The following is a 142,392-nucleotide window of genomic DNA, read 5'->3' on the forward strand; positions in this document are numbered from 1 at the left end:
GAGGAGCACCTTCATGCTGTGCAAGAAGAAAGTTTCTGGCCTTCTCCCCTTCCTCATAGTCTTATCTTGTAGGAGAGGAATTCCTGAACAGCAGCCATGCAGGAGGATGTGCTGAACAGCTGTTCATGCTTCCTCAAGTGTTAAATTTGCCAGAGTGAGCTCTGTGTGTGCAGGGAGAGAACCATGCTGCTCTGTAAATCCCCAAGGAGGTGCCCAAGTGTTCCAGTAACATCCAGTAATGGAGATTTAGTGCAAACAACCTGTGTGAAGGGGCAGGAACCAGAGTGAAAGCCATGGGATTCCTATGAGCCAAGTCACAGCACCTCAGGCTATGGATGCTGCAGGAGCAGAGTCAGGGGGCTGGTTTAGACCCCCACGAGGTTTGTGAGGTCCCTGTACTTCGGGGTCAGGCAGCAGCATGCTTGGGACATGGTGTTTATTTATGCTACCACAGGGAAGGTTTTCATTTAATGGTAGGGCTCTTCCCTCCTCTGGGGCAGCACCTTCCTTTTCTCTCACAAGCTGTGAATTGACTGCCTAAATTTTGGAAGGAGGTGAGTTGTCTTTTATAGTTTCCACTAAATGAAACAAGCTTGGTGTGCCTGTTCTCTGTGGTGCTGGAATAGCCCAGCTGGAAGGTGATGCCCACAGTGATCCCTGCAGAACACTGGGCTGTGTGATGGGCTCCGCTTCCCTCCTTATCTCAGGCATTGTCACCAGCTGCGTTTATCCTGGAAATGCCAGCAGCAAAGCTCTACAGACAGTAGAACTGTTACAGAACATGCTGTAGCTTTACACCACAGCAACTGTAACCTGTAAATTATTAAATGTTTCCCCCTACAGCTTTCAGCCCACATGTATAGCTCTTGCCTGTATCTGGACGAGGTGTTAAAACCCACAAACAATCGTGCTTTTCAAAACCTCTGCAGATCTCTACGATCAACATTCAAATGTATACATTAATGGGTTAATTCTGAAAAATAAAGGCAGTGTTGGAAGGCCCTTCAGGGCTCTGTGCTCCCACCCAGTCACCATGCAGGATGCACACTGGGATGGGAACAGTTTACCTGGAGCCTGCCTACACTGCCAGGACACACTGCTGCTCCTCTCTGGCAGCACAGCTCCCTCCCACACACCTATTCCAGCACTGCAGTTAACATGAAGGAACAAATACTTCTGTCTTGGCTTCAACAGGCTAAAAATGTCACTTACCTTTGCATTCCTGCCATTGCTCAGAATGGAGATTCCTACCCAAGGAATGGGGTACAGGAAGGAGCTGCAGCTGCTCCTGCACAGGAGCACTGTGCAGGAAGGAGCTTTTTGGATAGTGAGAACAGCACCAATCCTTTTTTCCTCACAGATCAGGGTCAGAAGGTTTAATACCTTTCCCCTCCCTGCTTGCCAAGTAATGAGTGACAAGATGAACACTCCCCCCACAGCAGTGACAGGAACAATTATTGTGCCCAGTGAGTTTCAGAGAGGATGACACTCACCTGTGTGCCTGCCTGGACTGTGTGTACAACAGGAGTTTACTCCAACTGCAGCTCAACTCACCACTGCAGGTCCCATGTGTTACACCCCAGTTACTGGTGAGAATGTGCCAGATTCAGTGAGTGCTGGCACAGCTCTGATGTAGGTATGGCTAGCTGTGAGGATTGTTGTTTGGAAAACTACAGAGAATGCTTACAGAGTATTTTCAAAGAGGTCTGAGCTGGTAAGGTCCCTTCCCTTGGGGGATCTCAGCCCAGATGAGGTACACCTCTCAAACCCAGACTCCTCTTGTTGCCTCAACACAGGCCAGATTTCCAGATGCCTGAAGCGACCACCACCTTGTGAACAAAGCTGCAATTACACCTGAAATCCCCTGTGGTAAGCACAGAACTGTTTTCTGTGGCTGTTTTAAACACCTATATAAACAGCAAAGCATTTCAGATCCTCCCATCCACCCCCATTCACAAGCCCCAGCTAAAGGAATCGTGTCACAGCTCATGCAGTGCCCAGGAACCATTACAGGAGAGGAGAGAGCTGCCCATTTCAAGACAGCACTCACTGGGGTGCTTCTGACAACAAACCTGACTCAGTGTCACTAATTGTGGAGGGTGTGTGATGACCTAGGAGAAGAGTTGATTTACACAGTTGAACAAATACAGAAAACTCCTGTGGTCAGAGAATTGACCAAGAGACAAGAAAACTGCAAAGGGAAGAGTAATTCAATAGTAATACCTAATTTGTAGAGTTGCATCTATACAGTTATTGGTTTTTTTTTTTTTTCCTCCTGCTAACTGACTTTAGTGTATTAAATTCAATTTGAGCAGTACTTACAGTTCAATTCTTTAAGAAGGCAGAAAAGTCACTGAGATGGAGAGATGCATTAACTTCTGGCAGGTCTCAGAGCCCCCTCCCATTCCTCCTCAGCAAGATGTGCAACTGGAATCCCCCTGGTGATCTAACTATGGTCATGACAAACAGAACTTTATCAAATCCTTCGAGCAATTTGGAAAAAAGAACAAGAAGCTTCTAGTCCCAATTCACCTATCCTGCTGGGAATCCAACTTGACAAAAGCTCCAAAGGAATTGGAGTGGCTGGCCTCAAAAGAGAACACAAGTTTAAAACAGTCATCAAAGCAGCAGCAGCAAAGGCTGTGCCACAGCTCAGCCTGATGGTCACACACAGCTTCAGCTTTCCCACGTTCCTTGCAGGGCACCACAGACATGGAGACAGAGCCCCCTGGGCAGAGTTCCAGCTCTGAGTTCATGCTCCCCAGACACTGCTGTGTCAGACCCTGGTGCTTCCAGCTGCTCTCACTTCCCCTGCAGGAGTGGTGCCTCATCCCTTCCCACTGTGGCAGCAGGGATGAAGGACATGGGTGAACATGTTTGTCGGGGGTTTCATCCCTATGCCTGCAAGTGGCAGGAGTCTCCACAGCTTTTCCATGTGTCCAGTTTAGTCCTTTCCAGGCCACATTCTTTTTACAGCTGCAATCTATTTCCCAGTTCTAATTCAGGCTAAGGGCATCCACAGGGTTTAGAGATTGTCACTTATGACATACCCTAGGGGACTGAGTGCCTGGGGCAGGAGCACCTCACACCAACCTCACCATCTCCTGGGCATTACAGAGCCACAGTGTCCTCATGGGAACCTTGGAGGGCTCCTGTCACACACACCCCACTCCCTGTCCCAGCCTTGCTCCCACCTGGGTCACAGCACCCAGCATGAGGTAGGGGCACAGGGTGAGATTTCCTTCAAACCCCCTGCCAAGGGCTGGCTTTTGGCCACTCCTGCTCTCCCAGCTTCGGGGCAGTGGGGAAAGCAGCAGGAAAAAGGGAGGGGAATGGGGACAGCAGCTGTGGAGACACAGGGGTGCACAGGGGACATCAGACTTTAATGACAGGGCAACACGGTTAATGAGGGGAAACTGGGATCACAGAACATTGTGAATTTGGACAGAGGACATTGTTCTGGTTATACCTGGTGTACAAACCATGGTTTTAACAGATGTTTGTTAAACAAGTCAGTTTTGTTTTTATTAAACCCAGCTTTGGTACAGGTCATTCCTGAGATTCATTTACAAGGTTGTTTAAAACAAAGATAAGCTTTTTAAACAAAGATAAAAAAAAGGGGCCTCTCCCCTCCCTGTTCCTGTGTGAAGTTACTGGGGCACAGACAACATACTGTGTTTTTCTCCTTTCCTTTTTTTAAAAGAAGTATTTGTGTAAGGGGAAGTCAGACTGTTACAAACACAGAACTTACACCAGAACTGAGTCTCCAGCTTTAAACCATTTCCCCTCCATTAATAAATAACCCTTAGTGCTTGAAGATGGTTCCCTTCTGACCCATCACACCCCAGCAGGACGAGCAGAGCCTGGGCTGGCCAGGCAGGGTTGCCTGGCCCCAAAGCAGCAGGGGGGTTGGGCAGGGAAGAGGTTATGGTGTGAGGCACCATGTGCAATCCTCAGGAAACTAAAGAAATGAAGGTTGGAGCATTTTGGTGATAAAACCTGTAAGTACACAGAAGCAAGCTGCACAGAAGAGTTATTGTTACGAAAAGTGAGAATCCAGCTGAAAGATTAGATGTCAAACTAGGGGTGTCAGGTTAGGGACAGGTTCCCCAGTTACCCTCCAAACCCAGACTGAGGGGAGAACCTGCAGGACCCTGTGATGCAGCAGCTCGAGCAGCAAAGCTGGAAGCTCCTCACCTAGCCCAGCTGTGTGCCTCACCTCTCTGGAGTCAGTCAGGGTTAACCCCCTTGGGGTAAGAGCCCCAAATGAAGCATTCTGCATTTAGTGCCAGCCGTGCAGCAGCCTGAATTAGCAGTTTACCTTCTGGCAAGTATCTTGCATTTCAACTTTTATCAAGAAACCTGATTAAGCAAACTTTTCCCCATCAATAGACACGGTGAATTTTAGTCCTTGCTATATATTCTCTTCTGTGCAATATAGTGCAAGCTTAAAGGTGTAAGCACCAATTAATTTCTTCTCCATGAGATGTTTTGGCCTTAATAAATCTTCTAATTAACATATCTTCCTGTTGTTATGGAGTAGGCACTGGGAAGACTAAAAAAGCTATAGAAAGAACAAAAGAGAATCAATGTTTAAGTTTCAGTTATTTACATTAAGTAAAGACAGCATGAAAGGTCAAAGCACCAAGCTATTGTACAGACATTTGAGTTTAACCTGTTGCAACTTGGAGAAGCTGCCAGCATCTTCTTTGGAACTGGTAATCAGAGGATTTATTTGAGATTTTAATGGGAAAAGACCACTGGTGGAACATGAGAAATGCCAGGTGATGGAGACTGGCAGGAGCAGCCACCCAGCACACACAGCTGGAGCATGGCTGGGCACGGTCCTCACCTCATCCCATCCCTCAGTTCTCCCAGTGGAACAGCACAGGACAAGGCTGGATTTGTCAGGCTGCCTCCTGAAGGAAAAGTGCCACCACCTCCCAGGGCGTTGGCTCTGGAACTGCAAAGCATGGGCAGCACCCACCTCACTGCTGAGCTGCTTTTCTAACAAACCTGTGCATTTCTCCTTCTCCACAGAGCATCTCCAGGAGCTTTGCACAAATATTAATGAATGCTCTTAACACTGCTCCTCTGGAAAGACACTTGCCAAGCACATCACCTGAATCACCAGGTGGCCCATCTTTAAAAGAACCAGCTACTCCACCACCTTTGGTTTCCTGAATTCTGAGGTACTTGAGTGCACGTGCTCCTTTCTGGTCTCAGATTTGGCTTTAAAATGTGTTGGGATGGAAAAGGATGTAAACATATACAAACCACTTGGTATCAACTAGTAATTCCCTAAAGCTTTTGCCTAAAAGGTTTCCAGCTGCATATTCCTAAAAAGCTCTGAGAGGCAGCCAGGATCACCAGCCTGGTTTTGTTCTTCAAGCTGGGGCTACAGAAAAACCTCCCACCAGAAGCACTGCTGCAGCAAACACTGTGCACCAGCCAAACTCCACACTGGCTGTGTCTGAAGTGCAGCACTGACCTCAGTCCAATACCAAATAAACCCCAGAAGGACCCAAAGCTGAGTGAATATAACTTGGTATGTAGCAATGGCCCAGGGAACAGACACTGAGGACAAATCTTTGGGTAAAACTTCAGCAGCTCTCTGAAAGCAGAGCACCAAACTACAGCTGTGCTTGACCTCAGTGTACAATGTCCTTCTCCAGACAAGGAACACACCACCAGGAAACCCCTCCACCTCTGCTCCCTTTAAATCACCTCTCTGGGTACCATAAAATCAGCAAAGCCTCTGGTACCTCTCCCTGCTCAGTCACCAGATCTCACAAAGGAGATGCACCAACAAGCCTCAAAGCTCTTTCTGCCCAAACACAGATGGCTTTTGGATTAGTATCTAAGAGTTTCTCCCCAGATTGCACAGGAAGTACATTTCCCCATACTCTATGATTTGCTAGTTGTTAATTAATTAACTAATTATATTCTTGACTGTTCTCAATAGTCACACAGCAGCCTGTGACTGGTCAGCTTGCAATCATGGCACACTATTATTGTGACAGATAATACAGAAAATACCTAGATTGCACAGAAGATGCACCACTAAATAAATGACACCACAAAAACTCAAAATACGTGTGAGATTTAATAAAAGAAAAAAAGTACAAAGTGAGTGGAAAGAAAAGAAAGTAAAAAAAACCAAAACAAACCACGAATCCCAACACGCCAGGAATGACAAAGCAAAGGGGATGCAGCATGTCCAGGAGGGCTGTGTCCCCCAAAATGCCCCCATGGCTCCAAATCACCCCATCTGCACCCTTGGGGCAGACACCTCAGCCAGACATGACCCCTCCTCCCCCAGAGACCCACAAAACACAATTTAATTTAGAAAGCAGACAACATACAGGATGGTAAATGTTTAAATGACAAAAACATTTATAGTTCTTCCCATTAATACCGATTTTTTACAGATAAATGTATAAAACAGCTCAAGATGTGTAACTGGATGGTTTCAATAATTTCTGATGGGTATTTCTTTTGCTTTTTCTAGCCTACAAGATTTTAAGTCTTCAGACCAGGTGAGATTAGCATCACAATATAATTGCAATTTGTTAAATAAAAATAAGATACAGAACTACCCTACCACAATACTTAAATCTTTTCTCAGCCAAAAGAAAAAAACAAACAAGTACTTGGGGAAAAAAATAAGACAGGGTTCCCTTGGGGAGATTATGATGTTGAACAGGCAACTACAAGGACTACAAGGGATGTCTGTCACAACATAAAGTCAAAATAATATAATAATCATAATCATGAAAATATTGTTACATACATTCTGAATGTCTTCTTCAGAAAACACTGTAAATTTCTCACAATGCCCAAGGATTTGAAGATTTTTTTCTCTTTGTTATAATAATATTTCTTAACTACCTGTTATTCTAGGAAATAATAATTGATCTCTGATGAGCCAGGACAGAGAGAAATCATTTGCATAGATCTTGCTGGCTGCAGCACGAGATCAGGAGAGAACTATTGATTGGGAACACTGGTGAGCAGCTGGGTGCACACCAGTACCACCAGTTACTGATTTATCCCAGCACTGGCCTTGGGAAGCAAAACAATGAACAAGAGCACTGCTTGCTCAGGCAATTAGTGCACCATAGCTTCTCTCACTAGCAAAAGATTAATAAAAAATCATTTGCTACATGACTGGTCTGTAGTCAGAGGTGAGGTGGAATTGTCTTCTTGCATGTAACAAAAGGTGGGGTTCCTTGCACATGTTTGAGAAAACCACACCAACCCTCCTAACATTGGATAGTTACTCTTTAAAATATGTCTAACCTGGAGGCACAGCCTTAACAATTAAATGTCCAGCTTTCAGCAGACTCCCAACAAGTGCAGAATTTTTATTCTTTCAACAAAAGCCTGTTCTAAAAGGTACCAGTGAGATCTTTGTGAGGTTCTTTTCTACATGCATCAAGCAACACTGTCAGTACATCCACAGAAAAGGCCAATGTCCATTGGAAAACAGTTTAACACCTGAGCATGTATTTGGAAAGAGGAAAAAAAGCTGCTTTAATGGAATATAAGAGTTAAAGAACCTCAGAATCCAGCAAAATGCTGCCCTGTGACAGCTCAGACCCAGGCCCTGCATCTCCTTCTGCACATCAGGAATTTGCTGACAGCTTAAGGACAAGTAACAAAAAACATATCAGAAAAATCCTGGAACATTAATAACTAAATAAAAACACACACACTCACAACTAACACTTAGCCAGCCAGTGTTTTATAAACTCTAAAGATACTATATGAGGGTTAATATAAAATATTTCCTTTCATTTAGCCTAGGATCTGATGGATGGATGGATGGAATTGGGTCCAACTATTTTTCCATGACAACAGAGCTAGTAACTCTCTGTTCAGTTATTGCCCTGCCTATTCACAGAATGGTTTGAGTGGAAAAAATTAATATTGATCCCAATTATTCCTCTAAGCTCAGTTGCCCAGTAAAACAAGGCTGTGATTTCTAGGCACGAGGAGTTGTCAAAAGAAGCACCTTCTAAGAGGAACAGAGCCTGTCAGCCTAAATATAGTGCACAGCTCAAAAGCAGGGGATTCTCCTTATTAGGCACATATCAGGTTTAAGATTAAAGAGTAAAAGTAAAGATGTTGGCTTAAATAGTTTCCACAACAGTAAATACATTGGTAAGTGAAAACTGAAATGTTACACAAATCCTGTAGTTCCACTTCATAAACAAACTCTTATGAAAAACCTCTCTATAAATGTTCTACTTAGCAGTAAAGAAAATTCAAAACATTGTCCCATTATTTTTATTAACCACTCTCTCTCCCTTTTATATATATATATAAATATAAATATATATATATTTATATATATATCTTATAAATGATGTAGATAGTGTTTAGAGTAATTCAGGAATTAATACAGAATTAATGGAATGGGGGTTACTCTGACTAAGATTCCTGCAGAAAGCCTAAATGTTGTGTTTTTCTATTCTAAAAACTTACTTGAGAATTTTATTAGAAAAACAAACATTTCAGCATTCTTCAGACCACTCCTCTCACTGTGCATGTACAGGGGAGGTCAATGAGCCTCCAGCAGTCACCTTGGCCAATTAAAAAAAAATAAATGTAGAAAGCAATTATTTAGCTGGTGGGTAAGACAAGTTCAGTTATGGTCCATTCATATGCAGCTGCTCAATCAGAGGGTTTAGAACAAAACACCTTACTTGAGGGATTAGTTGGCTTTGTTTAAGAAAATGTACATGTATATGGTTACTTCCTGCAAACCTCCTGACAATTCTGAAAAGAAACCATCAGGTTGGAACACTGCAACCAGTGGAGATGCTCATTTTCATTTGGTCCATTCACACAATGTTATGAGAAGGGTCACTCAGGGTGGGAAACTCAAGCAACTTAACACATGAAAGCACCAAGTCCACTCTTGGCTTGAAAGTCTGTGTGAGATTAACTGAAAGAAACAAAACATAAAAAAAAGCATGAATTAAAATTATGAAAATTAAACAAAAGTGAAGTATGTTAAAACAAAAAGAGGAGGAGGACAAACACTGCTGGGGCAGCTGAAGGCTTCAGGTGAGAGCAGCCAGGCACAACCTGCCCAGCACCACAAACATTTCTCTTTCCCCCAACCTCTGCAATTCTTTTTTAAAAAAAACCAAAATCATAATTTTTTTTACTTATTAAAGCTACTAAGAACACAATCTTGAACCAGGAGATGATAGGGTTCAACTAGACCTCCAAGACATTTTACTCAAGCAGAAATCCCAAAACCCTGTATTTTGAGCTAGGTCACAGGTTTAAAAAAAAAAAAAGAAAAACAACAACAACAACAACAACAACAAAACCAGTCCAAAACCATTCTGCTGATGGCACACCTCCTCCAGCTGTGCCCCCCTACCCCAGCAGAGCACAGGCTGTGGTGCCCCTCAGACCTTTGTGCAGCATCAAGCTGCCTCCCAGCCCTGCTCCTGACATGGCTCCTGTCCATCCCCACCCAGAAGGGGAAGAGTCTGGACTCACATCTGCAGAGAAAATCCAGCAAAGTGCAAGAAAACCTTTTCTGCTGCAGCCAGAAGGGGCAGAGGGGAGGCTGCAGCATTTCTTGGCCATGCCCACAGTCCATCCCTGCTGCTGGCATCACCTGCACAGGTTACCATTGTGCTCACCTTCCCCAAGGCAGTCCCACATCCAAGAAAGCCCCAGGATTCAGCTCCCAGTTCAGATTAAACCCTATTCTCAGCCAAGTATTTCACAAACCATTTAGACTCTGTGTGTGAGGTGGGCCATGCCCAGAGCAGAGTGCAGAGGAGAGAGCTTTGGTTTGAGCACCAACACATTTACATGCCAAGGAAACACTCAAATAATCTACTCTGTTATCTTCCACAGGAAGAAACAAATTGCTGGGATGTCAGTACACAGGAGGAGCTCCTCTGGTACTGCAGTTCACAACTGGGAAATGACAACCACAGCTCTCATCAGCAGTGACAAGCTGAATGCTGTGCTGTCAAGCACAAACTCAGTGGTGCTACTCTTCATGGTCTTTTTTTTCTTGCCATTATTAGGAGGCTCAGAAAGCCTTGACATCAGCTGCTCTGAGATTGATAGAATGCAGTTCTAACCCTTGAGCTCCTTCATGCAAGGGAAAATAACAAAAAATGCTGCAATAGCAGAATTGCCAGTTTGCATGACAGTGTTCCTTATTTTGCTCCCTAGACATTTCCTTAGAGACTGGCTTGACTTGGAAGCAGGATAACCTCCCCAACATATTTTCTTTGTAAACCTGTTTGTCCCACTCCTGATCTACCATTACACAATCAGGTGGCTGGAACAGCAAAATTTACATACCCTTGGCTCCTGCTGGCTTCAGCAATGTGAATTAATGTGCAGCAAGCTAAGATAAGAACTCTGCCCTTAGGGGAAAAGAATTTTCTTGTAATCAGAACTGTGCCTTGGAGCCCCATTTCACAACTTGGCTGTCAGAGAGGCAAGAATGAACTCCATGTGACCATCAGCCTTTAGAGAATGGCCCCAAATTGCAAATCCCTCCCACCTGCAGCTGTCCAGGCTTCTCTGGGCAATGCTGGGCACAGGAGGGGCTCACCTCTCCTCTGCTTTAAGCAAAAAATCAGAAGGCTGGGAATTAGAATTCCAAATTAGAACAGAATTAGAATTCTGTATGATGTTAAAACAACTGACCAAACATTAAAGCATCTGAGCAGACTCCCAGCTTCCCAGTGGCAGAGGAGGAAGACTCCATTCAGACACTTACTTTTTCTTGTCTTTGTCCTTCTTCAAAGGCTGCTGTGAGGTAGCCTGCAAGGATTGGGACTGCAAGGTTTCCACTGCCACCTTCCGCCTGTTGAAGGCGTTCATCTCGTCCTCCAGCTCCTTCCTCTTCTCCTCCACCTTCCTTTTCTCTTCCTGGTGTATCCTTTTCAAGTGCTCAAACTTCTCATGCAGCTGGTAGGAGACAGAGCCTCTGAGCATCACACTCAGCTCATTTTGGATGTGCTAACCCTTTCCCAGGAGCCCTGTCACATCCCCCACACAAATCCCCACTACAGGGATCAATCTGCTGGCAGAATACAGCACTCAGTTCCCACCAAAGGCAGGGAAGGCACAATAAATTCAGCTCTGCCTGACACCACACAGCAAACCAGAGGCACCATGAGCCCTGGAGGTGAGTACAAGGGATTCTGGCTCAGCCTGCAGCCTGCACAGGGGCTGGGGACATTGCAGCATCTTTTGTTCCTCACTAGTTCTGAGGATGGTCCATTTGATTCCTCCCCAGTCACAGCTTCTTCCTGAGGCCTCACACTGGGGCTCTACTGGATTCTGACTGGGGACCCCAGCCCAGCTGCCCCCTTCACTCTGCTGTCCAGTGAGCCACAAGAGGGGCTCTCTCATCTAAACTTCCTGCCACTGGCTTTCACTCCCCAAACAGCAGCCATATTTCCACGTGGCACAGACATTTCTGAGGCACCTAAACCAGTGATGTGTTTGTGCCTTGGCTCCTCAGGTTTGCTGGAATGGACTTTCCAGGATTCATGCATTGCCCAGACCCAGATTCCCTGCTGATTGTAGCTTGGGTTCCTCACGAATTTTTGGGACACCCACCTCTCTCTCCTTCTCCTTCAGCTCTGCCTCTGTCTCCTTGACTTTGTTTACAAACATTTGTCTCATTTCTTCCTCTTTCCTCTGGAGTTCACTCAAGAACTCTTTCCTTTTGGTCTCATACGTTTCTTGGAGGCTGGGGAAGAAAGCAAATGAAATGCAGACTCTCTGGACACTAATGAGTTAGTGATGGGGAAATGCATTCCTGTCTGTGTTGTTTAGAAAAACAGGCAGGGAAGGGAACATCCAAATCAGCTGCAAAGTTCAAACCCAGTGCTGGTATTTTCCAGCCCCGCACTGTAGATTTCAGCCACAAACCTCCCACTTGTTGGGGCTGTCAGTATCAAACTCTCAGTCTACCCTGATGGCAGACGTGAAGGGCACTCACCTGAAGGGCTGGCTGTCTGGATCTGTGTCCTTGAAGCCCATCTCCTCCAGCTTGCAGCGCCGGTACAGCTCGTAGTGGCGGGTGTGCGTCTGCTCCCGCAGGTCCTCCATGTTCACCCGGATCAGCATCTCCCGCAGCTTCACAAAGTCACAGTGACTCTCATTCTCCACTGGCAGGAGGGAAGGGACAGGTCAGCAAACTGCAGACACGGTGGGGAAAGGCAAGGGCACAGGATTGATTCCAGGGGAGCCTGCTGGCCTGCTCAGGGCACAGCATCCCTCGGACGCAGGGATTCCTGCTGGCTGGCAGGGCAATAAAAGGAAGGACCAGCCAACCCACAAAAGGCTGCAGAAAACATGCCTGCACTGCTCATCACCTTCATGCAGAGGTGCTGGTGGAGGGCAGAGCTGGGCAGGTGTCAGGGTTTGCCTGAGCACACACAGGGAGGTTTGGGGTGGGCTGCAGCCCCTCACCTTGCACCACTCCCCAGGGGTACTGCCGAGCTCGCACCAGCTTGTTCCCAACCTTCACCTCCTCCGTGCTGCCGACCACAGCGAAGGGCAGATGAGCCTGCAAGAGCCAAGGGCAGGGACTCAGTGCATGGGGCAGCCCCCAGAGCTCAGCCTGACCCCCAGCTTCCTCTCATCCAGGCACAGGAGCTGCTCCCACCAGTCCCTTCTTTGAACCCACCAATTTCTGATACTTGCAGTGTGTTGGGTTGATGTGGCCAGCAATGTGTGTATCTGTCACCATCTGTTGAATCCAGGTGGGACAGTGCCCCTGATCTCCTGGCACGTATTATCTGCTAATGGGCCATCTTTAAACCAGCTGGGCAATCATCTTTATCTTCCCACAGCCCATCCTCCCTCCAGGAGATATCTCCTGTTCATGGCCATTGAGTCCCAGTGCATGACTGATAAAATTCCATCATCCCACTGGGAGATGCTCCAGCCAGGGCAGCAGCCAAGCCTTTCCCACCCAGAGAAAAACTGAGATTTTGGACACCAAGGAACCTTCTTTCCACTGGATTCCAGAGGAAAACCAGACCTTTCCACATCATCCCTGGACCTTCAGAGGAAAACTGCACCTTCTCCAGGAGCACTGCTCCAGCTGAACCACATCTGCCACTGCAGGAGGATGCAGCCACCATGGAATGGGACTGCTGCCACCACCCTGACTGACTGACGGGTGTCAGCTTGGATTCTGACTCTGGCAGGGTTGGGATTGTTCTTTGTAATACTGCATTTCTATTTTAATTTTCCTAGTAAAGAATTGTTATTCCTACTTCCCCAATCTTTGCCTAAGAGTCCTTTAATTTCAAAATTACAATAATAATTTGGAGGAAGGGAGTTTACATTCTATATTTAAAAGAGAAGCATCTGTCTTTATTGGCAGACACCTGTCCTTCAAACCAGGACACAGAGCAATCCCTATTCCTTACTGGGGAATTACTGGAGAGTGGTGTCAGCCCACAGCAGAGCTCACCAGCAATACTGTCTGCACCAGCTGGAGAATACTGTAGGAACACTGTGGTCCTTCTGCTCTACTCCATCCCTCTGCCAGGCTGCACACAGCAGGAGTGGGGCACTCCCTGCCCTGCTGAAAGCTCAGGCACATCCACAACAGGCCCTGGCACAGCAGGGAGTGCGTGGGCACTGCGGGGGACATGTGCAGCATACAACATGTACTTGCTGCTCTCCAAGCCTGCAAAGCATCAGGCACAGGGAGGAAAGAGGAAACCCTCCCTGGGACTGCAGGGAAGGAGCCACAGAGCAGGTGCTTCAGCAGGGTGAGCCTGGCAAAATCCTTCATGTTTAAAAAGAAACAGATCCACAAGTGTGGAACTCGTGGAGAAGTGGCCAAATGTATTTTCATTGGAGGAAGGAAGGCAAATAAAAAAAAGCCAAGCAAGCATGACTCCTGTTTTTCTCCCCAATACACACAGCTTGCAACTATTTAAATAAGAGTGAATCCTTCAAATTTTTCATTATTTCAGTAAAAAAGAACTACTACAGTGAAAACACGTATCTAGTCCACCCCAAAACCAACTGGTGATTGAATTAAAAACAAAATAGTGGGGGGAAGGCTGAAAGAAAAGACAAAGCATTTAATCAGAAACAGCTAATGCAGGATGAAAAAGCTACTTTTCATTTATAAAATTAACATGGAAACATTTATCTTGTTTCTACTGCCATAGCTGCACTCTGATTTGGGAGACAGGAAGCTTTAAAGTGTTTTTGCATGTGCTTCAGTCAGGTCTGAATTTGATCTCTGAATTTCCAAAAAGACAAAACAGAGATTAAAAATTTTTCTTCTTTAAATTGGATTTTCTCTGCTCAGCCTCCTCAAGTCACAAGACTAATGTAAATCTTAACTGTTACATTTTATTCCAAGTTTCTTCTTCCTCAAATCAAAGTAGCCTAAGAACAGACAGAATTAATTTTGAGGGAAGTGTTTCTCAAAAAATCAATAAAACAAATTCTAGAGCTAAGTTTCTCCAGAGAGCCCCCAGATTAAACACGAGCCACATTTTAATTAATTCTGCATGCACCAGCCTTTGGCATCTGTGAGACCCACAGCTCGACCTTCCAACAGATTCAGTGCCTGGGCACTCCCAGTGAACCCCTCCCTTCCAATCAGTGTTTGTGCAGCAGTTTGATTAATTTAACCCATCTTTGGGCAGGATGGAGCTGCAGCATTACCCACATTCATCACCGAGTTGATCTCAGCCACCGCCTCGTCGTCCGTGGGGAACTGATAGATCTGCACTCCATTGCTCACCAGCTCACTCATGATCTTGATCTTGAACTTGTGCAGCTCACTCTTGGAGATAGTGTCTGCTTTGGCAATAATTGGGATGATGTTCACCTAGAGCAGGGAGGGAGGAAGGACAAACACTGGGGTGAGCAGCAGCTGGGTGAGCAGCCCAGGGCTGGCCCAGATCCTGCCCCACACCCCCTAAAATCACCCTGGAGCTCTGTTCACACGGGAGCTGCAGCACAGCTCAGCTGAACACTAGAGGGAAGAGTTTTCCAGGACTCACTGGGCTGCAAGGCTTCAGATAAACCACACACCCTGCACTAAGCACACAAGGAGCAAATCAAAGCCCCTCTCTCACTGATGTATTTTGTTACACACCTCAAGGAAGCAGACACGGTGCAGTGTCACATCCCAGCTGTCACCACCCATCCACTCTGGCTATGCTGAGATGCTTTACAAGACAAGCACAAGGATGAAATGTGCATTAAGCTGGTGCTGAGCCTTCCCATGCAAAGGTAGAAGGAGCACGGACTCCTCAGATGCTCTGCCAGCAGAGATGATCCTCTCCAAGGACTCCATAAGCCTCCTGGTGAGGATCACAACTGGGATGTGCCATGTGGATTATATGGAGAAAGTGCAGGGTGCCACACATATTTATTTTCATGCTGTTCTTGCTCACCTTTGGTTTCACATCAGCCAGCAGTCACTATACCCCACACATTTGCATCCACCTGGGCTTCAGAGCCACCCACAAGCTGCACAGTGGGGAGCTCTCCCTGTGCCCAGTGCCACCATGATCAAAGCAAACAAGGGCCACATCCCACATCCACCACGAGTGATGGGGTTCACTATGGCCTCATGCTTAAGAAAGCTACAGTGGGGCTGGATCTGTCCCAGGAACCTGTGCTGGTAATGCTGCTGTGCCCAGAAAAGCCAAATGTGATTTGCAAACCACTGCTTGAACAAACAGCAGAACTCTTCTGTCTGAGCAGCAGCCAAATTCATAGCATGAAACATAAGGATTTAGACAAATAAGGGGAAAGTGTGATTTGCCATCTAACATTTCCTAACAGCCAATGCTTTTTGTCCTACAGAGCTGAAATTCAGAGCAACTAGTTGGTCTCCAGTGCCCATTAAAACAAAATGGCTTTGCTTTCCCAGCACATGTTCTTTGTAGCTCAGTGTTTTTCCCATACTTCCTGGGTTCCCCCTGCACTGCTGCTCCCCCTCCCCTCATCTCTGTTTAGTGGTTCAGCACTCACTAAACATAAGAGCATTTACTTACTTTGAACGAAAACAGTCTAAATTTGCTCATTGCAAATGTATCTGAGAGAATAAATTCCTCTTTTTCTCAGCCACTGACCCAGACTCTTTTACCAAGGACCACAGAAAAAGGCTGCTGCTCACTCCACTGCTCAGCAGGTCCATGTCCTCTTTACAAAGGTAAAAGGGCCATGACCAGAGCTGGGGTCTCCCTGACCTGCTGGAAGCTGAGAAGGCTTGGATTCACCATCTGCCACAGAAAAGGGGTCAGCTCAGGGTCAGCTCACATCCCTTTTCAACTGGCCTGAGCAATTCCCACTGCTTTTTCCAGGGCACCAGCTCAGCCCTGCTTACAGCAGCACAGGAGCATCTTCCCAGCAGCAGAAGAGACAGGCTCTGTGGTCTCAGCACTACTCAAAGAAAGTGCAAACCAAGGCTGGTTCGAGTGCCCTCAACCACATTTCTTCTATTTTGAAAAGGCAACGCAGTGAACATCTGCTGACACAAAGTTCACAACACAAAGGGGTTTTACAAGTTGTGTTTCCAATAATCAATAGCCACATCAGTGCTGGGGAGGCATGGATATGGTATTTGAGTGCAGTCCTAAGGCTAGAAGGGGCTCATTCCTTCACAACACAAAGGATGAAACAGTTTGGAAACGAGAAACCAACAAGACATGAGATGCCACTGAACTGCACATCTTATCTGTCCTTTCTCCCCCAGCACCATCCACTCATCCACCTCCATGTAAAGGCCAAGTCTGTGGCATGGAGATTAGTGGCAAACTGATACATATGCACTAGAGAAGAAAAGTCACCTCTGCTCCTGAACAGGTTTTAAAACCCCAGTAAAAGGAAGGAATGTCAGAACTACACAAGGGCTTTCTCTCCACTCTTTTTACATAAATAATGTTGGTCTTGGGTTGAAGGCAAAATCCTACAGCAACATTCTGGCATCTCATGATGGAAGAGCAATATTCTCTATTTGAAGATCTATTAATAAATCATGCAGTTGACTATTGGCATGTCAGCCCATGGAATGTGATGGGGGTTCAGGGTCCCCCTGCCTGTCAGCCCATGTGCTGGAGGGCTTTCCTGGAGCTGGAATTATGACCAGAGGAACTCAGTGCTTCAGACAGGACAGGGAACTCCTGCACACACAAAAATGTACCTCCTTCCCAAGTCTTTCTGACCAGAGCTGCTTCTCATCTCCAAAAATAAAACTCACAAGAACTTGTCATTTGGTAGAAAACAATTCTGCTGATGCAATAAGACTGCAGGCTCTTCTGTCCTGTGAACTACACCTGAATTTCTCCCCATCTCCAAACTATGCCTGACTGCAAGTTGCAGTGAAGCCAACAGGCAAATCCTGCTTCATGAACCAAGGAGCTGAGGCACAGGCTGCCTGAAGCATCCCCACCTGCCTAGGATGTGTCATCTCTTGGAGGGCAGGCAGTCAGCTGCAGCTCAAACAGCACAGGCTGACTGAAAACCATCCAGGGACAAGGCAGCAAGCCCCAGGACCTTATGGCTGCACACACTGTGCCAGCACTTCCCATCACAGGGCTGGGGTTTCAGTCAATAAATCACCTTCTTATCTGATACAAATGCACTATTATTTATCTCCTTCTTTTTCCAGGTTAAACCCAGTGGAAAGTCTGTTCCTGTCAGGCTGTATGTGCTTCCCACTAGAAGCCAGGCAGCCAGCCAAATTCCATCTACCTACAACCACTTCTGAAGATGCTTCTGCTCTCTGGCTGTAACTAAATACCCCAGATAATAGTTAGCCATGAGCTCAGCCAAACAGATATTGTCTTGCAGTACAACATAAAATTTTGTTTACAAAACAGCTTTACTCAGAAGGGATCTTGTAAACTTTACACTAGAAGCAAGACTGGTTATTGAAATTGTCACAGGGAGTCAAAAGCCTGCCCAGGACAACACATCTTCCACTTGTGGGCTAAAGCAAAGATGGAACTGTCCTACAAACACCCTCTCAAACCAGTCCCAGAGGCTGAGCCAGCAGGGCACAGAGCACAGCATTGCCTCTGATGTACCTTACATCTCCATTCTCCATTCTTCAACTCTAAAACAAGGGCCAGAAGGATGGCAGGTTCAGGTGAGCTCACACAGCAACAGACACGAGCCAGTGTCACCTCTGCTCAGCCACCACTCACTGCTCCTGAATGGAGAGGGCAGAACTGGTTCTGCTGACACCCAGCTCACTGCCCACAGACCAGCCCCTGCAGAACTGGGTCATCTCTAGTGGGAAAGGGGCACAAACCCCCAGGGAGTGCCTGGAAAGCACATCCTGGGGTGACACTGCTGCAGAAATGCAACATAAAGACTCATGCCCAGAAAATATCAATGGGCTCCACTCATTTCTATTTCATTTCTATGTGCCCACTTGTGTGCATGAGGACATCACAGCATGAAATTCAGGATGCTCCCATGCTGTGGGAAGAAGGGGGATGAGAACAAAGGCATAAAATTACCTCAGAGAGGGCTTTTAAAGTGGAATTTTGGAAATATAAAAAGTTTGCCTGTGCACAAAGTTTTCATCTGTGCACAAGTTCAAAGGATTTATTTTGGTGCTACCAAAGGACCACATTAAAGGCAAACACAAGGAGATGGGAAAAGCAGGGAATGAGAAGGAAAGCAGAGAAATACTTTGTGGGACCACCAACAGCAAGGGAAATAGTGCAAAAGCTTTCCCTCCAAAAATAGTTCTGGGAATATGTAATGCTGGCACTGTACCAAGAGACAAAAGTTTATTAAGGGAAAGTTTTCAGATTCCTGATGAAGTCAGTGTAACAGCCACTAAAGCTACCAACAGCCCACTGCAATGGAAAGCAGTGCCTGCTCTGGACTGGGCCAAGGAAAAGCAGGCCATGAGCCCTGCAGGGTGAGGGCAAGCAGCAGGGACTTCATGAGTGGAATTCAACCCACCAGGAAAGTCCAACAGAGCTGCACGTGAACAACAGCCAGGGAAGAGAGTCCTCAGTGTAATCCAGGGGTCCACAGGTCCTGCAGGGTCCCACCTGCCATGCCTGTCCCTCTGCAGGCTGAACAGCATCTGCCACCTGAAAGAACCACTCTGCTGCTAAAACACTGCTCTGAAAGACAGGAAATTACTGAGAAAAAGATATTCTGCTGCCACTAGTGACCTCTGAAGCCTCCTGCAGCTCCCTAGAAGCCAGCTGGAACGCCCAAAACTATGTCAGAAACTTGTTCCCAGCTGCAGGAATAAAAGCAAGTAGTTGGTTAGGTAACACCCTGCCCCTAAGGCAGAATAGCTTATGCACAAAGAAACAACCCCCGTAGACCCTCTCATGACCCACTTTTAGGATTCCTATGACCTTGAGAATTCCTCACCATACCTACACTTTGAGAAGATACTGTGATCTCCTATGCAGATCACTTGGCACTGCCAGCAGTCACAGCTCACACACAGCCAGTGCCTCTGCTCAGCCCTTGTCTCCTCAGCACTGACCACCACCTTAGCACAACCACAGTTCAGTGGCTCTCAGCCCCTCTGTCCCTGCTGACAGGTCAGGACAGCAAAGGGATTTACACCATTTAACTGCTGGAGCTGGAAGGCATACTCACCTGCACACCCAACAGAGCTGCAGCTGACAGCTTGGCCTTGGTAAATATCAGCTAATCTGGGTAATCTGGAATTTACAACCAACTGGCAAAAAGGCTTTTCCTGACACTCTTCAGGAAAGTCACTGAGAAAACAAGCACAGGACCTCAGCAATCACCAGGCCATACAAAGCTTTCCAGAGTCCTAAAAAGGCTCAGCTGCCATGGAGGAGTGAGCCCAGCACTTGCACAGAAGGAACAAAACAAGACAATCAGTACCAACAGCAGCATGCCAGAAAGAGGGACCACAGTCTCCAAACCCCTACCTTGCTATCCAGCTTCTTCATGGTCACCAGGTCCAAGGACTTGAGGGAGTGCCCGGTGGGGGTGATGAAGTAGAGGCAGACATGAATCCTTGTGTCGTGGTAGTTGAAGAGGGACCGGCGGATCTTCAGCTCTTCTTGCAAATAGTTTTCAAACTGCGTATCAATGTACTCTACGATTGGTCTGTAACTAAAACCATCCCATTAGCAAACCAGCTACCAGAGCACAAACCTAAACCATCTAAAGCCTGAGGGAATCCTCCTAGACATTATGTGGTAGCACCTAAAAACATATTATAAGACTCAAAAAATTTAGCTTTTCAATGGGAAAAGTGTGGTGTTTACACACAGACCTTAGGTTGCTGGAGATTCTTGAGGCTGCACTGCAAAGTTTAAGGACAGTGGAGCACAGAAAGAGGACTACTTTCCCCTATCAAACTTTGCCTGGATTTCAGGACTCAGCCATTTGACTGTAGTAATGCAACATGACCAAAGAGACACCTTGGAATCCCAGAAAACCTTTACCTGGGGCTTGAACAAGATGTCTGTGTAGTTAAAAGAGACAAGCTCAGAAGGGATAATTCCTGACCCTGCTCTGAGGACAGCTGGTTAACAGCTCATGCTCCTGGAGGACAGCCATCTCTGCTGGAAAGACCTCCCGTGACCTCTCTTTTTGGCTGTTCACCCACTTCCCTCTACCCTTTGTCCCCAGAACCAGAGCCACTGCAGGCAGCAACCCCTTTAACAGAGCCGCAGCAGCAGTGCCAGGGGAACTGCAGGCAGCTGCTGTCTCGTGGCTAGGCACGAGGTAAGCCCAGGAAGGCCGAGCAGATGGCACAAGACCTGCCTTTCGTCTTTATTGATCTGATCCCCAAACCCCACAGCGTCCACGATGGTCAGCTTGAGGTGCACGTTGCTCTCCTGCAGGTCGTAGGTGCGCGGCCGCAGGCGCACCGCGCTCTCGTAGTGACTGGCTTCCTCCGTCTCAAACGTGGTGTTGAACAGCGTGTTCATCAGCGTGGACTTCCCAATGCCAGTCTCACCTGGGGAGGGCACACCATCAGCTCACTGCAGCATGGATTTGCTGCAGGTGCCTCAAAACACGTTCGTGTGTTGGGATGCAATACAGGATGTGGCTAGAAATGTGTATTCTATCACCATCTGTTGAATCCTTATCTCCTGGCACATATTCTCTGCTAATGGGCCATCTTTAAACCAGCTGGGCAATCAACTTCATCTTTTCCACAGCCCATCCTCCCTCCAGCAGATATCTCCTGTTCATGGCCAGTGAGTTCCAGTGCATGACTGATAAAATTCCATCATCCCACTGGAGATGCTCCAGCAGGGCAGCAGCCAAGCCTTTCCCACCCAGATAAAAACTGAGATTTTGGACACCAAGGAACCTTCTTTCCACTGGATTCCAGAGGAAAGCCAGACCTTTCCACATCATCCCTGGACCTTCAGAGGAAAACTGCACCTTCTCCAGGAGCACTGCTCCAGCTGAACCACATCTGCCCCTGCAGGAGGATGCAGCCACCATGGAATGGGACTGCTGCCACCACCCTGACTGACTGACGGGTGTCAGCTTGGATTCTGACTCTGGCAGGGTTGGGATTGTTCTTTGTAATACTGCATTTCTATTTTAATTTTCCTAGTAAAGAATTGTTATTCCTAATTCCCCAATATTTGCCTGAGAGCTTCCTAATTTCAAAATTACAATAATAATTTGGAGGAAGGGAGTTTACATTCTATATTTCAAAGAGAAGTTTCTGCCTTTATTGGCAGACACCTGTCCTTCAAACCAAGACAATTCATTAGAGAACTACATTACACTGTGGAAGGTCACCACAAATTGCTTGTGGACAGACATGTAATTGTCACACAGGTGTCTGCCTTCTCAAAGGCCTCCCATGCTTAATGCAAACAACATAGAGCACTTGGGTTTTGTCTCCCAGTATCACACAAAACACATCAGCACAGAAAAACACACTATTTTCCATGAGCCCTGACTTTTCTGGAGATTCTGCACTAGCTGGGGAGAAGGACAATTTTAGTAGCCACTGAAGGACACCTGGGATGCATCACAAAAACCTCTATCCTAGAATATTTGGCTGACAAGCTGTTTGTGAGTCAAGGAAGGCTTTGAACTGCTGTTCCTGGTAATGAAACAAGATTGATATTTTCTACACTGGCCTAGAAGGGGCCTCATTTAAATTCCTTATTCACTACACAGCCCTATTGGTCACAGGGGTGAAGAGAGGCAAAATCCAAGGAAATAACTCTCTCTCATTTCCCAGGCAGTCCATCCTGCTACCACTTGAGCAGACAGGCACTGCTGAGGAGCCCCACAGCAGATACACTGTGAGAGAGCAGCAGGGTGGGAAAGGTTCTGCTCTGCAGAGATGCCATGTCTACTGCCAAGGGCTTTGGGGTTTCTCCATCTTCTAGCACCTCAGATTCTGCTCTTCACAGCAGCATAAACACCTCAGTGCTCAGAATGGGGAAGAGACATGCACTGCTTCCTACCAGCTGTGGCTAAGAGTTGTGCAAGGAAATAAAGCCAGCTGGTGCTCTAGATTAATCTGAAAGCAGGCATGTGAAGAGCTCACTTCTGATGTAAGCCACATTCTCCTGTACAGTTGTGTTGGGAGTAGGAACTGGCAAATAGGGTGAGGCTTTTCTTCCTTTGTCCAAAAAAAAATTTTAAAAAGCCAAATGAGAATGTAGGAATATCCATTCTGGTACCCAAGAATGACACAAATTAAAAATGTATTGACCTCTGATGTAATTACCCTTCTGCTAAGAACAAATCTGAATTTCAACTGTGATTTCAGCCATACTTTTTATTTGTGGATATGCAAAAGTCACTTGGGTAGGGCACAGGCACCTTGTGTAAGTTGTCAGGATGTCACTGCACAGTTTATACAAAGCCATAGGAGCTGCTGTCTCTTGATGTATTTCTGCTGGTCTAGCAGGTTACAATACTTCAGACCTCATACACCATACAAGGACCAGCCTAAGCAAAATGATGCTCATCTCATTGCTGAAAGGAACTGGTCTCTAGTACTCCAGCCAGCATTGCCTGCTAGATGACATCAATAACAAGATTAAAAGCCAAGAATATAACTGGGTTATTTTGAAGTCAATAAGGAACACTCCCCATCCCTTTCCAAGCACAGAGGTGACCGTGCTTCATGCCCTCTGCACCTGGGAAAGCCCTGACCAGGCACAGCTCAGACACAAACCTCTTGTGCCCAGATTTGGGGTGCAGGCTTACACTCAGAACTTACCAAGTCATCAACAGCAGCTCTCACATAACCCACAGTGCATCTATCATACCCAGCTCCTCCTGCCAGCCACTCCAGTTTACATATGGAAACACTTAACTTGCTATATACAGCCTTCATTTGATCCTTCCTTTTGCAAAGCTACTGCAGCAGAGATGATGAGCAATACCCCAGTGATTACAGAAATTCTCCTGGTTTGATCCAACATGTTTTTTTAAGAGTTTGGCACTTCTGACTTGCTTAAGTCACTGCCAAGGCTTGTGGCACAGCAGGAAACTCAAGAAATCCTGGTCCCCACCTCCCCCCAGGGCTGTTTGCAGAGGAGCATGCTCACCCACACAGAGGATATTGAAACTGAAGCCTTGTGTGACAGACTTGCTGACCAGCTGGTCGGGGAGGCTGTCGAAGCCCACATGGCCCCCCAGGGCAAGGTTCCTCTTCTCTTCATTCTGGCAGGGAGAAGAAGCCAGGTTAGCACACTGCACTGGAATGGGACCAGGGCCACCCACCCTCCTGGGCACCCAGCAGTGCCCTCAAGAGCCTGTGTTCTGCACACCACAGCTCAACCCCCACAGCCACCAACAGCTGGAGAGAGGGAGGGAAATACTGATCCTCATGGGAATTAGCAGAACTAATCTACCAGGCTCCAAAGAAGAGAGAACACTAGAGTGAGCTTCAACTACATGCAGCTGGGAGAGATCAGCAAAAGAAAATCCACCACCGTGTGTTTTAGCACTCATTTCTCTTCAGCTTTTTTTGTGTTTTTGTATTTTATTTTCTTAAACCCTCCAGCAGTGAGTTCAGCTTGACAGACTCTGCATTTTCCCCCGAGTGCTTGTCTTTCCCCCTTTGCCATTGCCACAAGCAGAGGTGTGCTCACTCAGTGCTGGGTGTGCCAGAGCACAGCAGGGCAAGGACCCACCTGTCTCTGACCAAACAGTTCTGGCTTTCCACTGCTCCTCTGCTCTTCCTGTTCCTGCTCCTGCCTCCCCCGTGGGCACTTTGCTCTCCCTCCCCCAGAGAAGCTGATCACCTGTACAGGATTTGCTTAGGAGCTAAGAGAAAAAAAAAAAGATCTGAGGAGACAGGAGCTCTATGAGCTGTGCAGAAAGGCAGAGCAGAGCAGCCATAAAGCCCAGCCCATAAAGAGGAGCTGACAGAAGGGTAATTTCTCTTTCTAGTGGCTAAAACCAGGAAGTTTGGAATTTCAAGATGCTCACCTCTCTGTACAACTAAGCAATGGGAGCAGACCACCATACCTGGAGCCCCTCAGGCACTCTTACCCACCTATGGAAAAGGAGAATGAATCGTGATTCATTCACCCTCACAACTTCTTTGGTAAACGATTGTTGTTCTTAATCACCAACACACACAGAAGATGGGAATGGAAAAAATGTCTGCCCTTGGTTTGGCTCTGCCTCTTCTGTCTGTTCCTGACACTTGGAACTTAATGTCCCAGCACTAAGACAGAGAAAAGACTGAGAAGAACCAAAGCTGCCTGTCAAACCTAAATAAAGTCAAGAGGAAAATAAATTCTGTGATAAGCCTTATGTATTGCTCTGTGCCTGCAGTAAGATTGCTAAACAAAACACAAACCTTTGTTCAACTGCATCTTGAGTCAAAGCCTGCTTTAGCTCTGCCTTTGGTAGAACCAATATTCCCAGCCTTGAGAAATAAACCATATAAATCACAAGAACAACTTGTGAACAACTGAAACAACTTCCAAGTCTCACACACAAACCTTCTGGCTGCTCCATTTAGCATTTTTTACCCACTTTCAGATTATTTTAGCCCAGCACTCTCCCAAGGGACTCCCTGGACAAAAACACGATTGAACCATAGCTGGGGGCTCCTGTGAACCATCCTATTCTGTCCAAACAGGATCAATCACACTCACTAACTTGGTAGAAAGAGCAATCATTTAAAGTTTCCATGTGTAACTGATGTCAGCAAGGTTTTGAGATGACCAGAGTTTCGGTGAATTAAAAATAAAAACAACCCCTAAGACAGGGAGATCTCCAAGTCCAACTTTATTCCACTCACCTGTCAGCACAGGGAGATGCTACAGCTCAGACCCCAGGGATTTAAAAAGTGAATCTGTGCTGCTGCAGGCAGCTGAATGCTGAGCTGTGGATCTCGAATGGGGTGGCACCACCACACTGGGAAAGGGAACTTGGGACAGTGTGTGTGTGTGTGAAATACCCAAGAGTTAATTAGGTGTGGTTTTCCCTTGAGGAGGAGACTGTCTCAAGGTGCAGGAAGCCACTGCAGGCACAGCTGAGCTCAGGGGGTTCCTCAGGCTCTCAGCCCCTGCTCCTCATCCTCCCCGTGTCCCTCCAGACACCACAGAGCTCCCCAAGCCAGCTCCCAGCCCTGCAGATTCCCCACAGTTCCAAATCCCAGCTCCCAGCCCTGCAGATTCGACAGGGCTCCAAATCCCAGCTCCCAGCCCTGCAGATTCCACAGGGCTCCAAATCCCAGCTCCCAGCCCTGCAGATCTCACAGGGCTCCAAATCCCAGCTCCCAGCCCTGCAGATTCCTCAGGGCTCCAAATCCCAGCTCCCAGCCCTGCAGATCTCACAGGGCTCCAAATCCCAGCTCCCAGCCCTGCAGATTCCTCAGGGCTCCAAATCCCAGCTTCCAGCCCTGCAGATCTCACAGGGCTCCAAATCCCAGCTCCCAGCCCTGCAGATTCCTCAGGGCTCCAAATCCCAGCTCCCAGCCCTGCAGATTCCTCAGGGCTCCAAATCCCAGCTCCCAGCCCTGCAGATCTCACAGGGCTCCAAATCCCAGCTCCCAGCCCTGCAGATTCCACAGGGCTCCAAATCCCAGCTCCCAGCCCTGCAGATTCCACAGGGCTCCAAATCCCAGCTCCCAGCCCTGCAGATTCCACACAGCTCCAAATCCCAGCTCCCAGCCCTGCAGATTCCACAGGGCTCCAAATCCCAGCTCCCAGCCCTGCAATGCGGTGACAGCCGAAAGCTGTTCCCACAGAAAGTCACAGTGTCTGACGGCTACACTTTGTGTCTTTTCATTTTGAATCACAAACAAAAACAAGCAAACAAAAACGCAGACCAGAAACCTGGAATGACATTTTGGCTGGGAAATGAATACAGGCTGCCGATGGCTACGATTAGGCTGAAAGTGCCTGGGGCTGGGAGGATGTTTCCAGGCAACAGGCAGCACCACTGATTTTAAAATAGGCTCCAGCTCTGCATTTAAATAGGCTCCAGCCAGGCAAGGCTGCATTGAGAACTCAGTCATGCCTTGGCTGCAGGAAACCCAAATGCATCCACACAGGGCTTTTTCTCTCCTTTTTTTTGGCACTCAAGCTGCTGTTCACTACAGGACAGGAATACACCTACTCAGAACTGCACTGCCTCTCAAAGCTGCTAAACCAATGAGCCAAACTGCAGTGCAATAATTTTTGCCAGTGACCTTCAACTGCGGTTTCCTTTATTTCTGTAAGCAGCAGAAATAACGTGGTTCAAGTTCAAGGTACTGCTGATACCAAAGCAGAAAACCATTTACTGTGTTTGCAGTGTGTCAGCTGTCATTCAGCTCCAAAGGGATTCTCCTGTGTTAGGATAAATAGCAACAGCTGCTGTGAAGTAATAAAACTAGGAAAATAAATAAAGGGGGGGAAAGTTTTCACTGTTTTATTCTTTCCCTCCAATCCATCGAGCTTGGAAACCTGACAGTCTTGTGAATCCAACCACTGCTTCTGCTCACTTGTGGAGTCTGGTGTGTGCACCTGTGATGAGAGGAACCTGCCCACACCCTGAGAATTCCAAATGACCAGCCCTTTTGGCCACTTCCCACATGACAGGGTGGCTCTAGGAGAGCTGGAAACTGCTCACCTGCTAGTGAAGAACCCCTCCCAGCAGAACAGCCAGCCTGCACCTCAGCATAAACAGATGTTCAACGCACAACACAAATGCTGCAATGAACGAGGGCAACAGTAATGCACCAATGTAGGGAGGGTTTGTTTGTTTTAAACAAAAGCTAAGGACTTCAGCAGAACTTCCTCCATACTTTGTGCCAGCAGGGAGAGTGCCTTGTAGGATAGGAGCTGGGCAGGTCATATGGCAGAGCCAGATGGGATATTAAGAGTCTGCAATGGCTCCAGGTGGGAACTCTCACCTCAAACAGCCACTGCAGCCCTGAACATCCCCTCTGGGTCATTAATAATATTCTATGATGGGGCAGCTACCAAGGGTTTACTTGGAGTCTTTGAACATGCTCTTCAAAGATTCCTTTGCCTTGAGTTGATCTTCAGGCTTGAAGTAGAGAGCCAAGGGGATAAATCATATTTTGAATCTGCAATTTTGTGGGAAATGAAAGATTCATCATAAGGTCAGAGCAGAATTTATGTATTTTCAAACCCAAAGTTCTTTAAACGTTTTCACAAATGTTCTGGTCAGGGAACAGGCACAGAAATGGCATCTGGGGGCATGGCCACAGGAACAAGAGCCATCCCAGAGGAAGATCAATCTTTAGCTCTGATTTGACAGCAGCATCACAGAACCCTTTTCTCAGCATGCAGCAGAAAGACAGACATGTCTAGCACAGATGGCCACATTTAGCTGAGAACCACAAGAACTGAAACGACACCTCCAACCACAGTGCTTCAAATGTGTTGTAATGCTCCAGGGGCAGCCCAGCTCTGACACACCCTGCTGGAGGCTGAGGATGGATCTGGGGTGCAATGGCACACCAGCCACAGAGCTGCCCAGGGAACCAAGAACTGCACTCCTAACTCCCACTGGCTCCCAAGCCCATGCCCAGCAGGACCACAGGAAGATGAAGTACTGCTGCTGTGGGCAGCTGGCCACAGACCACATCCACTGCAGATGATATGTTATCTGACCCTTCACTGCAAGGCAGACAAGAAAAGGCAGCAGAGAAACACAGTCAGAGAGACCAGATCCAGATCCCTGTAAGAGGATCAACACAGCATCACGTATTAATTAGGCTCTTCTTTGCAGACAGTGATTAAAGAAACCTGTGAGAAGTGCACAGGCTACAGCTCCAATCTGTGTGCCTATGATTCTTCAAAAAGTAACAACCCCAACACAGTTTCTCTTCATGCTTCACCTCCAAATTAGCATCAGTTTCACTCTGCGTCATTACATTTTTCAGCAGCTTGCTCCAGGAAAAGTGGTTTTACCACTGCCTGCACAACCCAGGGAATGTCAGCAGTGGGACCATGCTGAGCTGCACAGTGTTCCTAGCTGGGGCTCCTGGTGCAGAGCAGCTTGCTGCTTTTAGATGTGCTGCCCCTGTCTCCTTTGCTTTCATGAGGAGCACTGTAAACAGAGCAGGCCTTGTATAGAGATTATTCTGATATCAGTTGGTTAAAAAAAAAATCTCTGTAAGTATCATCTTTCAATTAATGCCACCACAAAATTCTCCTTAGTGACATATGCTTGTGTTTCCTGCTTGAGACATCCCTCAGGCTTTTTTTCCTGAATGATGAAGGTGAAAGCATATGGGTAAACAAAAGCATAATTGAATGCCACAATCATAAATGGTGATTTATTTTTTTTTAATGGTGATAGTTATTTTTAAGAACCTGGCATGATGGGACTTGTAATGCAAACCCTGGGCCCTGCTTCATCAGCATACCAGCGACTGGTGAATAAAAACCAAGAGGGAAAACAAAAAATCACATGGTTTACATGGTAAAGCATGATGACTCCTGGATGTATTCCCTGAGGGCTAGCACAGAACTTTTCTGTCTGAGCTGCCCCTTGCCATTTCTACAGCCCAACAAAACATAAGTGAGAAAGATGAACAGTTGACTTTTTCCAAGGGCAAACAGCAAAGACCTACAGGGAAAGAAAGAAGGAAATTAAGTTTTCTCTCCTTTCTGCTACATGAATTTGGCTTACACTTCAGTGTAGGCAGTGACCTTCAACCCAAAGATTGCTGCTCCCAAATGCTCCCTCCAGTACCTCTGCAGCACCAGTTGGGATCCATGGCCAGGCTACATGCCAGCCCTACGCAGGGAGAGGCTTGTGTCCTCCAGGAGCTCACTAGGCAGCTGTATTTCAGGTCCTTCTCTTCCCAGAGTTCTTCCATTTACATTTAACACACACACTCTCAGAAAACACAAGGATGCAACAACACAACATCTACACGGCGCTTTTCCACAGCACTTCAATTCCCATTCTGAGAACACTTGGTTTCTAAATTCCTGAATCCTGGATGTCATCCTGACCTTCCAGCATGACCAATGCTGCAGCTGTGTGCAGCACTGTGTGTGTCACAGGGATGCCCTGCAGCAGGTCAGTGCAGTGGCTGTTCCCAGGTCAGTGCAGTGGCTGCAGCTGTGTGCAGCACTGTGTGTGTCACAGGGATGCCCTGCAGCAGGTCAGTGCAGTGGCTGCAGCCGTGTGCAGCACTGTGTGTGTCACAGGGATGCCCTGCAGCAGGTCAGTGCAGTGGCTGCAGCTGTGTGCAGCACTGTGTGTGTCACAGGGATGCCCTGCAGCAGGTCAGTGCAGTGGCTGCAGCTGTGTGCAGCACTGTGTGTGTCACAGGGATGCCCTGCAGCAGGTCAGTGCAGTGGCTCTTCCTAGGGAGCATTGCTTTCCCCTGCAGGAACACGCGGACACGCTGCCAGGCACACGGCACAGCACACACACATCCTCTCCCCTCTGACTTACAGCCCAGCCAAACAGAAGGGAAAGCAGTGCTAGCAGATTGCAGGCTCCTGAGCAGAGTGACTCAGGGAGCAGCAGGAGGAGAGCAGGGGAGGCTCCCCAGACCGTGCCCTGCAGAGCTGCTGGGGCAGGAGCAGCGCTGCTGGCCCGGCACCCGGCACAGCTGGGCACCAAACAATGACCTCACCTCCCCTGCCCAGCCACAATCCACAACACTGTGTGCAACACAGAGATTAACACACACACCAAAGGCGTTTGTAGGATGCTATCCCCTTGTCTCCTGCGTGGAAAGACACAGAATCAGGGAATCATTCCGTGCTGATGCAGGGAGTTTTATTTTGCAGCTCAGCAGAGAAAGGACCGAGTGACACATGGCTGTTTATCCAATCCAAGCAGAGCCAGCTGGTCCCAGGTACAGCTCATGTGTGCTGGCACTGCCTGGCTCTCTCAGGCTGGGCACTTTGGGCAGCAGTCCCACCAACCTCCAAACAGACAGGGGCTGCTTCAGGTCCCCAGCCCAACCCCACAACCTCCCCCAAAAGCCAACCACTGCAAGATTCCTTGCAAAGGCACTGGTAGTTATCATTTCACAAGCACACTGAGTCATGGAGCAATTGAGTACTTGCCCAGAGACCTTTGGGCAAACAGTGTCAGAAGCCAAATTCAGCTTCTTTCTTCAAGTAGGCACTCCCCAGGGCTTGGCCCAGCTTCTGGATCAATGCAGAAAAATTTGACAAATTACCTCTCTCTGGAGAATCTCTCCATCTCTGAATGCTGGCTCAATAAATGCCACTTGACATTTGCAAAGTGACAGCAGTGAATACAGACTCCTATTTCCATTAAGAAAATACCTCTTCTGCCTAGCTCAGAGCTGAGGGGCAGTTAACAGCAACACCACACTTCATATAGGAAAAACACCTCTGTTGGTGTGAGCAACATTCAAAACAGTCACTAACACAGGAAAATATTACCTGTCTCACAGCCTAATGACTATTAGATGTGTAACAGCATCAGTGAATGGGATTGCACTTTGCAGCCTATTAAACAGGAGATGGTCCCAGAGGTAATGGGAGCACACTGGACAGTGAGAGATTCTGAGCATAGCAAATCTTAACAGAGGGGGAGTAGCCATGATCTTGTGGGTGCCTTTGGCACTGGAGATAACAGGAAGCACACTCAGCTGGGGCTGGCCAGTGGAGCTCTCCACACCTCTTAGGCTAAAACTGTCACATCTAAATGGCACCTAATCTCAAGGAGATTTGCAAAGTGCAAGCACACACCTAGTTCTGAAGGTTTTCAATTAAGCTTAAGCATGGGCTTAAAATTTCAGATCCCCATCATGGAGCACTTAATAACAGGCTGGGGGACGAAGAAAGGAAGAAAAAGCAAGCCCACAGATGCAGGGTTTCTGCTGATTTACCACTTGTCTTACAGTACCAACAAGAGAAGATGAAGGGCTTCATCTTCTTCACTGCCTCCTGCTCCTGCCCACTCTGGTGGTGGTACATGGTCAGTGAACCAGGCTGCACCTGAGACCCTGAGCATTCTGTGCCGGTGCAGGGAGGGAAATTGCTGTTTTCCCTGTTGTAGCAACCCTGAAGAGCTGAACAAGGCAACATGGTGATGCCTAACACTGCTCTTCCCTCCAGCAATGGCAGGGCAGAGCCCCGAGTGCCTTCCCCTCCTTCTGTTTTGCAGTTCTCAGTGCAGGAGCACAGCCCCATGTGAGCCAGCTCTGAGCTGTGTGGGATGCAGTGCCAGCCAGCCATCTCCAGTTGCTGCATGCTCACAATGAGCTTCCAGCCTACCCTGGAGTCCCCCCAAAAACCCTCACACTAAACAAACACAATTCCCAACCCGCCCCCTCCCTCCCCCTAAACTGCTCTTCTAAGAATGCCAAGAATTTTCCCAGACACTCAGGCCTTTATTCATATCCCTCCTGGCTCCCAGCTGCACTCCAGGCAAGCAAAAACATCCCTGAAGAAACCGCATATGGAGTCACCACCAAGACATGCCAAGCAAAAATTAGAGCCACTTTATGTTACAGAAGCCAGAAGGCTCAAGAGCTGAGGTTCTGGCCTTTGACTTTTGGAGCCATCACAAACTTAAAGACCAGCAATTTTGCTGATGTTCAAACCAAGTCTCAAATGAGAGTAAAGCTCCTCATCTTCTCATACCACACACAAGATGATGCATTCCCAACCTGTGAATGCAACACCAGTTTTAATTTTCTGCAAACAAACAGAGTGTTTCTGGCTTAAATTCCTCTCTTTTTTACCCCACAAGCAAAATTCCAACATGCTTCTTTTTCTTAAGCTGTTATTCAGTGATTTCCCTATAACATTTATAATGCCTAATAAATGAATTGTGAGGTCTTTCTTAATCAAGGGAGGACTAAATGGACATTTTGTCTCTATCACAAGTCCTGGATGAGAGTTTATAATGGAGCAAAGCAGGATTTACCAGACATTATGTATACAGTGTTCTGCAAACATGAAATCTGCCTCTGAGAATAAGAAAAGTTGGTTAAAATAAAGAAAGCTATGGAACCAAAAATGAAAGACATTTCCTCCAAAATGACCTTAGAGGATGAGAAAGTTCAGCTTCTTGGCAGCCTGAGAATTCCATCCACCATAAACTATTCAAAACCAAGCAAAGTCCAAAACACAAAACTGTTACAACAGACTGAAAAAAAAAGATCCTGAAATACAAACAATGCAAACCAACACTGCCCAACTCAGTATCTTTAAAAATTCATTTATTCAGAAGCTGCTGAGGCTTTTAATTTAATGAACTTTCCAATTAACCCTGTCAAGAGCCTAAACTTAGCACCTTATCTAGTACAGACTTTGCCAAGTTTACCCAAGGCAGTGATGTATTCCCAGTTTACACTCAGCTGCTCTGAGCTGAGCAATCTCTGGTCCCAGCATCCTTCCATGAGGAACAGGAAACACTTGGCAAACATAAGTGGCTGTGGGACAAAGCCAGGAGATAAACTGAGTGCCTGCCCTTAAGGACTGGAATGAAAAAGGTTTGGAGCAGTTTAAAAGAAGTGTTGAAGAGGGGAAAAAGGGTCTGGATCCCCATCACAACGAACAAGCCACACTGGATAGCAGTCATGAAGATTATTTGCTTTAGTTACCACTTAAAATAAACATGGCAAATTCCCACATACATTTTCAGAATTTATTGCCTAATTACAGTAAATGCCATTATCCAGTACATTTCTAGAGAAGGGAAATATAATGGGAACCCAAGAGCTTTTGGTCACCACTGTATGCTTTTTCCCAGTTTGCCTTATGCAACCATCCCACAGCATCTCCACAAACAGCTCTTCCAGCTACATCTTCTTGTAATAATGCCTGGAAGACACTGGAAAGAGAATATCCCACAATATATCACAGCAACTCAGCTCCTCTGAGGACTAGACCAGAGTTATCATACTAATAAGCTGACTGCTGTATATCCTATTAATACATGCCTCCAGAAAACCTCCAAGTGTATTAGCACAGAATACTTTTAATCTGAAGAATCAAGCCAATAGAAAAATGGGAAAGAGAACCTCTATTTGAAAAACACATGAAGCAAAAAGCTAAGCTGAAAGGACTATTCGTTCTGTGTGAAAATACAGGATAAATCTATATTTAGGAATATGAGCTGGAAGCACCTTTGCTGCAGAAAAAGGGAGCGTTGCTGGGAGGCCAGCTGCCAGCTTTTCACTGTGGCAGAGCTGAAAAGCCAGGATCAGTGTCAGCCAGGATGGGAGGCTGATGGAGCAGAGACCTGGCAATGCCCCCCTGCCCCCAGGCACCCCAGCACCACACACTGCACAGCTCAGTGACCACAGAGGGGTCTCCTCACCCAGCAGCACACCTGGGGGTTGCAGGGGACTGCAGACACCATTTCCCAGCTCAGCACAGGCTCTGGGAACAGGCTCAGAGCTGCAGGCAGACATGAACCCAGCCAAGCCAAGGGCTGAGTCCTGCCCCTCTCACAGCCACAGCCAGGGAAAACCCTGGTTGCCCGTGGAGGATTTGATGCATTCCCCACACAAACTGCACACAAACTGCACACTCATCACAGCATCTCATGCAATGGTGAGGTGAGGATGGGAGAACCCAACCCCCTGCTGGAAATGCAGCCCAGGCTCTCAGGCTCCACAGCTCCCTGTGACAGTCTGGTTTTGGGTCAGAGAGGGAGAGAGCCCCGAGACAGGGCACTGCATGGGAACCTTGCCTGAGCTGTCTGACATCTCTGGAATTCCATGCCTGTGGGAGACAGACACTTTTTGGTTTCACACAGGAATACAAACAGCTAAAAGTGGTGCCTTCAGTGCCCTGACCTGGTCAGCCAGAAGCCCAGAGCAGCGATTAGGGCTGTGCCCAAGAACCCTGTGGTTCTCACTGACACCATTCTTCTCTGAACATCCCCTGCCATCCCATCTGGAGGATGCTGATTCCCTGTCTGGGCTCACCTTCTGCATCCCAATGTCACAAGCTCGAGGTGAGCATGGCTGCTAATGCCAGAGAAGAGGCTCTGGAAGAAAAGCACATGGCAGGACAGAGGACAAAAATCACTTCCAGGATTTCTTTTCTGGCTTGGGCTGCTCTGGGAGAAGAGGTGGGCTCTTTTAGCTGTCTGACACTTCTATGATACATGGATAGGAATGCAAAGCTTCAGGTATAAACCCAGAGCTCACTGCAGCTACGCTGATGTGGGAAGAGGAGAAACAAGCAGATTCTGCATCAACACAAGGCCCACCTCAACAAACAAGTGTGGGACAGGACACTGGCATCTGAAACAAACAGGGCAGCTCCTCCCATCCACAGCCTGAAATGTGTTCAAAACATTCTGGATCACAACTAATCCCATAAACCTACACAGGTGGGGTGAAGCGTGCAGCGTGCCCACGCCCTGCACACCTCCCTCAGTCCCATGCCTCCCAAATTCCTCCTCTTAATTGCACAACCCAGGAAAAGCCAATTCAGCATCCTGCCAGTTTCTCCCCCTCCCAAGCTCCAAGCCAAAGGAGCATGGGAAGGGAAGGGAAGGGAAGGGAAGGGAAGGGAAGGGAAGGGAAGGGAAGGGAAGGGAAGGGAAGGGAAGGGAAGGGAAGGGAAGGGAAGGGAAGGGAAGGGAAGGGAAGGGAAGGGAAGGGAAGGGAAGGGAAGGGAAGGGAAGGGAAGGGAAGGGAAGGGAAGGGAAGGGAAGGGAAGGGAAGGGAAGGGAAGGGAAGGGAAGGGAAGGGAAGGGAAGGGAAGGGAAGGGAAGGGAAGGGAAGGGAAGGGAAGGGAAGGGAAGGGGAGATGAGCGTGACAGTCACTCCTGCAGACAGAAAAACAGCCCAGTGACGGGCCTTGGCTTCACAGCGGTGCCTTGAGACGACAGCGCTGGGGACAGTGGGGACACTCAGAGACAGGGCTGAGCCTCCCCCTGCAGCTGGAGACTGCTCTGGTACTCTGCCACAGAAGATAATATTTAGGGAGCTTCTGGCCTTCCAGCAACGCTGGGGACCGGCTGACAGCTGCCACCAGGGCACAGATGACAAGGCCTGACACCACACCAGCCTCCTGAAAGGAGTTATTCTTCAGGCTCTCATTTGTTTTGTCACTGCAGAGGGCACACACGGCCTCAGCCTCCACCAGCTCACGTCCTTCCACCCACAGTCTCAGCACTCACTGCAGTTATGAGCAGCCCTGGAGCTCCCACGCAGAACAACATGTTGCATCTCTGCTGCGGGAGGAAGAGACGCCCTGGATTCACCAGTGGGGAAGAGAAAAAAATACAAACCTAAAAAAATTTTATTCTGGGCAACATTTGTACCCAGCACACGCACTGAAAATAAGTGTTTTACTGCCATGGGCTCTGGTTGAGTTAATTGATTCAGTGGTTGAGGCAGCCAGAGCTGGCTTCCTGTGTGAGGACACGCAAAATTCCAGGGGAGGAATCATAGGGCTTGGAGACGCAACCACCAATCTGTCCCCTCCAGTGAAAGGCCATTTTCTGCATCATTCCTTCCCAAAAAAGCATGCTACAGGCAGAAGAGCTGGCCAGCACAGGGAGGGGAAGGGCTGCTCCTGCTGGGTTGGCTTTCTGGTTCCTGCTACCAGCTTGGAAAAAAATCTGTCATTTGTGCTCCACACTGCATGGGGGACCACTTGAGTTTTTCCAAGCAAAAGGTAAAGTGAGTGAATAGCAGAAAGAGAGAAGGAGATTCAATCCTGGAACTTCCAAATGGTGCCAACTGCCTGGGTGAAAAAGAGAGAAGGGGGAATATCTGAATTCAAATCAACCCCATTTTCCACTGGAATGGAGCCATGGAAAGGTTTTGCTTGAGAGTTCATCTAGAATAAAATGTAAATCTGTGCTTAGGACCTGCAGATTTCTGGTCATGAAACACAGAGCTGTTCTCATCTCACTCCTCAAGCCCATCTTTCACCCTGGCCCCTTACAGGGAAGAGTGGGCTTAGGCTGTGCATCATTAAGTGAACCCTGAGCTTACAGAAAGCAGCAACAATACGTGAAGTCTGTCACAATGCAGGCAGTTCTGGCAGGTACAGGCACCATCCAAAGGCTCCTCTCCTCCCAGAGCTGGGAGCAGGTGACAAGACAGCAGTGGTGTGTAAACAGGTAGAGCTGACACACAGCTGACAAACTTGCTAGATCCTCCCCAAGCTCAGCAACTCGCTGAGACAAAGCAAATCCCATCATCTATTTCCAGCAAAGAAGTCGCTCTTCAGCTTTCCTCTGTATAAAATGGTGTTTTATCTGCAAGATCTTCTAATGGACATTGATCTATTGCAAAGCTAAGTACCAGTTAAGCCAGTACCAGCCCTAGCTGTGAATCAGTTACACGAAGGGAAATTTCAGGATTGCACACAGCCAGCCATTGCCAACCACAGCCCACAGGCTGCCAGGTACCTGTGTCCAGTGCTCTCTGCCCTGGCCACCAATGCTCACACATCCCTGTCTGAGCAGGCAGCTGTGGTGTCCACACAGAGCAATCAGCCAGAAGTCAGCTTTTCATGTTAAACTCTTATCTGAGCCCAACCTTGAGACTGAGGATGGTTGCTTCCCACAGAACTGCTGAGTTTTGAGCCCACTGCCTTTGCCAGGCTGTAGGTTAGTGTAGTTATGCAACAGCATTTTATAAGGTCAATGGGTTTTATTTTAAAAAGAGAGAAAGCAAAAGATTTGGAAAAGCAGAAGTCTTAGAGTCTCATTCTCACATCTTATCCCATTTATTCTCCTATGCATCTCCAGTCACTTCTCAGTCACTTTTTCCTCTTCCAGCATTTCCAAGTTCCTTCAGAGCTTCTGCATTTCTGTGGTGCACTTCAAGCACCTTCTGGTTTCCATGTGCACGAGGTGCTTGGGCTGTTTCCCACCCAACATCCCACCATCCTTGCCAATGCTCTAGTGTCTGCTCCAGCACAGCCACCACACCTGCTAACTCAGCACCAGCCAGCTCAGGCAACGGAGGAGCTCTGAGCTCTAATGACAAAATAAAAGTATTTCATAAATGAACCAAACGTTATGGTGGTGAGCAGTTCTGCGTCTCCAGAAGTGCTGCCTGCAGCCCAAGCCCTGAACACAGCTGTGGTTAACCCAAGAACATGAGCAGAAAACTTCAGTCTCCAGGGGTCAAAGCAAATCTCTCTTACAACATACAGCCACAAAAACAAAGGTGGTGTTGAGCACCACTGGTGTGAGCCTGCTGCCTCAGAGGTGGCTTTGCATGGATGAGCCTCCTTTCATTTGTTTTTGTTGGTAATTTCCAACAGCAGCACTTGAAGGGAACTTTACAGTGCTGGAGACAGAGGAAGGACTGTGCAAGGGAAGTGTGCATCTGCAGAGTTTTCAAAACACATTATCCAAACCTAAGGATACTACACTCCAGAACATCACTGTCAGCTGGATACATAAATAGCTTCACCAATCATGACCCACTGTTTATCAAAACCCTACATCAGAGGCCTTTTCAGCATTACTTCCTACTGCAAATACAAACAGCTGGTAAAAATAAGTGAATTTATCATCACCTTTGCTTGGCAGCAACAAGCTACTCCCACATGGACTTCATACTCAGGAAGCTGAGGTAGGGTAATACAAAATGGCAACAAGAAACCTGTTGCCAGCCCCAGAGAAAAAAAAAATCCAACTCAGAACACCTGAATTATGAAGTTTCCATGATACTGCTGGAGGAACAATGGAGACACAAGCTGGGGGTAAATGAAACAGCAGCTGGGACAGACACCTGCTCCATGGAAATGGAAAGGAGATACTGCTCTCCCACCCATCTCTGCCAGATCCATGGACCCAGGCAAAAGGCAAACTGAGATCACCAGACCTACCATGCCTGCAGACCCCCATAAAGCCACCCCTGCACAAAGCAAGCAGATTTATTCCTAATGGAGCTGGGCACTCAAGCAAGCCATCTCCCTTTGGTGCCCAAATGAGACACAAGCTCCTTCAGGAGGTTTTTTTCCCCCTTTCTTTTTTTTAAAAACAAAGTGACAGAGTATTGATGGAAGTACAAGCATTCAAGTACCCACATCAAAAAAAGCAAATTAATTTAATTTTCTCCAGAACTAGGCAATCTTTTAGGTTCCTGTAACACCTATGAAAACCTACACAGGCAACAGCAGGCACACAAATTAACATTAAAAGTGTTTTTATATGATACAAATGCAGAAAGAATTGCAATGAAGAGTCTTGGTACTTTATTCTCTGCTGCTGTCTACCTTAATCTACTCCTCCCAGAGCCTATAAACATCAGCTTTCTTAAATAAGACCCCCCCAGTTCAATTTTCCTTTATGCAGGTTTTAAGTAAGTTACAGTCTTGAAAAGTCATTCCTAAGCTGGAAACTTTTGGGCCAGGATTCAAAGGAATTAAGCAGGGTTTGAGATCCTTGGCAAAAAGTAGCTTAGAGAGAAAAGAGTAGTAGGGACTTGTTTCTGTTCCAAAGGCATGCCTATAATTCAGACAGCCAGCACTGCTGCTGCCATTTATTTAGTAATATCACACCAGGCTGTTTTGACTTTGGAGAGCTATGCCATTTAACGCAGCACAAATGTTTTTAGGCCTGAGAGCGTACAAGACACAACACCAAGCTATTTGATGCGAACACCCTTCCAACAACAACACAAAACTCAATCTGCAGACAAAGAGTAGTTTGGGGCTGACAGATGTGAGGCGGAGTGCCTTCCGACAGCAGTTATACAAGAAGTGCCTGCAGCGGGCGGTGCACACACAGGTCAGCTCCATGTTCGCCGCACATTCCTCACGCCGGGCTCGGGGAGCAGCCAGCTCCAGCTCTGCCCTGCCCGTGTTTGACTCGGCGCTTCCCCGTGTCTTACACACACCGCTAAGTTGTCCTGCAGTGTTTGTATACCAGCGGCGTGTAAACAATCGGTGCTTAGGAAGGTCTGACCCCGTTTCTCGCCGCCCGTTTTGCGGGCGATGCGCGCCTGTACACGCGGATCCCGATACCCTTCACACATCCTGGGACCCCGCAGGAGTTCCGAGCGGAGCAGCCGCTGCCGTGCCAGCAGCAGAGGCAGCCCGAGCCCTGCAGCTCTCCATCCGCCGTTCCCTCCGCCCACGGGCGGGCAGGACCTGCCCGCAAAGCCTTTCCCCGCACACCGCGGGCACGGCATCGCCCCGCTCGCTCCCCGGCCACCCCCACCCCACGCACCGCCGGGGGCTCCGGCCCCACCATCCGAGGCGCGAAGGGACGCGAACCGCGCTACGAGAGCGCGGCGGTGCTCACCGAGAAGCGCTCCACATCGGTGGCGGCCATGGCCGGGCTGGCGCGGCGCCGGCGGCGGGAGCGCTGCTGCCCGCCGCGAGTCCGCACGGCTGAATGGATCCAATATGGCCACTTCCTGGAAACTCCCTCCGCCTGTCGCAGGCGCCACCCGCCCGCCGGACCGGGAGCCGAGGGGCCGGGCACGGCCGGGGCGGGGCGGGCCGAGGGCCGGCCTTCTCCCGGGAGCGCCCGCAGAGCGGAGCGGAGCGGAGCCGGGACAGCGGTGGGGCTGCCCCGCGGCTCTCTCGGCCCGTGCCGGGGTCAGTGCCGCTGTGGGGCGAGCACACGGCACGGTGGCCGTGGAGGAGACGGGGACCGTGAGCGCGCCCGGAGCGGGGCGGTGTGCCTGCGGGAGGGCCGCGGCATCCTCTGCAGGGCTGACACGCTCAGCTCCCCAGCTCGGGAAGGTCACCAGCGTCCCGGCGTGCTAAAGGACATCACACTGCACGGGGCAGCGCTGCCTCCGCACCGAGCGCCTCTGTGACACCAGAGCGGCATCTGCAGCGTGGGTGTGAGCCGCCACACGCGAGCTCACGGCCATTAACGCCGCCCGTGTTTGTGCTGATTTAAGGTGTGCAGCGGAGGGCCGTGGAGTCTTTCTTCGTCGTTCTTTCCCACCCAAGGAACAGAGCCAAGGCCACCGCCAGCCTCTGTAAGGCAGACATTGGTATTTCACGGACTGTTAGAGCGGGTTCTGTTGCTTTCTGGTGCCCTCTGGTGCAGGGCGGCTGCCCAGAGCCGCGCGTACTCTCGGCCCTGCTGCTGGGTCACTAAACCGGACTTGCACCGCTAATCTGTTGCGCTGGTTTTATCTGAGGCTTTTCCCTCTGTCCCTGCCTCACCCTCTCGGAGCAATCCACTCTTCTTAGAGAGCCGAGTTTGGTCTAAGACACCAAATACTTGTGCCTATAACGCTCTTTGCGTTATAGGGGCTAATGAAGATAATTTTTAACGCCCCAAGAAAATAATTCCTCCTACCACTTGTCCCGTTCCACTATAAAAGGGGAGCTCGGGAAGGATTATTTTTGATAGATTTGGGACGAAAATAAACAGCAAACGCAGCGATATCATATCTGAGAACCTTTTATTGATAAAAAATATTTAAGTGTTTTTACTAAAGGGGGATAGGAAAAGGTGCAGAGAAAGAAAAAGAGAGAAGGAAGAAGGAAGCAGAAGACGGGGACAGCGTCACCACCAGAACCGCGGTGCTCTGTCAGCATCAACTCCGCGGGTGGAAGGTGCGTGCAGCACACCGCGGTGTGTGCGCAGCTCCCATTGCGCCCCTGGGCGCGATTTGCAAACAGCAGCAGGCTGCGTGTTCTGTGCTCGGGGAGCAGGCTGCCGTGGCTACGGGCGCGTCCTGGACAGCTGCGGCTTCCCACGGTCGGGGCGGCGCGGCTGCGGGCGCGGTTGCGGCTGGTGGCGATGGGCTGGTCCCGCCGGCGGGCAGCGCAGGAAATAGCGGCGGCTGCGGTTAGCTACAAGCGGGCACGGCTGCGGACCGCGGCTGCGGGCTCGGCTGGCTGCGGGCTGCCGGGACCGACCGTGCCCGGGGGTGTGCGGCGGGGCCGGGGGACCGCGGCGGGACCGGCCGTGCCCGGGGGTGTGCGGCGGGGCCGGGGATGCACGGCGGGACCGGCCGTGCCCGGGATGAGCGGCGGGGCCGGGGATGCGCGGCGGGACCGGCCGTGCCCGCGATGAGCGGCGGGACCGGCCGTGCCCGGGATGAGCGGCGGGGCCGGGGATGCGCGGCGGGACCGGGCGTGCCCGGGATGAGCGGCGTGCCCGGGGATGCGCGGCGGGACCGGCCGTGCCCGCGATGAGCGGCGGGGCCGGGCGTGCCCGGGATGCGCGGCGGGACCGGCCGGCTGCAGCAGCGCCCGCTCCGTCGGGGAGGCAGCGGAGCACGAGGTCGGCCCGGAGGTGCGATGGGTACAGGAGAGCAGAGCCAAGGTGACCCTCCGAGTGAGCCCCTAAATGAAATGAACGGGCCAGGGGACCAAGCTCCTTTTTCAAGGCCTTTATTAAAGGTCAGCTTTGGGTGGGGAACCCGAGGGGTCACGCACACCACCGCTGCTCCCATTGGACAATGTGAAGGAAGAAAAACCAGCTTTGCCAAACGACAGAACTGAGAATTCCATCCTCGCAGAAGTCCCTAGGAAAACACTTGCTGGCTCTTGGTCTCGGAGTGTCATGCCGGCCGAGTGCTGCTAAGTCATGGCGACAAGGCAAAAAAGCTCTGGTTGGTGATTCCATCTTCACTGTTTTCTCAACCTGGGAGTACCATGTTTTAGTCTTAGATGTTATACTGGCTTGTTGTTTTTAGGGGTTTTTATCACTGAATGCTATCTTGTGAGCACTTGCTGTCACACACCATTTTGGAGGGGCAGTGGAGGTGGGTGTGGATACAAGAGTGGGTACTGGGATGGGTTAAGGGACAAACAGCTAGGAGCATTAACAATTTACAAAGAAAACATTAACAGTCAACAAACAACAATTATAGTCAACTGGGTAGACACACATCAACACAGACATTAACAACAACTGCCTAGACACCTTGTAGGGAAAAACTTGCAACTGGGAATTAATTCCCCCGCACTGAACCCTTCAAGAAACCCAAAGCAACATTGGCTCCAGTTGTGCAGCAGTTAGCTGCTTTTATGTGCTAAGGTTCCTCCCACAGCTTCACTTTCCGAGCATTCTTTGCATCAGGGCATGCGAGCATTTGCCCCACCAGCAAGTGAGGAAGGGTTGGGTTAGGTTTAGGGTTTGGGTTAGGGTTAGGATTAGGATTAGGGTTTCTCTGGCCTGACTGGCTGCTGGGAGAAGCCCTCCCAGGGACAGGACTCCAGCTCATGGACAGCCCTTAAAGGGATATTTCACCTCATTGTTCTAAAAAAGTTGACATTGGGCATGGTTATTAAGTTATTACTATATAAGAATTGTTGATGTTTGGGTTGATGTGTATCCACCCAGTCGACCATAATTGTTGATGTTTGTGTTGACTATTTGTTGTTAATGTTTTATGTCTTTGTTAATTCTCCTAGCTGTTTGTCCCTTACCCGGTCCCAGTAGCTACTCTTTACAATCAGCTCTGTGAGTCCTTATTTAAGACAAAGGAAAGCTCTTACTCAAGACATGCCTGCATGCCCTAATGCCAGGGGCTTTTGGAGAAGCATTTGACTTAGATTCATTAAGAGCTCCATTCCGTTCCAACAAAGTGCACAATGTAACAAGACAAGGCTCACAAAAGCTGATGCCTGTGAGGAAAATTAATCCACAAAAGTTTATGTCCAAAAAGGAGACAGAGGAGTCCTGTAACTTTATTTGAATAAAGGGAGAGACCATGGGGCACTTCCCCTGGGTCTCTCAAGCCTTTTAGAGGATGCAGCCTCCTTTTTATCTTAATTTCCTGGTTGCATTTCCCTCTCTCTTTCCACACTGGCTGAGTTCCTTGAGAGGTACAGACTTCCCAAAACACATAATACCCCCCTCTAATGTATACCCCTCCATTTTCTTTTACCTTCTGTCTCTGTTCTTTTTCTCTAAATCCAGAGATGCAGCATAGTCTTGAGTGAGTAACAGCCTGTGTCAATTAGTGGAATTCCTATGAAATTTATGGTTCCCCCCATTTCTCCTTTCACTTCTCTATATGTGGCCTTATCTACCATCAGGCCCAAGGTTTGCTGTTTGTAAAGACACTTCCTTCTCATTCCTTTCATTCCCAAACAGCTTCTGGTTTCTGTGAGCTGCAGGTTGATGCAGAAATTCACAGCACAAAGGAAATTGAGAGATTGCAACAGATGAAGAGCCAACCCTGCTGCCTCCTGGCTCAGAGCTGTGCTGCTCAGACCTCCTGGAGCTGGAATCCTCTCCTTTTGTCCAGCACCACTGCCACCTGTGTGGGGCATATCTCTGTGACAGCAGAGCACTGTATAAAAGCTCACAGTTATTTTTAATCACTTTGTTATTTCACAAAGCACACTATTTCTAGTGCTAAATCAAGAGAAACCCTGCTGATTTCAAAAGGTTCAATTGCACAAAAAAAAAAGGCCTAAAGAGAAGTGACTTGGATTTGGTGACTCCTTTAACTGCTAATTATTATGCAAATTATTTCTAATAGCTCCGTAATTAAATTTATATTATAGTGCTGGATGTTCCTGCAAGGACTTTAAATTTCATGGAGTGAACCTGCTGAAACCACAGTGGATTTAAGCTGTGGGTTTTTTACAGGTGAAGACCAGGGGCAGAGAGCACAAAGGACTGGAGAGGCACAAATGTGTCCCTGGAATCTCTGTCCTGGGGAGAGCAGGGAAATGCCCCTCTCTGCATGAATGGTGGCACTGCAGCAGCACAGCTCTGATGGCTGGGGAGATCAGCAGGAGGCTCTTCACATTGTGAGCACAGGTACAGGCAGTGAAAATGGAAATAAATGCTATCACACAGCCCCTTTGACTTTGTAGATAGACACAGAGAGCAGGAGATCATCCCATATGAGTACAGGAGCAAGACCAAGGCCTTTTGAGGATGGCTCCAACTTTCAGGGCTGAATAAAATCCTTGATTTTTAAATCCAGGTGGTGCAGATAAACAGATCTCCCTCAGGGTTTTCAACACAGGCCAGAGGAAGCAGTTTTTGGGTAACAACACATTCCTCACTATGTGTCCTGGGGATTACTAGAAATCAAATAGTTTATAGCTACTCTTTTAGCACCAACACCACCAAGCACTTTATTAAACTTTCATTGGTTATACTGGCAATATATGGAGCTCATAAGGCATTTCTACAGAAGTGCTATCTTTCTAAAGTGGAAGTCAATAGCTGTTGGTCCATTTCTGCCCAGAAACAGACCCCAGATTTCCCTGCCCCCCAATGCTAAGGTGCAGCAGAGGGTAGATTCAGATTAGCTATTAGAAGAAAACTCCTTTCTTGAAGGTGGTGAGGCCCTGGCACAGCTGTCCAGAGAAGCTGTGGATGTTCCATCCCTGGATTCAAGGCTGGGCTGGATGGGCTTTGGATCAACTGTGGATAGTGAGAGGTGTCCTACCCATGGTAGGGAGACTGGGAGCTTTAAGGTCCCTTCCAACCTAAATCATTCTACGAGTTGATGATTTTATTACCACCACCACTGAACCTCATGCCAGGTCTGCATTATCCTGCTAAAATTTGCAGGCACCATCTGAAAAACAGAAGATGCTTGGGATGAATCCTTGCCTCATCTGTGTGAACCAGCAGTGTTTAATAAATGCAGATTGAGATACACAAACTGTATTTGAATGGCTGCTGTTAAGAAACATCTTCTGAAATGGTTACTGAAGTCCTTGAGTTACAGCTGAATCCTTGTCATTTATGAGAAAATGCCTTTTATCTGTAAATAATCTCCCTTCCCCTTCTCCCACCACCCCTTCACAGACTTTTGCTCAATTGTTTATCTGTGGAAGGTTACTGCATTTCTCCATGGAACAAAGAAAGAGCTAATTTCTCTCACAATGTGTGGTCTTTGTTTCACATGAAAATATCAACAAGAAAAGTGGGAAATCATGGGCTTTGTCATTCTATTTATTCTGGGAACCCTGATTTCATTTAGGAGGAAAATAAGTTTTCCTTGAGATAGAAGTTCCATCAGCAGTCATTAGCAGCTAAGCTTCACCTTTCTACAAAGGGTATAAATAGAGACCAGCTCTCTACAGCCTATCGTGCAGAAATAACAAATTGCAATATTTGTGTTTTAAAAAAGTAGTAGTAAATTAATCTAATCATGGGCTTCTGTATATTGTTTTTGTCTCAGCCAGTAAATGAAAAATACCAAGACAGTTGGCTTGAGATCTCCTACGAAGCAGCCCACGGTATTCTGTAAATAGCCCAACAAGAAATACTTGCTTTGTAGGTTTTTGGTGACACAGAAAGAGGCAAAACTTCTCATACTTTTTTAAGGCTGGAATTTTTGGATGACTGATGAATATAATACCCATAATGTTCCAGGATTTTATTGTCTATATTAATGAAATGAATTCAAAGGGTTTAATTTCTGCTCCATAATCTGATCAGTGTTACCAGCACTCAGCAGACTGAGAGGAGCTCATTGGGACTTGGTCTTCTGATATTTGGCAATTCACCCCTGAATGGTGGGCAACCAAAAGGCATCAACAGCTAAAAGGAAAGGATGCAAACAGGATGTGTGTGGTCTGGAACTGGCATGGGTGATTAGCCAGAAGTGTTGTTTTCTTCCTTAGTGCAGATGGTATAGGAGGTTAATGTGTCAGGTTAGTAACACTCACTGAAAGGTTGTGAAAAGGAGCAGAACCACAGGCCATGGGTTGCCCTTGAGGAGAGTTTGTGTGAGACAGGCTGGAGGCATTACCTGGGCAAAGAGGTCATTGTGTCAGGGCAGTTAAACCAGAGCAACCAGTTCAGAGTGCATGGCATGAGGTGCACATGTACACATCCTGTCTCCTCTTGGATGACTCCTGGCTCTATGTCCTGCTCTGCAGCCATGGGGAATGCTGGGCTCTGCAGAGGGGAGCAGGCTCAGCAACTCCCCTCTTTTTGGACCTTGACCCAGTGCAGGCTCTCAGAGAGCCTTGGCTGTGTGGTGCAGGGCAGTGAGGTGTTCTGGCAGCCTGGTGCAGGGAGATCCCTCAGCAGGAATGCTGCTGGGCTGGGGATAAGCCAGCTGGGATGTGACAGCACCCTTGTGGGTCTCACAGCATACAGGGTGCAGGGGAATGGTGCTGGGCAGACAGGGACAGAGAGCAGTGAGCTTCAGACCCCCCTTCTTCCCCCCCAATTCAAGCAACTGGAGCAACTTCTCCCTTAACATTTGTAACATAACCAAATGTTTTTTATAAGAGCCTGTTCTTCTGAATCATTTTCCCTCCTCCTCACTTTCATTTGTAGATATGAACTATAATCCTAGGGTACAGCTGAAAGTTTGCAATGCAAAAATGACAAACTGCTGAGACTTTCTTATGCCTGCAAGGGATTCTAGTAAGGATCTGAACAGTGAAAGCAATTAGTGTTTGGATGCAGGGTGATTTTTAGCTCTCTACATAGGGCAGGCAATGCCATGAGCTACAGAGCATTGCAGAACACTGCTCAAGTGGCTGTCTCAGCAAGGGCAAGGTTGCTGTTCAGGCCATGTGAAAAGGCAGTAATAGGAGGTGTGTGATTCACATAGAAATACAAAATTTATACAAGATTACACACTATTATTATGTGAAAGAGCATTACAGCAGCAAAATTATTTTGAGGAACTGGTTCAGTGCCAGCTCATTAGCAAAAGATGAAATAGTTTTACAGACATTTGCACAAAGATAGAGAGGGGAAAGAATGCCAAATGCAGTCTGTGGAAAAAGGCTCCTCTACCCTCAGTAAAGCTAAGTAAGAGGCAGAAGGGAAGTCAGCATCAGAGAGGAGGACACCTCACATTGCCTTCAAAATGAAGACTTTGACACAAACTGATCATAGAATCATTACAGTTGGAAAAGACCTCCAAGATCATCAAATCCAGCCTTTGACTAAACAGCACCTTGTCTACTAAACCATAGCACTAAGTGCTATGTCCACTCATTCCTTGAACACTTTGGGGATGGAGACCCCAGTACCTCCGTGGGCAGACAAGAGTTTGAAATCTTTACTGTAAATAAATTCCTTCTGATGCCCAACCTGAACCTCCCCTGGTCCAGCTTAAGGCCGTTTCCTCTTGTCCTGTCACTGGCTGCCTGGGAGAAAAGGCTAAACCTCACCTTCCTACAACCTCCTTGTAGAGTGTCAGGGTCTCCCCAGGCTCAAAACCTCCAGCACCTCAATGCTCAGTCCTTCCTGAATTGAGGGGCTCAGAACTGGACACAGCACTCGAGGTGTGGGCTCAGCAGTGCTGAGGACCTGCCCTGCCCTGGTCCTGCTGGCCACCCTAGTACTGACACAGAGCAGGAGCCCACTGGCCTTCCTGCCCACCAGGGCTCACTCTCAGCCACTGCCAGCCAGCACCTCCAGGCTCCTCACTGGGATGCTTCCCAGCCACTCTCCCCAGTCTGTAGCTCAAGTGCAGAGCTGTCATTTCACCTTGTTGAGCCTCATATCACCCCTCAGCCCACTGATCCAGACTGTCCCGATCCCTTGCAGAGCCTTCTCTTCCTCCAGCAGATCAACACTGCCACCCAGCTTGGTGTCATCGGGGAACTTACTGAGGGTGCTCTCCAGCCCCTTGTCCGGATGATTAATAAAGATATTAATCAAGGGTGCGGCCAATACTGAGCCCTGGGAACCCACTAGTGACCAGCCCACACTGTAGATGCAATACAGGTAAAAAACAGAGATAATAATGTATATATTTATATGATAATATATAGTATCACATAGAGTATATTTCAAAAGACTGACCCACCCACCCACCTTCTGACTGATTTTGAGGCTTCAGCCTCTTGCCCAGCAGGATCACAGAACACCTGAGCCTTTCCAGAATGGAGACCAAACTCTGCAGAGTGATTTCTACTCAATGCTGCTCCACTTATTCGCTACTGAAACAAAACAAAAACCAAATCAAACTAAACAAACAAACCCCCCAAACAAATAAATCGTATGAGGAAACTAGAAGACTCGTAAATGGCTAAAGCGTTCGAGGAGTCTCCCGTGCCCTCGTACCCTCCCCACTGTTGGGTCGGGCCGGTCCGTGCCAGCCGCTGTCCGCCCGTTGGGCGCAGCCGCTCCGCTCCCCGTGCCGTGCCGTGCCGTGCCGTGCCGTGCCGGGCTCTCCGGCAGCGCCGCTCCCCGTGCCGAGCCGGGCCGTGCCGGGCCGGGCCGGGCTCTCCGGCAGCGCCGCCCGCGGGCGGGGCGGGCCCGGCGGCGGGGGCCGCGGCGCTCCCGGGGCGGGGCGGCTCCGGCACCTCGGCGGGGAGGGAGGCCGGCGCTGCCCGCAGCAGGTGCCGCCCGCCCGAGCCCGGCCACCCCGCGGGCTGCTGGCGTCCTGCTCCGCGCGGGGGCGGCGGCGGCAGCTCCGCCACCTGTGGCGGCGAGATGGCGAAGCTCGACATCAGCGCGGAGGCAGTGATGGGCTTCCTGAGGGAGCGCGGCGGGCGGGTGCGCAACGCCGAGCTGGTGAGCGCCTTCCGGCCGCTGCTGGAGCACGGCGGGGCCGAGGCAGGTGCCGAGGCCGGTGCCGGGGAGGCGGAGGGGCGGGCGGCGCGGCGGGAGCGGTTCAAGGCGGCGGTGAACGCCGTGGCCACGGTGAAGGAGATCGACGGCGTCAAGTCGTGGTGCTGAGGAAGCAGCTGCGCGCTGCCCCGCCGGCGGGGGGCGATGGCGGCGCCGCCGCCCCGACCGCCGCTCCCGCCGCGGTTCCCGTGCCCGGCCCCGCCGCGACGCCCCCCGAGGAGCCGGCGGGGCCGCGGGCCGTGTCCGAGCTGCGGGGCCTGTTCCAGGGCGGCGGCGGCGGGGTGCCGCTGCCCGGCGGCGCGGCGGGGGCCCGGCGGGAGCCGCCGCCCAAGCCCTGCATGCTGCCGGTGCGCTGCGTGCCGCCCGCCGCCGCCCCTGGGCCGCCCGAGCCGCCCGCCGCCCCGCTGTCCCCGCCGCCGCTGGACGAGGAGGCCGGGTCCCGCTCGCCCGGGCTGCGGAGGGGGCCCAAGAACCACCGGGCCAGCGAGGAGACCGTGGTGCCGCTGGAGCAGGCGGAGCACCAGTGGCTGGTGCTGGCGGCCGACGGGCAGTGGACGCAGCAGCTGCACGGGCTGCTGCTGGGCGACGCCAGCCTGGCCGCCCGCAGGGACTTCATCTCCGGCTTCACCGCCCTGCACTGGGCCGCCAAGAGCGGCAACTGCGACATGGTGACCAACATCATCCGCACGGCCGAGAAGGGCGGCTCCCGCGTCAATGTGGATGCCCGCTCGCACGGCGGCTACACGGCGCTGCACCTGGCTGCCATACACGGCCAGGAGAAGATCATCACCATGCTCGTCTACAGCTACCATGCCAAGATTGACCTCAGGGACTACAGCGGGAAGAAGCCGCACCAGTACTTGAAGGAAGGGACGTCCCTGACAATCAGGCGCTTGCTCGGGGATCCCAGCCTTTCCCAGAACGTGGAGCACTCCATGCCCATCAAGAAGTCCACAAAGCTTGCGGCTTCAATCCTGAGCTCCACTAGCACTTTCCTGGGGGTCATATCCGATGACATGGCTTTCTACGACCTCACCAAAGGCTTGAGGAGGCCCTCAACTTTAAACAAGCTTCTGTCTGCCACCACGGGCCCGAGGAGGAAGCCAAAGACCAGAGGGGGCTTCCCTTCCTATTCCTCCCTCTCCGAGGTGGCGGAGGAGGAGGAAGAGGTTGTGGTGAAACGCAGACCTGTGTCTGAGCTGTTCTTTGGCCACTAGCCTTTGCCTTACTGTGATCAAAATGGTTTCATTGCACTGCTGCTGTCTCAGCTTTCTCTTGCAGAAGCAGTTTGGATTTTTTCTCTCCGTGTCTTGTCTTTTTTGGACGTTTAACTGAATCAGAGATAGGGTTCTGCATCCAAAGCCCACAGCATGAAACCTGGCCCCAGGGAAGTGCCATCCATGCTGTGTGTGCTGTGCTGATCTACTGGTGGGGACCACAGCCTTTGTGCTTGATGGTTGTTAAACTAAAACAGCTTATGTGTGTGTGGACAGGTCAAAGTGCCTGAGGGACAGCCTTTTTCATCTGTGTTCTTCAGCTGGAGAGCAGAAACAAGGTGAAGAATTGCATATTTTACACTGTGAAAAGCAAGCTGATAGCTGGCTATTTAACAAGGCTTGTTATCTAACAGGATTAAATTATCACAGGAAAGATGTGTAGTTTTCTATGTTGTTTCTGATTATTTTGGTAGCAGAAGAAGGATATTTCTATTTAGAAAAATTGTCTACTTTTTCAAAACAAAGTTTCTCACTTTGAGACTTTCTCACTTTGAGACTTTCTCACTCAGTATTTCACTTAAGAAATACTAAGATAACAATCTTAATTGTTGCCTGATGCATTTTATTAGATGAATTACTTAAAAAGATAGATCTGACCTTCACTGTGACTTTTCTACCTCAGTTTGAAGTCTTGGCTAGTGGTTTAAGTGTTTCTCTCTTCCTGAAAGACTTTTTGACCAGGTGGTACTTTCCACATGTCTTGATGATACTGTGAACATTTAAACTTACTTCAATCAACTTAAGCTGAATAAAAAACCTTGTTGAGAGTGAAAAACTGAACTGCAAAACTTGCAGTTGGATCTGTCAGAGTTTCTAAGTAGCCAACTGGAAACAAAGTTAGGCTTGTATGTCTGATTCTTTTTGTTTAAAACTCGTTCCATTTTGACCTATTTACAATAAATGTTTATAAACATTGGGCTTTATGTAATATTAGGTGTTTCATGATAGAAACTTGGCGTGACCTCTTGAAGCAGTGTTTATCTCAACAGCATGAATTACTGACCTAAAATGAGCTCCTCTTCTTCTACATGATAAACATGGTTGTTCTATATGTAGAACTACACATAGCTCAAAAAGCATGCTAACTGCATGTTAGGTTTGCAGTAAGACTATTATTTTTTTAATTACTGCTTGGTTAAAGTTAATACAAAGAGGCAGAGCTATGAACAGAAACTGTCTGATTTCTGGGGCAAGTCTGCTAAATCAGCATGTTTTCTCTAAAACTGTGACTAGAAACCTGCACCATTGAGAGGTGAGAGCAATGCTGTGCTGACTTTGTTTGGGTTTCTGTATTGAAATACTAGTTTGCATGCTTTGCCTTTCCTTCCAAGTCAGTGACTTCAGGAATGTTTTGTTCTCTGCCTTGCATTAAACCTAGTACTTGTATGTAATTGGTTCTAATTGGCTTGTCCCACACACCCACAAGAAATGCTGTAGGACTGCTCTGTTTACTTCAGAACACTCTCCCTGAAGTTCCTGGAGCTGGTGCCATTTGCTGGGAGTGTGATCAGAGGTTGCAGCCAGGTCTGATGCACCTGTTCTAGGAGGAGACTGGATTATTCTGCAACGGTCTGCTTCTGGATTGAACTAATTAAGTTGTTAAGCAAAGGTTAATGATCAAGCACCTCATGACTTCTATATCTGGAGTAGGGTTAAAAAAAAATAAAATCCAATTTGCTTTCTGTCTGTTGGTGTGACCATTGAGCAGTGTGGTGCTTTGAACCCTCGATTTTTGCTGTGCTCTGTCAGCCTGCAGAGCTCTGGGAAAAACAGGGCTCTGTTTTAAAGTGGCTTTCCAAGTGCATGGACATGGAACTTTTTCTCCCCTGAAACCACAGAAGTGTGTGCATTCTCGTTACCTCTGAGGCACTGACACTGCCTGGTGAAAGCATTCTGTCCCTGTGGGAATTGTAAACACTCCAGTTTGGCTTGGCCTTATTGAGAAGTTTGTTCAATAATTATGCATATAGGCTTGATACCTATTCAAACAACCTTGCTGAACTTTAGTGCTCATTCAGAGTCAAGCCTACGTGAGCCAGAGGCAAGGTTCAAGGATGGAGTGTTTTGTGTTTAAAAACCCCACCTGACTAATCTGGAGAGTGTGGTTGTGATTTCACCCCCAGGAGAGTAGGAAGGAGGTTTCATTGCTTCTCTGTTGTTCTGTCACAGAAGTTACAGCTGAGATAAGACTTCATTGCAACATGTATCATCAAGAAAATTCTGCACTACTCCTTCCTCAGAGGCATGGAAGCAATTAGCTGGTGATAGAAAAATGCCTGGCAGCAAGGCTCTTCCAGCCTTCCCCAGGGAGTGCTGGAGGCTCGGCAGGAGGCTGCTGTCACAAAGGTGGGGAGCTCACAAGGCTGCTGTGGGTGGGGTAGGCTGGGCCAGGCTCTGCCAGCAGGTTTGTGCAGTGACTCAGCTCGTTCCTCCTCCTGGTTGAGCTGATGAAGGAAAAGATAATATTTAGGCAGGCTGGGATGAGTACATGGAGCATGGTGCAACTTCAGGTGCAGATGAATGCTGAGAGGTATTGAGAATGCACTGCTGTAGTCATACAGGTGCCTTTGTTTGAAATAAAACCAATCTGACAGCCTGGCTGGGTTTGGGGTTCCCTTTAAACTGGGAAGGGACACTGTAGGGTGATGAGTGATCGTGGGAGTGTTTTCCTGCAAGAGGCTGAAGCCAGACTGCTTTATGAATCCCTCAGCTGGACTGGTTCTCCCTCATTCTCATTTTCAAGCCCAAATCTGGCCAAACACAGTAGGATTTTCACCTGAACGAATGACAGCTGTGAATTTCAGCCAGGATGTTTTCACAGGAACAGCTGAGAGGAGGACTGGGTTCCTCAGCACAGTGATAGGGGCTGTGCCACAGGCTGGGCATGCAGCCTTTGAATCCCAAGGCACCATCAAAGCTGATAGCAGGAAAGGTAAAAACCAAAAAACCTGAGGCCTCCCCTGGCTCTGCTCCTGCCCCCTGGAGAGGGCTTAGTGGTGTGAAGGCTGGAGAAGGCAAGGCACAGATCCCAGATCCTGCAGAATGGCAGGGCTCAGCAGCTTGGTGGTGTTTTGCCTGGTTACTAGCCTGCCCTCTCAGCATGTCTCAGCTTTCCTGCTACAAAATGTAGATAATCTCCTTGGTCACTTCTTTAAAGCACACAGTCAGTACTGATAGGCAAATTGAAATGAAGATAATGCTTTTAGACCTGTAGGCAGCATGAGGAGTGTCATTCCCCCACCCTGTGAATGCACACTCAGTGGAGTGCCTACACAAATAAAACCAGCTCAGATTTTAGTTCAGCAGCACTAGGGATCAGGAAAGCTGCAGTTTGCCTGACCCTGGCTCAGTCTGCCTGCTTAGGCTGACTTGGTCTGTCTGTTCCTTGGCACATTTTGTTCTGAGGAGTGTCAGCTCAAAAACCTGCCCCGAAGAGCGCTGCAAACAAACCTTAAACCACGATTCTGCACAAAGGGACAGGCTGTCCTCGTGGCTGTGCCTGTTTGGGCACTGTGAGGCAGTGTGCTTGTGATCAGGCTCACTCAGATTTTTGGCTGTCTCCATTCCCTTGTCAGTGCTGCACAGAAATGTGGACTATGAAAACCCAGGAAATGCTGCTCCTGCACTGCAGAGGGGTCTTAATGAGACTTCAGCTTCATCACAAACCCATAGTCCAGTGGAAGAGTCACAGCTCCAATGGGAGCTGCAGCCACCAGCTGGAGGTAGAGGAAGCATTTCTAGACAATCCTCTAATTTCCCATTGCTCATCTCTTGCTCCCTCTCTTCATGTTTCCACCATGACCTACATTCCTTGCATGTATTTGCCTCCTGATTTGCATATTAATCTGAATAAAATGGCAGCATGGCAAGTTTTGCCCTTTCTAGTTGTTTGTACTGTTGTGGGACTCCCCAATTTAAGGGGTTATTAACAGGGACTTGGCTAGCATTAGCACAGGCACAAACAGTGTGGTGTTTGTTTGCTGCAGGGGGAGAGCAGGGACAGAGCAGGACAACACAGGTCAAAAACTCTACAGCCTAATGAAGAATATTACTCTTCCAGTTTCAATGTTTGTTTCAGTAATTTATAAGGCAAAGCAAGTCATTAAGCACATTGAGCCTTTATACTGTGTGTGTAACCCAGAACCAGGCAAAATAGATCCATACTGTTAATATTAATACAGCTTTAGTACATCTTCCCTTTCTGTGAAGAGAAAATAGAGATGTGCACAATAAAAGTTATGCTGGCAGTGTTGAGCTTTCCTTTTCTTGGTTGAACGTCTACTCTAGGTGCTCTACTCCACCAGGAACGTTCACCAGCTTGGTCACAGTAACAAACTGCAATGGTACAGACAGACTTTCTCACCATGATTGTTGGGTTGTGTTTCTTCCAGCACTCTCCCATGGTAGTTTTCCATTTTGCAGCAAAGAACTGCAGCTTCCCTCCAGGCTGGGATAAGCTCTGGACCAGATCTCACATCGGGTGGCACTGACCCTGAGCTCAGCAGGGAGCAGCTGGAACCCAGGAAAGGGTCCTGCAGGTGCCAGCCCTGCCATCAGGAGCTGACACTGGGCAGGGATCTCTGGAGAGGGTTTTTCACAAGTGGTTGGTTCCCTTTTGATGTTGTTTGGGATGTTCTTGCTCTTCCACCATGGGCTGAGCCCATTAGAAAGACCTCTTTATGCACATAATTGGGTCTTTATTCAGATTTTTAGAAAAGTTGCTTATTCTCTAAGTCAAGACTATCAGTTCAGCCCATATTCTCTCTGTGAATTTATCTATGAGATGACTCAGCTTCAAGGCTCATGGTATTTTAAAGTCTCTGATAACCTTTAATGCCTCTCATCATTTAACAGTGAAATTCAAGTGTTGCTTCCTGAGAGCCTTTTGTGAACCCCAGAGGTTGCATGATTCCTACAGGCTGATTATTCTTTAATGTCTATGTGGGCTCCCTCCAGGCACAGAAGATTAGTTTTGCAATGCTGCTCTGAGTTTATTTTAAAAATTTATTCAGATGGTTGCCATGAATTCTCAAAGCAGAGAGAACTTATTAAATGAAGCTCTCACAAGCACCAAATAGATCTTTTTGCTGAGTACATTTGCTTTAACTCCTGCAGCTCTCTGTTCCTTAATTAGTTCCACATGTGAAAGGCTCTTAGTATAACACTCCAGCAAAGAAAATGAGCCTGGGGTTTAAAACAAAATAATTAAATTCCTTCAATTTAGTGCCCAAAAGGCTGAAGCAGCAGCGAATCCCACCCATTGCAGTGGGTGTTAAATGAAGTTCTAAATTAGCTACTGTGTCTAAAATCTATCACTTGCTGCCAGGACACTGCTGTCAGAGGATGCTCTGCTGCCACTGACTGCTCCCACACCTGCACCACAGGCTCCTTCCTGCCTCAGGCAATACAAATCATCTTTTCCCAAGATCAGCCCACTGCTCCAGCCTAGCACGAAGCAGCCATGGCAGTCTCCCACCCCAGGTGTGGGTGGCCAAGCGAGATGCAGAGGTGGTTCCTGGAATGCCACCAGCTCTGCCCTGGGTGCAGCTGTCATTAATTCATAGACACACCTTCCCAGGGCTCTGGTTACACTTCTCCATGGAGCTGGGCTCACATTCTGCTCTGCCTGTGGAAGTGCCAGGCTGGCAGGCAGCCCAGGAGCAGGGATTCCCTGCTTGCTCCCCCAGAGGCTCAGGTACCAAGCAGCTTCTTTATTCCCTGCGTTTTCCCAGCTCCACAACCCAACTTTCTTTACATGAGAAGTGCCCATGCTGATCTCCCAAAGCTGACACTTTCCCAGGGCTCTAGTCCCCAGGTAACTCAGTGCCATTGCAACAGGATCACAAATGGAAGGATGGTGAGTAATGGTTTAAGCAGGAATTATATACAAGCACTGCACAGGATTTTATTTCCATAGTCCCTGTGGATCTGCTTCCCCAAGAAGACCACCAGTTACTGCTATTTAGAGTTCAGTCTTAAATTTGGCTTCTGATGGTAAAGGCTCAGAAAAAGCTGTGTGGAACAGTGTGGGACCACAGTGCTGTAAAATGAAGATGCTCTGCATTTCTGGCCATCTTGCCTTCTATGCTGCATGACTTGGGAAAAGTTGGGAAAAGTGAGTTGGGAAAAAGCTGCCACATGTTGGTATGGGAATGTAATTACTGCTTTAAATACCAAACTTTCAGCAAAAGGCAACAGGACTCGAGCATGTGCTTAAGCTATTCCTTGGCTTCAGTCTGCACTTTCAGAGGCCAGAACTAACTGGAACAGAAAGGGGCACTTCACCATGTCTTAGCATGTTGGTGTGCCAGGAATGCTGCACATGCCTGAAGTACAGCATGAACTTTCACCATTACCTGCCTAATAATTTTTTAACAAATAATCAGTGTCAAAACTGAGACCCAGCTGATAATCCAGACCTGCTGGTGCTTTGAAAGGGATTCTCTGCTTGCCTGCAGAAAAGTTCTGATCCCATCACCGTGTCCATTTTTCACTTTGCCTGGAATTTATTCTAACACTATACCAAGGAGTCTATTTTATTTTTTTTTTTAACAGAGTAAAAGTTATTTTTAATTATTGCTCTTTGAAGTATATGTGCAAGTGCCAATTGTGAAAGGGGTAGCAATCTCCCCATGGCACAACACCTTAAAAAGATAAGCTGAACAAGGCAGACCCATTTTTCCCCTTAAAAACCAGCATTAGCTTCAATTACAAAACACCTATTTCCAATTAGGTGTTCTTCCCTCAGCTAGGAATAATAAGAATAAAGTGCACCTTCAAGTCAGGCTTCTCAAATCATACAAACAGCTCATTTAACATTGCTTGTATTTCATAAATTCTCCTCTGACTCCATTAACATTACTTCAGTTATTTTAAAGACTGAATTCAAAAGGTAGCTTTCAGATTTATGTATCAAAAGCCTGTATTTATTGCCTCCTGAGAGCCACTGTGCAGATTGCTCACAGGATCTACAGTGTCTGCCCATTTCCCCTCAGGTACTAAAACAAGCACAGCAGCTTGGTCACTGTGCTCAGAGTGATGTGCAATTCCAAAGAAGATTCTCCAGGAGCAGCATAGCTTCTCTCAGTCATGATCCTGACTGCAGCCAGGACACACACCACTAGCAGAACACTTCATGGTAAAGCCCAGGACCATGGCACAATGAACATCTTTTTTGGCTGTGGAAGAAGCCTGAGTTTAGTTAGTGGCTGCCTTATTCATGGTCTAGGTAAGTAGTTTAGGCTGTATATTGTTCTCATTGAATTCTTGCAAACAAAACACACTGAAATTTTAAATACAGCAACATCACTGGTTTGACTCAATGCAAACACTGGCTTAAGAGATTTTTGCAAAGGTATTTATATAAATTCTCATTGAAATGGAATAATCTCTTCCAGGCTTTTTGTGCATGATGACAATTGAAAACTACCTAAAAACCCCCTGAAGGTGCTGCTTTAAAAATAAATTCTTCAAAAGCACAGCAAAGACTTTGCAAATGACTGTGCAGGAGTGAGCTCAGAGTTTATGATTCCCAAAAGTGTTCATTTATAGTGGCTACATCACTGACTGGCCCTTTGATGCCCATTTTTTTTTTTTTTTTTTCATTTTACAGCCTGCCAGGATTACACAGAGCCAGGACAGACTCATGGGTGGCAACTCTCAAGAAAGGAAGCAATTATTTTCTTTCATTAGTGTGTTTTCACTGTGTCACACATATAAAGGCTGAAATGGTCCATAACATTTGCTATGGCTTTGTGCAATCACCAATTCAAATCTGAACACCCACATATTTTTTTATTTCAAACGCTCAACCCACCCACAGGAGGCAAATATTTGTATGGCTTTTTATTGAGATGATGTAAATCTGGAAACAGATGGACAGACAAGAAGCAGGGGAAATGCACATTTCAGTTAATAGGAGCAATGAATCCTATCAGTCATGTTCACAAGGCAGTTTGCTGCACACTGTGAGTGTGCCTAGAGCATCCCAGAGCATCTAAACACTTGTCAATGCTGTGGATTGGAAGAATCCACCAAACTGTGATGAGACTACCTGTGGATTTCCAGGGAAATAACACATAAAGCATATAAAAATGTCTGGCCTGGTGGTGGGTGTTAGATGGGGATGCTTTGGTCAAGGTTTTCTAATTGTTCTTTGAAAAATTTAATCTGCTCTTCGAGGTCCTTCTGCTCAATCAGCAAGGAGGTCTTGAGTTGAACAAAGTGCTGATAGTCCTGGAGCTGCTGCTCTGTCAGGTATTTGGCAAGGATTCCAGAGACCACACGTTCCCTCCTGTCCAGGTTCTCCTTCAGGTCCTTTGCATCCTCCCTCTGTCGAGACAGGAGCTGGTGCCGCTCATTCAGAGATTGCTGATGGAACAAAAGACAGAGCAGCTCACATGAGAACACAGCATTCCTGCCAGACTCCATTCCTTCACTTGGGAGCCACAGTCTATTTAATTTTGTTACTTCTCCTTGTGGGCTTTGTGCTCCACCTGAGTTTTTTCTCGTTTGAATTACTCATTATTGTGGCTTGTAAGGTAAAGGCACGGTGAATGCCATCAAAGCTCACTTCTCCTATGCTGCCCTCATGAAAAATCAACATTCTGGTCATTTTAAAGCATCCTGTAACAATCTCCATTCAATTAGAAGCTCTTTAAGGCACATATTTTTGTGTTTTGTGTGTTGCATGTGGCCAGAGTGTCACTGATACATTAAAAAGATAGAGTGGCTTCTATTAATAGAGGATTTTTTGCTTTTTATTTTATATACCTTTTATAGAGCTTTTATATATCCTCAGTACTCTTAGCATGCATATTTGTAATTTCTTGAGTCTGATAACTTAGCATAGTCCTAGTTTTCTGTGGAGAGACCAAACACCCTAGAGGCCAGAAAGCTCTAAGCTGTCTTAAGAAACCAAGGCCCCCTCTAGAACATACCTTGTAAATTAAGATTTACCCACTCAGGGGGAATTCCTTGGGATGAGGGGAGATCATGCCATTCATCCATTGGGGCATCTTTGTTACATATGTTAATTTGTATAAATTCATTTCTATAAATTGTATACACAGTCTATCATGTGTGTGCATTTTGGGGTGTTCCACCTTAGCAATGTGGTGCACCATAAAGATCCTTATTAAATACCAAGGTAAAAACCCTTTATCCCTTAACTGTGTCTGGCTCTCAATTTTTTAAGACCATGAAAAGGCATCATTGTGATAAAATAACTGTGATGCAGACAGCAACTGTTCATCAAAAGTTTCTTTTGAAGAGCTGGGCTTTGTTCTACAGGATTTTTACACCTTTCACCTTTAGTTAATTCTCATTCAGCTGGAATAATTTTTATAGGGATTACACTGCTGGAAAATGTCCTGTTTCAGGACAGTGTCCATAAATAGGGCACAAAGCAAAGGTCACAACTGACACCCTAAAAATGGAGCCAAATATTGAGACTGCTGGTTTTGCTGACATGAGGGCAAGTGCAGTTAGTGGGAGATGGTTGTTGAAAATGTTGGCACTTAACCAAGTCTTTATTAGGCATTTTATTCAAATATTTGAATAAATTATTTAAATGTGTTTCCTATGAAGAGTGTAAATGCAGTACTAGAGAAACAACACCCTCCCTGCCTACCATAAAGCAAAAGTGTTCAAAATTATTCACATTAACACAACTGACATTTTGGAAGAGTGAATCCTGGCTCTCCATGTCACACTGCATGGAAAGACCTTTTTAGTGCTATTTTGTGTGTGAACTGTGATGAACCTCCAGAGATACAGGTCAGCAGCAACACAGCTCCAGAAAATTCAGTTATTCCAACTCTACGCTTTTCCAATTTCAAAATGAGAGATAACAGCACGTATTGCATTAATAAAAAATTGTCTAAGAGCAATTAACAAGAGCAAGGAAGCATAATTCCTGGGATAAATTTCACTTTTCTTCTTCATAAAAAATGAGACTTTCCAAGAGTTGAAATTATTTCCTGGTGACATGAGACAATTCCTCATTTTTTTCACATCAAAGCTGGCTACTTGAGTTAAACTACAGTGTGTTTTATCTCCAGTAATGACCACACCTTCCTGCTTGCAAGGACAAATCCATTTAGTGAAATATTATTTCAAATAATTTTTTGATTGGTGGTTTTATGCTGTTTACACTCTTTGCACAAGTTTTTCAAATGTGATGATTGGTGGTTGTTTAAAGCTTTGCTGTCCACTCTTATTTTGAGTCTTTTAATTTTGGCATTTTGTTTTTCTTCTGATTTAGCACAGTTTATGTTTCAGCAGATTTGAAGGGTTTCAACAAGTTGTTGAAAAACAGTGAAAAATGGTTCATTTTGTGCACTTGTAATAAATACTGGTCTAAACTAAGAAATTCACAGAAAACCTCCTAAGTGTGTGCAAAAGAAGTAAAATATGCAGAAAAACAACATGGAGAAAAGCAGCTAAATACAGTTTGGCTGGTGCACACCATGCAGAGTAAGGCTTGGATTTGTTCAGAAATGTTGTTGGGAAGGATGAACCAGGAAAACCTTACAAATATGAATGCTTAGATTCTGAGAATATAGAAACCATGAGCGAGATTGAAATGAAAGCCATCTTTGAGATACCAAACCTCAGTTACTAAATAACTAGAAGACAATGGGATGGCCAGCTGAAAGTAATCCCCTCTGGATAGAACAATGCCTTCTGCTGGAGAGCAGGTCCAAAAGCCAGAGAAGACCCTGCTAGGGTCCAAGAGTAGTTTTTAGAGGTTAAAATATAACACACCATGGTAATGTAATGATTCTTATAGGCTGTATATAAATGCTATAGAGTTTGTATCTTGTGTTAGATTGGTTAGTGGAAATTAGAATATTCAACACAGAAGAAAATTTATTGTATTGTAAATGGAAAATCGCTCTCTTGCTCTTGCTCTTACCTCTCACTGTTACCACCCCTCCCTTACCTCACTCTCTCACTCCTTTCTCTCAGCCCCATTCTCTCTCTGTCCTACTCTGGGCTGTGGCTGGCAGCCCTTAGCAGGACTCTGTACACCCAAAACTCACAATAACCTGCAGCTTTAACACCAGCACACACAGAGCACCTGAGTTTGTCCCTGAGGACCATCCACCCCAGCACAGACTCCCACAAAATGTCTGTAGCAGCCCAAATGTGTTGGGCAGTGGTGCAGCTCACCCTCTCCTCAGCCCCTGTGCTGCCATCCACCCTGCTGAGCGCGTTCTGCACGCGGGCCAGGCGGCTGGACAGGCAGAGCAGGAGGCTCACCACCTTCTCCAGGTCCCCCATGAACGAGCTGTAGCGCTGGAACTCGCTGGGCTGGCACAGCTCCTGCACCCTGAGCTCCAGCTCCTGCCCCCAGCGGGCACATTCCCTGGATTCTGAGAGAAGCAGCTCCTGCTCCTGCCACAGTGCCTGCAGCCTGGCCTGGAGACTGCCCATCAGCTCCAGCTGCAAAAACAGCAACAAAATCACAGAAACTGTTATTGACAGCGAACATCAGTTCTGGAGAATGGATCTTCTTCACATTGCTGAGTTCTTGACCTTTAAAATAATTTTAAGCTACAGGAAAGAAAAAAAGGGGAAAAGCAGCCAATATTTTCTAAGCTGTACTTAAACTCTGAAAAGCAAATTGCTGGTAATCACCTTAGCTGGTGATATATTCTCTGGCTCAGAGAGTTTCCAATCAATCAGAAGGGAACTGCAATAAAGATTACAACATGATTACACAGAGCTCTTGTTCTAAGACATGAGCATGAAATCCCAAGCTTTGGAAGAACTGACTGGAATTTCATTTATGATATGACAGAAAAAGTCAGTTCCACAGGCAATTCAAGCAGGCCACAGTGCCTGGGTACAAAAGTGATTAGAGGAGGCTGTTTCATAGGCAAGTTATATGGATCAAAGCCTCAAGGAGCACACTGTCAGCTTCTGTGGAAATTGGCCAATGCACCATGGACAGCAGGTAATGAGCAAAGCAGGAGGAGCTTCAGGAAGGCAGATTGCCATTACCTGAGGTGGAGCATGGCCAGGGAAAAGAGCCACCTAACTCTGCACAGATACATATCACCCTTCCCAGCTCCAGACCTCTGCTACTGTCCAGCTGTGCCCTCATTCTCTGCAGGGATGGAATTAATTGGGCACTGGAATGTGCAGAAGCTGCTGCCAACTCTCAGAGTAAAGAATATTTCTTATTTAGGCTGCCAGTTCTAATTTATTTTACAGATTTTGAGATTAGATTTGAGTGTTAAATTGGGAGTTTGCTGCTCTGCACTGGAGCTGGCTGTGTGAGGAAACCTTTAATGATGAGAGATCTGAGTCAAACCAGGCAGGAAAATGTTACCATTTTATGATCAATGTGCCAATTTGCCAGGACTTTGACAACTGGCAAAAATTGATCCAGTTCCTTATGAAATATTATTGGGATAAAAATATCCATAGTAATAATGACATTAATAAGGATTTCTTTGTCATGATGGAGAAACAGTGGTCCTGTGATGGTCATCTACATACTTTCTTAGATGTGATGTCATCCAGCTTGTTTGTGCTGTCTCTGTTCCTCTTCAGGACTTGGCTTGCCATAAAGGCAGGATCTTTGCTTCTTTGCTTGGTTTCTTGTTCAGATTTCTGACATTCTTCTGGTCCATCTCCATGACTTTTCCTGCTATTGGAACAGAAAATAAACACCCATAGCAAACACTTAACAGGTTTTTTTCACAAACACTGAATTAATGGTTTTATCTGTCTTGACTTCAGGATCACTCTCCTCTCATCACAGATCTTCTGATTTTTTTAGAAACTATAGAGCAAAAGATTTGCAGCCTAGGTCTGTCAGAGTCCCTTTAATAAAGAACCACAAAACCACTTTTCTTGCATCATATACACTTAGCCTCAGGAATTTCTTGGTATGTGAATCAGAAAGCTGTATGTTTTTCTAATAAAACAAAAATAAAACAGTGTGCTCAAGTTCATCTTACTACTAGTATGTACAGTATCTATACATTAAATGGATCAAAGTGCTAGACAATTTTGTTTTTCTACTTACTCATTGTCCTGCACAGTCTGTACCTTTCCCCTTTTCCTGCGTGATTTATCCAGCACGGAAATGTTAAGAGGAAACAAACCCTCCATCAGGTCCAAAGCAGTTTTTCTAAGAGGATCAGGCATGAGCACATCCACCAGAGAGCTGTCTTTGGCAATGATCTCCATGGCAAGCTCCTGGTATTGCTGGTCCTCAGAGCACTGCAGTCTCCTTGTGGGCAGGTGTGTCTCCCTGTCCAGGTGAGCCTCGTGGCTGTTGTCCATGGGAGTTTCTTGGGCAGGTGAAGCTTTGCCTGGGTCTGTGTCTCCTTGCTGGGGCTGAGCTGATGCTGTGTGCAGACCCTGCTCTGGAGGAGGTGCAGGCTGCTGCTGCTCTGGGCATGTGAGTGCAGCATCCCCAGGCACACACTGAGCTCTGCCTTCCTCCTCCTCCCCAGGGCTCTCCGTGCTTTCACTCCTTGGGGCAGGAACAGAAGGTTCAGGAGTCTGCTCCTTTTCATCCTGGCCACACACGTCTCCAGTTATGTCATTACATTTGTGATGCTTGGATCCATCTTTCTCAGCATCATGGAAGCTGTAAGGAAGAAGTTCCTTTTATTTGAGATATTCCCTCTATAATAGATATTCTTGCAGGCTGTTTAAGAGCTGTGATCAAATGTTTCTGATGTGATGGTTCTGTCTGGAACTTTCAGTTAACTTTTATGCTAATCTGGTAAACTAGGAAATGTAAGAAAAAATTTCATTTTTTTTCCCATAAACCATTCAAGTCTCCAGAATCCACTGGGATATTTTTGAAAGGGTGAAAATTCTTTTACTACAAAAGAGTCAGCATCACTGCCTTGCTGAGACAGCCTTCAGATGCTCCTCAAACCAATTGAGGAGCAAAGCAACTGTGGAGAGTTAAAACATAAATTTCCTAGTTACTAAACAGCACAGTTGTTTTATTTTCCTTTTAAAAACCACACCCCAATCCCCTATTGCAGCGGTCCTGATCACATACTCTCCAGGGCGGGGCATATCGAGCTGCTGGGAATGCTGTTTTCTCCCGAGCTCGGGTGAGGGAGCTGTGATCCCAGGGATGGGATGGAGCTGGGACACTGCTCAGGGACCTGGCCCTTCCCCTTCCCGATTTTAGAGTGACCCAGACAGCACCGGGTGAACATTCCCATATGGACAAGGAGAGGGGGTCACGCTGGGGACACGGCACAGCCTTACCTGGGGCAGCTCCCACAGCTGCAGCACGGTGCTGCTGCACCTCTGGCACATCTGCACGGGCCCTGGAAGGGAAAACAGCACCGGGACAACCAGCATTTCAGGAGAGACAGATGCTAAATTTTGTTCCCATGTTTGTTATCCCCAAAAGGGGAAACTGATGGTAGATCACCGAGGTTTGCGCTTTTTTTTTGTTTTGTTGGGGGTTTTTTGTTTGTTTTTTGTTGTTTTTTCTAGGGGGAAAGGTTTGGGTTTTGTTAGTTTTGGGGTTTTTTTAAATCTTTGGGGTGTTATTGTCTACCTCTTTTTTTATTAATTAAATTGCTATTATGCTCTTCCTAGGTAGCATCCATTTCTTTCCCCCTAGAAAACCAAAAGAACAGCAGTCAACAAAAGATACCTCTCCTTTCATAACAATTCAGAAATCCAGCATTGCTGGGAGTTTATCAGTCTTTTCAGTAGGGTAATTTTAGTGGTATGTTAAATTTTTTTTTTTTTTTTTTCCCTTTATCTTCTTTATTCTCCTCAACAATATTGACAGCTACTGCCTTTCAAATTCAGGAGCCAAGAAGGGTTGGTCATTTATGAAATTCCTATTTCATAAATGCTCTGTATCTTCCTCTAGTGGTATTTTTTGGAGTAGGGCTCTAATGAAGTTGCTGCCATTAATAATAATGACAATAATGACTGCTGGAGCACAAACAGCCTCCTCCTGCACACAACATGTGCTCTCTAAAAATGCATCTTCCAAGTGCCAGAGACCCTCCTGACTTTCTTTAGGTACTGGTTTCTTACCTGTGTAGAAGAAGGAGTGGATTTTGGTCTCTCAGGAGCTCTCCCAGATGCAGAACCACCTGCCTGGGGGAGACTTTCAGCTGATGGACACTTGCTGGCACAGCTCCCATCCCCTCCCTTGGGATTGCCCCTGCTGGCCACCTTCAGTGGGGGAGCATAAGGCAAGGGAGGAAAAATATCTGCTGATTTTTGTTCAGAGAGAAGTTGGCAGAAAACCTCATCATTTTGCATCTTGCTGCTCCCATTTGGGTTGGAAATGTGGCCAGAAGGCCCTTTGGGATTTGACAGCCTCCTCTGCAGGGGGAGGTGTTGTGAGCTACCTGGTCTTTGGCTGATCTTTCGTTCCATGTATTTCACCAGTGCACTGTGCTGGATTTGTTTCAGCTCTGTCCTGGAGACACTTGAACTGGAAAATGCCCTTCCTCTGTTCTCCAGACCCCTTCTCCTGGATGCCACTGCATCTTGCTCAGGGATTTCAACCCTAACTTGACTCCATGATATTTCCTTATCCATTAGGTGATTGAGCTTCTCAGGCTCAGAGTAGCACAGTTTCTTCTGCTCTTGGGTTACCCTTTTCCTTCCCCCTGCTTGATCTTTTTGTGGATTCTGTATTTCTTCATTTCTGTTGAAACTTTCCAAGGATTCTAGATGAGAAGGGGAGCAAGGAGCAGGTTTGGCATCCTTGCTGGCACTGGATAACGAGAGAGACCGAAGGTGTTCAACTGATGGTCGTTTAGAGGATTTCTGTCTCAGTCTGACAGGCAAACTCATCTGTAAGTCTTTTCTTTTAAAGGAGGTTTCTTTGAGAACCTTCTTCTGAGCCACTTTAAGTTTCTCTATATAGTCATTCTGGAAAGTGTCTTCTGTGGATGACGCAGAACTCCTAAAAACGAGATCTTTGTTCTGGAGCAGGTCAGCAGCACTGTGCTGATGGTGGTAGCTGCTTCTCTGAAGCTGATGCCCTTCCCTTGGTATCTCTGGACACTGTGCTGAGGCACTGTAGCTCCTTGATGGGATTTCCTTTGGTGAGCTCCTTGAGTCCTTGCTGGGGTGTCGGACACGGGTGGTTTTCCCTGCAGAGAGGTGGTAAAGCATGGGAGTTGCCTGCCTGGTTATTTGCTCACCAGCATGCTCCTCCTGAAGCTTTCTGAAGAGCTGTGTTTGAAATGCAGGCTGGTGTTTCTGGACAAGAGGCTTCTCTTGTTCCAGACACATGCTGAGGTCAGGACTGCTGTTGTTACCCTGGTTTTCTTTCTGGACTTCACGTAATGACTGAGATGTGGAATCTCCCTCTGCTCTGAACAAAGCCATGTGGCTTGTGCCATCACAGCACTGCTTCCTTCCCTGGTCCAGCCCCTCTACTTCCACAGCATTGCAGCTGCAGGACAGTGCTGATCTCTGCACTTTGCTTGGCTGCTTTGGGACTGGTTCCCTAATATTGCTCAGAATTTTTCCTTCAGAATCACAGCACTGATTTTTGTTTGCATAACTGTTCATCTTCCTGGGAGCATTTTTATTTAGAAGAGCATTCTCTATATGTTTTAATTGTGAACTGTCCTCAAACACACCCTGATCCATGTCTGAATGCCATTCAGCACAGAGGGGGCTCTGAGCACAGGGCAAGGACTCTTTCCCCTGACTGAGTCCTGGCCCAGGGCTTGGCAGAGCTGCTTCTCTGGCACTTGGCTCACACACTCCCCTGGGACACTGTTTGACTTCCTGTGTATCATTAACAGCACTGGGCTTGGAATGTGCTTGGTGATAGCATTTGGAGTTTGTCTCTTTGGAAATTTTATTAGCATGACCTGAATTATAAGCAGAAAGTATTTTGGGGACATTTGCCACAGGGTCAGTCTTTACATATTCTTGAAAAATGAATGAACGAGGTCTGCTGAAAGTGTGTGGATTGCTTCTCTTTGTAGGTTGTTGTGATGGACTCCACTCTCCGTTTTCCTCTGTCTTTAATGCCTGAACTTTTGGTACCTTATTTGTAAAATAAGAAGAAAGGCCCTTGTTTTCCAGAGTCTTTTCCCTATGAGGCCCTACACCTTGCTCTGTACCTGCATGCCAGTGCTGTCTCCATGGCTCATCCCTGTGTGCTGGCTGGTGCTGCACACCAGCAGCTGCCTGCACAGTGCTCTCAGAGTGCCCTGCAGAGCCTGGCCTCCCTCTTGGCTTCTCCCAGGGTCTGCCAGGGATGTCAGGGGGATGGCTGCTGAGCTCTCTGGGTGCTGCCAGGGCTGGGGGCTCCTGACCTGAAGTCCTTTGGGTGGGGGCAATTCCATCTGTGAGAGTGGTGCTGTGAGAGCTGCTGTGGGTGCTCAGCCCTGGTGCCTGGCAGGGCTGGGGGGAGCTGAGGTCAGAGTGTGCAGCACTGAGATGATAAATCCCTGTCACATATTCCAAGTCCATGTAAGGGATCTGCTCTGGCAGCACACAGTTTCCACCTTGGCATGATGGTGTGGGGTACTCTGGAGCATTTGATCCTCCTGAGAAGGAGCTGTAAGCAGAGTCTGCCCTCCCAGGGAGGTGCAGGGGATGGTCCATGCTGCTGATGGACTTCACTGACAACACATGATCATTTTCAGGAGAGGCCACAGGCTCTGCCAGCTTCCCAGTTCTGCCACCTTGCCTGTGAGTCCATCTTTCTATCTCATTCCCAGCTGAAGTCATGCTGTAGTATTTCCAGAAATCCAAGTCTGATTAAAAGTCCACAACCGAGTTGTTAGAAATGAAAACTTTTCTGTACAATTACATTCCAATAATACCTAGAGGATCCTAAAAAGAAAGAGAAATGTGTGAAAAAGACTCAGTGGGAAGATTCTCATGGCACATCTTGGAAAACCCTTCCCAGAGACCTAAAAAAGGGGCTTGAGACTGACAGAGCATCATGATGAGACATTCTGCAGCCAGTCCCAAGGCACAGATTTGAAAAGATGGCCAAATATTTATGGTTGCAGCTCAGAACTCCCCTGCAAATGGACTAGGAAAAAGCACTGGCATAGAGTTCATGTATGACAAATACACAGTTTTTGCAGAGTCTGGAAAACAGCCTGTGTTTGTCAGCAGCACCTGACAGTCCCTCTCTGATTGCTGTGCAAGGTGCCCATAGGTTTAGTTCAAGAAATGGATCCCCAAAAGAATCAATGGGCCAAGAGAAGATGAGCAGGAGATTCTTACACCAACAGCATGACCCTAACTTTGCATCTCCCTGATGTGCTCCAGGCAGGAGCCTGGCACCAGAGTGGGCATAACCAGCAATCTTGTTTAGTAATTCTCATTTAAACCAGCTCTAGAAACTGATTAATTATTAAATAAAAGGTAAGCACTCTTGAAAAACTTCATTGACAAGTAAAAGGCCTTCTGAGGAGACACAAACTGTGTCCAGATCTCTGCAGAATATTACATGTCTGATTTATTCATAAAGGTTGAACTCAACTAATTTGCCATTCCCAATATCATATTTGTGTGGTGGGATCTCAAAAAGGTGGCAGAAAGAGAGGTTTCAGGGAGTTGTTTCTATTTCATTAAAAAAAATAATCACATTTCTACTTTGTTTCAAAGACAGTCCTGGTATCATTCATTTTGAGCCAAAGGAAGAGATGGATAGGAGCCAAAATACACAAGTTGATCTATAAATGAAACTTGGACTGGTGAGGCACACTAAATAAATTAACTAGTTTCTGGGAAATGAAAACAGCCTAACATCACAAAGTGATAATTTGCCTGCTGTTTCTTTCAGGGGTTTTTTGGGTGTTTGTTTTTTTAACATTTCAGTAAGAAACCAACTCAAGGATGTCTGGAGCTCTCTCCCTCTTCACAGATGATTTAAAACACAGTTGTGAAATGTAATTGTCTTTCCATGAATAACAGGGTCACAAAGCAAACAGGAAGCACCAGTGGCTGGTGATGCCATCCCCCATCTTTTCACCATGGTGAATTGAGGAATTTAAAGAAATATAAACCTTAGGTACTTGATGAAAGGAAAACCTTGGATTTTCTGAAACCACTGAGGAAAAAAAGCAGTGACACTAACAGCAGGCTGGGAGGGTGTCACTGTGCATCACTTCAGATACTGAAACACACCTTAGAGAAAAACTGTCTTACTTCTTTAGAAGAGGGCATTTCCTCAACTCTGGCAGCAGAATCAATTATCTCAGTGTGTTCAAAGTACTCTGTGGAAACCACCCTCTCTTTCCCATGTAAGAGAAAATTATTAATGTCATTAAAACTCAACAGCCATGAACAATGACATTATTGTTCTCAGTGGGGAGGCAGCAGAGCTCCCTCATGGGCTGTGCTGTCTCTGGGGCTCAGATAGATTCTGGCAAGGCTGGAATGCCACGTGCCATTCCAGAACAGCTTGCAAAGCTTGCATTGCACACCACTGAAAGCAACAAGAAAAATGTTAAATTAAAGTACATCAGAACCAAACTGAAAGATGGAGGGGAGTGTATTACAGTGAAGGAATACAGGAAGTGCATTCACTCCATGCCCAAGGAAGAAATAAAGCCACTACCAACCTATTAAGTTCCAAAGTTGTTTATTTTTTGTTGTTAAAAACAGAGGTTAACTTAAATTCCATCCACATCAGCCTGTTCTGTTCTGGGGAAAGGTGATTTGCACTGCACAATCTTGGATTCTTTGCAACCAACTCAGTATGTCAAAGCCTCATGTCTGGCAAATTAACTCTGATCTAAAAGAAATCAGAGAAAACCTAGTGACTCCAGGCCACAGTCAGTGAACAACTTGCCTGTCTTAAAAGGGCAAGATTTATTATAATTACAGTGTGGTGTTGTTTGACCTCATTTAGAGTCTGCTAGGTGCCATAATTGACCTGCAACTCACCTGCACTTACATACAGTGCTTGTCCTAAGAAATCCTCACCCATCAGAAACACAGCTCTTCTCTCTATCAAGTCTCTGGTTTGCCCTCAACAACCAGGAAAAATGGCCCCTGGCACACAACAATAATTTGTGTACTTGTGGAGTTCCCTTGAAGTGACCAACACAATCTTTACATCAGAGAAGCAAGAATGAGGATTCTCCTTAATAAACAAAAGCACAGTTCTCTTTTTGTATAATTGTCCTTTTTATACAAATGGCTACATGAAAATGAAGGGGAAACCCACAGCTGTTAATCTGGATCAAACCACAGTACACAAGTGCTCTCCACAAGAGAACAAGTGTGCAAAACACAAAGCAAACACCTTGACCAACCCACCACTATTATGTCATGTCCAAATTTGTGAATTTGTTGCTTATCAAAGGGTAAACGCTGGCTGTAAATATTAGCTGAAATTCTTCAGATTCCAATCTGTTTCACAGTGTGCAGCACCTGATCCATCTGCTCCCCAGACCATGAGATCTAATTGCTACAGGAGATCACCCGAGAGACTCTTGCTTCAGCAGGTGATCCTCCTGGCTTTCCCAGGGAACCTGGAGAGGCAAGAATCCCCAATCCTGGGGAAGTCAGGTGTGGTCTCTGGCATCCCAGAAACCTTCAGCAGGTCATCAGGTCAAAAATCTCAGTTTTTGTTCTAAATCTCAGTTTTTATCTGGGCAGGAAAGGCTTGGCTCCTGCCCTGGCTGGAGCATCTCCCAGTGGGATGATGGAATTTTATCAGTCATGCACTGGGACTCAGTGGCCATGAACAGGAGATATCTCCTGGAGGGAGGATGGGCTGTGGGAAGATAAAGATGATTGCCCAGCTGGTTTAAAGATGGCCCATTAGCAGAGAATATGTGCCAGGAGATCAGGGGCACTGCCCCACCTGGCTTCAACAAATGGGACAGAACACACATTTCTGGCCCCATCCTGTACTGCAACCCAAGACAACCAGACTCTGAAATATCCAAAAATTCTGGACAAATGTCTGAAATCTTCAAATCCCATTGCTTTGACATTGCTGTTGAAAGGGTGAGAGAAATGGAAGGACACCACATCCAGGAAAGTGTGGTTAGCATTGCCTGTGTGCCCAGCATCTCTGGAAGTCCCTCTTCTCTCTTTCTCAGCCTTTTCTTTTTGATAGATACTCTCTCCTTGTTATTCTGTGTTTCTAGCCTATAATCAGCAATTTTATCCCCCTGGACTTTCAACTTTAAGCTTCAAACAGGAAGGCAAACATAGCAGATGATATTGCCTTTGGTTGACTGAAAAAACACACTTTCTGCTAATCTGTATTTTTTTTGCTAAGATTTCTGAAGACTCTAATCCCTGTTTTTATCATTTGGTGCAATTTCCAGATCTATTGTACAGGCAGGTAATGGTCTCCAAGGGTATTGTACATCAATACTCACAGACAAAATCTCACATTTGAGTGGAAGGCTCACCCTGCTACTGGGGGCCAGGGAAGCCAAAGTGTCACACAGTCCCAAAACAGAGCCTAAGTGGCATTTAGAGGAGTTTTAGGCCTTGTGTGTACAGAAATAAATTTCACCATAGTCTGGGGAATGTAAACATTTCCAGTAAATCCATGGATACACACTTGAGACTTTCTAGAGCTATCAAAGTGTTGTGAGAAATTTAGAGAATGATGAAAGTAACAATAATAGAATGCATCTCAGTATCCCCTTTGTTGTGAAGGGGCACAAAGAAACTTTCCTAGCCTTCCTCTGCCAGGCTGTCTGCAGAGGAGGAGATCCCTGGGAGCTTTGCTGGAGCCACAGGCCACAGTGGTCCATCCCTCTCCTGCCTGGTGTCCCTTTCCACAGGGATGGCACCTCACTGATGGACATTTTGCCATGATACCCACTGGGTGATGAAAAGCTGCAGCCCAAATTAACAACTTTTGGAGGTGAGAGCCCAATCACCAGCCAAAGATTTAATGAGGAAGATGAGGTTTGGCAATTACTCACAGCCCTGTGAGAGACCTTTTCTGGGCACCCAAACGAGCCTGACCTTTTAATTAGAGCAGTCACCTATTGCATTCCTCTCCATTGTCCTTGAATTCCCTTACTTTCCTTATTCAGCCTCCAAAATTTCTCTTGGTTTCCATCAGCATTAGTCTCTATTCTATTAAACAACAAATACTTATTATTTTTTCTATCTCTGTGAGCCTCAGAAAATTATTTTGCCACAAATCAGTTTAATCCCAAATGTAATGCATTCCTTACCAACCATTTCCATTTTATCTCTTTTAATGTCATCATATTTTCCTTATTTATTTTTAAAATCCAGTCAAGCTCACTTGAGGCCATAAACTTAACCCCATCCTGCTTTTACAAGCTACAAAAACACAAGAGCATTAAAAAATTGCAGACTCTACTAAAAATCCAAATGAAAAATTATCTAATGACACTGTTGATTTTTAAACATGTCTTTAGAATTAATATGTGTTATTAATTGACTAATTAATAGAATATAATTAAATTAATATATATATAATAAAGATGTTTTCTCATTTCTATCATGTTGACTGCTTCCCAGCAGGGCTGTCCAAGAATCATGAGGGAAAAATTAAATTCTCATAGTCCCCCTGACCCACTCCTGGCAGCACTGAGCTTCCCACAGCTTAGGCAGCAAGTCAAGCTCACAAGAGAAGAAACTGGCCTTTAAACAGGGCTAATCCAGGTCAACATCTCCTTCCACTTACATGGGTTTAGTCCAGAATCCTCTGAGTTGTAGTTGGCTAGCAATCTGTGCAAACACAGTTTTAAAAACATGTTCATTACTAATTACCTATAATAAGAAAAAATGAAGTGCTTATACAGGCAGCTGCCACACATCCTAAACCCAATGTACTCCCAGCACTGCCTGGATCAGAATTTGCATTTTCCAGCTTTATCAGAGCTCTGGTGGAGCTGGTGCTCACTCAACCTTACTAGTGAGAGTTGGCTAGCTGGGAAATGCCATGAAGTCATCTTATCTTTGAAGAATTGTGGTTTCCTGGCACCTACATATGCTTAATTCTAATATAAAACTATTTTCAGAAGCTTTATGGGTGGCTGTGTAATTGCAGTCCAAGAGTCCTTGTCAGAGCACCACTGCAGATTCCCATTTCTACATGCTGTAGTTATGTTTCCATAGACAAACCTGCAATGAGAACAAACATTCCTGCTGCAGCTCCAGCTTTAGACAAGGATGGATCCAGAGGCACTGACTGGGGAAGGAGCAGTGTCCAGTTTGCCTTGTATTAAGTAAAAGTGGGATTTTATCTATATTATTGATGTATATAAATATATGTGTTTATGTAATTTAAATTATAGCCTCATGTGGATCAAAAAATTCGTTCTCCAGTCCCTAAATGTACTAAGAAGCTTTTTGCTGAACTTTACAAGCTTTAGATGTGCAAATGGAGCTTCATCTAACCAAACAATCTCCTGTACCTCAGAGTATATTTTGCAAACACCTCATTTATCCACTGCCACACCAGCAGGATTCTGCCTTGCCATGAAATCATTTCAGTCCCACAGCAGGAGCAGAAGCTCTCATCTTTTCAGCACTCCTCCTAACTACTAATTAATTTTTAAAATATCATGTAACTTCTCCAGTCTTTCACAGCAGCAGTGTAAAACATAATTGGCAAACCATATTAGCACTTCCATTTTCTTGTGTATAAATCCAGGATTATGAAGTCATAACAATTAATTTGGTATTTTAAAAAAGTCATTGGGTCTTTCTTATTTTGACACAGGAGACAGAAACTATTCCTTTCCAGAGAATGTCTGTTTTCAGTCTATTTCATCCAGATGTTAAACGTAATTGTCTTCCTTTGGACTGGGGCAGACAGTAATGCAATATCCAGATACTGCAGAACATTCCACTGGAACAAAAGGAAACCACCAAATATACACAAGAAAGGATATATTAGACTGCTCTGTTCCTTTGGCAAATATTGCATTCCAATATTTTCCCAGAGCTTTTGTCTGGGCAGAATTCATAAGCATTTATGCTTAATCTCACTAAATGTATCTCTGGTATCCACAACAAAAAATGAAAACCTGGATTAGTAGTTAAAAATAATCTGGAAATATCCCATAGTTACCTGAGAGCAGGTTTAGTGGTGGAGTGGGGGCTGCTCAGAATTAGGACAGAAATCAAATCCCTGGTCTGCCAAGAGTATCACAGAGTCCCAGAAGGGTTTGGGCTGGAAAGTCCTCAGAGATCACCCTGTCCCTCTGCCATGGCAGGGACACCTTCCCTGCCCCAGGATGCTCCAGTTCCCATCCAGCCTGGCCCTGGGCACTGCCAGGGATCCAAGGGCTGCTCTGGGCACCTGTCCCAGCCCTGTCCACCCTCACAGGGAACAATTCTTCCCAAAATCTAAACTAAGCCCACCCTCCTTCAGCCTCCCCTCAGACCTGCTGCAAGACTGGCAGCAGAAGTGGGGGAAGCATAAATAAATTCAGTGCTGGGAAAAGGCAGCAGAGACCTTGTGAGACCTTCCCAAAACAGGTGACTCAGAACAAGTCACCTGTGGTGACAGGTGAGTAATTCAGAGGGCAGGGGCAGATTCAGTGACAGGGTCTGCTGGGTACATACAGGCAAGGCACCAGTGATTCCCTGTCTGCAGCACTTCATTCCACCATCCACACAGAAAGATGTGAGGGTTTGCAGATCCACATTTCTGTATTTAACCCATTCTGCAGAAACTCCCCTCTGAGCTCCCAAATCAGTCCTCTACAACCTGCATTTCACCATTAGCCTCAAACATTGCCTGTGCTGGAGAATCATTTAGTACATTTTGTACCAAGGCAGCTATTGTCTGTATAAAAATGTCTACCTGCCAGACCCTTACCTAACCCATTTAATACATGCATTAATGCATGTAGTCTAAAGAACCCACATAAAATCTGCACATCAAGGGCAGAGCAGAGCTCCTGTGATTGTGTTAGACTCAGGTGACACTCCAGACTGTCCATATCCACAGCAGGGGTGCAACTGGCCCCTTACACACTACAACACACTGATAATTTTAGCATTTTAGATAATGTTGCCCTGAAGTCCAGGTGGCCTGGTGCAGTCATGTGTGCCTAAGACAGCTTCCAGCCCCAAGTTAAACATTTCAAAATGTGTTTTTAATATTTTCCAGCACACATCCTGCCCCTTCCTCTGTTTCCAGGCTGGCTGTTACAGAAGGGTGACTCAGAGTTTGGCAGCAGATGCTCCAGTCAGCCCTTGGCTGGGAGAAAGGACTGATAGGAAACACAGCACCTAGGCACCTGCTTCTCCAATATTATGCTTTCTTCTCTCAGCACCACCCACCAGCTGGTGCCTGGCCCTGGATGGGGTTTTGAACATGTTCAAGCCATCCCTCCCCAGTGGGAGCATTGGCTGGGACAGAACATCTGCACCTTCCCTTCCCTGGGGCCTCCCAAACCAGCTGTAAATGCTGCCACCGTGCCACAGGCACCACACACGTGCCATGGTGCTGCAGGGACCTGGCTGCATCTCCAGCATCCCACCCAGGGGTCACAGACTGCCCCAAACCCTGCGAGGTGCCAGGACCTGTGTGGTGTCCCCCAGCTGCTGGAGGGACACTGCTGGCAAAAAGGAAAAGCTGCTTGTCAGGAGAGATGAGTGACTCATCCACCATTCACTGTGGCCCCCAAAGGTCTCTGAATCCCTCCCCAAACACGTGCACCTATCCACAGGCTAAGGAGCAGCTCCTTAGACATGGATCAGCAGCATCATGTTCTCCAGACTTACAGCAAGCACAACATAAAAAACAGAGTAATCAGAATGTTCTTTTCATTCTTGCACAAAGCAAATATACAAATAGGCAGCACAGTAACTGCTGAGGAAATATGTGCAGGTACAGGCATCTAAAATACACACACACACACACAGAGAGAGAGGTTTGGTTTGGTTATAATCACAAAAGGGTCAGAAGCTTAGAGCTCATCAGTTGCACCCCCTCTGCCATGGGCAGGGACACCTTGCACACCAGGTTACCTCTTAGCTGCAACAATCTGAAGGCACGTTCACAATGAGCACAGACAGTGCAGATTTTCTACCTCCAGTATTCTCTCTGTGAAACAAAATCCAGTGCTCTGGTTCCCCGTTCCAGCTGTGCCTGCAGGAAAGTTCTCACAGGCAGTGAAGCAGAACCTCTGGAATCCAGCCTGGAGAGCCTCAGTGCACTCCAGGTGTCAGAGGCATCCCCACCTCTCACCTGAGCATCAGGGGGCTGCAGAGCCAGCCAGGGGGGCTGTCCAGGCTGGACACTGGGCTGGTGGTGCTCTGGTGCCAGCAGTGGGACAGAAAGCAGCAAACAGGAGGCTGGGCTGCTCTCACTGGTCAATCATTAACCACGGGGCTGTTTCTGCCCGAGCTCTTGGCTGGCAGCCACAACTCCCACATGGGCACCACTGAAAAATTCCATCAATGTGCTGCCAAGGCCACCGAGGAGACACCAGGAGGGGTCTCTGCATCCTGCAACCTAAAGCACTCCTGAGCATCCCACCAGGATGCTCCCACTCCAGGAGCATCCCATGCTGACCCAGCCTGGGGCACTGTGCATGGGCCAAGAGCCCAGGCTAGACAAAAAATAATTAAACCCAACTGAAAATAGTGAGATTTAATGCAACAAAGGAGTGACATTTAATTTTCTTAAAACATTGTGTTCTCTTTTCTTAGGGGGAGACAGTAAAAGTCAATGCAGCTCAAGGCAACCCTGAAGTTGTGTTTTATATGTCACAGGTTTTGTTTGGTGGGGCTTTTAAATAGTTTTTAAATATTTTGTTCATAAAAATGCAGAGAAGGCACACTTTGAGGCTTTCATCTATGTTGTGTGACTCTGAATCAACTCAAGCCTCTGCGTTAAGTTTTTTCTGCCTCCAAATATATGTGATGAAGCCTGATATAATTTATAATGGCCTTATTCAGTGAGATGAATTCCCACTAGTTTCCAGATGGGCTTAAAAAATAAGCTGATTTTGTGGCACTATTTTTTCCCTCTAGCTAAGCTGGATAATGCAATGCAGCCACAGCTCTATTATTTGTTATGTATTATCTCTCAAGGGAACACTGGGCATTCCTTCCATATTTCCTACAGAAATAATCTGCTCACCTATGTTGTCCTTACATGTTGGGAAGGACAAAAAGGTCCCCAGTAGGACACAGGCTGAGTATTTGGGATGTGCCTGGCCTCACCCTGCTGTCCAGCAGGACAGGAGCTTGGAACTGGCAGCTGATATTCTCAATCCACTTCTGAGCATGAAGAGCCTCTGGAATACTATTCACTGATTATTCATTTAATCCATATTTGAGGTTTTTGTGTGAGCAGCCACCCAGTCTCCTCTCCAAAGCTCCATATACAAACACCCCATCCCACAGCTCAATTTTTTTTGCCAGCACATGTGTTCAACAACTCCCCAAGTATGGAGAAGGGCTCCTGAGAAGTTACTCAGTAACTAACTCAGTGTTTACTCATGGCTTCTAATCCTATTTTTGCCCAGCAGTGACTTGGTTTCTGATCAAGTGTTCTAAGGGGACAGTTCCAGCAGTCCCAGAAATGAGAAGGGAAAAGAGCCTGCACTGGAGGGAAAAGGCAAACCTGAGCCATTCTCCTGCCAAGGGATGAGCAGAGCTCTGTCTGGGGGCAGAGCTGGCAGCTCCAGTGGTGCCACTGCACAGGAACTTCTGAGCATTCCCTCTGCCAGTGAAACCTTTGTGCAGGTCTTTCAGAGAATGGCAGTGCTGCAGACAAGCCTGGCCTCAGTCCTGCAGGAATAATCAAGGTTCCAGCACACCACAAAAGAAGACTGAGGGAGCCAAAACCATCATTCCCACTCTGCACCTCAGAGAGTCAATTCACCAGCTCCTGCCTCTCCCAGGACTCGAGCCCTGCAGCAGAACAGTTCATGTGGAGAGCTTGGCTTGGAATCTTTGTAAGGCTTGGCCTTTATAAATCAGGAGATTTTAAAAGACATTTCAGCACTGAGAGTGTCCAGAGGTAACTATGCAGACATCCAAGTTCAAGGGTCCTAAAATGAAGAGTCTCTTGTGTGTTAATTGGAGATGAACAACATTCTTTTAGCACACTGTTGTCAGGATAAACCCATTAAAAACTGTGTGAGTCTTGGAAACAAACACAATCCCTGCATAACCTGAGGGTGCTGAAAGCCTCTGCAAGGTGTGGTGTCAGCAGATCACCTGCTGACAAACTCTGCAAAACTGCAAAGCCTTGGGAAAGCAGCCCTGTCACCACAGTGTCACCAAACCTGAGCCCTGGAACAGTGGAAATGCCACCAGTAACTTGCACCAATACACAGCACTGTGGATGTGATAAAAGCTGAATAATTGCCTGTTGCTCTATCCCTGGATTCACTCACAGGGTAAGATGTTTAATGACTAATAATGACTGAATGGGATGTGATGGGGACATCCCCAAAGAGAGAATTTACAGCTACTCTTGGCAATAAAAAACACTAGAACACATTAGTGTCAGACAACATGACAGAACCAAGGCAAAAACCTCACCCCTGAACCAGCCACGAGTGCTCCACCATCCCTTCATCACCACTAGGAAATAACCCAAGTGTTCTTAGGATATTTACAAATCACAAAGTTTGCTTAGGATTGTAATTGACAAACCTATGGCAACCATAATAAACAGGGCCAGGAGTTAAAATAAACAAGGGACTTTATAAAAGCAACAAAGCTGACGTTCATTTTGTTTGTCCTTTGGTACCTAAACTCTCAGAGCACATTGACATGTTCTCAAACTTTTCTTCACACCCAGAAATATTCATACATGTGGTGGATTTCTTAACTGAAAGCTAAGACTTTCAGGAAAGCCTTGAATTTTTACAGCTGGTGCTTTCAGAAATGCATAAAATCTCATGGCACCCTGATAACCATGTCATTGCCATTGACATGGCTTTCATTTCTGAGCACTGCCATGGTCACTGCACAAAACTGCTTGAGAGTAGAAAAGCAATAATTAGGATTATAGGCCAAAGTTTGCATCTTAATGCTGCTTTACAGATTTGCAGCCTAATCTGCACTGTGCTGTGTCCCACACTCATGTGCAGCTCCTGAAAGCAGGAACTTACAGTTCTGGATAAAATCTACAGACATCAATGATCAACCAAGCAGGGGTGATGTCTGCTTCCCATTCCCTGGCACCCCACATTCTGCCACTGCCCCTTTGCTGCCAACACCACAGAAATAAGTACAGGCAGCAGGGACAGCAGAGAAACTCAACATGGAAATAATTTCTCATGGCTGTGACTGACTCTTCCCTCAAAGAGCCCCAGTGCACCAAACCATCACTGGCTGATCTCCTTGGGGCAGGATAAAATGAGGAGCTGTGGCAGTGCTGGCCAAACCCCTGAGTCCTGCAGGGCTGTTCCCAGCCCTACTCCCTTCCCAGCCTTTTCCACCAGGTGTGGGCAAGTGCAGTCCAAAGGGAGAGCACCAATAGCAAATTCTCCCCATAAACACTCCCTCCAGGCTGTTACCTTGCAGGGTTATTCTCATTCCTTGCCATCAGCTGGGATACAGATGGCTGTTATTGCTGCAGAACTAGGTCAGTGGCAGCACTGATATCAAGGCAAAATAAAAATCCTGGATTTAGCCACCCAAGCTATCCAAGTAACAGCAGCCTAATGGACAGAGTACTACCCCTGAGAGATCTCATCAACCCCACTCCTCAGAGATGTGGCTGCCCTACCCAGCACAGAGGACTGAGGCAGTACCAACACATACTCATTACTTTCTCACTAGAATCCAATAATTCCTACAGGAGTTAATCCTCTTGCATGACCTTATAACAATACATAACCAACCCTTTTCTACACTGCCTATTATCTAGTTAATTTGTAATTGTTTATAGAAGAAAGATTAACAAAGTCAATACTATTGTCCTAAGTCATCCTGATCTTCCATGGATCAAAGATAGGTCCCCATGTTCCTTCAGTCCCTAGTTTAATACAAAATATTCTGCAGCCAAAGCAACTCAGGGCAGTTTCCTCTCCTCATGCTTCTCCCAAGGCTGGTTTCCCAATTCCCAGCACTATGAGCAGTCACAAGGAACAGGGTTTTTGGCTGCAGCATGGAGCAGAGGGAAGCAGCTATGTGTTGGGGAAGGCACATTTGCTAAAAACTACCTTGAATTGATGTGGCTTCTTTTAGTCATGTAAATCTTCTCTAAGAGTCTTGACTGAGTAAGGTTGCATTTGTCCCTGATAAAATATATAAGGGCAGATCTTCAGGTGGGAACAATCAAATCATATCTGGAAGCCTCATTAGAATAGTAAACAAATGTTTAGCTAACCAAATTTTGTTTTCCCATCTGAAACCATGTTGTGAGCACATTTAAGCACTACACCAGCAGTGTCTGGACTCTTTGAACCCATAGAAAAATCATCACATAGCCCTGGGACATTCTCACTGCCTGATTCAAGGGGCTGTACCAGCCTGGATAAGTAGTTTTAATTAATTTCACAGATTAATATTTTTCCTCAAAGCAGCTGAACTTCATTTCCTGTGGCTCAGAGATCACCAGTGATCCTGGGGCCTCAGAACAGAATCTGCTGAGCCATTTAAATGGAGATGAGCCTGAGTTGCTGCTGGAAGGGGAGAGATTTTCTTCACCCCATCTCCCCTCTGCACCACACCAGCCTTGCTGCAGCTCTGGTGTTGGACACTGCTGAGCTGGCAGAAGCTTATCAGGGTTGTTATTGAGATTTCTGGCAGTTTATTGAGCTGAAAGAGTTAACAGAGGAATTGGGTGAATTTTGAGTCAATGTCAGGAGAAAGGAGAGAGAAAAGAATGCTGCTGAGATGCCTTCAATATGGAATGTGGGCATGAAAGATAAAAAGCATTAGGGTCTGTCCCTCCAACCTTGATCCCCTGAGCTCATGCAGAGGTCTGTACCTGGAACATGGATGTGTATCCAGCACTCTGCCTTCAAACAGAGATTTACCAGAAATCTGCAATGAGTCTGATAATGACTCCACAAAAATTAGTGGCAAAACTCTTTTCTTCAAGAGAGAGAGCCTTCGAAAAAGAATCAGGGCATTTTGCTCAGAGAATGTGTCATTCATCAGAAGCTGTACACTCTCATTTTTCCAAATAATTATAAAGCAGAATTTAAATACAGCTTGTCACTAAATTAGAAAATGTGCTCAGGAACCACACTTACAGACACATATTAAAAGAGTAGCACAAAGTGCAAACAAACAGCTCCCTTAGGAAGGGTGATCTGTTTGTTTTGTTGAACACTGTAAAATGCCAGGGAAGTACGGGAGGGACATCATGGTTCCCTTGGGGCAAGGGTCCAGCTGAAAGCAGCAATGCCAGTGGCTGCTTTTGTCATCACACATGTGCTGCTCTCCTCTGCACTTGCAAAAATAAATTCCAAGGGTTGCTCCTGGCAGTTTTCACTGCAGTTACAGAGCAGGGCAGCAGCTGACTTTGCTGACACTGACTTTTACAGTGATTCTATCTCTGTAGCTTTTGGGGAAAAAAAAAAAGATCAGGCTGTCCCCCAATGCAACTTGAGCCCATATTTTCACGAGGAAAAGCAATATTATTCTAGTAATTAAATACTAAAAAGGGTCTCAGAGGGCTCCAAGCAAGCCTTGCTCATTAACAGCAGAACATTCAGATGTGGTAAGTGTTAGTTTGGCCAGGAGTTTGGAAATGCCTGTTAATCTTTAAAATTCTGGAGTTTCCCTGAACTTCAGAAGGCATTGGGATGACAGAATGATATCAAAGCTATTTTACACTTAATATTTTAGGAAGCACTTATTTTCTTTTCTATAAAACATTCCTGCTAATAAGAACCTTATCCTGCAAGCCACACACAATGGAAATTTCCAAACAACTTTTGCAAGAGTTTTCACTATAGAAGAAAAAATTTCATGATGGTTTTCATGTGGTAAAGTTGCAAGAAGTTATTAAGAGATAACAGGAAGCACACAAGGTGTCAGTTCTGAAAGTCCTAGGAGGGAATATACAAGATACTATGACTGATCTCTGCTTTTCAAATTTGATTTTATATACATTGAAAGAAACAATTTTGCTAGATATAAATGTGAATGAAATTCTATTAGTCTCATCTAATGACAGCAATTGACTGACAAACTAGAAAAGCTGTATTTTTTATTTAATATGTGCAATTACTATGTGCAAATTTCTTTTGTTTAACCATTCTGTTTTACATGATTTAGGCAAAATTACTTGTGATATATATATATATTTATATATCTAAAGGTGCTTTGAACTAAACCCTTCTGACAGAGCTGAGGAAAGCTCCTCAATGGACATATTTGGGCCACACAGATGTTTATCTACTTTCATGAAGTGAGTTAAGGGCAAAAAGGAGCAAGTTGCTAATTTGCAGTTCTCTGCTCTATTGACCACAGCCCATTTCCTGTGTTAGATAACTGTGCCCCAGGTGAGTTCTGTGGGCATTGGCAAGGTCACCTCAGGTTATGGTCACAAATTCTTAAGCCCAAGAGAGCTGAGTGTACCATGAATAAGCTCAAATTCCATTAGTGTGTCACAGGAGTTCTACTGTGCCCCCCAAACCCCCTGAGACACCTGAAATCCATCAAAGCAATTCCACAGGCTGAGCTGCTTACCATGGGATTGAGGCATCCCCTGCTTGGGGATCTGCTGAGGGGGAAAGGAGAGCAGCTGCTGCCAGAGGAGGGGCAGGCAGGGACTGAGATATCTCACATCCATGTCCTTTTAAGCTTGGCTCTGGTGCTGCATCTGTTGGGTCCAAGGGGCTGTTCAGGCTTGGCTGGGAAACACCAGACTGCAGAAATATTAACTGAGCTTCCCAAGGAACAGATGCTGCTTATGGAGAAAGTCAGTCTTCAGTTAATAACTTATTTCAGTCAAGGGTTTGTGGGGAATCCTCATGAGACTGGAACTGGAAACACAACATTTTGTAGCAGTAGAAGAGTGAGAGACGTGAACCTTGCCAGCCAAGATCTGCCTGGAACTGCTTTTTGGCATTGTCCTATCACATACATCTTCACTTTGACAAATGAATCAGCTAAGCAAGAACTGCATCAAATCATATCAGAAATCACTTTTTCCAGCTTATTTACAAAGAACTTGAAAGTACAGGATTTTTTATGCCAATTTCCCTCCAAATTAACTCCTTTCTTCCCCCCACAAGGTATTTAAAATCATCAAAGAATGACCAAACATGGGAGGCAGTTTAACAAGAGCCAGTAAGGCAAGGGCTGTGAAGCTCCTGGAAGTGGGACACTTTTTAAATGTGGTTAACTCCTGCTGAGGCCTCCCAGCAGTGCTGCAGGCAGCTAAAGCAGCAAACACCATGAGTACAGAACTCTTACTCCCTGATATTAAAATTAAATTGTCTTGCAGCACCTACAAATGGTCTCCAACAGCAGGGCCAGGTGAAAGAACAGAAAGAAAGAGGCAGAGAGAAGAGCAAACTGCACATCTGCCACAAGAACAACCACACTAGGCCTGGATTAGACAGAAATATGAACTGTGGGTCTGACCTTCAGGTGGAAGGACCCTTGAATGTATGAATGTGCCAGCTATGTGCCATCGTGGTGAATAATTCCAGCATGGATGAACAAACATTCCTGGCACAAGCTGAGCTGCTCTGGGCTGGAGAATTGAAGCACTGGTCATTTCTCAGGACAATTTCAATAGTCTCAGTCATTTAAAACTGCAAACTTGGGTTTCTGCAATGTATGCTGAAAATAAATAGTGTTTGAGTCTTCTACAAATGGGCCTGTAAAAATGGCTTGTGATACTTTAGATACCAGAAAATTCAACTGCAGCAACAAGTATGCAGCCTGCTGTGACCATTACAAATGCAGAAGAGCAGACCCCAGCAATTAACTTCATGGTGATTAGTCACACAAGTTGACAAACCCTTGGGTCAAACCTTTTATGTTTTACAGGCTCTCAGATTGTCACAAAGCTCATCTCTAACAGTATTTTACTATCAAAACCATTTGTTTCACAATCCATGGAAAGGTTGTTGACAATCTAAAAGTATTTATCATTTTATATTAGTATTTTTTTTTCCATACAAAACCCCCTTGCTGATTATCATAAAAGTGATCAGCATGAAATATTTGCTTTGAAGCAGTATTGGTATTTTTATTTATTGGACAGCCCAATGTAGGTGAAGAGCAAAATGGTATTTTTTAATTCTGACCATATTCCTTTCCTGTTCTTGGAGAAGCCTATACAGTAACTGGGACAAGTGCAAAAAACTTCATGATCCAAGAAATAACCTTACATATGTATGAAATGCTGCACCAAGAATAAACTCTCAAAGAGGAGAAATGCCATTTCATATTTGTGACAAAAATCAGACAGGTCTGTTTATTCCTGATAGGTTCTAAGTGTATCAGCATTGCTTCACATTTCCTGCTATTCTGACAAATGTTTATCCATCCCACTGGAGTATATTCTAGCTGGAAATGTATGCATGATTTTTTTTTTAAATCATCTGATAAATGTTGAAGCTGTTTAAGAACAAGTCTCAGGATAACACACTGTCTTCTCAAGGTTAAAATAAATAACCTGAAGCCCTTTAAAGGAGCTCTCTTCCTTTACAGTTCAGATTAAAGAGCTGGCAAGGATCAACTATTGCCCCAAGTGCTTGGGTTGACTCACTGGTGAAAACTATATGCCAAATTTAGCACTGAATTTTAATCCCTAAACAATCACTTAACATAAATTCAGTAGAGACTTGATGGATTAAAGCTTCCATGCAGTCAACCCACAGCTTACAAGTTAGTCTTGAAATTTCCTTTGTGCTATTTCTGAATCACCTCCTTTATAAAGAATTAAGTCTTACAGACTAAACTTTTTTTTTTTTAACTGAACTGCAGCTTTGAGAAAGGTATGTGAATAATTCAGGGAACCTTTCTGACAGCTCCTCTTCCCTCAAATTGAAGGTGGCACTGACCAAGCCAACAGCAGTTGCAGGGCATGCTGGCACAACCTCAGGTGCTACAGCCCTGAGAAGAAGAGCACTTCAGCTCCAATCAGCTAATGCATAGTTTGCTTTTACTGTGTGGCAGATCCTCTGCCAAATACTCAAAATTTTGGTCACCAATGAGAATGTCAAATATTACATTAATACAGAACTGCCTTGCAGAGCAGTGCTGAACTGCCAAATCCAAACATTCAGTCCCCAAAGCACCCGTGAAATCACACACAGGACACTTACAGGTATGTTTTCTGTATTTACTTATTTATGGAAAAGAGCAGTTTTTCCTTGGAAAGACAGTTTAAGCCTCAATAGAAGTAATTTCCAAGCCTTCCAACTCTAAAGTTATGCTGTGCAGTTTTCTTACACAGTTCTTCAACTTTTCATTAGTTAAAAGGGGAAAACTCCCAGATTAAGGACTAATATTGCCAAACCAAAGCAGATGCTGCTTCACCTTCTCACATGGGATTAGATCCTAACACTAGGTGTCACACCATGTAAAAGGACACTGTTATCAAAAGGAAATCAAAGAACTCAGATCTTTGCAACTGAAATTTATCTGGAAATGTATGTGAAGAAACAACTAGAATTTAAAAATGCTACAGTCAGCTTCCCCTAACCCTTACATTTAAAAGGCTAGACAGCACTAAAGATTTTTATATTGATTTAACCAAAACAAAATAATTAATTTTTACATTTCCAAAGCACTTACTGCTTATATTCTTATATTGCTTATATTCTTTTCAAGTCATGAGACAGGGTTTGCAAGTAAGAAGCTCTAGCAATAGTTATGTTAATGGTCTTTGGTTCTCTATTGACACCTGCTGACCATTTCTACTGACTAGTCAGTTTTACTGTATCACAACTCTGTGCATTAGTTGGCCAAATAAACCTAGGATTTCAGTTAGATCTCTTCCCTTCAAGGATTTACAGAGTAGGTGTGTGTATTTTATCTACACATATATTACATATATGTGTGTATATGTATATGCCTGTACTTGTATACACACACACATTTACAAAACTCCAGTAAGTAACAGACTGCTCATGTCTGTTGAAAGAAGCTTTCACAAAGTTCTTCTGAGCACAAAAAGTTTCTGCCATTTTAGACATGTGCAAAGGAATCAAATGTCTAGAGAGTTGTAAACAACTGTGCAAAAAGCCTCATGCACTGGAATGATGCCCCTGTGACTACTGCCCAAGGAAAGAGGCCATGGGGTCATCAGGTCTCTGCCTTTTCATTCTGTAGGCCTCCATCTCCTCTTCTGTTGGTTCCCTGGCTTCATACTGGCTGTTGTATGGTCTCTTCCTCTCATCTAACTGCATGATTTCCTTGATGTGCTGAAGTCGAGCCTCCTCAGCATTTAGAGCCTGAAATGAGAGTAAAGGGAATCAAAAATTCTACAATGGAAGTTAAACAAAAAAAACCTAGCAATAAAGATTTGTCTTAGATTCTTGTATGATGGACAAGGAGCAAGCACAAGGGTGAGATAAGCAATGCACATTTGTCTGGTCCACTTATAGCACATTTCACTTAATGCTCATTTTTTAATTTTAACATAAAATTATGGTATAATGCTCTTTAGTAAACAAGACACTTCAATCTCTTTCCAAATACCAAAATCAAGTAAAAAACTCACAAGATTTACCTAAAATATAATAGTGATCTAGCAAGTACAAATGAATTGTTCATTATTTTTTATTATATGTTTGGGGTTTTAAGTACTTTGTGCTTATTCCTTAATCTACTACTGTTGCTACTGGAAAAGATTTTTGTAGCCTGCTTTAATTAACCATGGTTAATTAAACAGCAGGCTGCTGTGCCCATGGAAGCACACCACTGCTCAGAAATGGATGGCTTGGGACAGTTTTATAACATCAGCTGTGAGACTGGGCCAAGCCTGGGACACAAAGTGCTAAGCCAAGATTTGACACTGCCTTTGATCTCTCCATCTTTCTTCAATACACAAATCATTGTGTTCTGCAATGTCTTTTATAGACCCACAGGTGAAATAGGTGCCTAAACATGAAATGTTCTAAGTCATCTAAATTAAGTCTTTCAAAACAAAATATTTATTGAAGGTTTGCCTGAGGAATTAGAGTTGGACTTTAGAACATCTAACAGCATTTTAAATTTAATTTAGCTAGAAATTAGCATCCACCTCCCCATGGTATTTCATCAAGAACTACATTATAGGCTTCATAAAACTGATACTGTAAAATATGTCATGTTCCTCTTGCAACAAAGCCACTGAAAATTATAGTGTACCTTCTTTAGTTTTTCTTGCTTCTTCTTCTCTTCACCCTCACTGTCAGAATTTGAGCTCTTCTTGTGCTTCTTCTTTTTCTTCTCTTTCTGTTTCTCTTGGTGGATCTGAAAGGTGGGAAACAAGTCACTGTTATGATTCAACTTGCCAACATTAATAATACCCAAATCACAAAATCCAAATGTCTATTAATGCCATTTGAGAGCTTAGTTTTCAGTGGAGATGTTAATAATAATGAAGCCTAGTACTTTTCAGTCTTATTATGACTCTACAGAATTTTGTAGTTAAAATGTTGAAAAGTATTTGTCTTCCTGAGAAAGGGAAACATCCTACCTCCATCAGTGTTTTGGGTTTTGTCATGTGTTCTTCCTCCTCAGGCTTCTCTTCCACTAAGCTTGCCTCTGCATTCTACACAACAAACAAGAATAAGGATACCCTGTTACTGACCCCATCTGAAAGGGGAAGGACAAAAAAAATGCCCCAAATCACTAAAAACCCAACCTCCCCCAAAAAGCAAAACAGTCTAAACCTTAAGGAATATGAATGCTTTTTAGCTCTTTCACATGAATAAACAAGAGAATACTTACAGCAATTTCTTTCCCAGCTTCTCCTGTACAGTAGGAGTACTTGACAAAGGAGTGACAGCACTTGTAGCCCCACTTGCCTTCTTTCCAATACGAGCCCCAAATGCACTGCAAGAGAACACACCACACAGATCCTCCTGTAAGAGGCAGGCCAGAATTTACTCCTGAGCAGTAAATTACTCAAAGAGTCCAAAAGGAAGCTAAGAGAAATACTTTTGCTATTTTACATGAGCCTTACAGGTACACTGCCAAAGAAGAGAACCACAACAGGATAGGGTCAACTGATATTCAAAGTGGAAGGCAAAGAGTAACTTCCCCTTTAGTTTAAGATTGCCATGGAAACTCTTCAACTTCACATCTCAACTATGAGAATTTGAGATTTCCCCTTAGCATAAAAGGGAGAGTGTCACACTGAGGCAGGAGAAATGTATTTGGTGTATTAATTATATTGTACTGCATCCTAATGTACCTCCAGTGGAATGGTATTTGATTTTGAAAAATTTTAATGCAACCTAGGACTTACTGTATGGTTGTTGATCTTCACATCCTCTTCATACTTAGAACAAGCAATAGCTTTCTCCTGTCCTTTGATGACTGTTCCATGCCTAGAATACTCCACATAATCTTCTGTTTGAGCTAACAGCAGTTCAGCTGGAGGGGCATCTAAATGTTCTTGTCCTCCATACTAAAATGCAAAAAGAAAAGACATGTAATAGTTCTGAAAAAAACCCACCTTTTATATAGTTAAGCAAACATTTCCAAAACAGCACCTTTGCTATTTTGTCAAGAAGGCACAGAAGTGGACAGAGACAGTTTAGTTTTTAGTGAAAAGTTAAGACAGAAATACATCATCTCCTATGGCCACTGTGGTGTCTTTTGGTGTTTGGTTTTATGGGGTTTTTGGTGTGTGTGTGGTTTTTTTTTGTTGTTGTTGTTGTTGTGTTTTTTGTTTGGTTTGGTTTTGTTTTATGCTTGGAGAATGACAACACTGATACTCCTCACTCAAAGCAGAAAAACTTTAGAGACCAAGCCAAACAGCCTGTGTACAATGGGAGCAATACTTCCTGTCCCCCTCCACACTTGAATGTTGATGTAGTTAAAATATCAATGGGATTATTCAGTTCTTTTTCAGTTGTCCAAGAAGCAAAATATAAAGTATTTATCTAAAAGACTGTACCCAAAATTTGTGTTGGAAAGAAATTTAAATTTAATCAGAGGAGAAATTCTGACACTTAAGGGAAGAGCTCTCAATAACATAAATATCAGCAGACCTTCAAAGGGTCTCTATACTAAATAATAAAATTCATCAATTGATGAGACAGTATGTACAAATACTAAAGTATTTTAAGTCTAAGCTGCTGAGAGCAGCTGATGTCCTCTCACATAGGATTAGTAATCTTACTTGTTCCCCAAGACCCAGACTTCAAACTCAACAGAATTCCTATTAAATAAACCCAAAAGCCTATTACCTTCTCTAGGATGCTTTCTTTCTGCTGTGCCTTGAAATCTTCTTTTTTCACTTTGAAGGATTTATAAAGGAGCTCTAATTTTGTAGGGTCTGCTTGAAGATGAACTTCAGAGCCTTTGTCATAGGCCTCCCAGGCAAACACTGTGTACACAAGAGGTTCCATTGAATATTTGCACATTCAAATTCCATTCTTTAATTCTGAAGCAATTTGAAAAAGGCCTCAATCTATGTTTTTCTCTTTTGCAAGAAAGCAGGGTTGTTAAGTATTTTAAGTCAATTTCCTTCAAAGAACCCCAGCCCTAAGCCCCACTTACACTGAGTCTGTGCCATTGAGATGGTATCGCCTGTGTAGCGGACAAAGTTGTCACCTGCATAACCAACCCTGCAGAAAAGAAAACAATCCTTAGCACTTGTATTGTCATCTCCTCTTAAATACAAACCCAGCAGTGCAACAGGCAAGTAAAAATGCTCTTGTGCACTAAGGGTTAAGAATAGAAAAAGAAGAAGGTGCATTCAATGAAACTAAAACCTAACTTCCTGTAAAGCCATGAAAGCATTAAGCAGGCACTCAAAAACTGTGATGCCTGTGCTCAAGGGACACATGAGCTCTACCTGAGATGCCAAGCACCAGAAGTTAAACTTGGACCTAGTTACACAACAAATATGCATAAACTGTGATATTCCAGCACAGTGTTTCTCACTTCTGGGTTTCTGAGTGTTCAATCCAGACCCAGCAGATCTGGCTGAGTTAAAGAAAGCCTGGGACAGCTTAACTGCTCTCAGTGAAGCTGAGACACTCGTGCACAGCCCCTGAAGAGATGCAGTCAGTACATGAAACACACACTGAGGATCAAATAATGCTAGCAATCCAATTCCCCATTTTTCATCTTCCCAAAGCCACTCTGAAAGATTTAAAGTCTGCAAAGCTGTGGCAGAAATTTAGATTCAATAAAGGTCAAATTATGACTTGAAAGAGAAGCAAAAGCATCTGCATCTAAAAAAGAGAATTGACTGGCATTACTCTAGCTGGAGGCAAGGAGAGGTGGAAAGAGCATTATTTGCCATCATTCAGGAACTGCCATTCTATTTTAGGCAGCAAGCTAATCCAATTACTGTTCTCTGAATAAATGTTTTACTCACAGCCTGTTTACTCTGTATGTTACCAGCACAACACAAGTCAAATGTCTGACTCAGGGCTCAAATGAGACAGCCAGGTGTGCAGCCAGAAGCCAGCAGTTTTAATTAAACTATTTAGAGAATGCCAAAGCTTTCACAGCTTTTCTATGCAGAATCCATTAATATAGGAGGAGATCTTACTCCTAATTCAAATATTTTGTTAGGTACCACAAACACACCACGCTAATATCCAAAACCAAGAAACAAGGGATAAAGTTTTAAGATTTGGTTACTGAAATACTTTGCATAAATATAATTATTGTTTACAGGCATCAACTCTAGATGAAACAATTCCTAACCCTTGTACAGACAATTACACTATCCATGGTCCACATGTCCATGAAAATTAAGGATCAAAAATACCACTTGTATATACTAAACCAAGAAGTGTTCCTAAATAAAACAGATTTTTCCAGGTTTACCAATCTGTATATATGTAACTGACTAGAGATTCATTAGCCCAAGTGATCCAGGTAAAAGAAAATATAAAACTACTAATCTAATTTTAAAGCATTTTGTTGGCTGTACAAGCAGGCCCTCATTCTTACTTACTCATCTGGATTCTTGCCTGTGTTGGCATAAGGGTTCTCCCTCATTGCTCTTGTTTTGGGATCATAATAAGCAGAGTTTGGATCTAGATTCCTCAAGTACTAGGGAAAAAAAGAACAACATAAAAGATAATTAATACTTATGATTTTGAAAGAAATGGCGCTACTTTAGCATTCTCCAGTTTAGATGTTTTAAAAAGTTCTATCTATGCAAAAGGTAACAGTGATGAAGTCATAACATGGACAGGAATAGAACTGAGAATAGACCTTACCTTCCAAACTCCCAGACACATAAACAAAGTCATTAATAACAAAGTATAATTTGTTGAAATGAACTCTCAAGAATACAGAGGAGCATCTGTCCAGAATTCTTGACTCACTTTAGCAATATCCTCCCGGATCCGCAGATTTCGGACGGTGATGCGTCTTTTAGAGTCAAAGTTCTGCCCAGGCATATCGATGTCATCTGCGTATTTGTCTTCATCTTCATCTTCACTGTTATGATCTCTTTCCTGAGGAGAAATGGGAAATTTCTAACTAAAGGAGTTCCTTCTCTCTGGAGACATGTATAGGAATCTGATTTTTAGTGGTTTCCTTAAAATTCTGCAATCCCTGTAGTTACAAGGCAGCACAGTTTACCTGGGCTGAAGTGTACTCTCAGGCTAATCTAACATTCAACACTCAGGAACACTCTTGCTAAAGAATTTTCACTTCCTTCTATGGAAATAGTTATCAAAACATAACTGTGATGATATTAAGAAAACAGTTAATTTGGTCAAAATATACCACATGTTAAAATCTAGTTATGTGCTTACATCTCTAAGGTTTAACAATGCATATGAGTTAAAACAAAGAGCCTCTTTATGAAATCCAGTAACCTCTGCCCAAAAGAAGAGGTAGGCAGTGGCATGGACACAACATTCAAACCCTTGTGCCACCCTTGTTTTACTGTTCCACTAACTACAAGTTCTTTCTTTGCCCATGGTGTGATGCAGTGGGTAATCATCTTACTGTCTGTGAATTTGATTCCTCTTCTCCCCACTGGTGTCTTGGGGAGTTCTGCAGCAAACAAAGAGCACATCAGCAGAGAAGACAAGACAGTGGAAAAAGGCAAGCTGGCAGGGATGCAAAGGGCAATCAAAGCAGAGCTTCATGTTGGATACAAAATACAATTCAACAGTGGCCCCAAATGCAGAAACATTGCTACAAAACATTCCAGGAAAAAGCTCTTAGCTGTCTCTGTGACAGACACATGTTGGGCAACTTTTCACTGTCTCCCCAACATAATTTCTGATTCTTTGCAAAAACAGCAAATGCTAAAACTGGTGCTGTTATTTAGAGCTTATTATGTCTTTAACATTGAGGATTTAGACTATCGTGTAAATATAACCAAGTTTCAACCCTGAAAGCTTAAAAAAATAATATGGATATATGTATTCAAGAATTTAGGCAGGATTTACAGGAATACTAAGCACAAAACAGAAGGCAGAATTTGAGTTCAACAAACACAGCCAGATTTTATTTTTTAAAGCTGCTTATTCTTCAGCTGAAAAATACTTGCAGCAGTAAAGCTAGAAACTGCTGAGAGCCCTGGAAGACAGATCAGCAACTGGCCAACTCTGGTGATGCAAATCAGTCTCAGTCCCCTCCCTCTGAGACAGTTCTTAAGTTTCAAACACACTTTTCTTCTTACAGCTCCATTTTATAGGCAGTATATATGTATATAAGCACTAACAGTGTTTGCTTCATAAAATGGGCATGAAAAGAGGAAGAATCTCTTCTACTGTGGAAGTCAGTGCACTGTAGTTTGGACTGGGTGACACACTGAGCTCACTGTGCCACCTAGTGACAACCCACGAGGGGACAGCACAGCCTCTGCAAGGAGGCTTTAGGAACAGACTTTTGACCAGAAGCAGTCTCTATCTTTTCCCCATTTTGTAAGTCACTGTGCAGTGACCTTATCTTAAACCAATTTAAGAATTTCCTTCTTCTTAAGGAAACACCTTCCTATTCCAATTTATATTAAACATTACTAAATCAGTGCACAGTCATCACCTCAGCACTAGTCAGACTGTACCAACCTTTAAATATGAGAAAAACATTTCAGTATATGAAAAAAGGTTACTACATGGAAAACAAGTTCTTCTGACCCAAAATTCCATGTCATTAATTTCAGCAACAATAATAATCACAAAGAATTTCTGCCCATAAGGGGAACACAAAGCAATTCTCATTTCAAAGAACATGCTTCAATTTCTTGAGTGTGACATGCTGGTGCTAGGAAAACCTTTAAATTACTGAAGGGTATAGAACCCAATAGCAGACCCAGTATAGAAAGTAAAAGAGTCAGAAAACAGAAATAATCTGTTTTATATTTATTAAGCATAAGCAAAAATAGATTAGGTAAGCTAGCTTACCACTTGCTCCAGCTTCCCTGATGCCAACTCCTCCTGAAGCTTCTGGGCTTTCAGGGTACGTTTGGCCTGTGAAGCATGAAAAAGCATTTGTTTAAATATTTCCTTTTAGCACCAGCTCCAATATCAACAGAGCAAATCACAAGTGTCCCTCCTCCCAGCCCAGCCACGCCAAACACTAACTGTCTCCCCAGTGAATCACAGCACCTACATACCAAATCAACCTTGGAATATTCCTCAACAATTTTCATGTGCTCCTCTGGGTTGTAACCATTCCACCTGTCTCGCTTGCCATCATAATCAAACATCAGCTGAGGCTGCACATGCTCATCTGGGGCAATATTCATGCCTGTGTATTTTGCTCCAACTTTCCTGGGTCTCTGAATAAAAAAAAAGATGGTTAGATCAGTCCATTAGGTTACTTACTCATATATCTGTTTAAAAATACTATCCATCAAGCTCCTCTAAAGTAAGTTAAATTAAGCACTGTAACACTTAGATTGTAAATAAATGCAAGTAGTTCTTCACTTTTATGCAGCCCAACTGACTTCAAACTCTATCAATTCTTGTTTATATTTTCTACAATTAAGAAAGCAATTAAAACAGCTCCTGGGGGCAGCTTCTACTTGAGATGAAACAGGCACACAACACAACTTGAGTTAATGCAGTTAACAAGAAAGTAACATTTTCACCTATTATTTCAGATCTTATTGCTAACAGAATTGATGGATGATGTCACTTTCCCCCTTCACCTTTCCTGCATAATAATTCCTTTAGAAATCCCTAGACCGTCTCTCACTACTTGCACCATTTCTCAGACCAGCTTTTCCAAAGCCAGTATTTCATCTATGGCCACCCATTTGAAGAGCCCAGGGCATTCAGAGCCCTCAGGAGAGGGCAGAGGAGCAGTGTACCTCCATGCAGTCCTTCTTCTTGTGCGTCAGGGCCCCGCAGTTCTCACAGGCTCCCTTGCGGTACCTGGTGGCCACGGCGTGCTGAGGGGACACAGCGGCAGCGTGGGGACACTGGCACTTCCAAATGCCCCCACTAATGCACATTTCCAGCACCACTCAAGTGAGCCTCCCTCCCCAAAGCCCAGACAGGTGCTTTGATCATCCCCCACACTGCTGAAAAGCCCGTTCCCAGCAGTCTCCAGGCTGTGCATACCTCCTGAACGCCTCGCTTGTACCAGTCTCCAGAGGAGTTATACTGCTTCTGCTTCTCTGGCTGAGGCCTCTGGTGCTTCAGGGTGGGTCTTTTAGAAGGATCTATGTACCATGGCACTGAGGAGATGTACTGAGGAATATGAGGGTTGATATCTCTGTAAAAAATGATGTGCAATCAATATGTGGCATGGGGGAAAAAAAAAAACCAGAACAACTCAGTCTAACAGCCTTCATATAGAGTTATATGAAGTTATAACTTCATATAAAGTTCAAGTGCTTTAGGAGTGATAATAAATACTGAAGTTGGTACAATGCACTACAAAATAAATTCTCAGTGTGATAAACACAGATTTTGAGATTTTGTTGCCACCTAAACTCCTGACTCCAAATCAAATGGCTTACACTATGTAAGTGAGCGAAAAAAAAAATCAACATTTCTCTTTTCAGAAGCAACAAGCCCTGTAAAAGCAAGAGAGAGAAGCTGCACAGTGAAAAACCCCTGTACCATGTTTTGCTCACTTTTAAAACACCACATGTTATTAACTTCATGGATTGGACTTTTTAGCAGAGCTGCCAGTAGCTGACAGAAGATAACATTGAATCACATTTCTCTAGAAAATATCTGATGACTAGAATATTAAAAAACAAAGTTCAACTATTTACTTCTACCCAAACTCCCACTGAAATCACGTGTTACCCTCACAATTGTTCTGTAACTACAACAGGAAAGGACATTTTTCCTCAGCAGCTTTAGAATAACCATAGCTTTAGTACAACGTACTTTCCTTCTTCATCCACTTCTGCAGGTGCATTTCCCAGTTTTCTCTGCTCTTCTAATTCCTTCTTTTTCCTCCAGTCTTCCCTCGTCATCTTCTTTGGTTCCTCCAGGCTCACATCATTTGTCCCTCCGGCAGGAGGGGCGTTCGCTACCGCACCTGAGGCCATTTTGGCTTTTTTCCTTGGCAAAAAAAATAAAATTAGAAGACACAAGACAAGCCTTAGAGATCAACACCCTCTGACATCACAGCTCTTCAACGAGATTTTTTGTCAGTCAGCGAAATGAGCTAACTCCGCGTTACGCATTCCTAACATAGCTCTATCCTGAAAGCTAAACCCCGCTGCCGCAATACCTTTTGGTTAACGTGAGACCCGGGCCTGCGCGGACCCCGGGAGAGACGCGAAACAGCGACAGCGGCGAAACAGCGCCAGGCCCGGTCACAGGCCGGGGCGGGGAACGGCAGCACCTGCTCGGAGCCTACGGCAGCCGCCCTTACCGATCCCCAATCCCGGTGCTGGTACCGGTCACGAAAGCCGCCCCGGCCCCTCAGCCCTGTTTACCTGCCAGGCCGCCCCGCCGCCCCACAATGCCCCGCGGCCGCGCTCACTTCCGGGGCGGCGCCACGTCCCTTTCCCCTCGTGCCCGCCCCGCCCCCGAGCTCGCGAACGGCGGCGCGAGCGGCGGGCTCAGCCAATCAGCTGCCACGCGGGGGTCGAAGGGAGCAATGGGTGACGCAAGCGACGCGCTCAGCCAATCGGCTGCCGTGCGGGGGGCGAAGGGACCAATGGGCGGCGCGGGGTCGGTTTAAATCGCGGCGCCGTTGGGGCTGAGGCTGCTGTGACCCCTGGAGAGTGGTCGGTCTCCGAGATTCCCCTCTTCCCTGCGCTGTCACTTTGTGAGGCGAGCTGAAGGTTCGGGAGTAGGGCTGGTTGGGGACTGCGAATCTTGCCTTGTGCCTCAAGGTGTACAGAGATAAGGCGTTTCGGCCAGGGCAAGGCAGTGAAGTTGGGGAAGGGTTTGGAGCACAAGCCTGGTGAGGAGTTGCTGGGGAGGGAAGGGGACGCAGCCTGGAGAAGAGCCTCAGGAGAGGCCTTATTGCTCACTCCGGTCACCTGAAAGGAGGTTGCAGCCAGGTGGAGATGGGTGTTAAAGGACAAAAGGAAATGATATCGTGCTGTGCGGAGGGGGATTTAAGTTGGCCATTAGGAGAATTTCTGTTATTAGGAGAATTTCTGTTAGAACGGGCAGCGCGGGTGGAGTCACTGTTCCTGGAGGTGCTTAAGGAAAGGCTGGATGTGGCACTCGGTGCCATGGTGGTGTTTAGGTTGGACTCTCTGATTTAGAGACTTTTTTTTCCAGCCTGAGTTTTGTTGCAGATCTCGTTAATGAGGAATTGCTCACCTGTGTAATGGCAGTGATGAGCCCAGTGCAGGAGCTCTACTAATGCCCTCAAACCTGAGGCTCTTTAGCTGAACACTGTAATGCTGGGAGGAAGGGGTTGGTTCCTCTTGTCTAGAGACCTGTATGTGATAGCTCTGTTTTTAATGGGGCTTGTGATGAGACAAATGACAAAAAGTGTTTTCCTTTTTTCTTCTATGGACTCTACAGGGTAGTCTTACCAATCTGAAGATGGCAACTCTGATCTTTGTTGATCAGGAGAATGGTGAACTTCGTGCTCCCAAGAGTCAGCTGAAGCTCCCTTCAGGATCTTGTGCGTATTTGCTGCCCTGAGGCAGTAAGAGATCAAGTGAATCACTTTTTGTTATTCCCTGCTCTTAATGGTAATAGTTTTCTATTCATAAATCCACTTACCCAACCAGTTCTTCCAAGCTCATCAGTTAACTCTTGCTTTTGTCATAAGTGTGGCTTATGCTTGTGAATTACAGATGGTGAGCAGTGATTTCCATGGCAACTAGTTTTCCAGCAAGTGCACTTAGGCAAGCTTTGGGGTTGCTGAAGTTTGCTTTTTTCCTCTTCTTCCTCATTCCAGCAAAAGCCTTGGCTGAAAGAACACAAGTTAACACTCCACTTCCTAAAAAAGGAATTAATACTTCTCCAGTCACATCTCGCTCTGTCAGAAAGGCTCTTGGAAATGTGAATAAAACTGAAGGAGCCACAAACAAGTTGGATAAGATAAAACAGAAAAATCAGCCTTGCACTGTGAACAAGGTGAGTACAACACTTAATGCTGGGGAGGAGGGGAAATCCATCCTTTACCTGCTGTTGTGGCTTAGCTCTGACATAATTAAGCACCACACAAGTGCTCCTTCACTCTTTGATGGGATGGAGTAAGAACTGGAAGGGAGAATGTGGGAAAAAAATAGGCTGAGATTAAGGCAGTTTAATAATTAAAAATCTCAAAGGAAAACAAAACCAGTTCCTTGCCAGCAGTTGACTAATGCCTTGCCAGTCCTGGAGCAGTGGTAGCCCTGCCTTCCCAGCAGTTTTCCTTGCTGAGATGTCATGCAGTATGTGATATCCCTCTGGGATCAGCTGTCCTGGCTGTGCACCCCCAGCCTCCTCCCTGGTAGGCTGTGAGAGGCACAGAAGGCCTGGACTGTGTAAACATTGCTTGGCCATAGCTGAAAGAGGTGTGTGGATCAGTGATGTTTTCATAACAAATCCAAAACATGGGTTCATTAGAATTGCTGGGAAGAAAAATAACTCTATTGTACTTAAAAGCAGGGCACATATGTAGGTGGTTCTGGAGGAAATAATCCGAGTTAGTGTCTTATCCACATCTCAAGAGTTCCATGTTCTAGTGCCATCTCCTGCCACCACATGTAGTACTGTGCTACATAAACTCAGCTGAAACATTGCCCATCTTCATCTTATTTGTGTTGAAGGCATTAGAATTTAGGCCTGACTGAGAAAAGTATGACAGGTATGCTTGTCTGTAGACCTGAACAGCTCAAGAAAGCTACCACAAATACTCTATAGTGTCTCAAATAATGTTACTTCCTCTTTTTATGACTAACAAAAGACTGGATTGGAAAGCTGCCATACAGTGGCTGAAGAAGATTGGCCAGAAATAGAAAATATGTTTCCTGTGGATCCTCATGGTAAGAACTATTGATGTAATTACTAAAATTGACAATAAGGCTTTCATGAGTGGTGGCATTGTTCTAAGAATTTGTCCAAGCTACTGTGGCACACAAGCCAGCATTGCATTTCTCCTGAGTCCTTTCTGAAACATAAGGGTGCTTGCTGCTTCTGAAATATTTAAACAAGAATGAAATGCTATTTCTAACAGTAATGGCTATGCCTCAGATGTGTTATTCTGAGTCTTATTGTAGTGACAGGAAACAAATTCCAAATAACCATGTGTTAGCTTCTTAGTTCATTAGTGACAAGTATTCAGAGGAATAGAGAAGAATGTGTGCTAAGATGATTTGTAACTGAAGAGTTTCCTACTGCTGTAGGATATAATAGTTGAAGATGAAATATCTAAAGCTGTTCTTAGGCCAGCTCATTTTAGATATTCTATCTCAGTCCTTCAGATTGTGTCCTTAAAGCTTTCTCCTTTTCATATGGATGTGTGTGAAAACTACTGTGCCAAAGACTGCAGTGTTGATAAAACATGCATGCTTTGCTTACTGGAGTTACTGCTTTACATCATCACTTGTATTAGGCAGCCTAGTGTTTTCATCAGGGAGTATGGGGTGTGTATAGGGCATTTCATGGACAACTAAAAGGTGCAATTGCAAGTAAATACCCCAAAAGATGAGACTGCTGTGTAGTTTTAAATTGGCTCCCTTTTCATTTAGTGTAGAAGAGTTTGCAGCTTCCCAGTCTACTGCACACTGACCTTCTTTCTTAAACAGACTTTGAGAGTTTTGATCTTCCTGAAGAGCACAAACTAAGCAATATCAATCTGTGTGGTGTTCCCCTCATGGTATTTGAAAGGACATATGACAGATGTGTGCAAATGGTTCCTTCACCTGTGAAGATTAAAGATTGTGAGTTTTCGTGGGAATCCAGTAAGTGGAAACTTTGTATGATTTTCAGTACACACAGTGCTCATCAGTGGTTAGAGCAAAACCTAGTTGGCTACAGCAGTGAATTGCTGTTGCTGTCTAAGCTACCAGAGGAGTGCACCAGTATCCAACAGCTTCTCCTGGGTAGTCAGGCTCAATGTACCTGGCTAACAGTTCAGGCAGTGGTCTCAGAGTGGTGTTGCTAATTTATGGCTTAACCCAGCTGCAACAAAGTGCCATGCAATTGCTCACTTGCTCCCCTACTGTGAGATGGGGAAGAAATCAGAAGAGAAAATGTGAAAAAACTCATGCTTTGTGATAAAAGGAATTTTGATAACTTAAGTGAAAGCCATGCATTTAAGAAAAGTGAGACAAGTTGCCATCAACAGTCAGGGGTTCAGCATCCTCACAACAGCAGGGCTCCATCACATGCAGTGGTGGCTTGGGAAGACAAGTGTCATAACTCCAAATATCCTTCCTTTCTTCTTCCTCCAGCTTTATTTACTGAGCATAACACCATATAGTCTGGGATATCTCCTGGGCCCCTTGGAGTCACTGTGCTCCCTTCCAGATGCTTGAGTGCTCTGAGCTCCTCACTGGTGGAGGGGAGAGTGGAAAAGGCCTTGACTCTATTGCTGAGCAGTGCCCACACAATTAAACCATCCCTGAATTATCAACACTGCTTCCAGCACAAATCCAAAGCACAGCCCATAACAGTGATTGTGAAGAAAATGAACTACCCAGTGGAAAGCAGTACAAAAGCAAGCTTTTGTGGTGCATTGCAAACTGATCAGTTAGGTGGCATTAGCTTGCACAGTGAAGCAATATTTCCCTTGCTTATTCAAGAGTTTTGTGCTGAGCTTCTGGGAGGTAGCTTGTTAGTGTGCATCCTGAGTTTGAGAAACTGATTTGATTTATTTCTAACTTCCAGACTTGCTAGAATCAACTGCTGATTTCCTTGCTACCCTGGATGAGATCATTGACATGCCACCTCCAAATTATGATGTTTAATGTGTGCTCTGAAGTTTCTTTTGAGGTTAAATTTCATGTAGTTCTGTATTTCAATAAAGCCTAGTTTAATCTATATGCTGTTGTACTTGTCCTTTTTCAGTGAGCCCAAGATGTGGGTAGTAAAATAGAGCTTTGAGGAGGAGGTTATCTGACAAGCAGCTAAAGCCTGGATAAGCTTCTAAGTAAGGCTGTAATACACTGTTGTCACCCATATCTAGGAGTTAGTACCTGCTGACTGGAGTGTGTGTGCTGGGTTGAAATCCTTCTGCCCTCACTGCCTAACTTGATCCATTAAACATGCAAGGGTTTGAGCCAATTTTTATATCTAGTGTTAAGTAAGCACTAGAGCTGGTACTCTTCTGGTATTATCCCTTTGAACTTGTTTGCTCTTCACAGTTGCTAAGGTGGTGTATGTTGGGTTCTTATGCAGCTGTAGATTGTTTTACAGAAAAAATCCCTGTAACTAAGGCACTGAAACTGGTTACACAGTGCCATCACATGGTCTCTTGGTAGGAGCCACACAGGGAAAAGCACATTGCTCTGTGAGGCCCTAGAGAACAGTGGTATGAGACACAGTCTGGATATGACATCAGCATAAATTTAGGTAGCAACTTTTTGTATGTACAGACAGACACCTCACTGGGTGAGAGACACTAGTATTTCATATGTGTTATGGAAATTTATCAGGGTGAAATGAGATTTGTTTATTATTTTGAAATATTCACTGTGATCAAAAACCTAGATCTTTGTACAATCAAATAAGCTTTTTGTGCCATGTCTGCGTGTACACGTGCACATTAAGACATTTAAAACATGCTTGTAGACTTTTGTAGCAAACTGAACAATTATTTGCATAATGTTTAGAAAGGGGATAAAAAAATTTCATATTCACAGGCCTTTTGGTATTGATGGACTTTGTTCTTGGCACTTAAATACTTATTTGTGGGGCTGGTGGGATGGGTGTGCAGAAAGAGTGAGTCAGGCTTGGGAATATTGGTGGCCTGTCTGCATAGGGATGAATGCTGCTGTGGTGTAGAAAATAAGATGGTAGTGCTAGGATTAACTAAATTATTTGTGTTAGCTACACTGAACCTCATCTCAGGCTTTTTGCTCATTAGGATTTCTGGCTAATGCTGGGCAAAGCTTTTTGCTTTTATAAAGCTTAGTTTTATGAATCCTGTGTTCAGTGTTCTGGCAGTGGGTGGCACCATGGCAACAGCCTTGTTAGAGCTTCTCCTCCTTCCTGTAGGCTGCAATTGTGGTGGTGCATGCCTTTGGAACCTCTCACACAGGGTCTGTCTGCAGTGGCTTCATTGCCTCCTTAATGGGAAATGGAGGGTAAGAGTGGGCACCAAGGAGCTCTGAGTGCCTTTACCCTGGGACCACAGGGAACAGTCCATCAGCCAAGCACTTTGTCTTCTGCTGTTTTACAAAGAACAGAATGAGAATCCTGGAGGCAAATGGTCTCTCTAGGGTTAGCAAGGCCATGAATCTTGTAACTTAGAGTTTCACTGCAGTTTTACTGGTGCTAGGAAAATACTGTAGTGGAAATACCATAATGCCCTCCTAAGTATCCCTAGAATAAACGTAATGTGCTCTGAGAAAATCAGGCACTAACCCCCTCAATGTGTCTGTAATGAGTTTTATATACAGGTTAAATACAGAGTATATGTTTAGTAACTAGTTGGGATCTAAATGTGTGTCAGATCCCACTTATTTTTGCATATAACTTTGCAAAGCATGTGAGAATTGTTTTTTATAAACTTCTAACTACAGTCTGGGAAAAGATTAAAGCATGGTGGGCCTGTTGGGCTCAAATGATCTACAAAGTTAGAGGAGAAAAAGTTATAAAATGGCTTTAATGTGTTCTTGCTGTCAGATTATGAAGAGTGCCAGGATGACAAAGGAATGTGCACACAACTTGAGGTGGGTGTTTTCTTACCTTTAAGAGGGAAGATAATCTCTCCCAGTTAATGAATTCAGAGGGAGGTTCCTGGAGCTTTTGGTAATTGGCTTTGGTTTTTTGTACTAGCCAGATTATTTCCATTAACCATATGGAAGGTGGAGCCTTTGAAGGACTTCAGATTTCTTCAGTGGTTGAGACTGGGATATTTCAGCATTTCAGCCCAAAATAAGTAGCCAATGGATAAAAGCATCTTGTAAGACCTTCTATCACAAAGACACTTCAAGTGCAATTCTGTAGCTTCAGTAGAAGTGATTCCCTCTCCTATCAGTGCAGGGACAAAACTGAGGTTATGATGTATAGGGGGATGTGGAAGAGGGGAAGAGCTTGGAGCATACACACACTGAAAACTGTTCTGGGTCAGTACTTTTCCTACAGATCTGAATTCTTTAAGAGCATATATCAGGTATGTCCTTGATCTCTTTGATATCATTGTCTGAGCTGTCCTGAACCCATCTCAAAATTAGGAAAATCTAAGACGGGAGCAAAATTAGACTTTGTTAGATCTCATGAATAGTAATTATGATTTACATGGCACTGATAAAGATCTAAGATCCAATCTGCATGTTTATCTCTGAGATACTAAACTTTTCTCAAGACTTTCTAAGGATCTTTGAGATCCAGTGTGATGGAAATACTGTTTTGATGATGGAGATTTATTTTTCTGGTACCATTTTCTAGAAACTGTTGGTAATCAACACCAACTGTTGGCTCAACCAAAGCCCTATTAAAATCCTGAACCTAGCAAAAGAACAGAGTAGAATAATGAATAGGTTTTTTTATTTCTTTTATATAACAAAAGGGGGATGCATATTAGAGGGGGGAGATCTGTACCTGCTAATTGCCTCAGCCAGTGGGGAAGAAAGAGATATAGCTGGGAGCTTAGGATAAAAAGGGAGCTGCATCACTGAATAATTTGATATACTCCATGGGAACTGTCTATGGCCTTTCCTTGTACTTGAATGAAGTTCTGGGACTCCTCTGTCTCCTTGTTTGAACATAAACCTCTGACATCATGGATAATTTTCCTGATCACAAGCAAGCCCCATGGCAAGTACAGGAGCCTGCAGATTAGTAATTAAAAGGCAATGGCTATAAATTTGATCTAGAACATTCCAATCAAGTATGTTTTCTTGAACCCTTTGAGCCCCACATTAGGGCCAAAAAGGCCTGTCATGATTTAACCCTGACTAAGCACCACACATCTGCTTGCTCTTGGTGTGGTGTGAGAAGCAGAAAAGGACTTGGCTCTGTGCAAGCACTGCTCAGCTAGAACAAAAACATTCCTGTGTTATCAGTACCAGTTCCAGCACAAATCCAGTACATAGCCCTATGCCAGGTCTTATGAAGAAAAGTAACTCTGTTCCACCAAACCTTCATAGATCTTAAAATGGATAATGTGCCCCAGAAAACACTATTTCTGGTTTATTGCTGCACCATGTCCCTGCAAGGTGAGTGCAGCTAAGCAGTGCTCCTGGTGCCTTTTTCCCATCTTGCCAGCTGTGGCTTGAAAATTAGTCAAAGTTCTCAGGCTTTGTAATGTATGTTGGTAGGAAGACTGTGGATGAACTTCATCCTATGGAGGTAGAATTGAATATTGTCAGGCCAACAATGAAAGGATGTTGTCACCGAGTGTTATCACTTGGATCGTGTGGGATGGCTGTGAAAGGATCCAGAGACCTCGGCAATAGCTGTGGGGACTTTGTGGGGCTGTGCTAGATCAGGAGCAAAGGGGTAGCGGCACGTCTGCCAGGTCCTTCTGCGAGGAGCCGGGGTTAGGAGACAGCGCCCTGTACCGAGCCCGGGAGGGGAGAGGGAGGGCGATGGGGCCCCGGCAGGAGGGGCTGTGTGACCGCAGGAACTGCGACTGCGAGCGGAGCCGCGAGAGGGAGACCGGGATGGATGGAGGGATGGGGACACGGGACAGCCCGGCTGCAGGGATGGATGGATGGATGGATGGATGGGGACCCGGGACAGCCCCGGCTGCCGGGCGGGGTCGGTACCCGCGGGCTGTGCCGCATCAGGTTGCCTCTTTCTGGGACCACGGTAATCCGTGAGTAGCACGGATCCCAGCGACAGAGAGCTCTCCTTGATGAGGAATGGTTCGGGGAAAAAAACAATCCCTCTGAGAGAAGTGGAGAAAAAAATCTGTTTATTTAACTGACTTCCCAGCACAAAAAACGAACAACACCAAACAGCAAAACCTCTCGCCGCTCTGAAGAGATGACAAACTTAGAGAAGTCCCCTCTATGGGTCACACCCAGCTCACTCAGGCTGTTCTCAGCCCCTCTGTGGGTCACAGTGTTCTTGTTGTTTCTTTTTCAAACAGCAGCTACCTAAATGAGTGTGTGAGAGGCCAGGATTCAATTTGTCTGTTTGTCAATTTGCTTTCTGGAGGGCTCTTCAACTGCTCCTGAATGGAGCTTCACAGGAGGGCTTGCTGTGCCTGGCAGGGAGGGGGTGGGGTGGGCTGGTGGCTTAGGGCTGCAAGGAGAAGCAAGGCTGGTTAGCAGACAGTCTTCTGGATGGATAACATCTTCACTCCTTTGGGCTGTGGTTGGAGAAGAGGAGTCTCGTTTCCTCTCTGCTCCTGCCCTGCTGATGCTTTCTGCTCTCAGGCTCGCTCTGGTTCTGGGTGTCTGTGGTGGAAGGGGTTGCTCTTTGCTGTCCCTCTTGCTCAGGGCTGACTCACTTCCTGCTTTAGTAACTGATTTGAAACCTTCCTGTTTCTAACTTCTGAATGCAAAGTGAAGTCATTTATGAAGCTTATGAGACAACTTGCACTGTGCTGCCTGGTGCTACTTTGCATCCCTTGCTTTTCACTTGAGCTGGTTGACAGGGCAGCAGTGGAATATTCTTATCTGTTGAAAGGTAAAAATACCTGCATTAATCTCAGGGAGCACTGTTTGTCTCAAGGGCAGGGTGCAGGCAAGCTGAGGGCTTGTCCCAGGGAGGGAAGCATGGGAGGAGATGGGGGCCAGGATGCAGGTGTGGGAGAAAATCTCTGGGTGCACTGTGGTTTGTATGGGGTCTGACTCTGCTGCACTGGCTCTCAGACTCTTGTTTGCACAGATGTTAAAGCCTGTCACAGGAAAATAATTAAGAGAATGACAAACCTGAGTAGAACAACTCTGGCAGGGTTTAAGGCACTGGGACAAATGATCTGGCTGTCATGAGGGATACAGAGCAAAGCTGCAGGGGCTGTGGGCTGTTCTGGCAGCAACCCAGCCCTCTGTGCAACTGTGGAGTAAAAATCTTCTTTTGTACATGCACTCACATACACAAACAGGCTCTAGAGGGATGGTTAATACCTCTATATGAATCTCTGCAGGCATCTCCTACTGGGGACATTTCCCAGCTGAGAAAAACATGTCATGGAGGGTCTGTCTTGGCATGTTCCTCCCTCTTTTGTGAGCCCTGTCCATGAGCAGAGCTCTGGCTTCTGGAGACTTCAGAGGTCCCCTCTCCTCTCTGCTACGCAGGCATGTTTTCAAAGCTTGCAAAAGGGATAGGAGCATGGTGTCCTAATTTATATGCCTGTCACAGTGGGAGGAGAAATGGATAATCAAATTCTACCTGGCTTGTGATATGGCCATAGCCTTTGTAAATATGCAAAGTAGTCTGTGAAAAGTGCATGATTTATAAAGTATTTCCTCACTTTCTCTATCAGCCCAAGCTTTCTTCAATATATTGGGTATTAAAGCAATGAGACAGAAATCAGAGGGAGAGCTCATTGAATTTGTAAGTCAATTCATTTTAAATAAACCAGACAACTAGATGTACCAAAGTAAAGAATATCATATGTATGTGTATAAGGCTCTGTATCATAGCAAAAGACACACAGAACTAACCTCTCATGGGAAACCAATCGAAAGTTTACTTTTAAGAGTACTGAAGAAGAAATTCCAGTTTCTTCAAAAGTAATACCATAGTTTTCAATGGGACTAAGCTCCAGCTCCTGTTGGAATTCATAACTCATACCTCATTGCCTGTCACAAAGAAACACTCTAAGCAGGGATGAAAGATTTATGAAACCAGGCATGAAATGACTGTATGTCTACTCACTTTCTGAAAGGTGTATTTTTGGGGAAGATATTTTATATGCAGGACATGATTTATCTTTGATGCCTGCATGTTTTATACTTCTGTAGATTTTCACTACCTCCTCCTTTCTGGGAGGACCTTCTCCCTTGGGGAAAGAAGGAAATCAGCTCCTTCTGTTGGTAAGGAGTGCAGTGAGCAGCAGTAACCACAGCAGAGAACTGTCAGGTGCTCTGGCACCTGGGCTGTGGTTTAGTGCCCTTAGAGCCCACTGAATCACCCTGCACATGTTTCTGACAGTGCTGCACTCTGGCCTGTAGTGTTGTCTTGCTTGGCTTAACATAACATTGCCTCAAGAAAATCCAGCTACTTAATTAGGCTGAGATCTAGACTTCCTGTAAAAAAAAATTCAGTTAGTCAAAACTTTCCAGATGAGATGCTAACATGCTAATAAATGTCCTGACTGATGTCAGCTGTCAGGAGCAGTGCACAACACACTGCCAGTCTCTTCCACTCTGTACTTTCTCCCCCCATCTTTGGTCCCTGCATTTGTTACAAGCAAAGTGAAGAACCTGTCATGTCATCCTTGCTCTCTAAAGACCTCTGTAAATGGTTTGGCTTTACTGTACACTTTCTTCTTTTGCTTGGAAGATGTGCTGAGGACTGAGGAGAGTGCTGCTCTCACCAAGGGACTTGGGTTCTGTCCAGCTGCTCTCTGCTTGAGGTTATCCAGCTGTGACATGCACACAATGACACCTTTTGGGACACAGGAAACCTGAATTATCTTTACTTAAAGAACCAGCAAGGACATACTGCCCAGCAGTATTTATTTAGTTCAGTGTCTTTTACAAAGAAGTTTTTAAATCTGAGACTGGAGTGAGAGAAAGTTGTACAAGTGAGCACTGCAAACACAGCTGAATTGCAGCCTGAGATTTCACTTTCCCTCTCTTCCTGTGCAATGACTCATTCAAACTCATTTAAGCATCCTTGACAGGTCCTGCTAGAGCCTTGGCTTCTCTCTGTGCACACATGGCCTGGGGCAGCATCTGAGAGCTCAGACAATGCTATTTTTTTAGCCCATGCTGCTGGAAAGCACAATCCATTTCACATGTTTTTGGGATCTTTGTTATATATTTTGATGTGGATATTAAAATGGTGAGTGGTTTTGTGTCTGAAACCTCTGCTCTAGTGAATTATAACTTGTGTATTAGCCTAGTTGAAGATCTGTAAACCAGATCTTAGGATGAAACAAAAGATGGTACCTGTTTCTTCCCTGAGTATGGACAGCCTGAACTTCTGTACTCACTCAGAGGAATATGGTTATTAATAAGAAATATCTTTCAAATTTTCCTGTTCTCCAAGGCAGCTGATACATACATGTGCATGCTTTTATGGTAAGTCCTGGGGAGAATGCAGCAGGAAACATCAGAGCTGTCATGGAAAGTGTTTGATGCAGCTTTTTTTGTGTGCTGGGAGTGTGGTCTCTTGGCTTGCAGACATGCAATTCTTGGGAAAATGTTCCTAGTTGCTTCCAGACTTATAGATGGAGTGCATTTCTTGTCTTCAGAGGTTGTGTGTGAAGGAGAAGCTCCTGGAATGTATCCTGGAAAAGTCCTCTGGTCTGACTGGGATGAAGAAAACCAGTGGGGAGGGTGTGATTTCCTGTGGGTGAATCCTCACAAAGTACCATCTAAACTGGAAAGTGTTGGAGGTGGTGGAGGTTTCCAGGGCTAAATTTGCAGAGTTAAATGCTTTAATCTGCTCTGAGTCTGTGAATGGGGTTTGGAAAAATCTGTCTAATACCTGGCAAATAGGAACAAAACAAGTCCTGTCACTTGCCAGCTTTGCCAGAAATGCCCACGGGGGGAGTGGGCACCAGAGTTTTAATGAACCCTTTTCTTGGAACACTGTGCCTCATGTCAGGGTTGAACAGTGATTGGAATGGGGTAAACAATCCCTGCTGCTGCTTCTGCTGTGTTTGTGGGGAAATAAAAACATCAATTAACCAGACATCTCATTCAATTCCTTTTTAATAAGCTAAACACACTCTGACCATCTTGGTGCAGATATGGAGAATAGATTTGTTTATGCTGGTACCCAACTTCAGCCACCTTGTTTTGTTCCCACAGGTGTTAGGCTGCAAGTCTGATGTCTTCTCCTTTGGGGTCTCATTTTATTTAGATTTTAAAACTGTGTTCAAGTGAAACTGAGTCACTATGTGCTTGAAAGCTGAAGAGATAATCCCTTCCCTTTATAAAGTTTAAATGTTTTTGAGAGAGAATCAGATCCTCCAGAGAGTCTGAGGAGGTTCCCTTGGGCCAGCAGTGTTTCTGTCCCTGCTGTCTGTTGGTCTGTCTGCCTTTCCACTGTAGAGAACAGAGTGGAGTGATGTAAAATTAAAAACAAGAGATGCTAACCTGTGGAGATTGAAGAGGAGGAAGGAAAATGGAAGAGAAAAAGCTGAAGAGTGGGAAAAAAATAAAATAAAATTAATTTTGGGGATTCCACTGTGAGTAAGAGAAAAAAAAAAAAAGTTTTACTATGACTTACTAAGATTTACAATGTTTGTTTTCTGCCTGAGTGCCAGTACACTTTGTATACATGAAAGGTAATTTGCATTTTTAAGATTGAATCAAAATGTCAACTTCTTCCTCAATTCTTCCATTTTTGAACCAGGATAGTTCTGTCAGCTTTGATGGATTTACATTCTGTAAATGCAACATAATGAATGGCAAGTCTTTGAAGTAACTTTGAGTTATATTTATGTTAAAGTGATGAGAAATTTAGAATGATTTTTAAATACTGCACATTTTCTAGTGCTTCACTGCACAGGAATTATTTCTCTTTTCTTTCTATTGCTGTTGTGACATTATTCCAAATCCAATGGAATTCAGAAATAAGGGGTGGTGATATCTTTCTGTGCATTAATATTTTCCTTGAATTCTGATTTACATATATTAGTTTTTTCTTTTAAATTGGTATCTTAACCCACTTAAATAACAACAATTTAAATGGGGAGAGGATGTGAGTTAATTGATTTTTGTATTTTTTTCTTTTCATCAAATGCTGCTGATTTAGAAACTACAATGTTTGATTGCAACAGAAGAGTTTGACTGGCTATCCCTGGTTTTCTTTCACACCAATTATTTTCTTTTTTTTGAAGGTGTTTATTTTTATTTCTTGTGTGTCTTCTAGCTTATCTAAGCACCAAATTTTGCTTTGCAGCATGGAAAAAAGGGATGAAGAAATTGCCACTCTCCTGTTGTGGAATTTCCAACAAATTCCCTGTTGGGTTGGTGCAGGGAAGGGTTTCTGGAGTTTGCAGGTTGAGGCAGCTCCCCTCCCTTCAGTAGCTTGATTAGAGACAGTTTCTCTTTCATTTTTCTGATTACTTTACTTACTGAAAAATGCAGTTTTGACTGAACTGAAATTATTTACAAATCACACTTGAGTGCAGCAAATAGTCTTAATAATCAAATAATAAAATAATCAAATAATCAAAAAGTAAATTTATTTTAACATTTTTTTCTTAAAAAATCTGTTTGCATTTTCTTAATTGCTCACATGCAAAAATAATAATGGCAAAAGAAGTAGTATTTTTCATGTTTTAGGCCAAAATATATTATGTAATGTATCTCGAATATATGTATTTTATTTTCAGAAAATAATTTTTAAAAATTATTCCACATTTGGCCAAACAACATTTTTCTTATGATTTCTTTTTCTTCCTTTTGATTAGCAGATTAAAAAAATTACAAATTGCCACAGCTTTGGTTGCATCTGGGAGAATGTTTAAATGAATGTTTTTCTGTGGGAAATGATGATGAAAATGTGATGATAAAATTTTCTGGTCTCTTAAAAATACCTTTTTATCAGTCAAAATGAACACATAATCCATCTTTTCTGAAAAGAGAGGATGAACATCGATTTTCATGATCAAAATATATTTTGTTTATCAATGTTGAACTAATTCCATAATTTAATGAGAAAATCCAGCTGCTCTCTCTTCTGCAGCTTCTCAAATAACTGGACACCATTTAAATTTGCTTTGTGGCCAGGGCTTCACAGTTTTAAAAGCAGCTGTTGGATAAGCAGGGCTTGGAGTTCCTGGGAGAGAGAATTTGAGGATTCTGCATAGCACTGGGGCTCTAGTGGGGAATCTTTTGCAAGACAGAGGTTTCAAATGTATCAATGACTGCTTGGGATGATCTTGAGGGATTCATCAAGGAGAAGTCTGAAAAAAATGGATTCAAAGCTGTATTTAAATCTTCAATATACGCTGGGTATCCAGTCCTAATTGGCAGCTCTAGTGATCATAAGTTATTCATGGAATCATTAGTTGTAGACAACATGCTTGCCTAAGTATTCTGGATGTGAGCATGTTGAATCTAGATAATACCTAAATTATTTTCTTTAAAATGAGATCTGATTAATTCAATGAGAACAAGATTTAAATTTTACAATATAAATACAGCAACCTTTTTATTTTAAGTGTTTATATAAAAAACGTGCTTGAAGAAATCTCTGGCTTCTAGTGGATTAGTAACTTTACAGTTGTTTATTGCAGTGTGCTTCTCCAAGTAGGGTCCTTGCTATCACATTCCTTGTGATGATCACATTCCTTTTTTTAATAATGGGAGGGTTACAAAAGGTGATTAATTAACATTTTTCTGTTTGTTTTTTAACTGCTTATACAGAGTGTAGCCATTTTTCTATTAGTAATATAATCTAATAGTTATGTAGTGACAAATACTGTTAATACCTGTGTACTTTAAACAGAGGAAACATTGCCAGTACTCTTGAATTATTAAAAATGTGTAAATTGGGAAGGAATTCTCTCTCCTGTTGATTGTTTTTTATATTTTCCTATTTTGGGTTGTTAGATTATTTCTGGAACATACTGACTGACCAGTCATTTTGAGCTTGCTTTGTTCCACTGTATTTATCAGGAATTAGTTCTGAACAGTTGTCACCTGCTGGAGACAGCACATGTCACCCCCAGCACCTGCCCTGGGCACTGGGTTTGGGACAGCTCTGTGTTCCAAGGGTCAGAACTTTTCCTTTGTCCTCATCAACTGCTGTGAAACTTCTTGTTTGGTCACAGTAAAATTTTATTGCTGAAATTAGAAGGAATAGGTAGAGGTTGAGTTCCATGCAGTTGCAAGGGCTTTTAACATCTCAGTTCTCACTGCCCCTGTTAGCACACTGAAAATTGGCTTTGCAGTTTCTCACAGCTGTTAGTACAGCTGTGACTGCAGCTGTGCCAATGTGCAGAATGTGGGCTTTCCACTGCTGCATTCTTCACACTAACTTTCATCCTGCCATCTGAAAGTATATTAAAAAAAAGCCAGAGCATGGAGCCCATGAAAATTTGTATTTTTCAACACGTAAATCTTTCTGAAATTGTGGCTGTGGCTTATCATGGCTGAGTATAAATGAAACTATACTATATTGTAACTACACTGTAAGTAAATGGAATAGTGATTACTAAAAACAATACTTAGTATTAGAAGTCTTTATTATTATTGCTGTTGGCCAGAACTTTCTAAAAATAGGAAATAACTTTTCATTATGCACTTTTGATACTAGTGTTTTACTAGTTGTAATGTATATAAATGGCTGATGGTGTAAATGTTGTTTTTCTTAGTGATTTATACCTAGTGTGTATTTTGCCATGTATTCTTTCTCCAATTTAGTGAAAAAAATGCAGAAAAAATCAGTAAGTTCTAGGTCAGAAAATGAAATGGAATATGCAATCATTTTTATCTTCCATGAAGGAAAATGATTTGTTGCACAAAGTACTGTCTTGGAAAACAGTGATTAAAATGAAGACAAGAGAACTGAACCTCAAGATAAGCAGAGTGGAATAATTCTATAGCAGAAGAAATTGAATGTTTGTTATTTGTAGAATAGATATTGGCAATAGAAATGTAACAATCTCTTAAAATTAAAAATGCAGACAGAAAATAACTGAAAGCTCCAGAAAGCATTTTGGGGACAAATGCACTTGTTTCTGGAAAACTCAAGATATGTGTTTGGGTTAATCTGATTCATCATGAGACAGAAAATTTCTTTTCATATAAGATTTAACCAGTCCAGATTATTAAAAAAACCCCAATCTTTTCTCTGTGGTGTGGGAACAATGAAAGTGTCTGTGTAGTTGCAGGGCCAAAGGTGTTATGGAGCTGTTCCATTTTTTGTCCTGAAGGGATTTTCATCTGTGGTCTTCAATGGTTTGGGTAACCTCAGAGCAGGTGTGCCTGACACCAGGGTATCTGTGCCTGATGTGAGCTGTCTGATATTGGCAGAACTCAAGAGCAAAGCTCAGGTCTGGCTTTTTTGGCCTTTGGTTTTTCATGGGTGGACATGTTCTTTACAGTGCACAGGAAAATCTTCTGCATGTGAGCACTCTACCTGTAAATTTGCACATGAGCTGTGCTGGGAGGGATTAGCAATATTTAAAGTCAGGATATGGGCAGTGTTTGCCTGGTACCTAAGCACCAGAGTAAAGACTTTCTCATGGATCCCTACTCTGTGGCAGAGCTGCTCTGCTGAGGTGGCAGTGATGGAAGGAGAAAGGGTGTGATTGTTTTTGGGGTGAGGGCAGGGCAGGCTCCCCACAGCCCAGCACACCAGGCAGCTCCTACAGGAGCTGGGATTACTGTGCAGAGCAAACGAGGCTGCCTGCCCTGGCTGAGGGGGAGGGCCAGGATGAAATCAAGGAAATGGGGAATTTTTAAATGGAGAAGACCAAACGTTTGGGTTTTAAAGGTTGAGCTCTGGGCAGAAGTTCTGGTGAAAAAGATGCTCCCTCATGACCTGTGACCATATTTTATTTCAAGTTCCCTATCTGTGTTAATTAAATACTACCCCTGATGAGTTCATTTAGGTAGTACCAAGATTTCATGTGAAGCTGCAGTAGATGATTGACTGGTTAAAAAGCATTAAAATCTCACTCTTTGATTATATGTTTGGACAAACAAAGATGTTTTACTAAAAAGAAGAGTTGTAATGGCAGCATAGAGAATAAAAGTAGAGAATGGTAAGGAAAATGCAAAGAATTTACACATTGCAGTAACTTGAAGGCTTTAGGCTTTATGTTAAAACATATTTAATTAAAAAGAAATTGCATGGAAGAATAGTCTTCAGGTACTTACCATTACTCAATCACTCTAAAAAGATTTGCCTTTTAGTGTAGCAATAAAACTTTATAATATGATTGCCTGTTAAGTATCTGTCCTGTAGGAATTGTTAAATCTGCTGTAATAAGATCACCAAATTATGAGGTACTAATACACTGGAATAAACAAAATAGTGTTTTTCCAAGAAGTATATTTATGGCCTGTTGAAAAGACTCACCTCCTCACTGCTCTTGCAAAGGCAGAACAATATAATTTTATGGGCTGTCTTCTTGTTTGCAAATGCATGAATTTAATCCTTGAGTAAATGTGTTCTCAGAGGGAGGGAATTATTCCTGGAAGGACAGTGAAAGGATAGAGAATGCCACAGTTCATAAAGGATCAAAGCAGAACTTGGCTGCAACTGGCATCATGTTTTTAAGCTGAGAGAGAACCTGTGAAGCCAGATAACCTGGAAAATGGGTGTGGATTATGAGGATGTGCCCTTCCCCACCTCTCCTTAGGGATTTCACTAACATCAGGTGTGCTGCTGGAGAGCTGGGCTGTTCTGCCCTCCACAGGGACACCTGTGGGATGGATGTTCCCCTCCTCCCTGCTCTCCAGTCCCACCTCCCTGGGAAGAGGCAGCTCTGCCAGAGCTCATCCAGGCAGGGGACAGGGCAGTTCAGGCTGTGGGACCAGGGTTTGGGGCACCCCAAAGCTCAGCTGCTCTTCTGGGGGAGCTTAGAGCTACTGCAGCTCTTGCACTGCCTCATGGAGGGATATTTCATATTTTCCCTTGTCATTGTGGGCCTGTTTGTGCAAAGATGAGTACCAAAGCTGTGTCCACAGCTGGGCTCCTGCCCACCCTAGTGCCAGCTCCTCCTCTATGCACCTTTCCACAGGATGAAGAGATGCTTCCACCCTTTCTTCTTCCTGGGCTTTTCTCTGCTTTAAGATATATTTCATTGATAATTGTTAGATGTTTTTCTTGCTTGGGATTGGAAGAGGGATTCCCACAGAAGTGCCACACTGCTGCTGGAGGCCTTGCTTAATTAAGTCAGCAGTGATCTTAGCAAGCAGTATTCTAGTGACAAACTAGAAATATCAGAAAAGCAAAATTTATTGCTCCTGTACCTTATTTTAAGGTTGAAGATGAAGTTTTGTCCTATTTGAGGGCCTTAGCAAGCTGTTACTTTTGTTAATTTGATTTTTCTTTCCTGTCTCACAGAGTCAAGTGACAGATAGGTATCACACAGCAGTTATTTAGCAAATATGTGTGTTCAGAGGTTTCCCTCCCAGCAAGAGTAACAGTTAAAGAGGTATATTTTTAATTTCTGTTGACTGGTTCAGCAGCCTGAGCAGACAATTAGAGCTGTACAGACATGGGCACACTGCTGCCTTTTCTGCCAACGCTTCTGGGGCTGCACGTGAGGCTGGGAAAATGGCATGGGGTGCTAGCAAAGACTGTTCACTGAAAAAAATACTTATAAGGTAATAAAATCAGTGCTAAACCAAAATAATTCTATTTCAACCATTCTGTTGTGTAAACTTACTTAAATTTAGATTTTATAGTTAAAAGATTTAATCTGAAGTCCCCTTGACTCCAAATATTTTATTGAGACCTCATCTCAGTGGAACAAAAAGAAGTCCTGAATAAATATATATTTTTTTCTAACTTACACAATGCTGTTTACATGTAGTCCCATATGTATCTAACATCTAATTTACAGATCATCAAACACCTTATCCAACCTATTTTCCCTCAAGAATTCCCCATTTGGGGTAGGTTGTTTAATGAAACTTGTGACTTCCCTTATGTTTATCAGAAGTGACAATGTGTTTCTCTGTGGGAGATACCAGCTTTGACCTCCAGTATGTTTGAGCAGTGTTTTTCTGTGGTCCAGAACCCTTGCCTTTGCCTGAGATTGTCACTTTGGGTGAGGTTTTCCCATTTGACAATGATGTGTCAGTACACAACTATGCAGATGCAAAGCTGAAAGCTTCTGCTTGCCTTTTTGCCACAGAGACTCTGATGACTCTGCAGGGCTGCACCAGTGACAGATTTCCTTCTTTTGAGCTTCTGGTTGGATTATTTTGTTAACAAGATTACTGAGTGACTCTGGAAGATTTTACCTCTGTGTCTTTGTTGTTGTGTTAAAAAAAAAAAAAAAAAAAAGAAAACGTTTATAACTCACCTCTTTGAAATTCTCAGAGGCTTCCAGAAAAGTGCAAAATGTTTTACTGTTATATTCCTTGGGTGTTGTTTTGTTTTTTTTTGTTTGTTTGTTTTTAGTTCTGTTTTGCTTTTTGTTACTAGGAATTCTGCAATCTGTTAGGCACATTGTGCCTCTGTGTGTGGCCACTTCTGTGTCAAAGTAATAGATAAAATAGCTCATTTTTCAAAATACATGTTCTGGAGCCATTGTTCTGTTTCTGACCTACAGTCTGAGTACAGCTGATTTGGCTGCAGAGAAGTTTTCACTCTTACATTACAGCCCCTGGATGAAGGCCAGGCACTGGAGAGAGCCAGCAGGAGTCTGAGGTACTGCCATGTGTTGGGACAGTCTGAAAATGAATGCCATTTATTCTCAGCTTTGAGAACTGCATTATGGGCTGTAATTAAATCTGCTGTCACACCCATGGGGCTCAGTTCTTCAGCTTGGATATTTCTGTCTTCACATACAGAGGAAATCAGAGAAGCACTTGATCATTTGCTACCTCTTCTGGATGGTGATAGCAGCAAGCAGGAGAGGAAACATAACTGATGTGAACCATTTCAGCAGGGAGGGGTCATTGCAAAGGCCTGTCTCTCTCATGATAAATAGCTGTGAGGTGACTGAATCTCTTCTGAACTCATAGGTTCTATGCTGCTACTCACTGTTTGATTAGCTTGCTTCTTTCCTCTCATTGTTATTAAGGTTCCATATAAGTCCCTGAGATATTGTTGGTTGGATGATGGTCCCCAAACTCTGCTGAGCAGTGCAGTTCTATGGGCAGCAATGGTGAGCTCCTTTAGGCCTTGGCTTGCAAAGCAGGATGTAGCCAAAAGTGTGTATTCTACCACCATCTGTTGAAACCAGGTGGGGCAGTGATTCTTATCTCTGTGGTAGATATCCTCTGCTAATGGGCCATCTTTAAACCAGCTGGGCAATCATCTTTATCTTCCCACAGCCCATCCTCCCTCCAGGAGATATCTCCTGTTCATGGCCACTGAGTCCCAGTGCATGACTGATAAAATTCCATCATCCCACTGGGAGATGCTCCAGCCAGGGCAGGAGCCAAGCCTTTCCCACCCAGATAAAAACTGAGATTTTGGACACCAAGGTTCCTTCTTTCCACTGGATTCCAGAGGAAAGCCAGACCTTTCCACATCATCCCTGGACCTTCAGAGGAAACTGCACCTTCTCCAGGAGCACTGCTCCAGCTGAACCACATCTGCCCCTGTAGGAGGATGCAGCCACCATGGAATGGGACTGCTGCCACCACCCTGACTGACTGACGGGTGTCAGCTTGGATTCTGACTCTGGCAGGGTTTTGGGTTTGGGGTTTTTTTTGTATTGCTGTATTTTTATTTTATTTTATTTTCCTGGTGAAGAACTGTTATTCCTATTCCCATATCTTTGCCTGAGAGCTCCTTAATTTCAAGGTTATAATAATTTGGAGGGAGGGGGTTTACACTGTCCATTTCAAGAGAAGCTTCTGTCTTTCTCTAACAAACACCTGTTTTCAAACCAAGACACCATGGAAAACCTGGACCTCCCTTGGGCTGAACACTACATTTGCCAACTGATAATCTGCTGTATCCTGATCTCTTGGTACCACTTCTGTGCACTTATTGTTTCATTTGCTTTGTCTTATGCCAAATACCCATTTTCAACAGAAGCTATGTCCATAAAGATTATTCATTTGCACCAGCCAACTAGCCCACTTATATAAACACAGATTTCCTTTCATGAGGTTAGTGATGTGCTTCCAAACTGTTTAGTTTAGGGAGTTTCCAGTGTAGTCAATGATGGCAATGTAAGTGCTGTTTGAAGGCTTGGTAGCACAAACATCCCTCTCTAGGGGAATTCATTCAAGTCACAGGTTGATGTTTCTTCTTGAAGGGCCTGTGTTAAAAATTTCCGTTCAGGGATCAGGAAAAGTAATCAACATTATTAAGCATAAAGAGTTATGATTATTAACAAGCTTTCTACCTCTTCCCTGCAATAATAACACCTTCTAGATATGGGGAGGCAGCTGAGCAGTGGAAAAGGGAGTTCTGTGGAGATGATGGATGGGCCAGACACCCTGGCTCTTGTGGGGAAAAACCCATGGCAAGTTCAAACAGAAAAGTAAGGGAGGAAACCAAAAGGAATGTGCTAGTTTGTTTTAAGGAAGTCATGAAAGACTATAGTTAATTAATGTTACTAAGAAACATAAATATTAGGGTTATTGCCTAGGTAGTAGGAAATTCTATTCAAAGCTGTAACACTATATAAACTGAGCTCACTAATCAATAAATTGACTTTGGCATCAGCATTGCCTGGAGTCCTGTCTCTCAATTGCCAACATCTAAATGACATGTTGTTACAGAGGCAACAGATAACCATCACTGGGGCTTTAGATACCAGGGCCAATGTGACTGTTATTTCTGGAGACACATGGCCCCACCTGGGCCCTCACAGTTTTATCCCAAGGGACCAGAGGGCCACAAAGCTTCTGTAAAGCCATTTTTTTTTGCCTGTAGCCATGGTGTTGTGGGGATGAGATGTACTTTCCCAATGGGGTTTCAAAATTCAGTCTGATTTCTGATAAGAGCCATTGTGGTGTGTGTCACCCCAAAATTGACCTGGAAGATTGATATATCTATTTGGATGGATCAATGGTCTCTGACACTACCTAAATCGCACACATTCACTTAACTTGAAATTAAAAAACAAACTGGCAAGTGGTACTTGCTCCAAGACCACCACAAAATTAATTCTGTAGAGAACTACCAAAAATTTGGTGGCTGTGTCTGCATGGTGCTGAACTTTCCCAAGTGCATGGAACTGGCTGTGTCCAGGTGAAAGTCAGGAAACCTCTGTCTAGCTTTGGGCTGCAATTCTCCATGAATGGTGGCCTTTCATGTAGGAAACTGTCTCATGGCCTGTGTGTAATGAAAAATTAGATGGCATTTGTGTCCTGAGCAAGTATGTGTTCTGTTCATGTGGAAAATGGTGAAGGGAAAAGCTGCTCCCAGAGTTCATTATTCTCAAGCCTCGCTCCTCTCACAGCTGCCTGGGTGTTTCTGTGCTCTACAGCTGCTGCTCAGTGAGAGAACAGATTAAAATGAATAGGTACAGAGATATTTTGAAAGCAGAGCCTGCCTTTCAGCCCTGCAGTGACCAACCTTTCAGGGTGCTCTTCCTTAGGCTCAGCTACTGTGGCTGCCTTTGAGGCTTGCTTGCCCTTCATGGCAAGGCATCTTCTTTTGGGAATATTCTTGATATATTTAAACCAGATAAGTCTTCAAGTCCCAGGCTGTCCTACTGACAGTACTGTGCCTTTCCAGCAGAATAGAAAGTATTTTTAGTATGTGGGCTCAAACCAAGGTAACCTGCTGTCTGCCTCCCAATACACCTCTTTATTCTTCTTCACTCCAGCTGGGGCAGTCTCAGGATGGCCCAGCCTGCATCTCACAACCCCCAGCCTGCACACAGAAGCAAAGCAGGGTCACAGTGCTGAAGGAAAAATGGCTCAGTGGCTCCTTTCCTAAGGTTCTGTCAGATGTACAAGATCAGGGTGTATTAATGGACTTAAATCTTTACTGAATCTACCAGCTCCATGTACAATCATCAGAAGCTGAGGCATCCCAACTCTTCTGGAGGCATCTTTTCTGGAAGATTCACCTGTTGCTCCAAATGTTTCATTCCAAAGTGAAATTCTGACTTTTTCACTTTATTTTTCAGTACAGAAGCATTCAGGTGATGTCACCTGATTTTTTTTGTGCTGATATAGACTAAAAGCTACTTTTTGGCACCAAGTAAAGCTTTTCCTAAAAAGATGTACTCTCTCTATGTCTCTTTTAAATGGATCTTTGGCACCTTCTGGTGCTGATTCACAGATGTCATTCTCTTTATTTTGTTCTGAATAAGTTAATGGGCTGAATCCCCCTGGCACAGCTCTGGCAGACCAGCAGGGTTACCTGCATTTTGCAGATGAACAAATTGAGATGAACACTTAAAAAGGAGAAGCCCTGAATTCTCTTGCATGCTTTTTGCTTTTTACTTGTAGTTTTCTGTTTACTATTCACAACAAACAGATGAGGACAAACACCTACATAATTCTCCTTCTTACAGGAGCATGTCCCAGTGTCACCACACTGCTTGTGTGGTGTGCTGCCTTCCCCTCCCTTTACTGATCTTCTGTCCCCACTTCTTGGTCTTTGATCCTTCCCTGCCTCTCTCAGGGAATATCTCTTGAAGTTTTATTTAATTTCTTTTATTTTTGCTCATTCCCCAAGATTCTCTTCTCCTTGCTTCAAGATAATGCTTGAACCTGGTGAAAAAAGCAAACCTCCTGTGCTGTAGGGCCTGGTGAACTGCTTCAAAAGCAAAATGGCAACAAACAGCAAAGCAGCACAGAGAGAGGATCTGCAGCAGTGCCAGTGCTGCTGTTTCACTTTGCAGGCAAGGGGAGAAGGTGCCTTGTGGCATTGACCTGCTCCCTCTGGCTGCCTCCCACCCACCCTCTGCATTCCTTCCTGACCCTGTGTGTGCCTTGCCTGGGGAATGCTGAGGAGAGGCTCAATGCAGGCTGCAGGGAAGCAGATTCTCAGATCAGGCATCTCCAGCCAGTGGCTGTGCACTGCACACTCCTCTGGAGATGGCTCTGCACTGCCTGCTCTTGGATACTCCAGGACAAGGCAGCTCTTGCAGGTGCTGCCTCATCTTTTTGTCTAGCATCTCTTTTTCCTTCCAGGCAAATGATGAGTTTATGTTGGGTTCAGTAATCCTGATGTCTGCACAGCTGAGAGGAGCAGCACATCACTGTGAGCATGAGCTCTGCAGCTTTGCCAAGCTCTCATCTGCCTGGGGAAAAGCAGCAGGGCTGGAAAGCTGTGGAGTCACAATATGCTGACTAAGGTCAGTAGTTTGCAATGACTCACAATCTGTTTTTCTGGAAGCCCAACCATACAGCAGGTTGTGCTTTTTTAATTTTCTGTTTCTTTCCTTGAAAAGAACCTCTACACCACAAGAGTTAATGCCTAAAGATACAGAGGAAGGTCTGACCCTTTGACAGGATACATGCACAGCAGTGCAGAATTCTCTGTTCATTGGCATCCCTTCTCCCTGCTGTGCTAGCCTGTTTTCACACTGACACAGAGAGTTTTTACAGCTTACATTATAGAAGGTATTTACTAGGTTGTCTTTCTGCTAGCCATGCTTTTTTCCCACTCTCTGATCACTTACTGACAGCATAGAGAGGGATGTTGGGCAAAGTCAGCTGAACAGTCTTGTGCCAGGATCTCACTGAGTGACTGAGATGTTTCTCCCTGCCATGAAGTATCTAATTTCTAAAATGAGGGACTTTTCCACCCTTTAAAAAAATATTTTCTGTGCTAAGGATAGTATTTAAACTGCCTCAGTACCTTTGAATTGTAGAGTCATAGAAACCTTCCAGGTTTGGAAGGAATCTGAAAAACCATCCATTTCCAACCACCTGCCATGGGCAGGGCCACCTTTCACTATACCAGGATGCTCCAAGCCCCATCCAACCTGGCCTTGAACACTTGCAATCAGTAAAAAAAAGTAATTTGTTAGAAGAATCTGCCATGATGGCTTTTTTAACTTTCATTTTTCTAACTTTTATTTATTTTTTTCCCCTGACTTTGTTCCCCTTTGTTTTTCTTTTTCTTTTATCCCAGAAGAATTTTGGAGCCAACAAGCTCCAGTCCTTGGGAAAGGAAGCTCTTTCATTTCAAGATGTGTAGGGAATTTTAAATCACATTTTAAATAAAATTACCTTGTCCAGAAGATTTGTCCATATGGATGAATATCTGTTGCTTGCCTGTAAACTTCTCTGCTGTGCAGGTGATGGCAGAGCAACATGAGCCTTCCAGCATCACCACCCTAGCACGAGGAAGCACCTCCACTGTGGAGCTTTGGGGGTATTTCTTAAAGGCAGGCTGTAGATAAATGCAGCAATGTGCATAAAAACAGTAAGCACTGAGATGTTTTTTTCAGATTCATAATAGTGTAATTAATAATAATCATTAATTTGTCATTTAGAAAAACAGCCTAATCCAGCCAAGCATTTCCACCTTCCACAGACAGCAATTCAATTACTATTTAATGGAATTAAATCTCTTGGTATTCCTCTGAGAAATTTTATTCTTTATTTATTTTTGCTTTATGGCCAGGGACACGGGGACATACTTGCCTGAAGGCACAGAATGATTTTATTTTAAGTTCTGCAGGACTTTTCCATAGTTAATACTAGAGGTTGAAAGGATGCTCTCAGTGTCCTTAGATTAAGCTTCCCTGAAGAGGTGCCCACAGTGCAGAAATGTCTATTTTCTGCTCACACTATTGCACAGAACATTGTTCTGCCTGTTCAAGGCAGGGAGAGCTCCCACAGAGGAAGAAACAGCCTCCTGGTACCCAGCACTGAGACAGGGCCACCTCAGGCACAGCCTCTCTGCACAGCCCTCCTGCCAGGGCTTTACAGCTTCACTGGTTTTCACATCTCCTCCTTTCTGCATTTCCCTGTACAAGCTCAGGCAAAAGAGCTTTCCCTGGGTGCAGAAATCTGTGGCTCTTGGGGCATTTTTAGGCCCAGGGCTGCCAGGCAAGCAGTTTATTCAGAAAGCCCTACAGAGCAAGGCTGCAGTGCACCTTGTGGTGCCTGGGGCTCAGCAGTGGAAATTTTTATGTTTTCCAGCATGAAAACAAAGCTCTTCTCTTGACTGAGATCTCCAGCACTGCTGACAGCATTTCCTGGGATCCTGTCAAATAACAGAGATATTTTCTCTAAAAACCAGAATCCATATTAAAAGTTTCTAAGCTGTGTTTATGAAAATCTTGGAATCATTTGATTAGGAGTTTGAATTTGGTCAGGCTCCTTCCAGCTTCCCCACTTCATTTCTGTAGGATACTGCAGCTGCTCTGATGAGAAACAGTTACTTAAAAATTTGCTGGTAGCTATGGCAACCTCCATGCACTGTCATTTCAATGCAAAATCTGAAACAGCATCAGAAATTTCTTAATAGGGTATTTATGAAGATTTTAGTTCTTTGTACATTTTAAAACAAGTATTTTTAAAGGGGGGGGTTATCAGAATCTCATTAATTCTGGAAGCATTTTTGTTGTAAGGGCTGCTACATAGTTTTCTTGTTTTGTTTTGTTTTGTTTTGTTTGTTTTTTGTTTGACTTAGTTAGTTTTGGTTTGTTTTGGTTTTTTTAAGATTCCTCTGGTTGATTTAACTCTTCAGAGCCTGAGACTTGGAGCACTTTTCAAGCACCAGCCCCTCTCTCCTGTCTGTGCCTGCCTCCCACTCTATTTTGCAGAGTTTTTTTCCCTGTTTTTCTACTGGGGGATCAGGGTAACCAGTTGTGCTGGCACAAGGCTGGAGCAGTGCCAGGGATCTCAGACTTCACCTCCCTGCAGTAAATAACTCAGAGGGTTCATTTAGCCCTTTGCCCATCACTTGCCTGGTGTTTGTCTGCTCTGAGAGAAACAAACAGATGTGCTTGTGGTGGGTTATTTGGTATTTCAGTGTTCTTTATCAAACACACAAACACTCACAGGGCACTCAGTTTGCCTAGGCACAGCACAGCAATATTTAATTATTTCAACATTGGCACCTTTTGTCTGCATACTCCTGACCCAGGTGGTGAAATGTTCACTTTTGGAACTGCCTCACAGGTTATAATAAGGAGGTGTTTTCAAGGTGTTCCAAGAGGATTTTTGTGTTTCTTTATTCTGATATTAAAAAACCAACTTGAGTTGATCACACAGCTCTCAATACATCTGAGAGGAAACAAGCAGAGCATGTGGAGCATTCAGCACCCTCTTGCTGTCCCATTCTGTGTTTTGGAGGGCTGACATTGTCTCCACTCTCCTCTGGGTACACTGGGCTCACAGTGTTGCATCCATCTGCCTTGTCTGTTGCTGCAATCAGATGAGGCAATATAGGGACAGAGAACATCTGCCTGTTGGGGCTCTAGAAGGGGAATTGCACCACTGCAAAGAAGAATAAATTAAATTATGGAGTTTGGCAGTCCACTGACTGCACCAAACCAACTAGACTTTATTTAGGGTTGGGAAGCTCTAATGGAACTTGGAAAAAGGGCTGAAATTCTGTATTGGAGTGGGAAGTTTGTGATACAAGAAGAAATTAGAACGACCAAATAAAATGAGACTGTTTGGGATCTTAAGGAATGCTCTAGTCTAGCCCATGCAATGTGATTAAAGGCTTTGAGAGGATCAAGGAGGTTCAGGGCTTGGGTGCAGGGCTGGATCTAAGCTTGAGCAGCTCTATGTTGTAAAATTTCCTTGTCATGGTGCAACCACCCATCAAAGGATACGTGGCAGGGGCAGCCTGCATTCTTTTGGCATGGAGGTGAAAGCTGAGGAGTGCTGAGGTCACATAGTGCTAGTGAGGTCCTTTGTAAGCCAGCACAGCATGACAGAGGCACAGGGCTGCAGAGACATCACTCAGCCATATCTGCCTCTCATTCACTGATTTTATGCACAAAATTGCTTGGTCAGTCTCAAGATTAAAGCTCTTCTGCCTCTTTTGGACAGTGCCATGTGCAGGGCTTCACTGTGCTGTGAGTCTGGCAGGATCAGAGCCAAACTGAACTAAAATAGCATTAGCATCGTCTACTTTGGGACACTGTGCAGAGGCAGTTGGAACATGAGCCGAAGCTTATGACTTGAGAAGAAATATTATCTACAGTTTGCATAGAGGAAACCAAAAAGCTGTGTTGGAAGCTCTAGCACACCAAGTTATGCTTTTCTATTTTGCCTGTTAGTTTTAAAATCAAATTGGCTTTTTCTTCAGTAGTAGGAAATATTGAATACAATTAGCAGGCCAAAGAATGACTTTGTGTGAATCTGCTTCAGGAGGACTCGTGCCCTATATAAATTAACTTGAAGATGGCAATAGACTTTGGCTTGGGTTTAATTTTCCTTGGAATTTCCTCTGTCACTTTTTAAGACAAGAAGAGATAGGTAGATCTAACTCTTTTAAGCAAGTCAGTGTATTTAGCTAAAAAAAAAAAAAAAACTACAAAGAAAGGAATGATGCTGTTTGGAGAAGAACCAACAATGTTTGGTTTGTTCTCTAGTTTCCCACTGGAAAAAAAAAATTCCCTCCACTACTCAAAAACATGGAAACAACAGCTCACAACTGGAAGGGATTAACATGAGCTACAATCTATGAAAGCTGTTTTCAAAAACAAAGTTTGAAGGAACAATCAAAGTGTTTCAAATCTTCAGCACTCCCTTAGTCTTGCTGTTGCTGCCAGAGTAGCTTTTGCCTGCTCACATTGGTCTCTACCTGTGGCACTGATGGTGTGGGGGAGCTGCTGGGACCAGCTCCTGCAGGATATCCTACACTGAAAAAATGTGTAAATACTTCTAGAAGCATTTAAAAATCTGTCTGTTACCCATCTGGCTGCCTTTATTCAGATATAGTGTGACATTTCCAACGAAAGTAATTTAACAGATGAAGAGTTTGAAGCCCCACTAGCTCTGTCCCTTTGTAGGGTCTCTCCAGGAGAGGTAAATCTGGTGGGCTGGTAACTTTGAAATCTCTGTGCATTTCTTAGTGAGTGTTTAATCACAGAATCACAGAATCAAACAGAATAATGAGGTTGGAAGAGACCTCCAAGATCATCCTTCTCAGTTAGACACAAGCTCTGATCTTCCCACTGTTTGATTTTACTTTCCTTGAGTGATTTTCCCCTTAATCTTGAATCTCACATGTTCAGGGAAAAGGGAGTAAAACTCCATGAGTTCCCAGAACTTCTGCTAAATTAAACCAGCTATATAAACTGGCTTGAGGTCTAAGAAACCTTGTGATAAAGCCAAGTTCTCTTTAAATTTGGCTGAGAGTTCTGAAAACGTGCATTATGACTTGAGCAACACAAATATTCAGAGGGACCTGGGCAGATGTGCGTGGTGCCATCCAGCTGTGCACTGTAGAGTGTCCCGATGGGGGGGAGCAGCAGAGACAGCCCGGCTGGGGCTCTTCGGGGATGTTCCCGGGATAGCGGGGATGGTTGGGGCTCTTCGGGGATGCTCCCGGGATAGCAGGGATGGTTGGGGCTCTTCGGGGATGTTCCCGGGATAGCAGGGATGGTTGGGGCTCTTCGGGGATGTTCCCGGGATAGCAGGGATGGTTGGGGCTCTTCGGGGATGTTCCCGTTCCCGGGATAGCAGGGATGGTTGGGACTTTTCGGGGATGTTCCCGTTCCCGGGATTGCAGGGATGGTTGGAGCTTTTCGGGGATGTTCCCGTTCCCGGGATAGCGGGTATGGTTGGGACTTTTCGGGGATGTTCTCGGGATAGCAGGGATGGTTGTGACTTTTCGGGGATGTTCCCGTTCCCGGGATAGCAGGGACGGAGCGAGACTCTCTTCGCCGGGAGAGGGCAGGAGCGCAGCGGCAGAGCGGGGATCCGGTTAATAAAGAATCAGCCGCCTGCTTTCCACAGGTGAGGGAGTGTTCCCGGTGGGAGGCTGGGCGTGGAGTGGGACAGGTGCTAAGGGGCTGCTGAGCTTCTGGGCAGTGGGAAACAGAGGAGGAATCTTTGCCAGGAATTCTAACATTAGAAATTGTGAAGGAGGTGTGCATCCTCAGGAGCCGGTGTTGGCACTGGTGCTGTTGAACAGCCCTGTCAATCTCTGAGCTGTACGGAGCTGTGTGCAAGCTGGAGGGGAGGGATGCTGTGGAAGCTCTGACAGGCATTCCCAATTAGGGAAAATGAGAGGCCTCTCTCTCTGCCTTCTCTTGATAACAATCCTGTTCTATCCGGCCAAAGCGACCCCTGTTCTGTTCCTGGCTCAGCTCCGTGTCCCTCTCCCTGTCCCTCAGTCTTTGGTCACTCCCTCTCTGTTTCCCTGCTGGCCCTTTGCCCTTGTGACACCCCCATGTCCCCTGGTCATTGGAATCTGATGCTCTGCCCACCCTGCTCATCCCATGTATTTAACCTGGATCCTTGCAAAGCCTTTGCCTTTGGTCTCTGAACCATGAACTGTGCATGGCTAAAATAAACATCTCTGTGAAACCCCTGCAAAGGCCCTTCCTGCTTCCTTTACTTGCTATCACCCCAAGCAGCAGCCAGATGGAGCAGAATGCCATCCAGAGGAACCTTGACAGGCTGGAGAGCTGCACCATGAGACCCTCATGGACTGCAACAGGTCCTGCATGTAGGTCAGAGCAATCCCAAGCATAAGCACAGGCTGGCTGAAAGATGGATTGAGAGCTGAGATGAAAGACAGGAGCTTAACATGACCTAGAAGTGTTCACTTAGAACCCAGAAAGCCAAATGTGTCCTGGGCTGCATCACAAGCACAGTGGACAGCAGGTGAGAGGGAGTTCTGCCTCTTTGCTCCATTTTGTGACATCCCACCTGGTGTGCTGTTTCCAGCTCTGAGGTCCCCATCATAGGAAGGACATGGACATACTGGGTTCAGAGGAGGCCACAAAGATGCTCCAAGGCCTGGAGAACCTCTGCTATGGAGAGGTTGGGAGAGATGGGGGTGTACAACCTGGAGAAGAGAAGGCTTCAGGGAGACCTTAGATCACCTTTTAGTACCTGAAAGGGTTTCAAGTGAATTGGAGAGGGACTTTGGACAAGGGCATAGAGTGACAGAAAAAGGGGAATGGCTTTAATGTGAAAGAGACTGGGTTTAGATTAGATGTTAGGAAGAAATTTCTCCCTCTGAGGGTGATAATGCCCTGGCACAGGTAGCCCAGAGAAGCTGTGGGTACCCCATCCTTGAAGTGTTCAAAGCCAGGCTGGATGTGGCATTGAGCAACCCAATCTCATGGAAAGTGGCCTTGCTGATAGCAGGGAGTTGGAACTGGATGATCTTTAAGGTCTCTCCCAACACAAACCATTCCACGTTTTCATTATTTTACTTTAAAAAAACTAAATTTAGCAAAGAATGTACAGGTGTTGTGGAACAAGGGGTAAAGTAAAAAAGGGGGTATTCTCAAAACTGTTACTTTCACCAGCTGGCACTGGGCATTTTCACCATTCCTTTCAAGAACTCAGCAGGAAGAAAGACAGTGATCCCAGGCTTATTTAGTCAGAATAGCTCTGTGGGTGCCTTTGCCTCAGGAATTCCTGTTTGCACAGAAGGCTGCTGAGTTGAGCCTGAGAAACATTTGCTTCATCTCCTTCCCCCTTCCCCGAAGACTTCTGTTTTGCAGGAGCCTGTCAGTCCCTTTTGTGAAGCTGCCTGCAGAACTCCTTGGGAAGCCAAACTCAGCTCTTCAGAGGTATCAGAATGCATTGCTTGCTTTTTGTCAACACTGCTGATGGTGGTGTGAGCAACAGGGCCAAAACATTAATATTAGTCAAGGCAGGTCTGTGCAGTGTCCATCTCTCACACACACAGTTTGGATTTGGCTCAGCTATGCTGCACAGGCAGTGGTGGTATTAGTCTATAATGGTGTTAGAATCAAGGGTAGAAGTCTAGGTGGCTGCTGGACTTAATAGTGAGTCAATTGTCTCCCTGAACCCTGACCCAGTGCTGAGCATCCCTACGAGTGCAGATCTTTGGGGCAGCACTGCAGCTGAGGGAAGCTTTAATCTGGCTCAGGCTGGACAGAGTGAAAGCCCCTGTCACCAGGGAGGGCTGTGAGGCTGTACTGTGTGTGCCACTCTCCATATATAAAAGGGAAAGAGGCAACTCTTCAAATGCTGTGCTGGGAAAGCATATTACAGAAATAGAAACAGATTATCTAGCACTGCCCTTCTGTGGGTAGAGCTGCCTTTCCACAACACAGAGAAGCACCAAAACTGCTTCTTCACACATGGGAGAGAAAGCAGTCTCCTCTTCTGCCATTACTGAAGAACTGCTCAAATTAGGTAGTAATTTTAATGGCAAAGCTATTTGTTTTTTCATCTGGAAAGCTATGGCTGCTGTCCAAATCATCAAGGTCTTTTATCTGAGTAAATGAGTAAATATTACAAATGCATGATAAAAAGGTAGAGTCTCACGGAATACATTCACAAAGAGACTTAAAGATAACACTGAATTGCTGAAATAAAAATCCATCAGTGCATGTAAATGGATATCTGTGAGAATCAAAATCCCTTTTGTCTGAATGTCTAGTTGTGACCAACTGGGGTTTGCAACCCATCTCTAGCAAGGTAGAGCTATTTGTTTAAAATGCATTATCTTTGTATGGGAGTTGCTCCAGTAGTGACTCAGGAGGGAGTTGCAGTGAATTGAATCACTACTTGAATGTCTAATGTGACATCTTAGATGGTGTCAGTCTGCCTCCTCAGGCTGTGCTGACTATGGGGCAGAAGCCTGCTCTTGCCCACATTTGCCCAAAGGATCAGTTTCAAGCCATGTGCATCTCTCCACGTTCCATGGGATGCCTCTCATGCTTTAAATGAGGCCAGTGCTGTGTTTTGGGCAGACTGCAATCAGAGCAGGGACAGTGGAGCTGTGCTCTGACTGGAAGATGCAGCATTGGTGCTGCAGTGTGGGAAGGGATGGAGCTCAGAATCAGATCTGCCTGAGGTCAGGTTCACTGCTAGTGGTGAACAACTCCTTCACTCTTTTGCAAAAGAAAAAACAGAAAGGGAGAGAAGTGGGAGACACAAACATGACTGTTTCCAGCAATAACAAGAAACCACAGCTGTGTGCACACAGGCAAACAAGCACACCCACAGAGCACACTCCAGTCCCTGGAGAAATGCCTGTCTGACTGGATTAGTAGACAGTCTGAAGAGGAGATGATGAGCCTTGGAGCTCTCAGTGCCTTCTCCCAGTTTGACACGGCTCATGGGAGCTCTGTCTGTTCACACCTGCCCACAGCTGGCTGAGAAAACATATGCTGCCCATTACACAAAAAATAAATTTACCCTGTCAGACTTCAGGACTATATCTGTAACATCCATTAGGAATGGCAAGGTATCAGCTAATTAGCCTTCCTGTCTCTGCTGGCTCCTTTGCAGTGCAGTAGGGCTCACCTTCCTGAGCTCTGCAGAGTCCTGGGCAGCCCTGGGTCTGTCAGAAGCCCATTGGTACTCTCCTGGCCGGGGGACTGAGATGCCCTCTGCTTAATGAGGCCACTGACAGTTGGATTCTGCTTTCTGTGGCAGTGCTCCCCTGTGAATTGCCTGGGAGTGGGCTGAAATGTGGCCTGAGGATGGTGGGTGAGCTTCAGAGCAGGATCACCAGCCCAGGCTGAGACTGGAGTTGGGCTTGGGAGGGTCTCTGCCTTAGAAATTGAACCTGATGAGCTACAACAGTTCTGCAAGGAGATTTAAATGTCTCTTAAGATAGTTGAGCTGAACTTAGGGAGTGTTGGTGTAACACAGAGCTCTTTGAACTGTGTTCTAGCAGAGGCTCTGTAGCCCCAAGGAAGCTTTCTTTAACCAAGGGGAGCTGGGGGCTGATTTCTGCCCTGCCATGGCAAACCTGCTAGAGACCACGGTGTCCTCTGCACAGTAAAAGCTCTGCAGAGCCACAGGTGGGCTCACCCCCTCAGGGCTGGTCTCTATTCTCCTGCTCTCACATTTCCATGTCTGTAAATCAAATTGCCATGTGCTCTGCTGGTAATGTTTTACTCCTCCAGATAAAAGGGAGGCTGTATCCTCTAAACATTTAGAGAGACCCAAGGGGAAATGCCTCATGGTCTCTCCCTTTATTCAAATAAAGTTACAGGACTCCTCTGTCTCCTTTTTGAACATAAAACTGTGGTATTTGTGGATTAATTTTCCTGACAATTATTAGAGACTAAGGAAATTAGCTTATTCTCAGGCATTTTTTGGTTTTATCACACTTATGAACATGTTTCACTGATGTTTAGAGATGTAGTTAAAAAAAAGTGAGCAGCATGAAAGCTGGAAACTATCTGAGGGGAGCTGCTGTGGAGGGAAGATAAAAAGCAATGGGAAGATATCTGTGGGTTCTGCCACTGCTGTCCTCTTGGCAGGGAAATGCTTTGGGTTTCTCAGAGCTGGTGGCACTGGATTGCTGGAGAAATCAGCATGGAAGAATCAGCTTGCCATGGGCAGCTGCAACCTCATGGGTCTCAGAAAAGTAAACCACAAAGGTCATAACTAGAAATGATGCCTGCAGATATAAATCTCACTGTTTGGCTCAGCTTAGAAATAGTTTCAAATTTCAGCCTCATAGCTGGAGCAAGACTCATCCAGGCAATCTTACCTGTCCTAGAATTGCACTGCCTTGTAAATATGATATGACTAAGAAATTTTTATTATAAATTGCTGTTGAGAACTGCTGAGGAGCTATGCAACTAAGTTGTGAATCCAGCCCTAGAGAAACAAGGTGAAACACATTTTTCCCTCCAAAATTGCTTGGTGGGACACACCTCCAGGTGCACAGGCAGGGGAGGAAAACTGGCTGTTTGGGTTTTAGAAGTTTGAGTTTTATCCTTTTGTTTTTTCCTCCTTAAGGAATTTTCCCCCATACTGTGGCTAGGAGACAATAAGGATATTTAAAAGAGACAGAAGAAGTCCCAGCTCAGGGCAGTGTCAGTGTAAAACATTGCTCTCTATATACTGTGACATTGCTGGGGGTACATACATATTCATGAGTTTACACATTATTTAAACATTCCTTTGAGTTTTTGATGTTCTAGGAACTCTCTTGTTTGGCTTTAACCTCTGACTTGTCTGCAGATTCTGTAATTCTAATTCTGTAGATTAGGTCAATATATTTTATTTCTTTCTATGTTTCCATCCTGTTGTTTCACACTCCCTGATAGGGAGGAGTCGATAAATCCTTCCTGGATGGTAATTTCTGGTTTTCTGTCACTATTATCTTATCACTTGGAGAGGCCAGTCCACAGATAATAAGAAAAATAATTGCTTTACACCATTCTCTAAGTTGGTTACATAGAGGTATTTTAGTCTCTATTTTGACATTTTGATAAACCCTACGATATATTTATCACATATATTTATCACATACATTTATATTCATATTCATATTTGTTATATTATAACATATTTATATTTATATTTATATACTATACTGTGTATAGATAAACTGACAGATATATACTACACAAAAGCAATTAAAAGTAAGTACAAATTGTACCATATCTTAACACTTGTGATGCAAGAAGCTAATCCATGGATGTGAAAGCCAGTATTATATACTGGCCATTCAGCTGTAGCATCCCCTGGTGCTCCCTGAGCTGGTGTCACAGTTCCCTGGAGCTGTGGGGGAATCATTGCACCCATCCTGCCACCAGCACCCCTGCCAGCTGTGACTGCAGCTGCACCAGGGGGACAGAGCCTTCCCCTTCTCCCCTCAAGCTTTTCCCTGAGAGGCAACAGTGATACCTGCTGTTTTAAATTTAGGGCCCATTTTTTATATAGATGAATGTGATGCTGCATAAGCACATAGTGCTCTACTTTTGTGCATGGGTTGTTTATTCCAGAGCTCATTGGCATACACAGCACAGGCAAACTGAAAGCTGCTCTGGACACATCTTGTCAGCCAGCTTGCCAGGCTCTTCCCTAGAGAAAAGCATCAGGCACATCGACTTGATTTTTGTAATTTCCTTTTATTTCAGCCTTTCAAAGTCTCTGTGCTGGTAGTGCAGTTCATGCTGAATCAGCACTCCCATTAGAATTCCTGATTTTCAGGAGCTTCTAAATTGCTGGTGAAATTAAAGAGCAGGGTGTGGCTGAGTGTGGATGCACCAGGGATGGGGTGTGCACGTGGAATTTTAAGAAGTTCACAAAACCAGGATGACAAATGCCTGCTGTAAAAAGCAAACATGGTGCTGGGGGCTCTGGGGCCACAGGGGGAATATGAGGAGCTGCCTCTGCTCCAGGAATTGGCTTTGCCTGCCCACCACCCTGTCTCTGCCAGGAGCACAAGGAGGGACCCTTGAGCCTTCCAGGCACTTCTTTGAAGGCACACAAACACCTGGACAGACTGCTTGCTGGAGAGCATCATGACACATGATATATTCTACTTAACTGGATTATGAGAGGCCCAATTGCAAAATTCTCAAGAGCTTCATTATGAGCAAGACTTAACTGCTGAGTTTATAGCCTTAATCACTTGTTATGCCAAATGTCATTGCCTTAATCTAATACTGCAAGCACAACCCACTCCTGGGTACTTTATGATGAAATCCATTTAGATACCAAATAGCTTTCAGGCTTTCCCACAGTTTTACTGCTGAGAAATATCTTCTGCATTTTTCCATGGAAACACTCTATTAAATTTGCTGAAACAAGGAATGAAAGGAGTTGGATTTTGAGATGTTGGATAATAAACTCTGAACTGCTTTGTGTCTGAGGATAGTCTCAGTGTTTTCTAAAAAAAAAAAGGGGAATAGTGATTAAATCCTCTGTCTCTGGCCAGCTCAAAGAATAGCAGTTTTCACAATGGCTGTGTATTAAATTTACCTTAGATTTGTGGTTTATCATAGTGTCTGACTGAATACATAATGCATGGAAGCATCCTCAGCATCCAGATGCTGGAATGGCCCAGGATTTTGGAATCTAACCTGAGTAAAAAGGTTTTATGCAGCTGCCTGCATGGTGTTTGGTATTAGCTGTTTCAGGATTAAGAGCTTCTTCCAGGATGTACAGACAGAAGGGGGACATGCTACTGAGCAGATTGTTATTTTTCAAAATGTTTGTTATCAAACTTTGCAACATACAGGCTGAGAGGTTTAGTCAAAGCAAGACTATTACCCAGAGGAAATTGCAGCAGTCGTGTATTAGCAGGGAAAAAAAGGAAAAGAAAACAAACAAGGAAATAGAATGTGTTAAATGAGACTTTTTTTAGGGTGTCTGCTTGAGTTGTTTCATTTGTTGCTAAGTAAGTGCCAACCTATGCTGAAATAATAACAATACCAGCAATGAGACAATTAGCAATACAATACAAGTAATGAGACAGCAAGTGCTTAAAGAAATTTGGATGAGTAATAAGAACAAGATGCCCTCGTTAATGGGCAGGAAAGCTAAGAAAAATATGTAGAGTATGTGCATAGGAGTCAAGTCAAATGCAGTGGGGTTTGACCCTACTTTCTTCTGCATAGGGGCCTGTTTTGTTTTTTTAGGCCCACCAAGTCCATGTCTAAGTTAGCCAGGAATTTGGGCTCCCTCCATAGATGAGCTGCTGCCATGGGCAGCTGTTTTGGGTTGGATTTGCCTTTCCTCATCCTTCTTCACTGAAAGCCTCTAACCAGGTTTTTGAGAGGAAATGAAATCATTCCCCAGAGCTGATTGAGTTTTCCTACCCATCCCAAGTCCCTCTGGCAGGCAACCAAAATTCTTGCAGCAACAGAAGGAGATGCTGGTTGAAGAGTTTACACATCACACTGATAGTGTCTGTCACAGAGCTCCAGACAAAAAACAAACAAACAAACAAAATGTACTTCCAATGTAGGTCAGCTACTGGACCCATGGCTTTGCTCCTGCCATGGCAGAACAGGCAGAACCTGCCTGGATGCGTGCTGGGAGCTAATTTCATCTTTACTTCTTTTCTTTTAAGCAAAGTTTCGTTTTCAAAAAGGGCCTGACTGGTATGTTGGGCACCTGGATTGCAACACAATGAATGATTATTGCCAGAAACAAACAAACAAACAAACAAAAAACCCCAAAAACCAAACCAAACCAAACCAAAATGAAACAAAACAAAAGCTTGAGCTGAGGAGGAGGAGCAGGTCCCCAGAGAACTCTTCCCTCTGCCACCGGAGCTGTGTGGGACTGAGGACACCCATGGGCACTGGGACATGTGAGGAGTGTCATTAATAAATAGATTGGGAGGTGAAGAGTGTCATTATTAAATAGATTGGGAGGTGTGTCACTGCAGAGGGGTGGCAGGCAGGGGAACTGGGGTGCCTTCTCTCAGTACCTCAGTTGCAGATTCTCATCACAGAGGCATTTTTCATCAGGAGGGCCTGTATGAAAGAGATTGCAAATGTGGTACAAGGTGTGCTGGAATTTGTGCTTGTGCCCTGGATCCAGGCCAGGGTGATCACTCAGCAGAGGTGTCACTTGGGTGGTTCAGCAGAGGTGTCACCATCCCTGTGCTGGTGGCACTTGCCTGGCTCTGTGGTGTCACAGCCTGTGGCACGTTTCTTAAATGAGAAACATTTTTTTTTGCTGGGATAATCTATCATGCTTGAAACATTCTGAAAGGCTGTATCTTTCCCCTATTTTTACCATTTTAATTTAAAAGCTTTTAAAAATTATCACCCAAATGAATGATAAGTAATAAGAGGGTAAACTGCTCTGAGCTCTCCATTAGTGCAAACAATGCAAAGTGACTCTGCTCTATTTACAGAAAATTAATGAACTTTATAAAGATGAACTACATGTCATTCTAGTGATCATAAGTTGTTTTTCATGCAAGAAGGTTTGTAGCTTTATACATTAAATGCTGGGACAAAAGACACATCTGCAATATTAATAATTGCAATAGATGATTGTATGTTGAGGGAATAGAAATAATATTAATTTTCTTTAATGAAGACTAATGAAATTGTTCTGATCTTTCCATTACAATTTCAACAAGTTTTTCTAATCAAGAAGATTCTGCTTTTTGAAAGCTAATTTTTCATTTTTAACTCCTGAAATGTCAGTGGAACTCTAAATTGTAATGGCAATATCACAGGATGTCAGTACATTCCCAGTTCTAATGAGAAATTGATGCATTTCAGGGATTTTTTTTTTTTTTTTTTTTTTTTTTTTTTTTTCTTTTCTTTTGATTAAAAGAAAAAAACCTCAGTTATTTGAAAGACAAGTAAAGTTTTATTCTGGTGACTGCTTGGAAAAAACATAATTAAAAGCTAAGCAGAGTGTCTTCCTCTTCACTTAAAATATTTCATTAAGCTCAACACACCTCTGTGTTGCACAATTTCTTATTTGTATGTGCGTTGTTGTAAAATCCTACAAATAACTAATTAAATATTAAAATGCTAAATTATTTTGGTGCAAGACATTTCAATAAAATATGTTGTCTTTAAAGTGTTTTTTCTCATTACAAAACCCCAGGGGAGCTGCTGTGAGGGTGAGCTGGGGGACAGTTGGTCCTTCTGCTCACTATGGGATGTATAAACTACAGTGGTGCTTCCGCTGAACTTCATATTCAGATGTCAGAACTTGAGAAGTGCTGTGTGAATGGTCCTTGAACCAAAAAGAGTTGAGTGAAGTCTTCAGGAGATGATGGGGGATGGTGGCTAAAGATATAATTTCTCTCTGGCACAAAATACTATTTTCTGACAGCTTTTCATCCCCAGAAGTTACCCAACACAGACCACAGCAGGACTCCTCTGCAGGTCAAGGGGCTGCTCATGGCACACAGCTTTATTTATCTCCTGAGCTGGTACTGTACTCAGTGTCCTTTGTCTCTTACCCTCTTTTCCCACCTGGGCCAGTGCCTGGAACATTTCCCTTCCACTGCTCTCTGTGTTAAGCCCCAGTGGGGTTTTGGCCTCCTGGGAGGTGCAGTGCTTCCCAAAGTTCATTATTCCCAGTTCATTATTCCCAGTTCATTATTCCCAGGCCCCAAGGACTGGGGACAGGAGGTGGAGGGCCATGGGAGCTGGCATCCCTGTGTCTGCTGGGATGGGATTCACCTGGCTGAGCACAGCAATACCACTGCATGGCAATGTCAGATGATGGCCTTGATATCACTGCCAGATGAAACCAGCCTGTGTACCTTTGTCCTGAGATGGACCAAAGAGGAGTGTGTGTAAAAGCAAGAACAGATGGAACAAAAAACACCTTTTGTGGGGAATTTCACCAGAGACTGTCTCTCCTCTGCCCCTGTGTAACCTGACTCAGCTGCAGCCCAGCATCAAAGCTCTGGGTGCAGCATTTGGCAGACCCTCTATCAGCTTCCAGGCTGCTGCAGCAGAGGAGCCTTTTCCATACTGAAATGTATGAGGAATTGGGAATTTCTGAGTCTAAATGCCTACAACTTCAGCCCTGCTTTTAGGAACAGAACTGGGGATGCATCAACAGGAGGTTTCTTTTGGAAAGACCCACTAACCCCCCACCACTGTTCTGTTATTTTGTCTCTGTGCCTTTAACTTCAGTTGTGAGCTCTTTCTTCAGCTCTGACATCTGATTACATTCCCAATCCCAGTTAAACTGGCAGAGTATCATTCTGCAGCCCATCTGAAACCCAAAGCAGCTCATCTATTTAACTATAGGAGAGCAGACCCTGCTAGGGGATGTGAGCCTGCAAGGCAGCCTTATTTGGTGGGTTTAACCTATTGGGGTTTAACATATTTAGGCATTTTGGTTTTGCTTGAGTGCTGCTGTAGAGGGAGAAACTATTAAAGCATTTTGTCTGGAAAAAGACATTTGCTAAGGTATGTTTTGTTTCTGTTTTATCAGCACAGTTATCAATTAGCTGCTGGCATCTGCACCTTTCTGGCCTCTGTGCTGAGGGAAGAGCATCCTTAGGGGCTGGCTAAGGACAGCAGCACCTTAACCTCAAAATACTAATTAGAAATTGCCCTTGAGTCAGCTCCAAGTCAGCTAGCAAGACAAAAGGCCCTGGAAAGGGATGAATTTTCAGTAAATAGCAATACCTATAAGACCTTACAGCTGGGGACAGACAGAGGGTTTCAATACATAGCTGAAGTCTTAGAGAAACATGATTAAAACTATTTATGTGCAGTTTTTTATCAGAAATTCGGTAAAATTATTTATTTTCCTCCTTCCAAAAGTCTGATTATTTAGCACAGTTGAGCCATTAGTGGCTTAACAAAGAAAGAACTAAAACTAATAACAATGTTGTTACAACAAATTATTGCTTGCCTTTTGTGAGCTGAAAAAATCTTTACAATTGTGACAGAGTGTTGATTAGAGCAAGATAAAAACTATTAAGCAGACAATATATTTCTTGAAGGTGAGCATTTAGGGCATTCTGGATAATTTCCTATTTCTTGTCAGTCCTTAGGAAGATTTTCATTTATCACTGAATAGCAAGTAGATCTGAATAAATTGCAAAACAGAAGTTTGTCCACAAAATGACTATGGATATCTGCTGCTTATCAAACAAAACTAGTTTTCACTTTAACTTATTTTTTGCTTTTCCTTAGGTAATTATAACTTTCCAGTATGAGAATAAATGTTATTATATGCAACAAATAGAACATATTTAAGGACATACTTTCAATGAGGCAGTTTTCAAATTTTGATGTTTGTGGTTGTTATCATGAAGGTTAATGACAGAAATAATAGCTCTCAATAGGTGCTGAAATCCCTACAATCAAAGAACAACAAAATGAATATGAAGCTTTAATGTACTGTCATTTATGTGCATCAATTATTCTAATATTTGACTAGCTCTGCAGATTCCATTTTCCTTCAAGATTTCTGCATTTTAATACCAAAAGCACTTCATGGAAAGCTGATGTTTTGAAAACAGACTGATGTCATATTAATTCTGCATTGTGATAATACTTTTGTCTTGTGCCCCTTCACTTCTATGAAACAAATATCTTTATGACATGATTAAAGAACAAATTCTGTAATTTTCTATATTTTGGGGTGACACAGAAATCCTGAAAATCTGGACTCTAGTTACAGTGATGAAAACCACTGTAATCAGAAAAAAGGTGAAGATATCACATAAAAATCTTTCCTGATTCTCAGGACAAGCAGGCTCTGTGCCTGTGCCAGTGAAACAGCAGAGGCTTTGCTAACCCCACAGGACACAGGTTTTCCTTTCCAGCACACCACCAACCCCTCCTTCACTAGTGTCTCTTCTAATCTGCCCTCAAGGCAGGACATGCTAATGAAATTGCTCTAATAAATCAGTAATTACTGACCCAAATATAAAAATGCATCTTCTCTCAGCAGAAACCAAAGATGATTAACCCTCCAATAAAAAATATTTTCAAATACTGTGACTAAAAGACCAGTTTCAGAAATGCATAACAAATGTAAACCAGAGAGAGGCCTTAGAATGGGCTAAATAAAATAAATAAATAAAATAAATAAAATAGCTGATTTTCCTGTACAGCTTTTCCTGAAGTGTCTCAGGTTGCTAAGATACTGCCAGTATTATCTTCCACTGTGTCTTTGGTATTTGAAATTTTATATTTTTTAGCCCCTGCACAAGTTTCCTCCATGCCCTTACCTGCACCTTTCCTTTTGGAATGAGCAGCTGGGGAGTGCAGGTGAGGTTCTCCACAGATATAAAATCCCAGACCTTCAGTTAGTCCAGTGCAGCACTCCTACCTTCCAACCACTTACATTCTAGCCTGGTAAATACAACTGCTTCATTTAGAAATTAACAGTTTTTAGGATGTATCCTAATGTAGACTCTTCCATAGATGCAAAAAAATTCACTGCCTAGAGGAGCCAGAAAATCAGAGATGTCTGATTTTCAAAGTTTATTTGCAAATTATATGCTCAAATACCTGATTTCCTCAATCAAAGTAATGTTTATGTCTAAATGGTTTGCATTTTAGTGCTCTATATATGCCTTGAAACATCAGAAAGCCTCCAGGCTGAGAAAGTTATTTTCAGGATTTTATAAATGATTTTCAGAACTGAAGATGGAGTGATTGAAAGGAAACTCATTCCTTAAAGTTCATCCCTCTCACCAAGCATGATTAAACACTATATAATTTAACATTATTTGGTGATAGAAAATCAAAGTATTTGCCCCTAGCATGCTGACATTTACAGCAGTGGGGAACATTTGCATGTTTTATGCTTACAATAACAGATGAGGTATGAAATAAATTCCAATAATGCTTTGAACACCATGGAACTCTTCTCATTTATTAGAGCATATGAGCTTGCTCTGGATCCCTACCATTATTGTGGTATTTTCTACCAACTAGAAGAAAAATTTATCTTGATGATAGCTAATGGATAAATCTTAAAATTTCAGTAAGCAGCTTCTCCTCAAGCATGCTCCACTGTAGGGCTAATCTCCTTTCTCACAGGTTTTATGTTTCTTGTTAATAAAGGCTTCAACAGACAAATAGGTGACACTGGACTGTTGTTTGATTCTGTGAAAATATATCACAAATAACAAATTATGTTAAGTAATCTCAAGAAACCGTAAATAATTTTAAATTTTAAAGAATGCAAGTCAAATGCACATATGGTGCCAGAACATTCCTTTTAAATAACCTGCCTTGAAAATTAGTGTTAGGGACTTAAAATGTTTATTTGGTGCATTATTGAAGAGTGTTGGAGAGTTAGGCTTGTATTGGCTTTAAATTTTAATTCTGGGGTTTTTTATCTAAGAACTAATTGCTGCAAGCACAATTGTCCAGTTGATGTCTGTGTATTATATTCCCTCCCTACTGTGATATTGATGACTATGAAATTGACCAAAAGATCTTAGGAACAGATTCTTTATACATTTAAAATTTCTGAGAAATATCATTTGAGTCTTTACAGCATTACCTCCTCTAAAAACATGAATAAAACCACGTTCATTTTAGCTACTGCAAGTGTGGCCATTCTTCACAATCCTCTGCACTTAACCAAGAACATTGATGAAGATGCTCTTTGCTCATTCTACTCATAAAACATGTTAGATGGACACTTAAAGCCCTTAATAACATCTGAACAGTGATGGAAAGCAGTTCAAGGATTTGTTTGGAAAACTCTAGAAGGTCTTGGACTTGTTCTTGTTCTTCCTTTATCATTATGATGCACTCCTGCTCTTGATACTGAAAATCCCATTCCATCCCATGTACACAGGGACAGAATGAAGAGTCTCCTCTGCTCTTCAGATCTTGACTTAGACAATTAAATTTCTGTCCACAAGCTGCCTAAACGTTGTGAAAGAGGTGTCAGATTGAGCTTACATAGATATTTGTGCTTCCTGGCAAAAAATCCTCAAAATTAAATTATTATCAAAACAAGATAGACACTAATAAAACTCCAGTGGAAGCCAGCTGATTTCAAATGAGCTCACCTGACCTGCCTGCAGTTTATTGATTTCAGTTTGCCCTTTTTTGAATAAAACCAGTTAATGTCTAGAAGTTACCTAAATGATGTGTTTGAGGTTAAATAGGAAAATGTCAGTAAAAAAAAGCAGAATGCAAACATGCAAAAAGCAGGAACCATCTCTGTCTAGACTCTTCTTCCATTGTATTGTCTAATTATTGCAAATATTTTTACTGCTTCCTCTCCCAGTTTAATTAATTTTTTGTATCAGCTTTATGGTGTTGTACAATAAGAGGTACAGGAAAGCAGCAACATGACATGGTTTCTGTGAAGGTCAAAATTTAGTCTTTGTGAGCCATAACTTGATGCTTGTGTCATTTATATTGATAATTTGCAGAGGTTAGCTCTCCTGCTGGAGAGCACAATAAGCACCAGTTCTCTGGGCAGTAACATGGGAAGCATGGCTGGATGTGGATGCACACCTCAGCAGCTGCCCTGGGAATGTGGGAGAATAACCACTGCCTTCTATGCCTTCAGACACACATCCTGTTTTTGAAAAATAATGATTCAGGCTCTATTCAAGTCTCAGTCTTTTTCATGTAAATGAGCATAAACTGGGGTTACACTAAAGGGCCAGACAGCAAGTTCAGTTGCAGTTGTCTCATGTACTGATAACTGCAGCAAGTTCCAGACTCTGGCAATGTCAAAAGTCCTTTATAGCTCATCAGTATTATTTGGTCATCTCTTTAAATCTCACCCTCTTGATCATTATCTTCAAGAGCCTCTTGTCTCCACGTTTGTATTTTTACTCATCAGTGCTGCTTACAAGTATCTAATCATGCCACATCCTGCCTGCAGTCACCTTACCCCTACAGCCAATAGCTCTGTACTCATACAGCACCTCAAACTACAACCAAACAAATGAATTAAACATTGCAGCATCAGCCAACAAAGTGGGAAAGTATGTGCAGTTCATCTTTGGGAAAAGCAGCTGTTCACTGTGTTCAACCATCTCCACAGAGTGCTAAAAGTGAGACATGTAAGGAAAGAGAACAAACTGGAATCCTTCCCCTCTCACACCTGCTTGCACTTCCAGCATCTCATTCTAAAAGAGCCCAGACTGTGCCTGTTTTGAACACTGACCATTGCCAGGAGCAGGGGACTGCACCTCTTAGCCAACAGACCTGGCAGGTCATTCTGCTCACTCTGTGTCAGATGTCACCTCCTCTTTTTCACATAATTAAAACTCTGTAGAGCTCAAAGCATTGCTCTGTGCCATTAAAATAACATCATGGACAAGAATAAAAAGAATCCAGTATTTTCACATGTCCGTCTATTAATTTTAATGTTCTATTGTCCAGGTATATGAAATACTGAATATCACAGAGGATACATTAAAAATGAGACACCTGTTCTGTTATGAAGCATTCACATTAGAATTAATGGAACATGGACATTGACAGTATTATTAAATAAGTCTTGAAAGAAATAAATAAAGCTACCTTGGAAATCCAGTTAGGACTAAATAACCCATGTAGTAAATACACTTCCCTTCTTCCAAAGAAATTCCTTAGGAGACTGTCTGTCTTGCTGTAGGTTTGTTTTCACTGGAAAAGAAAGGTTTTCTCTTGATCTTACATTCCCAAAGGATGGAGAGTATCAGCTAATTTATCTCATGATCAAAGGGAAGTAAGTGCCTGTTTGACATTTTTTTAACAT

General features: G+C 44.7%; 5 protein-coding genes across 8 annotated transcripts; 2 read left to right on the top strand and 3 right to left on the bottom strand.

Annotated features, from left to right (window-relative positions):
• Positions 1-6,087: 6,087 nt before the first annotated feature.
• Positions 6,088-39,833, bottom strand: SEPTIN8 (septin 8). Its single transcript, XM_079319687.1, has 10 exons — positions 39,664-39,833; positions 23,556-23,670; positions 20,782-20,977; positions 19,938-20,124; positions 14,711-14,872; positions 12,478-12,574; positions 12,005-12,173; positions 11,620-11,752; positions 10,772-10,962; positions 6,088-8,953 (listed from the first exon to the last, which is right to left on the bottom strand). Exons 1-10 carry the CDS (start codon positions 39,691-39,693, stop codon positions 8,950-8,952), a joined length of 1,284 nt encoding a protein of 427 aa, XP_079175813.1. The 5' UTR covers positions 39,694-39,833; the 3' UTR covers positions 6,088-8,949.
• Positions 39,834-48,569: 8,736 nt separating this feature from the next.
• SOWAHA (sosondowah ankyrin repeat domain family member A) lies at positions 48,570-54,379 on the top strand. Its single transcript, XM_079319682.1, is given in 3 exon segments — positions 48,570-48,949; positions 48,952-53,064; positions 53,708-54,379. Coding segments are annotated over 2 exon segments (1,353 nt in total). The 5' UTR covers positions 48,570-48,717; the 3' UTR covers positions 50,073-53,064; positions 53,708-54,379.
• Positions 54,380-57,860: 3,481 nt separating this feature from the next.
• Positions 57,861-76,234, bottom strand: LOC306808895 (protein Shroom1-like). Its single transcript, XM_079319894.1, has 7 exons — positions 76,074-76,234; positions 65,178-67,955; positions 64,386-64,447; positions 63,175-63,744; positions 62,643-62,793; positions 61,308-61,580; positions 57,861-58,502 (listed from the first exon to the last, which is right to left on the bottom strand). The coding sequence occupies exons 2-7, from the start codon at positions 67,848-67,850 to the stop codon at positions 58,248-58,250; spliced, it is 3,984 nt and encodes a 1,327-aa protein (XP_079176020.1). The 5' UTR covers positions 67,851-67,955; positions 76,074-76,234; the 3' UTR covers positions 57,861-58,247.
• Positions 76,235-84,345: 8,111 nt separating this feature from the next.
• SLU7 (SLU7 homolog, splicing factor) lies at positions 84,346-96,188 on the bottom strand. 4 transcript variants are annotated; one of them, XM_079319684.1, is made up of 16 exons: positions 96,031-96,188; positions 95,474-95,650; positions 94,694-94,847; positions 94,441-94,521; positions 93,742-93,906; positions 93,530-93,595; positions 92,124-92,171; positions 91,493-91,624; positions 91,117-91,214; positions 89,703-89,770; positions 89,390-89,529; positions 88,444-88,605; positions 87,924-88,028; positions 87,670-87,744; positions 87,339-87,443; positions 84,346-86,440 (listed from the first exon to the last, which is right to left on the bottom strand). In XM_079319684.1, exons 2-16 carry the CDS (start codon positions 95,635-95,637, stop codon positions 86,261-86,263), a joined length of 1,743 nt encoding a protein of 580 aa, XP_079175810.1. In that variant the 5' UTR covers positions 95,638-95,650; positions 96,031-96,188; the 3' UTR covers positions 84,346-86,260. The 4 variants fall into 4 exon arrangements, with proteins under 4 accessions (XP_079175810.1, XP_079175809.1, XP_079175811.1 ...); XM_079319683.1 differs by having other exon boundaries at positions 95,823-96,086; XM_079319685.1 differs by lacking the exon at positions 92,124-92,171 and having other exon boundaries at positions 96,031-96,100.
• A 164-nt stretch (positions 96,189-96,352) lies between these two features.
• PTTG1 (PTTG1 regulator of sister chromatid separation, securin) lies at positions 96,353-100,533 on the top strand. Its single transcript, XM_079319902.1, has 6 exons — positions 96,353-96,357; positions 97,079-97,181; positions 97,461-97,639; positions 98,454-98,532; positions 99,295-99,450; positions 100,379-100,533. The coding sequence occupies exons 2-6, from the start codon at positions 97,100-97,102 to the stop codon at positions 100,456-100,458; spliced, it is 576 nt and encodes a 191-aa protein (XP_079176028.1). The 5' UTR covers positions 96,353-96,357; positions 97,079-97,099; the 3' UTR covers positions 100,459-100,533.
• Positions 100,534-142,392: the final 41,859 nt, after the last annotated feature.

This window comes from Erithacus rubecula (genome assembly GCF_903797595.1).
Source record: "Erithacus rubecula genome assembly, chromosome: 16".
In the NCBI taxonomy this organism is placed as follows: Eukaryota; Metazoa; Chordata; class Aves; order Passeriformes; family Muscicapidae; genus Erithacus; species Erithacus rubecula.

Excerpts from the sequence above, each read along its gene's own strand:
- PTTG1 (XM_079319902.1), top strand. The coding sequence starts at position 97,100 with ATGGCAACTCTGATCTTTGTTGATCAGGAGAATGGTGAACTTCGTGCT. Across the intron at positions 97,182-97,460 it reads GAAGCTCCCTTCAGGATCTT|CAAAAGCCTTGGCTGAAAGA; the intron begins GTGCGTATTTGC and ends TCCTCATTCCAG. Across the intron at positions 99,451-100,378 it reads TGAGTTTTCGTGGGAATCCA|ACTTGCTAGAATCAACTGCT; the intron begins GTAAGTGGAAAC and ends TCTAACTTCCAG.
- SLU7 (XM_079319684.1), bottom strand. The coding sequence starts at position 95,637 with ATGGCCTCAGGTGCGGTAGCGAACGCCCCTCCTGCCGGAGGGACAAAT. Across the intron at positions 94,522-94,693 it reads ACAAGCGAGGCGTTCAGGAG|CACGCCGTGGCCACCAGGTA; the intron begins GTATGCACAGCC and ends GTGTCCCCTCAG. Across the intron at positions 89,530-89,702 it reads CTCAATGGCACAGACTCAGT|TGTTTGCCTGGGAGGCCTAT; the intron begins GTAAGTGGGGCT and ends TTGTGTACACAG.
- LOC306808895 (XM_079319894.1), bottom strand. The coding sequence starts at position 67,850 with ATGACTTCAGCTGGGAATGAGATAGAAAGATGGACTCACAGGCAAGGT. Across the intron at positions 64,448-65,177 it reads CCACTCCTTCTTCTACACAG|GGCCCGTGCAGATGTGCCAG; the intron begins GTAAGAAACCAG and ends TTTCCCTTCCAG. Across the intron at positions 63,745-64,385 it reads AGCTGTGGGAGCTGCCCCAG|CTTCCATGATGCTGAGAAAG; the intron begins GTAAGGCTGTGC and ends TCTTCCTTACAG.
- SEPTIN8 (XM_079319687.1), bottom strand. The coding sequence starts at position 39,693 with ATGGCCGCCACCGATGTGGAGCGCTTCTCG. Across the intron at positions 20,978-23,555 it reads TTTCAATATCCTCTGTGTGG|GTGAGACTGGCATTGGGAAG; the intron begins GTGAGCATGCTC and ends TGCCCTCCCCAG. Across the intron at positions 10,963-11,619 it reads TGAAGGAGAAGGAGAGAGAG|CTGCATGAGAAGTTTGAGCA; the intron begins GTGGGTGTCCCA and ends GTCTCCTACCAG.